The sequence below is a fragment of the Clinocottus analis genome, unplaced genomic scaffold (genome assembly GCF_023055335.1).
Source record: "Clinocottus analis isolate CAN_PGR_092001 unplaced genomic scaffold, fCliAna1.0.p SCAF_14, whole genome shotgun sequence".
In the NCBI taxonomy this organism is placed as follows: domain Eukaryota; kingdom Metazoa; phylum Chordata; class Actinopteri; order Perciformes; family Cottidae; genus Clinocottus; species Clinocottus analis.
Window position 1 is genome coordinate 15,243,362 of NW_027175865.1, and position 142,855 is coordinate 15,386,216.

At 45.0% G+C, this 142,855-nt stretch overlaps 6 protein-coding genes and 2 long non-coding RNA genes across 20 annotated transcripts in view; 5 read left to right on the plus strand and 3 right to left on the minus strand.

Moving 5' to 3' along the window:
• Positions 1 to 1,007: 1,007 nt before the first annotated feature.
• On the minus strand, positions 1,008 to 5,475 carry LOC137785038 (uncharacterized). Its single transcript, XM_068576056.1, has 7 exons — positions 5,372 to 5,475; positions 4,520 to 4,602; positions 3,973 to 4,375; positions 3,537 to 3,688; positions 3,123 to 3,234; positions 2,862 to 3,042; positions 1,008 to 2,519 (listed from the first exon to the last, which is right to left on the minus strand). Exons 1-7 carry the CDS (start codon positions 5,440 to 5,442, stop codon positions 1,008 to 1,010), a joined length of 2,514 nt encoding a protein of 837 aa, XP_068432157.1. The 5' UTR covers positions 5,443 to 5,475.
• Positions 5,476 to 19,308: 13,833 nt separating this feature from the next.
• Positions 19,309 to 28,921, plus strand: LOC137784632 (uncharacterized). Its single transcript, XR_011077420.1, has 4 exons — positions 19,309 to 19,429; positions 22,300 to 22,404; positions 24,581 to 24,657; positions 28,102 to 28,921. It is a non-coding gene; the product is annotated as an uncharacterized lncRNA (long non-coding RNA).
• Positions 28,922 to 29,458: 537 nt separating this feature from the next.
• topaz1 (testis and ovary specific TOPAZ 1) lies at positions 29,459 to 42,981 on the plus strand. Of its 13 annotated transcripts, none has more exons than XM_068576176.1 (22): positions 29,460 to 29,911; positions 30,833 to 32,638; positions 32,846 to 32,977; positions 33,071 to 33,533; positions 33,622 to 33,665; positions 33,809 to 33,912; positions 35,539 to 35,585; positions 35,674 to 35,723; positions 35,846 to 35,889; positions 37,140 to 37,226; positions 37,690 to 37,747; positions 37,894 to 38,045; positions 38,270 to 38,362; positions 38,461 to 38,576; positions 38,959 to 39,022; positions 39,134 to 39,305; positions 39,423 to 39,523; positions 40,066 to 40,231; positions 40,895 to 41,047; positions 41,590 to 41,793; positions 41,920 to 42,106; positions 42,198 to 42,981. In XM_068576176.1, exons 1-22 carry the CDS (start codon positions 29,665 to 29,667, stop codon positions 42,394 to 42,396), a joined length of 4,689 nt encoding a protein of 1,562 aa, XP_068432277.1. In that variant the 5' UTR covers positions 29,460 to 29,664; the 3' UTR covers positions 42,397 to 42,981. The 13 variants fall into 13 exon arrangements, with proteins under 13 accessions (XP_068432283.1, XP_068432277.1, XP_068432276.1 ...); XM_068576175.1 differs by having other exon boundaries at positions 29,461 to 29,911; positions 30,833 to 32,977; positions 33,071 to 33,300; positions 33,382 to 33,533; XM_068576182.1 differs by lacking the exon at positions 30,833 to 32,638 and having other exon boundaries at positions 29,459 to 29,911.
• Positions 42,982 to 44,853: 1,872 nt separating this feature from the next.
• On the plus strand, positions 44,854 to 78,773 carry trim71 (tripartite motif containing 71, E3 ubiquitin protein ligase). The gene is made up of 7 exons (XM_068575639.1): positions 44,854 to 46,847; positions 62,156 to 62,323; positions 66,803 to 66,937; positions 70,750 to 70,992; positions 71,132 to 71,629; positions 72,714 to 72,854; positions 73,097 to 78,773. The coding sequence occupies exons 1-7, from the start codon at positions 45,993 to 45,995 to the stop codon at positions 73,667 to 73,669; spliced, it is 2,613 nt and encodes an 870-aa protein (XP_068431740.1). The 5' UTR covers positions 44,854 to 45,992; the 3' UTR covers positions 73,670 to 78,773.
• Positions 78,774 to 89,995: 11,222 nt separating this feature from the next.
• On the plus strand, positions 89,996 to 90,553 carry LOC137785005 (uncharacterized). The gene is made up of 2 exons (XR_011077449.1): positions 89,996 to 90,155; positions 90,295 to 90,553. It is a non-coding gene; the product is annotated as an uncharacterized lncRNA (long non-coding RNA).
• A 23,861-nt stretch (positions 90,554 to 114,414) lies between these two features.
• On the plus strand, positions 114,415 to 117,840 carry LOC137784651 (cholecystokinin-like). The gene is made up of 4 exons (XM_068575486.1): positions 114,415 to 114,466; positions 115,081 to 115,201; positions 115,308 to 115,463; positions 117,394 to 117,840. Exons 2-4 carry the CDS (start codon positions 115,081 to 115,083, stop codon positions 117,531 to 117,533), a joined length of 417 nt encoding a protein of 138 aa, XP_068431587.1. The 5' UTR covers positions 114,415 to 114,466; the 3' UTR covers positions 117,534 to 117,840.
• A 4,731-nt stretch (positions 117,841 to 122,571) lies between these two features.
• Positions 122,572 to 137,225, minus strand: LOC137784631 (trafficking kinesin-binding protein 1-like). The gene is made up of 18 exons (XM_068575457.1): positions 137,061 to 137,225; positions 135,830 to 136,024; positions 132,864 to 132,940; positions 131,874 to 131,990; positions 131,679 to 131,779; positions 131,458 to 131,551; positions 131,269 to 131,347; positions 130,558 to 130,688; positions 130,392 to 130,466; positions 130,166 to 130,303; positions 130,009 to 130,085; positions 129,686 to 129,916; positions 129,266 to 129,540; positions 127,432 to 127,550; positions 126,685 to 126,958; positions 126,497 to 126,602; positions 125,797 to 125,922; positions 122,572 to 125,152 (listed from the first exon to the last, which is right to left on the minus strand). Exons 3-18 carry the CDS (start codon positions 132,912 to 132,914, stop codon positions 124,555 to 124,557), a joined length of 2,592 nt encoding a protein of 863 aa, XP_068431558.1. The 5' UTR covers positions 132,915 to 132,940; positions 135,830 to 136,024; positions 137,061 to 137,225; the 3' UTR covers positions 122,572 to 124,554.
• A 4,027-nt stretch (positions 137,226 to 141,252) lies between these two features.
• The window catches only part of zgc:110239 (uncharacterized protein LOC550326 homolog), a 5,323-nt gene continuing 3,720 nt past the window's right edge, over positions 141,253 to 142,855 (minus strand). Inside the window, exons 8-11 of the mRNA XM_068575535.1 lie at positions 142,720 to 142,811; positions 142,267 to 142,428; positions 141,889 to 142,078; positions 141,253 to 141,791 (exon numbers count right to left, since the gene is read on the minus strand). Of these exons, the coding sequence (XP_068431636.1) occupies positions 141,604 to 141,791; positions 141,889 to 142,078; positions 142,267 to 142,428; positions 142,720 to 142,811 (632 nt within the window). The 3' untranslated portion in view covers positions 141,253 to 141,603. The remainder of the gene's footprint in view (positions 141,792 to 141,888; positions 142,079 to 142,266; positions 142,429 to 142,719; positions 142,812 to 142,855) is intronic.

Here is a 142,855-nt window from a genome sequence, read left to right on the forward strand (position 1 = left end):
AAATGTCTCGCGTCCCTCAAAACGTCGTGCCAGTTACAAACTAACAAACCATCTTGATGCTGCTCTTCAGAGGTGGTGGGCGGGGCATTTGGTCTGTGGATTTTGCACATTTGAATATTCATAGATCCTGGATTTTTCAATGAAGTAAAAAAAAGCTGTGCTTTCAGCCCTTTTTTATTTTTGCATGTGGGGAAAACCATGTGAAACAAAGTATTTTTCATTGCAAAATATCTTTTCCATTCTCACGTCCAGAGGAGTATTTTAACCCCCCTCCCACCTTGAAACAGAAGGCCTATTTTTAGTCCAACACACACATCTCTGACCCTATTCTGTCACTGCAGTTGTGACTTAGCAGAGAGCCGATGTGTGCTGCTCTGAGAGCATATCTGTCCAGGTCTCCCGAGTGTAGGTCACTCAGCTCAATATGCACGTCTTACTGGATTCACGTCACTCTTCTGTGGTGTCGTTACTTTGCTGCCATCTGTTGGCCGCTCTAAGTCACAGCGCCTCCTGAGGACGTTTCCTGGAAAACACACCAGCACCTTTGCCCCACACATCTCCTCCCTCATATCTCTCACAGAGTGTGTGAGGGGTCAGAAAAGAAAAGAACATCTCGTGTACTTTGCTCTGACCACAGCCCAACACAAGATTTGTTTTCCCCTCGAGAAACGATGTCTCTTTTTGGACAGAAAAGAGTTTCCCAACAGTTTCTCAGAATTTCCCCAAGAGGATACCAGTTGGCGCCGGAAGAAAAATACACCACGGGCCGCATTTTTTAAAATATTTATTCACAAAACTTGGATAAAGAAACCTGTTGGTGTTGTCTGACCTTTGACCCTCAGGAGTTTAATGAAGCGTCCTCAGTCAGTGATGGTTCTCTCTTAAGAGTAAAGTGCATGGTAAAGAAGCTTACAGTTAAGCAGCCGAGGATGTGTAAAGAGAGAGAGAGAGTGAGAGTGTGTGTGTGTGTGTGTGTGTGTGTGTCTCTCATCTGAAGGAGGGAGCGCTCACTCCTTCGCTCCATCCCTAAAGGAGCGTCGCAGGGACCTCACCAACGTCGCTCCCTCTTTGAAAGAGCGTCGCAGGGACTTCTCCTCCGTCGCTTCCTCTGTTGCTCCCTCCTTGAAGGAGCCTTGCAGGGACTCCTCCGTAGCACCCTCCGTCGCTCCCTCCTTGAAGAAGCGTCGCAAGGACTTCACCACTGTCGCTCCCTCCTTGAAGGAGCGTCGCAGGGACTTCTCCTCTGTCGCTCCCTCTGTTGCTCCCTCCTTGAAGGAGCCTTGGAGGGACTCCTCCGTCGCTCCCTCCTTGAAGGAGCGTCGCAGGGACTTCTCCTCGGTCGCTCTCTCTGTTGCTCCCTTCTTGAAGGAGCCCTGCAGGCACTCCTCCGTAGCACCCTCCGTCGCTCCCTCCTTGAAGGAGCGTCGCAGGGACTTCTCCTCCGTCGCTCCCTCTGTTGCTCCCTCCATGAAGGAGCCTTGCAGGCTCTCCTCCGTAGCACCCTCCGTCGCTCCATCCTTGAAGAAGCGTTGCAGGGACTTCACCACTGTTGCTCCCTCCTTGAAGGAGCGTCGCAGGGACTTCTCCTCTGTCGCTCCCTCTGTTGCTCCCTCCTTGAAGGAGCCTTGCAGGGACTCCTCCGTCGCACCCTCCTTGAAGGAGCGTCGCAGGGACTTCACCACCGTCGCACCCTCCTTGAAGGAGCGTCGCAGGGACTTCTCCTCCGTCGCTCCCTCCTTGGAGGAGCGTCGCAAGGAATCCTCCGTCGCACCCTCCTTGAAGGAGCGTCGCAGGGACTTCTCCTCCGTCGCTCCCTCCTTGGAGGAGCGTCGCAAGGAATCCTCCGTCGCACCCTCCTTGAAGGAGCGTCGCAGGGACTTCTCCTCCGTCGCTCCCTCCTTGAAGGAGGGTCGCAGGGACTTCTCCTCCGTCGCTCCCTCCTTGAAGGAGCGTCGCAGGGACTTCTCCTCTGTCGCTCCCTCCTTGAAGGAGCGTCGCAGGGACTTCTCCTCCGTCGCTCCCTCCTTGAAGGAGGGTCGCAGGGACTTCTCCTCCGTCGCTCCCTCCTTGAAGGAGCGTCGCAGGGACTTCTCCTCTGTCGCTCCCTCCTTGAAGGAGCGTCGCAGGGAATCCTCCGTCGCACCCTCTTTGAAGGAGCGTCGCAGGGTCTTCACCACTGTCGCTCCCTCCTTAAAGGAGCGTCGCAAGGACTTCCCCTCCGTCGCTCCCTCTTTAAAAGAGGGTCGCAGCGACTCCTCCGTTGCTCCTTCCTCCGTCGCTCCCTCCTTGAAGGAGCGTCGGAGAGACTCCTCCGTCGCTCCCTCCTTGAAGGAGCGTCGTAGAGACTCCTCCGTCGCTCCCTCCTTGAAGGAGCGTCGTAAGGACTTGTCCTCCGTCGCTCCTTGATTGAAGGAGCGTCGTAGGGACTTCTCCTCCGTCCCTGCGAGGATCCGATTGACTGTCTGGTTAAAGTCATCGGGCTGGTCGGCGAAAACGTAATGGCCTGCTCCTCTGATCACCTGACAAACACAAACACACAGTTGGACTGAGAGATAAAGCGGCCGTGGTTCACAGAAGGCGGGTGAACGGTGAGGTGGATGTTTCTTTTGAGGCGAGACTCAAAACATCCAGAACACACATTTATGACATGCATATCATTTTAAGAGATATATCTTGAAATGAGTTAGAAGTCTTCACGTAAGTAGCTCTTACATGCACCAAACATACACACAGGTGTGTGTTCATGTGTCATTCATAGCCTGATCCTATTATAAAAACATGGCAAAACTTTTTTATGGCACCACATACCAAAAACACTTGATAGGAAACTGTTTTTTTATAGAACAAAAGATCCTTTATACCTTGATTTGCACATCTGGTCTGGTTTTCTTGAATGCATATCCAGAGTCGCTGTCAATGCTGGAGCGTGATCCGTAGATGAAGGAGATGGGAATATCGGCCTGGACTTGTCCGATCCTCTCCAGCATGGGCCTCTTCGCCCAGCCGTAGGGGATGGTCATGTATCTAAAGGCCGTTTCTCCACTGAAGCAGAGAGTAAGGATGTTAAAGGAACAAACTCAGCACAGTATATATAGATTATATTAGATATAAAAGGTTTTCACCTCGGCGTCTGGGCATTCAGATGGTAGATGTAGTCGGATACTGTGTTGTCGTCAAACACAGAGGAGTACTTCTGCTTGAAATCCGACCTGATGGTCTGGACCAGCATTGGACCTGAGAGAAGAGAGAATATTTACTTCCAGAGATTAGAGTAGGATCTCTGCAAACAACCCAGAGCATTGACGAGAACACTGTGAGCCTCTCCCGACCTCAACATTGGGGTCAAGTGAAAACAACACCCTTTATTTTGTGTCATCGAGCAAAAAAAGGTCTCACAGGAATGCATTTTCTTCTTTGAAAATTATTTCAAAACAATCTTTCAATACCACGAGCATGAGGCGGTATCGCCTTCATAAACACACGCTGTCGTACACTATTATACATCAGAGTGTGTGTGTGTGTGTGTGTGTGCCGACCTAGTGGCCCAGCCAGTCTGAGTCCAGCCAGCGGGTTGAATGGGCTCATGACGGCCCCCATGGCTCTGATCCACACTGGGATGTAGTCGTTGTGGGGGTTCTCTGGACGTGCTGGGAAACCCCACGGCTCCACCAGCAGCAGATGTTTTACCCTGAAAAAAACCTCATTATGAAGTATGTGTTGATTGCACAAAGTAGTGTCTATAGACCAATGACAGACACCGAATATCAGGACCATACCAACTCAAATAGCTGGATTGGATATCGGTGACAATGAGCTCGATCTCTTAAAATGTGTACATACTGTATACAATTTATACTGTACTAGGGGGGAAGTTGTTACTGGCACTTTAAACTAAAAACAAAATGTATTTTGAACAGTAGGTCTGAAGATGCTGTGTTGTTGGTTCCGCACTAAATAAACAAACCAAAGCACCTGTTTGGGTATTTGAGTGTGTAGGCAGCGGACAGGTATCCTCCCAGGTTGTGTCCCAGCAGCACCATTTCCTCCAGTCCCACCTTTGCCCTCCACTCCTCCAGCGCTCCCACAAACTGCTCCTCAGCACCCTCCGGGTCGGTGCTGAACTCGGGGCGGCTGCTCCTGCCGAAGCCCAGCAGGTCTAGGGTGTAGACCGGTCTACTGCTGGAGAGAGAGTCCAGGTTTTGGGCCCAAAGGGCGAGCCCGCCCCCGAAGCCATGCAGCAGAACCAGAGGACATCTGGGCAGGGCAGGAGACTCGGGGGGAGAGAGTGGCTGTGGCTGGGTAAAAAAAGCTAAGGTCCACAGATAGTTTCTGTTGGATATGCAGACGTGTTGCCTGGAGAACGGCTGCGCCACATCTGGGAGAATTATGGGACAAGGGGAAGACGGAGGAGAGAGGAAAAGTAAGAGGAATGGGACCAGATTTTTACACCAACGCAACAACACAACTTGTGACCGAAAACCACTCGAGGTCTCAGCAACGGTTCAACTAGCACACTTACTCTTGAGCATTTTTTCCTCTGCATCTTTCAGCTGAGAGGGAGAAGTGGGGCACCAAGAGGGAAGCCAACTTAATATCCAGGAGCTGTGGTTCAGACAGCAGACATGCACAGGCAGGCAGGCAGGCAGGCAGGCAACATGTAAAGTGCATGCAAACAAAAACAAAGGCAAACCATAATTTGAACTTTGACCATGTGACGTGGCTGCATCAGCACTTTTGGTATGCAATCTACCCTTCCCTGAATCTCCCTTCGCGACAAACTTGACATCATGCAAACAATAAATGGAGAGAAGCGCAAATACTTAGTTTGCACTTTGTATTTTGAGACCAGATGTCATTCAAATATGTTAATTCAATGTTGACTATGTCTATGTGCATGTTGACTTGGGATAAAATGACTTCAGAACTCAAGAGAAATCTCTAGTAGCCACTGACTCAATTCGGCATGCATCAAATGCATCAAGAGATAGTGACACCAACACAAATTAAATATTTTGAACAGAGAGGCAGATGAAGATGAACAGTTGTTTTATCCCATTAAAATACCGAGCTGAATAATGGAACATATTGTACGTCCCTGAAGAGACTGATAGATTGTAAATTATGTTTTAACGTCGTTTGGATATTTTAAATTAACTGAGAAACAACACAACTTTAACAGGTTAAAAAGGTTTGCATTGTGATCGGGTATTTTTGTAATGAAAGAAGAAAACAAGTCAGTTGTGTCGTCACAAAACGGACGGCGTTCGTGTGGGGACACAACTGGCGCACTTACATAACCAACAACGGGATAAAGACTAAAACTGTAAAAAATAAATAAATAACAACGCGTTTTTAGGGCATGAAAGCTCACCTCGGATCCTTAATAGGTTGCATCTCCTCTGCCATCCTTCTCATGGTGCTTTGTGATGGTCTTGCGACCATGTGAAACGCTACTGTCAGAATTCCTTGTGATGCGTTCACGTGTATTCCGTGAATAATTTCATTTACATTTTTATAAATAGAAAAATAACTAAAGTAATCACAAAATATCTTTTTTTTACAAAGTATGTGTATGTAGAGCAAATAGTTATTTAAAAAGATATAAATATAAATGAAAACCAAAGTCTTCTTGACGTATTTGCACTCGGAGGGCTTTCAGAGAGCTGGAAGTGAATATGTCCGACTACACTTGAAGGCATCAGCGTGGCTCGAAGCTTCATGAACGGCACTGAGCTCAGGTTGGTCGTCGTCTTCACACTTTAGCTCTCGTTTGCTCGGAGAAATTCCCCTTCAAACGGTTTGTGCTTACTCAAATAAATGCTATGGATTCGTTAAGAGGCTTTTAGGCACCGTGCCAAACTATAATGGATGCCATAAAAGCTACACAGCCGATCTCCAATGGTTTCATTAAATACTATACTTAATCCCGAATTAGCATAACGGTTGCAACGGCTCAGCCAATCAGAGGCCGACTGTCAAATTTAAACGTTAATTAATGTTGAAGAGCGAAGGTTATGCTGTTAAGGTCACATTAAATATATATATTTTAATAATAAATTATTAACACGAAAATGTTTACTTGAACAGTCCTCGAGTAAATGCAGTTTTACACGATAATTTAAGGCAAGGGCAAGGCAAGTTTATTTGTAGCAACAAGGCGATTCAAAGTGCTTCACATAAAACTATTAAAAGCAGATTTAAAAACAGTTAAGAAAATATTAAAACAGTCACGAAAAAATACAAATAAAATGAATAAAAGTTGCAGTGCAGTTTAAGAAATAAAATGCAGTAGTGAGATGCAGTAGTTGAGTCTGTTTCAATTGAAGGCAACCTCGAACAGAAAAGTCTTCAATCTGGATTTAAAGAGCTGAGGGTCTCAGCAGACCTGCAGCTTTCAGGGACCTTGTTCCAGATATGTGGAGCAAAAAAGCTGAACGCTGCCTCCATGGTTAGCCCTGACTCCTGGAACAGAAAGTAGACCAGAACCAGATGACCTGAAGGGTCGGGATGGTTCATCAGGTAGCAGCAGATCACAAACATACTTTGGCCCTGAACCAGTCGGTGCTTTATAAACCAGCTGCGGGATTATAAAGTCAATTCTTTGTTTGACAGGAAGCCAGTGCAAAGACCTCAGAACTGGAGTGATGTCTCTAAAGGCTGGAATTGTCTTGATGTGGCTGTTGAGGTCTGAATCCATAACTACACCTAGATTTCTGGCTTGGTTTGAGTTTTTTAACATCAGTGATTGAAGCTGAGCACTCACTTTCAATCGTTCATCCTTGGGACCAAAAACAATTACTTCTGTTTTATCTTTATTTAATTGAAGAAAATTCTGGCACATCCAGATGTTGATTTCTTCAATGCATTTAGCCAACCCTTGTATGGATTTATAGTCCCCTGGTGATATAGTTATGTAGATTTGTGTGTCATCTGCATAATTATGATAACACACTTTGTTGTTCTTCATAATCTGAGCCAGTGGGAGCATGTAGATGTTGAACAGAAGAGGCCCCAGTATTGAGCCTTGGGGAACACCACATGTCATTCTAGTCAGCTCTGATTTGTAATTACCTACCGACACAAAGTATTGTCGGTCCTTTAAGTAGGATTCAAACCAGTTAAGTGCAGCGCCAGAGAGTCCTACCCAGACTTTCAGTCTGTCTAGTAGTATGTCAGGATCGACTGTGTCGAATGCAGCACTGAGATCCAGTAACACTAAGACTGAAGTTCTGCCACTGTCTGTGTTTAAGTGGATGTCGTTGAAAACCTTAAGAAGAGCAGTTTCAGTACTGTGGTGCTGACGAAAGCCAGACTGGAAGACATCAAAACTGTTATTTTCAGCCAAGAAGTTGTTCAGCTGTTGAAAAAACACTTTTTCCATTATTTTACTTTAAAAACGCGAGGTTTAATATTGGCCTATAGTTTTTCGATATTTCGGGGTCTAAACTAGTCTTCTTTAGGAGTGGTTTAATAACTGCAGTTTTTAGGGCTTGTGGGAAAACACCTGAGAGAAGGGATGTGTTTACAATCTGTAAAAGATCAGTGGTCATGCAGTGTGAAATGTTTTTGAAAAAGTGTGTTGGTAGAACATCCAGGAGGTTTTCAGATGTTGTATAATGTCTTCCAGGCTTCTTTGGTAAATTGAGTGAAATTGTGTCATGATATTTGAATGGATGCTATTTAAAGATGGCGACAACACATATCTTGTGGTCAGTGTGGAGCCACCAACTGCTTGTCTAATTTTCTGAATTTTGTCAGCGAAGTACGAGGCAAATTGATTGCAAGCCCAGGTGGATTGGAGCGTAGCAGTTACAGACACCGGAGGATTTGTTAGCCTGTCCACGGTAGACAATAAGGCGCGTGTATTGTTATTGTTTTTGGTTATGATGTCAGAGAAGAAGGACTGCCTTGCATTTCTCAGTTCCAAATTATAATTTCGAAGTCTCTCTTTATAGATACCACAGTGAATCTGGAGATTAGTTTTTCGCCATCTGCGCTCAGCTTTCCGAAACTCTCTTTTCTCTATTCTGACCAGCGTGGCATTTCTCCAGGGGGATCTTTTCTTACCCGAGACAACCTTCATCTTAGTGGGTGCAATGGCATCAATAACATTTTTAACTTTAGAATTGAAGCCATCCACAAGCTTATTAACTGAGATGCCTAAGAGGGCTTGTAGAGGAGAACTTTTGAATAGCTCACTAGTGTTTTCAGTGATGTTTGCACAAAGACATTTGTGTGCAGGGAGATTGAACTCTCAAAGAAAACACAGAAATGATCAGAGAGTGCAACATCAGTCACAGTAACCTTGGAAATGTTCAGACCTTTGGCGATGATCAGGTCTCGAGTGTGCCCCTTGTTGTGGGTAGGACCTGTTACATGCTGAGTCAGATCATAGTGATCATTATTCATTGTTCATTGATCATTATCAACACGAAAATGTTTATTTGAACAGTCCTCGAGTAAATACAGTTTCTACACGATAATTTAACATTGAAACACAAGATACAGTGGGGTTTTTGTTGGGGTTTTATATTAGAAAGTAAATTAGCGTAGCGAACCCTGCCCTACGTCACTCGACCAATCGGAGGCCAATTAGCGGACTGAATTGTGAAAAACTATATTCTTTTAAAGTCACATTTTTAAAATATCTTTTGTTTAAAAGGTAATTTCTAACAATTCGGCTAGCTTTTGTATCATGAAGCATTATGTGCGGTGAAATACTGTATTTTATTCTTTCTAAAACAGTTTAATTGATCAACTGGTGAAGCTTCTTGCTTATGTTGCTGTGATAAGAAAAGAGAAAAAAAGTTAATTAAAAATTACGCCAGCAGACATTTCTGAAACACTGCCTCGAAGGACTGAACAATCTGTTTGCGTCTCGTGCAATGACAAACCAAGAAAGATGACTTTGGCTTTCCTCAAACTAATATTATCCAGGAAAACACAATTGCTGGCATAGAGATTAAACCATTGCTTATCTGCATGAATTTCATATTATAATTTCAGATAAGGTAAGCGATTAAAGGCAAAGTTAATTTAATTCATTATCCTCAAGGATTTGAGTGGTTCAGTATGATCCTGCTGCTGCAGGAATAGCACTTTTTTTATCTCCCTTTTTTAACTCTTACTCTCACTGCGAATCTCATTAAATCCTAAAAGGAGGGTTATCTTATAGATTTACAGAGGTATTACCCTTGAAATGGTCAGGAGCACCCTTCAGGAAATTATTCTGTAGTCGGTGACAGAGTTTTAACAGTTATTTCTGTCTGTTGGAGACCTCTGGAACTGGAACTGCCGAACAAACTCAGGATTTAAATCAGCAAACAACATACATTATGTACAACATGTACATGACGTTTGAAAGAACTCAAATAGAAATTTAAAAAGCTTTACTCGCGTATTCGTTTCTCCAACATGGCGGTGAGTCACTGTGTATATATTCACTTTTCAAATTGAGCGATGAGCCGCTAAACAGACACTTTTTCTCATATATTATTTGTGATTTTCTCTTTCGCAGGTCAAGGACAGTTTGAGGGGAGCCCAACCAGTCCTCGTCCACAAGGTGGCGTACTTGTGTTCTTTTAGTATGTGTACACACACACACACACACACACACACACACACACACGCACACACACTACTTTGTCCTTCATTCCTCAAACACATTTTTCCTCTCATACCACCCACTTCTAGTGGCTTTTTGACTGTGGGTTTACTGAGTGGTTCCTGAGTGGTTCATTTCCTTGGCGCTCATTGACGAACACGCTCTTCCTCTCCGCGTGTTACTGTCTGTTCACTCTGCTGAGCACTCAAAATTTAATAAACCAGTAGACAATGAGGCTGTAGTCAAGCCCGGCTGAAGCTGTCTGGAGACCAGTAACTGTGTGAGGCTTTTAGTAAAGAGACAGCATAAAGATGCGGCACGGAGCCGGCCTGCTCAGTGACTCTCACACCTATAGATGCGAGTCATGCTAGTGAGAGGTTTCACCGTGTATCCTCTTGTTTTATCAGAGGCTCAAATTATGCAAATTGTAAAAATGTACAGGTCTGTTCAGTCTCATCAGTCCTGAGACAATCAGGAGGAATTTGCACAAAACAGGCAAAGCCATTATGATTCGGTCTAATAAGTCTAATCTAACTGATTGTTCTCGGAGTTGTGTATTGTGCTAACTGAAGTAGCACTACTATAGTGGTAGGGAGCATCCTTGTGGAGGTCTTGCATGCAGAAATATGACACGCATGCACCATTTAGTGCATGATTAGGATTTTATCCAGTGGTGATGATACTCAAGAATCTTAAAGGATGTGTCTTAAAGTCGTGTTTACGTTGTTATTTTGTCAACCTGAATACATTTAAAACTCTGTTAAATTTTTGGACAATAACCAAATGCATTCCCCGCGTTATTAAAATGAACAAAGCATCGGTGGTTGAAGAAAAACTGTGGTCTGATTTCAAGTGAATACTGGAATTGATTAAAACTATGCATCTCAGTTATATACACTACAGAGTATTCTTAAGGTTTTTTTTAAAGAATTTAGTATACTCATAAAAAGCCAGTATGCACACTATAAAGGTTACATATTTGTGTGTGCTCTATTGTACCAAAAAGCAATGCACAAAGGGAATGAAGGAATCGCTAACAGCTGCAAAAATAATTTAAATAAATTCTGGATGGTGTTTGAATCCTTTTGATTTCCTTTGTTACGGTCCAGTGTGTAGGATTTATGGAAAATCTATTAGCTTAAACAGAAAATATAGTGTTTAATCCCCTGAAACTAAGAATTATGACGCTTTCCCTTAGCTTAGAATGAGCCCTTCGACACTTGGAGCAGGTCATCTCACGGAGTCCCCATATTGCATCGGCATGTTTCTATTTTGTGGATTTCACGTAATCTGAACGCCACCAATGTTCTCCGACATGCGTTCGCGGAGGTAGGTGTGTGGGGGGGGGTGGGGAGGGGGTTCAGTTGATTGCAATACGCGACCTCGTGGCTAGATGCCACTTAATCCTACGCACTGCTCCTTTTAAGCTTGATTGGCAGTGACATCCCAGCATTGCAGTTTGCTTGTCGTCTGTCTGTGTAAATGTTGCATCATTCCTCTCACAGCAGACGCGTTGACCCATCACAATGGAGGAAAAGGACCAGGCAACATTAACGAACGCTCCTTTTCTATTCAAGTGTCTCAGAAAGCCTTGCCAGCATCCACAAGAGACCCTTTTCACAGCGGCCATTGACACGTAATTGCAGAGTAAACACATGTGTAATTGATCAAATGAGTTATAGTCCGGTTCTATTGAGTGTCACAGCACAGTAGCGGGGCCCTGGTCCACCTAAATGGAACAGGGCCATAATTAATGTTATTAGTTACACCTGCGCAACACCCTGCAACGTCAAAGTAGTAAAAGGCCCTGAAACTGAAGCAGCTTGATGCAAATCAGGCATCATTGTTTTAATTATTTACACCTGTGCTTTTCCTACTGTGACACGTCAAAATGTCTTTGGTGCAGAAGGCCTCTGGATGTGGTATAAACTGTGAGAATTAGCAGCGTTAACTGACTACATTTACTATGCAGTAGTGTAGTAAACCCACACAGGTGTTTTCACTGAGAATTAAGGCTGTGTGTGCACGCACAGACGCTCTAAATTGTTTTGTTGCACTTGTTAAGATGAGACAGCTTAAACCTTCATCATTCTGATTAGTGCGGGAAGTTTGGTGACCTCACCTCAGTTCCCATTATAGCTACACCCAACCTCAACCCGAACAGGAGGCCTGATGAGCCAGAGGAATTGAAAACGCCCCCAAGGGAGTGCACGGCCCTAATTAATCGTAAAAAATATTGTATCATAATTGTAATAATGTATTAGTAATATATGGTCCTTGTATTATTGTGTTCAAGAGTCTCTTCTGGCATGGAAGTGACATTGTGGATTTCTCTGAATGCACTCTATGTGTGTGTGTGTGTGTGTGTGTGAGAGAGAGAGTGAGAGAGTGAGAGACCTGGTCTGCAGTATGTCCATTTGTCTGCTCCCAGCACTGTTCTGGGGTCAGCTGCTCTTAGATCTGATTAGCACAAGGTTAACACAGACCCGCTGCAGATTAGTCATTTAGCTGTAAGCACACGCTGCATTCTTGTCATAAGTTTTTTTTGGGGGCAAGGCCCCAGTGCAGTACGGGTTAGAAAAGTGGCCGAGCTGTTCGCGTAAGATGAAGAGGGGATGGAGGAGAGACGTATGGGTCTGTGTGGTTGCTAGGATACGTGGCCGGCGCCAACAGCGGATATGATTTATAATGGCCAGCCTCACCGTCTCGCTTTCTCCACTAGTTTCCTCCTTCCTCTTCTCCCTTTCACTTTTCCACTGACTCTCTCTCCATCCCCTACACTCATTTCTGTCCTCAGCATCCGTACAGGCCTATTAAACAGCTCGTTCTGACTGACCTGAGTACTTACTGCTGGCATTAGGAAAGGCCGTTATTTATATGGGTCTTCCTGATATTCTCTCCATCATGACCATAGTGAGGAATTGCAACAACTTTAGTTTATTTGAAAATAATGACTCATTTTGATGTCTCTCTCTCAACAGTATTGCCAAAGCTTTAAGATAACGACATTACAGAAAATGAATTAAGAGAAAAGAAAACAGTTATTAGTTTGTGTATTTATATAACATAGAGCTGTGTGTGTTTGTGTGTGTTGGTGTTGAACAAGACACAACAACATGTGCCGTGTTACCTTCTCCCAGTATTCTTAGTTATGAGCCGTCATCCAGTTATATTTCTCTTTGTCTCTCTCTCTCATGCAGGATGTAATTGTATAGCTGCAGCAACTTCCATGCGCGTGTACAGTATATTATGAGCGTGCACGTTCACATGACCATGCATAAACTGCACACGCATGAATGAATGATATTGATTTGCAGAGACTCGATCCACCTCGGGATGTGAAAATGCTCAGGGGACAAATGCAGTGGGGAGGAGGCACGAGGCTGTGGGGGAAGAGATAAACGGTGAAATGAAAGGCCATATGTTAGATGAAAGGATGTCACTAAAGAATGTACAGTGTAGTTTTTGATGGATGGGTTTTTGAAGGCTAACGCCAGCTCTAAGAATTCATATTTTTGTGCAAAAAGTAAGTAAAAATAGTGAGGATGTTTCTGTACTTCAGTGGTTCGGTGGAGATTTTTTTCCAGAACAGTATTCAGAGCATCATGAGACCCTAAACTTTCTCCTAAAGACACTCTTACAAATCACTAATGTGTGTGTGAGTGGCTCCTTTAGCAGAGTGACAGTGCAGTTTTTACAAACGGACTTCGCTGTTGATTTTAAGCGAGAGGCAGATGACATTTACTGACTGCTATCTGATCCCCATTCGGATAGTTTTGGTTTCATCTGCTAAGATTTTGAGATTCCCGTCTCTGAGATTCTTCCATTTAGAAGAAAAAAAAAAGAATATTTAACCACAAGGTGTTTTTACAGAAACAATGTCCCAGTTAATTAAATGATCTCCCTGTGAACAGCTTTCAAAGGAACTGCTTTTTGCTGAGTCATTTTTAAAAATACAGTGGCTACGGCTTTCATTTATTTTAGTAATCAAGTATTCTACTGATTATGCCGTCAATAAATCAAGTGAACAGATAAGTGGAAAAAAAGTTATACACACAACCTAAAGGCATTAATTAAGATAATACATAAACCTTGCCTTTTTAAAGCGTGCTGTTTAACTTCCAGTTTGTCAAGCTAACTACATCAAGCAGAATAAACGTCTACATCAAGCAGAAAGAACGTCTTCTTTGAAAGCTTTGTGGCAAAGCTTACCCACCATATTGATAATAATGACTTTCTAAAACAGCCGTAATGAACGTACATTCTTTATTAGACTTCATCTCAACTAGCAGTCATATTGATTTACGTTAAGTGCTAACAGTAACATTATCTTGTTTGACACAGGGTAACAACATTGTGGTCTCGAAAGCGTCTAGTCCACGCAGCAGACCCGTAGGTGTGTTGTGTGACTTTATTAATCCTCCTATGAAATGCAACGTGCTATATATCGTTAAGATGTACAAATAAGGATACTCAAATAAATATTTCAGCCCTTAAAAAATATCAAAGATGAGGTCTGTGTATTGTTTACAGATCTCAAAAACTATCTGCATAGCCAGATAATATGTTCCGTGTCAATTTACATTCACTGACCCCTTGATGCGAGGCCAACGAGAGTCTTCTGTATCTACAAGCCAACATGGTTTATGTTGTGCGACCTAAGCTGGATTTATAGTTGACACGAGGGGCTAAAGGGAGTCCTGCCGTGGACGGCTCCAGTGTAATTTTTGATGTATTGCTCAATGATGGATTTCACCTTCTCTCCATACAGATATTATGTCCTTGATCAGCAGCAGTATTTATATTCTTTCACTTACTTTGTACGTACATAACTAAAGTTTCATCCTCGTTACTTCTATTTCAATAGGTCTCATTATTACTGAACATATAATTCCGCTGTGCAATGAAATATTTACTTTATTTCACTCACAGTGGTGGCTGGTGGGGTTTGCTGTGAAGATGGCTTTGTTGGATGTGTGTCAATGAAAAGACTGCTGAGTTGTTGACTTTATGTATTAGAAAGTCAGCGTGGAACTACAGCGACCAACATGTGGGCCTGTCCGAGTTTTAAGCTTGAAACAAGTGCTGATAATGTCAGATGAGCATCCCAGGTGTGTTGTGTTGTTGCACAAATCTACAGCTAATGTCTCCTCTGAGGCCTCATCAGTCTTTCTGTATCCATCCGACTTCTTAACTTATCCAAACTTATTAAATTAGATTATTTTGACGGAGCAAGAAGTCTGTTTGTCTCTTGGTTCTGCATCCATAAGTGATCCAGGAAGGCATTCAAACCAGAGTGTCCATATTTCTCTTTCCCTCGCAGTCGGTCCAGTGTCTTCCAGTAAAGGGAGGATAATTTTAGAGCGATAAAGAGCCCAGAGGATATCGAGGAGAGGACGGACACACACACACACACACACACACACACACACACACACACACACACACACACACACACACACACACACACACACACACACACACACACACACACACACACAAAATAAGATGGCCCCTCATTCCCTGTTGCACCTGATGACCTCACAGGATCCACTGAGATCGGCTACTGCTGAGTGTGCGGCTTCTACGCGCACACACACGCTAACAGTCAGACACACACACACACACACACACAGGAATGCGTACGCACTTTGACTAATAGGCCTAATGCTTCCTGAAGAGGGCCCAGCACTGCATTAGCTACGGATGTGGGATTGATTTAGAAACTGAAAGCCTTCTAGTGTGCATGTGTGCGTATGAATATGTTGGTGTGTGTAGTTCCACTCCAACATTATCTGTTTACTCACAAATGGTACACACATACACACACACGTATGAAAGAGGTTCAACCGATTTTCATGATTTCATATTTAATGTCTTTTACATTTGAACATGTTCATTCCAAAAAAGCACAAGTATACTGAGTTGCATCCCAGATTGTTTTTTTTTTTTTTAGTCTGGAAACACCTTCGACTGAACATTTAGACCTTCATCAGACACAAAAACTCTTGACTAATTATAGTTACCAGAAGGGCTAATTAAGGCAGTTTGACCCATCACACCAATTAAACAGAAGTGAAACTCTGGAAACCACAAGTCTTTCTAATACCGGATTAATTCCTGACATCGGTATTAAAAGATTAAAGTTAAGAATTTAATGCACTAATGAAATAAGGGCCTCTTTGACGGTGGTCCATCGTTGCGGCAAGGACGACACTGACGGCATCGGCAATTTGCTTCACTGACTTTTTGGCGACCGTGGCGGAGCGCTACGTTGCAACACCGTCGTCACGATTGCCTTGACTGTTGCTACGCTGGGCAACTGACACCGCTCAATATTTCTGCTACGTTGTCGTGACATGATGCAGCCGTGCAATTGTGGTAAAAGCAGGAAATGTTTTCCGTAGATAATGCAATACAGTAGGTTTGCCTTTGGACCGAACTAATGACGCCGCTGCCATTGGTGACAAGTCCCAACGGTGTTAACTGGAAACTTTCACCCAAATACGCCTTTGGTTCAGCTGAGCAACGTGTGTGAATGGTTTGGCGTAGTTAAACCGAAACTCCAAACACCATTTTACTTGTTTTGTGATGCGGACTGATCAAGTTTACTTTGTGGTCATTAGGTTCCCCTTGTTAGAGCAACTACCATTATATATCATAAAAATGCCACAATTTGCTGATTGTGAATGAGAACTAGATTCTTCCCAAACTCAAAGGCAATGTTTGCAAAAGTAACGTCACGTAAAAAGTAAAGTAAATCGTCAAGAAATGTTACACTTCTTAGGATATCTTGTGTTCAAACGTTCACAGAGGCCGCCACAGTAATGGTGACTTCCTTATTCCTGGTATTGCCCCTTGATTTGTGTGTATACCAACAGTGAAAACATGTGTTCAGCTTAAAACACGTTCAGGCGCTGTTCAGCCATGTGACGAGCCCTTCGCTTGGAGCACACTGATGCCTTACTGTAGGAAATGTGGGACAGAATCCACAGAGCCCGTATTGTGGGAAAGTGCATTCCCTAGTAAAGCTGAAACTAATAAGAGGCTTCAGCTGGCTGAGTTTTTAAATGAAGTGGTTATCTGCCACCATCTTTTTGTACATAATTCCCTCTTTGTGTTTCTCCAGGCACTTGCATGTTGGGTTTGTTACGCTGCCTAAACGGTAGTTATCCGACAGGGGATTACCACGACGAAGATACTTCGGACTGTGGCTGTCGACGCTCCTAGATTATAGTCTCACTGTTTACGCATGATACGTGCCACTAAATTGTACATGCTTAACTCAGCCACCTCCTGCATGTTGCCGTGGAAAGCATTCAGAGAATCACTGGCAGAATTAGATATGACCTTAGCATGCAAAGCCGTGTGGAGCTAAGTGAAGAAACAAAGAGGCCATGGTGCGTGGGGGAGAATATTTTTAGAGAACCAGGTGACTGGCAGAGAGGATGCTGGTAGAAAGAACGAGGGCAGAAGAGGAACGGGTTAAAGCGTCGAGAGCGGAGGAGAGGGTGAGGTGGCCTGGGGGGAGGAGAAGAGAGAGAGCAGAGAAACCGAAAAGCAGACGCGGAGGAGGTGGGGAATTGATGAAGCAGAGAGCCGGGTTATTCCTGCTGTGAATCTACTGTATGTGTCTTTGCCGTGTGTGTTTTGTGCGTGCACGCGTGTGTATGTGTGAGCGAGCGCGAGTATGAATGGCGTGGTTCTGGCTGCAAATGAAACTGTTTATCGGATCGATATGGCCATCATCTCCCAGATGACTGTGGCCTCTACTGAAGAGCAATCATAAATCACAACCAAATATGGAGGCCACCGATCCATACCAGCTGCGCGTGGCGCTTTGTGTGTGCTCGCGGGCGTGCTTTGTGCACGAGCTTGCACTGCGTTTTTGTGCGTTTTGTGCTAACCCGTTTGTATCTGTTGGCCTCTTTGTTTGTGAAATCTTCTTCTTTCTCCTGATGCACAGAGGTTTGAGATGGAGCAGTCAGAAAATGGAGACACAAGAAACGCGGACCACACCTTAGAACCATCTACGCGGCTTCACAGTGTGTAAAAAAAAACGTATTGCAAGTGTGACATATCCCCCGTCCTTCTCCATAGGGTTAACAACGGCTCTTGTTCTGGGTCTGACGGCCCCCGGTGCTCTCACTCTGAATAATGTAGCCCTCCCGATATCAGTGACAAGAGTCTCGAAAACCAAAATAGCATCTTGAGCTTGATAAATATAGAAGGTAATTAAATCGGCAGCAGGAGAGAGAGAGAGAGACGGAGAAAAGCCAGGGAAAAAAGGGATGGTCTGTTTTATGTGCGAGGACAAAACTCTGCTGCGAACTACACAAAGACAAAAGACACTGTGTTGGTTTTGTGGGCTTTTCCCCCTCACACCGACATTGATATTATTAACAGTTATTTTTTTGTTTGCAATAGTGAGTGAATACACTTTGTGGAGGTCGATCGGTGTGTGTTTTAGGGCCTGCCAGAGTGCAGTGAGTCAGCACTATTTCACCGGTTAGTCCTCAGGAGACTCGGCCGCGTGTGAGCAGTCGCTGCCATCTGCCTCGCGCCACTCTTTCGTCGTTTTTTTTTTTTTACTGCCTTTCTGTGAATTTGTGCTCCTTTCCTTCACTTCGTCTTATTCTATCTTTTTTTTTTTTCGTCAAATGTTTTCTGAGAAGCAGACGAATCCTGGTGCTGATCCTGCGAGTGCCAGGAGTCGGGTGAAAGGTTGTGGTGGGGAAGAAGGGGGGGTTTGATCAGCTTGTCAAGAGCAGCCAGCCCCCATCTTGACATGATCTCCTCTGGGTGTGTGTGTGTGTTTATGTGCGCGCGCGTGTGTGTGTGTGTATGTGTGTGTGTGTGTGTGTGTGTCCGTTCAGTGTGACATGTTGTGACAGAAACTGAGTGACAAGCCCCTTCGCAGCCCAACACCAACGACTGCAGAGAGACTAATGATGACAGCTCTCAGGCCATACACACTGCTCTCTTTTTCTGGTTTCCGCACACGGACACACACACACACACACACACACACACACACACACACACACCGTGTCTTCCTATCGCTCGCTCTCTTTGTCTTGTGTCTCTCCCTCGGCTACCTCTTCCTCTACCACACGCCCACACAGACAATGGCATCCTGTATATCGTCTCCCTGGCACAAAGGCGCAAACACACACATTAACATGAAAACCCGGGCACACACACACTCGCACACATTCACATTTATGCATACAGTCATACAGGTCTGCATGACAAATATTTCTCCAATAGACACAAAGATACACAAAACATACACACAAAATATATTGCATTGTCTGTCTTTTTCTCAGACACACACACTCTGGCTTTTTATCACACACACACACACACACACACACACACACACACACACACACACACACACACATACACTGAGACACACACACACACACAAACGCTGCACTACTCTCTCTGTCTTGGAATTTTACATTTTGATGAAGGAGAAAGAGCGTCGTCCAATCAGAGCAGCGGGATTCGGGAGAGACCATGTCGGCGCAGACAGCAGGGGGGTTTGGAAGCGGTTCGGCTGAGCGTCGTCAGGGTCGGCCCTACCAGCTCTGCCCGCCGGCGTCCCCTCGTCTGCGTGCGTCCGGTGGTACGATCCGCCAGGCTGGATAAGAACCCCTCCTCTCTGTCTCCCCCTCTTCTGTCAGTGCTAGGGTGTAGCTACTGATCCTATACTACAGCAGAGAGAGGGAGAGGGAGGAGGGACATCAGGTGTCACCGCTCTGCAACCCCAGTTGAGGCTGCATTACCACGACAACCAGCTCCAGGGGTAGCTGCCAGGTGAGTCTGAGGACACGCACGCACTCTCACACACAGACACTTTGACACACATGTGTACAACAAAGTGATTCCACGTTGTTTTCACACAGGGGATGTGTTGAATTGAGCAGATTTCCATACACAGGTGTGCAGTTGCTGATGTGCTCCAGGATGTGGGTATTGTCACTACATCATACGTCTCAACACTGCTCATAGTGTGTGAGCGTGTGTGTAGTGGCTGTCAGAGTGTGTTTGTATGTGTGTGTGTTTTGTGCCAGAATGTACAGTATATGTGTGTGTACATACGTCGTCCCTCCCAGTGTAATGGTGGGAGACAAAGGGTCCCCTCTGTCTGGCGCTGTAGCAGCGCTCACACCGCCGCCACACCGGCTCACAACGCCGCTGATTAGTGGGATGGGAAAGTTCTCTCCGTCAGCAAATATGTCTGATCGGGAAAAGAAGTCAAATAGGTTGCCCCCCCCCCCCGCCCCACCGCAAACCTTCCCACCCCATCGCTGTCGAACACTCCTGACTCACAGTGATAGGAGGACACGGTCACAGCAGATGATCACCCGGTGGGTGGGGGTGTTGGGTGGGGGGGTGTTCTGAGGACACGGAGGCTGAGAGGGAGGCAGGGGTGGGGGTGGTTGGCGGTCATGACACTACTGTAATGTGTGATGGACATGCCATAAAGAATAAGGTGAAAGCACATGTGGGGTCATCTGCCATTCACATGACTGTGTGTGTGTGTGTGTGTGAGTGCGCGTGTGTGTGTGCGTGCGTGCGCGTGTGTGTGTGCGTGCGCGTGTGTGTGTAGGAAGAGAAAGAACGAGAGCAGGAGCATGATGTGCAGATCTGCCGGCCATTACTGACCGATAAACCCAGACAAAGGGCGGCGGATCATATGTGCCGTCTTGTGTCATACTCTGAGTGAGTGGGTTGAAAGGGGGCGGGGGAAGGGGGAGGGTTCGTATGTTGTACGGTCACGTATACGCAGGGCACCTCCGTAAGCATGTGCGTACAGTATGTCTGGCCATCACGCCTGAGCTCATCCTGTAAAGTGGCCGTCGTCGTCGTCTCCCAGCTGATCACATGTGCGCATTGCGCTGCCGTGTCCTCGGTCTTCTCTCTCCCTCTCAGCCCCCCCGACGCCCTTATTCAACCTGTCCCGTTTGACAGCCGGCCGCCATCCCACTCAGACTCTCCACCGTCACGAAGCACCAGCGTAACCTCATTCAGCCTCCGTCTCACAAGGCTCCGGACTGGTTTCATCCCCGTTCATAGGACACAAAATGATCAATCTGCTCTTTGTGTCAACTACTGTAATAGCTGTGCTCTTTATCCTTATGTGGCCTTTATTAAATCCTGCCCATGTGATTGCGGATCTTTGTCGCGGGGGTGCAGTCTAGTGTAGTTTTTAGTATGTAGACCAGTCAGCGCTTTATTGGTTTAACAAATGCCGTATCAGACAGGTCAAGTCCTCAACATCAGTAATCTGTATTTTTAAACATTATCTTTGGATGAAAATATCTGTGATGCACGAAGTGCAGATTCCATCTTTTTTCAGATCCTTTCTGTTGCATTTATTTGGTTTTTACCGTGTGGGTGAGACAGGGTGGTCGGGTTAGGAAAAAGGTGGGCAGACGGGCTCGAACTCTGGACAGGTCCCACCTTCACCTGCAGTACCACTGGGCAGTGTGCAATAACCTGAAAAGGCAGAATTCAATATTTGACGACGACAGCATCCCTTAAACATACATGTTTTATATTATGAAGGAGCGTGACATGTGTGGGCTGTCGTTCTCCTCTATTGCACATATCATGAGAGCGGAGTACTCCTGAGCCCATGGCTTCTCCGAAAATGAATTAACAGTGACCAAGCGGCACAGTCTTTGTGTAGAAATGGTGGCGACGAGAACAAGCTGTACATTTCTCTCTCGGTGCCCTTCTCTCCTCTACCTCCTCTTCTATTTTTTCCCCCCCATTTCTCACCCTTCCCTATTTCCTCTCTCTCTTTTTGCCTCTGTGCTCACATGCAGACACTCATCCCCTCCTCCATATATGTGAGCACTGACGAGCTGTAGGGCGTGCCCCCCCCCCCCCCCCCCACACACACACACACACTGCACATACGTTAAACGTGATGTGCGCCGTACATACAACCGCGGCCATGTGGAGTTCACACATGGCTGCACAATGACTGACATGCCGGCCGTCATGTACGTCCTGGTTTACACTGGGGCCTCTGCGCCGAGAACAGACGTCGAAGGCTCAGAATCAAGATTCTTTTTCTATATTTCGAAGACGAGTGCCGTCGCACGGTGACATAATTAGTACTTTGTCGCGTATGCGACGTTGTAACGCTCAGAAATGTTGGCGTAAGCAACAATTACCCTAATTGAACATTCCAGAGCAGCCCTGCAAAATGGCTGCCGAGCCGGCACGCTGTCTGTGATGGCCGACGAGAGTGTGTAGGTCTAAGGTGTGTGCGTGTATAGCTGCGCATGTCTGTGTGTGCGCCTGTTTGTCTATGTGTGCGTGTGTATGTTCTGTTAACTCTATGTGAGAGTAATCCTGCTTTTGCTTTTTACTGCCTGCTTTGTGTCGGGGGAAGTCTCCGCTCACCGGAGATCTCTGCTAATCCATAATTACCAACAATATACCTCGAGTGTAGAAGCCATTATGTCAAACCGCCATACTGTAACAGTTGATGATTGTGTTTTCTGAAACCTGTAAAAAGATCCTTTTTAGCTTTTAAAAAGCGATGGCGGTGGGAGTCGCCCTTTTCAGCTCCACGTCCACCGTCTTCAGAACGTCGGCATTTTCAACAGACCGGCATTAAGGTGCTGAATGTGTTTTACCAAAGAGCTGACCTTGTTGTTTCTTTACAGCTCCACGCCTCGCCAGCACCCAGCAAGCCATCCAGCTATCTACCCAGTCATCGGCCCAGCCGGCCCGGTCCGGCCCAGAACTGGCAACCTGCAGGAGTCATCAGGGTTAGTGCGCCTTTGGCACGACTCTGTGCCAAAACCATCCGCAAGAATCAGGCAGGAACTTGTAAATTTAAAGATCTGCACTTAAACCAAAGGCCAGACCATAAAGTGAGACACTTACATTAGGGAAAGAGAGAGAGAGGTGGGGCGATCGCGAGCCGTCCATAAAACACTGCTACTGGTCCTGATTTATAATACTCAAACAAGATTAATAATACTCAATAGAACAAGTTCAGACTCGTGCAGAGGTTTCATTCTTTGCGAAGATAACAAGTGACTTTGTTTTGTTTGATTTATGCACATTTCTTTAGGCTTTGACATAAAGAGAGCAATGACTCCTCTAAGGTCCCTTGTCCAAAAATAATATCTTTCAGAGGTGGGTACACAAGCAGCCGCACACTTTTGTACCGAGATAAGCGGCATTCTCTCATTTACATACGCACTTTTTCTCCCGTTTACATTAGACTACATGCACACACACGCACACACACACACACACACACACTGAGCACAGATTATAAACATCGCTGGATTAAGTTAAAGCTGTGCTGTTTTGCTAATAATTTAAATACTGCAAGTGCTTGCATTTTCTGCAGTTCATCAGGGAGACGCTGTAAAAAGACAAAGCTGAACTAAATGACTACCAGCGCTCAGGCCTTATCTCCACTGTGTGGGTGTGCGGCTTGTGTGCTCATGTGAGAAAGAAAGTGTGTGTGTGTGTGTGTGCGTGTGTGTGCGCGGCTTGAATGTGACAGCCGAGGGTCGGGCTTACACATTAAAATCTCTGCCGCTGTTTCTAATGCGTTGGCCAGGCAGCAGCGTGGTCACACCGTTCAGTCGACATGTCGGAGAGACACAGCGGAGAGGAAAGACGACGATGAGGGAATTTACCGCTGTAGGTGCACAAGCAACGGACCGTAATGGATGTGTCTGTGGATGTGTGCATGTAGCTGTGTGTACGTGAGATAACTGCTATTGATTGGAGTGAATAATAATAATAATGCTCATTACAAACGGAGCCATTTCTTTAAAGTGTATAAATACAGCAGATCACATTTTTACGGTAAAGAATAAGTGCAAAAACTAGCTTCCAAAATACAATTCAGCAGTTGCTTATTAAATGGCCTTTTAGTCAATTTATGTGTTATTTTCTTATAATTGTACATGTTCGTCATGGAGGTATTGTACTAGTTATATTGTCGTATGAGCCGTGAGAGAGAAATACAGTAAGTGGAGCGACCAGACGCCCTTTTAGTGTCATTGGTGCCATCTGAAAGAGCTTCTGGTATTTGCCGATATGCTGGCGACAATTTAAGGATAAGACCATTAAAGAGATGAAGTTAGAACGGCCGGGGTAAAGAAATAATCTTGTTTTGTTAACCTATTTAATTGGAAAGATATTGATGTCCACCCTTTTGAGTAAAGGGAACATGAGGACAGCAGCAGAGTGTGTTTGGAGTAAAGAGGAAATGGATGCTTGGCAAATGCTCCACCAGCATCCTTATCACTGCTGCTCTCAGCGCTGACCACCACAGCTCCTTAATAACGTACACCAAACACACTGCTTTCTACTCGTGCTCTCACTCAGCCCCCCTGTGTGTTGCCGCAGATAACGCTAATGCACAAAATAATGTGTCCTAATCCAGGAGACTTGTTCATTTCTGTTAATGCAGTCATTCATCATCTGATTAAAAGACGGAGAATGAAAGAGGCGATGCAGCTCACATGAAGAGAGAACGAGTCAAATAAAGGAAATAGTGTTGTAAGTTTCTGTCTTTCTCAGCATGATGTGATGCGGAATAAAAGAACCGGTGGAGGTCTGCTGGCTGATAGTGTGCGTCTAAAACACAGAGACGGGGAGGATGTTCTCCATACAAAGCTTCTTGCCTCCCTGGCTTCCATCCTGAGTGCAGACAACAGGCGTCTTCATTTTCCAACTCAATTTACAGGCACATTAGGAGACGCTGAGGCGCGCCCAACTCCTCTCAAATGCAATCAGCCTGCTTGTGTGTTTTAAGAGGGAGTTGGAGGGTGCCATCTTTATCGACTTTCTTTTCGACTCCTCCTCTCTTCTACACTCATTTTCTCCCTGAAATCATTTTCTAAATGTAAACGGCTGCATATGGATTGTTTTTTTTTCATGAAGACGTCGTGCTTAATTTTTGTCTCCCTTTTTTAGGCTAACGCGAGGAAAGACGGCAGATGCTTGTGAGGCCCGCAAACTCCTCTCATAAAGATTTAGATAGATTTCCCGAGGTAAGTTCTACATCTATGTCCACCTGGGATACACTCTGTGTGTGTGTGTGTGTGTGTGTGTGTGTGTGTGTGTGTGTGTGTGTGTGCGTGTGCGTGTGTGTGCGCGCGCGCAGTGTCTTGATGTTTTAATTAATTAAATTGAAGGCCTTAATATCAACAATGAAAGCTGTACAGATTATTCATGTTGTATCAAAGTGACTGAAGGCCTAATTTGAAATGAGTTAATGACAAAATTTGACATTAATTGCAAATAAAAGATTAAATAATGCCAATATAAATGCATTTTTACACAATAAGGATGACAGCAGTGCCTTTTATATGTTCTTATGTTTCATTTTTTTCAGATTAGAGAGTTTAAGGCTATATTAACACGAAGGATACAGTACTTCCTTTTTTCAATTTAATAACTTGCATTTTATATATTTTTTAATCTCATTTTCTCTTTTACTGTATTTTGTTCTATACTTTAGTTGTTAAAATGCTCTTCAATTCAGTTCCGGCTCTTTAAATTATGTCTGTGAAGTCTCTCTGTCTCTGTCTCTGTCTCTGTCTCTCTCTGTCTCTCTCTGTCTCTGTCTCTCTCTGTCTCTCTCTGTCTCTCTCTGTCTCTCTCTGTCTCTCTCTGTCTCTGTCTCTCTCTCTCTCTCTCTCTCTCTCTCTCTCTCTCTCTCTCTCTCTCTCTCTCTTTCTCCGTAATTGATTTCACACCTTTGAGCCTCACAATAGTTTCCTGAGTGCACTTATGGGAGAGATTCAGGACAAAGTCAGCTTGCGAGGTGCAGCCATGTAGCACACAACAGCTGCCTACAATCCTGCACTGCTAATGTCCTGTTTGACCCTCAGCTAAACATACGTCTAATTGAGAACACGGGGTAAGAACTGGCGGGAGAGAGACAGGACAAAGGATGGGGGCTGGGAAAGGCAGAGAAGGGGAAGAGCGGGTAAAAAAGAAGAAAAGCTAGATATTAGGAAAAGAGAAGAGGGCATTTACGATTACGCTCCGCTATCGTTCGCTTGCTTTCCATTCCTTCATTCGCTCAAAAATGTCACGGATCATTCCGCCTCTTTTTCACCCTTCATTTATCTCCGTATCACTCCATTTTTTGTACCAGCTGTTCTCTCATCTGTTTCACTTTTGATCTCAATTCACATTTTTTTTTCCATAATATTCCTCCTCTACCTGCTTCACATGTTCTTCTTCCTCCCTCATATCATTCAAAACCTTGTTATTTTCTTTTCAATAAGTGCTTCTAAAAAATAATTCAAATATAAAAAAATCCTTTCTGTGAAGCTGCGATGACAGCGGATTGATCCCTCACACACACACACACACACGCGTCGCTCCCAGTATTGATTAGTCTCCACACCGAGGACGCGTAGAGGCACAGAACATTATTCATGTGCATCGCTCCTGCAAATGTCTCTTCTTTTTTTTTTTTCCACCGAGCAGCGGCGTGGATCTATAGCGTTCAGGTGGAGGAGCTTCTCTCCGAGCATGTGGACGTTATCTAGAAACCGAAAGGGCTGGCTGCCATAGCAACCATATGATGAAGCAGGCAGGGCTATTTAAAGGAATTCAGCTGCCGCTCGCGTTCCCGTCGGCTTCACACCGGTCCAGGGAAAGACAAAGAAGTAGATGTGAACGCGGAGAGATGTGGATCCTTTAAGAGTTCCTCTGCTGCAGTCTGGTGTCTGGTATAAAGACCGGTGTTACACAACAACTAGTATGTGTGCTCGCTTAGTCTGAACATTCATTTAATTTGCCTTCACTCCTAATTTACAATCTCCTACGCATGAAATTCAGGTTTGGTATTTTGTCCCGCCGCTCATTAGTATTCATGCTTGTGCCGGTGCCAGTGAAATAAATCAGATTTTGAATGCAGCATTTGCATTGAACAACACAGCTAAACACGTGAACGCACCATCTTTTAAGTTCATCCCTGCACACGTTTTAAGATGTAAAAATTGTACTATGTAGCCGAGGCTTTGCTTGCACAATAGTGGATTTATTTTAACGGCCATGTGCTTCTTCTGCTCGAATGTTCTGCAGAAGGGGCCAATGCAATGTAATATCTCACATTATTCACAATCGGGAGGAAGGGGGAAAAAAGCATACCTTTTCTCTAGAGAGGCATTTCTCAGTGGACAGCAACACATGGGGAGACGAGTGTGAGGAAGAACCACCGCTGTGCACCTCCAGTGCTGCGCATGCCAAACGGAGAGAGGCAGAGCAAACAAAGGAACGCGGCATTTCTCACGCACATCTTTTATACACTCTGTCAGATTGAGGAATTTGACATTCATTTCCCATCACCTACTGAGATCGCTGCTGTATTTTTAAACTCTCAACAACATTTAACTCTGAAAGGCGGCGCTTCATTTCTATTCTTCTCACCAGATAAAACCACCACTAGAAGGCTGTTTCGAACACAGTGTCCAGGTTATAGAGGTTAGCTTTCTCCACTTAACTGAAGGGAAATTAATTAGCCATTCATTATTCTGATCATCAACTCATCCTTTTTGATTAGTTCCTTTTTTATAAGTTCTGGCTTCTCGAATTTGATGCTCGGCTCTGGCCTTTTTGTGATGTTTTCTCTATTTTCTGACATTGTAAAGACTAAATATTTAATTGGTCTTACATATTTAATTTAGGAAAAATACAATTAAAAGATCAACAATTGACATTAATAGCTCAGTTGGAGCCATTAACAGACTGTTAATAGTTGTCCCAGAACAAGAAACAAGCCCTGAAATCAAAAGACTTAATGATTTGGAGGATTTCACCTCGCTGGTCTGTGCTCACAGGGTTGATTTTTGTTGTTGTCTTTCCTATAATAAAGATTTTTTTTATGTCTTTTATTATTTTTTTATTACCATGCTAATATTCTACAACGTTTTAATTTGAAGTGCACGGTTATTGGTGAAACAGCCGGTGTTCTTTTATCGCTCGGTCGAGCCCAGCGTGGTATTCCAGCGCCTGTGAGAGCAGTCAGGAAGATTTAAAGTGCTTCATGGAAGCAAAATCATGAGTGACCTCTCTCGTAACACTCCCTCTGCTCTTCACTCTGCTCTTTATCTCATTCTAATCCCAACTCATTTCATATGCTAAGTAAAAGCTTATATTCCTCTTCACTGTAGGTACGCACTCTCACACACACACACACACACACACACACACACACACACACGCATATCCCTCGTTGCTTGGGTGTGATTATAAAATTTGCATAGAGGATGTTGTCGGAGCTGAAGCCGGGGGTTTTGCGGGTGGTATAATGCCTGTCAGGTGTAGAGAGGTGGAGCAAAGGCTCCCAGAATCCCTCACGTCTGGGTTTTATGACGAGAGCTCAGTGAGAGGAGCCCAGAGAAAGTTCCCTTGTGTCTCACCTCGAATGGTTTCCTCTGAATCTAATTTGCATGTTCTGTTTTTTTCCGTTGTCACAGATGTACTGAAGATTAGGAGAGCGAGAGATATGACTCTCCCACCCCAAGGGGGGGAAGAGGACGCACTGAGATGGAACCACTCTGCTCACCATTGGAGAAAACCTCTCCCACCATCAGAGCGCCATCTGCTGGCTCGGTGTGGCGGGACAGCTGGTGTTGTGAATCAGGCCGCCGCAATCCAGGGAACGGCTACTTCCCAACACCAGGGTCTCACCCTCACCCCTCTCACCCGCACGCTCCCGCCTCGGCCCTTGAAGAAGTCAGTCAGCGTATATTTTCGAATTGGTCCTTTATACTTTCCTGTGCCAGATGTGATGGTGATCAATTACTTGTAATACAAGGATTGTGTCCAAAAAGGACTGTGCATTTCCTCTGCAACATTTCCCCTCCAACTAGGAATTAGGAAACAAGTACAACTAGCAAATTAGCAAATGTCCCAAATAAAAATGTTGAACACACAAGAATGACATGATTTTATATTATCCGGTGATTGTGTTATTGTATATTTTTCGTCTCTGAACAAAAAGCAGAATGTAAAATGTTCTTTTGTTTCATGTTTTAGGCATCTACTTTGAGTATTTTTATGTAAAGCCAATGTTCCACTAGAAGATTACCTCAATGTATATACATGTATTTATTTTAGCTCTGTAGGAACAGCTGTGCACAGAGTGAGCTGCTGAAGCTGATCACCTGCAGTCACTTCAGGGTACAAATGTATTATTCACTTTGTGCAGTAGATCTTGATCTCAGAACCACTCTTTTGATAATTACATTTCCACCCACGTTCCTACACAAAGTAGTACTTCTACTTTGAATAAAACATATGTATAATAGGTTGCCCCGTGTGTGAAATGGTCGTTATTTACATCTGTGACGGTCTGATCACAATTGTATTTTTCTCATAAAAGTTTCAGGTGTAAGATCTATGCGAGATATAACAAAAGCAGAATAATATTTATTCCACCCAAAGTTACATCAAGTGGATGTAAAATAAATCATGATACTGGAAAGGAGATTACATAGTGTTTTCAGTGAAACTTGTTCCATACGTGCTCCCTGCATATGTGATTTTTGTTTTATTATTTAAAAAAGTCGTCATGAGATGGGAAGTCGACAAGATAAGATCGTAAGTGCGCATGCGCTTCATGCACACACGTGCTTGGCTTTTTATTTATTAATTTGTTTTCAGCCAACGCCACTGAAGCTCATAATTTCAATCTCATGATTTCGATTTTCCATCTCATAATTATGGCTTTTCTTCAATCTCTTTGCTAAAATGATTTTACTAGCGGAAATGAGCTTAGTTTCATAGACGTGAGAGCGAAGTTATACGCTTAATTGAATATTTTGCGCATGCGCAGAGTGGCCGGCACTGGCGTCAGTAGCACACCTTAGCTCCAGGCCAACTTGTAGCATTTGTTCATAAACCTGAGGGGAACGGAAAGATGACCCCTAGGGACCGGGGTTAGTTCAGAACTCGTTCCGTGTTTTATTTTAAATCGTAACCAAGTTAAGATAGTATTATTTTCTCGCTTCCCGCAGACATTTGTTTTAATTGTCAGCATGTTGCCATCTTCTAGCAGGGTCAAACTAAACAGAGTCGCGATAAAAGAGTTTAGTGGGCTACATTTGGAGCCGCGGCGGAGACGACTTCCGAAGTCGGTGAATATCGAGTCCAAAACACGAGAGGAAACCCAACTGGTGTCGGCCTCCGGCCCTGATGGCGGCGAACCGGCCCAAACGTCTCTAACGGGCCCGGGAAGTGCGACGGACGCGACCGCAGAAGGAGAGCCGTTGGAGAGTCGCGTAGGTACGCAGAACCAACAGTAGGTCTCGTAAATAAAATACAAATCGACGAGAGCGCGCAGGGTTGGACGAGAAGAGGGCCGCATACGCGAGGCGAGTGTCAACAAGGGGGAAGGCAAAAACCGGACACTAGGCGCGAATTAGGGTGAACGTTTTAAACGGCACACCGGTTCAACAGTAGGGTCAAGCCCAGAACGGCTCGTGACATGGCGGCGACAGAGCGCGAGGCGTCTCTCGATCTCGGCGGTAGCGTATGCGAATCCTCCGGGAAACCCAAACACGGGGTTGTTAATCGCGAAACCGTCGCTAAACGCGACAGAGGTGGTGGAAGAAGAAGAGGAGAGTGTGGCGTCAGGCCCGCGGCTTGTCCTCCACGTCCCGCCGCCGCGAACACGGGACGAGCTCAAGCGGAAACACGGTCGATACCAGCCGGACTGTCAAGTAAGGCGCACTTTAGCGGGTTATGCTAATTCTCGCGAGTTGTGTGAGTTAGCTGACCCCACAGAGTTAACGAAGTTACTGGTATTTAACTCCAGCTGAAGTGGTTTTAAAGGAGGTTATTTAGCTTGGTAAAAGTTTTTAGCTAACTATTTGTTAGATGCTGTTTTTTGTAAGCTAAGTTGTGGGGTGAGATGCTAAGCTAACGGCGCGGCTAAATCTTCAAAGTAACTTCAACTTGAGCGTTTTCTGTGTAGGGGATGACATTAAAGAGTAAGTAGAACCCGTATACATATATATTAGTTAAATAGGATGATAATTGCAGCTAAAGCTGTAAGCTCTTCGTCTCATCTTCCACTTAAATATGTGGGAATCACACAGTTTAAACACACAACTGTGGTAATAACATTGTTTAATTTAGCCCTTAAGTATTCCAGATGATGATTCACTTTTTCACTACTTGACAAGATTTTGTTTCCACTTGCAGACGTTGATAAACACACTCACCTGAGCCCCACTGGACTCTCTGGCTCTGGGGGCTCTTTGAGAAGAGTTGTCAGAGCCTCCGGCTGTGGTCTCTGTGGGGACTGTATTTCCCCCCAGCGGAAGACATTGGGCGAACATGGGCTAACAATCGGTGGCTATGGGCCAGATCAGCCCCCGGTTGGGGTTAAGCGCAAGAGGGCAATCGTCGTCACTGAGACCTATAAGAAGATTATTATATGGCTAGACCAGTACCCGAAGCTGTTGCTTTGCGACGTAGCTCAAATATACGATGCTTCTCGTCACGCTTGTGGCTACGTGTTACCGGAGGTTCTCAAGACCAAGGTCGTGCATTGCTTCAAGCAGGAGATGAGAGCTGGAGTTCAGTTTGGACCGGCTTGTTTCAAGCACAGCCTCCACAAAAGCGAGGAATGTGCTCTGGCTCCTAGTAGTGAGTTTTCTCTCGGCTTTCAGTTGGAGAAGAGCGTCCGTCAGCCTCGAAGTTCGGCTGAACACCAAGGGAGCTCGAGAGAGCGCACGGATGTGCTGACGTTGTCCGGTCGTTTCCTAGAGAGTTGGACAAGTGAAAGCTCTGCAACATGTTCTGCTTCTCTCTCACTAGGTGAATGTACTAAAAAGAGGGTGGAGTGCAGGACTGGCATGTGGGACAGAGGTTTTGAGGAGGAGCATCCTGGGCCAAGATGCCGTCAGATGGGAGCGGCGAATCACAGAGACAAGAGGAAAAAGCTCAGGGATCATGTCAAAGCTGGGATTTTGCTCTCCGCTCCAGGTTTTGAAAGCAACGGCTGCAGAGACCCAAGAAAAAACGACTTTGGAGACAATGAGAAACTATGCCGTTTGACATACGATGACGGTCCACCATGTTTAGAGCACGCAGTTGTGGGCAGCAGCTCTTTCAGTTTGTCTGCGAAAGAAAACGGTGTCCACGAGAAATCTTGTGGTGAGATTGAGAATCCAGTCATAACCGATGATGCGCAAATGTTGCGTGAGGCGGACGTGGTCGAACTAGAGTCATTCACCTGCCAAAGAGTGAGGCCCTATTTTAGAAAAATAAAAATAACATGTGCACGCACATGCATGCCCTGGCCCTTCTCCAACAGTGGCTCGACCCGTGGAGTGCATGCCGACACCACCGACTGTCCATCAGAGCCTCCAGATCCATCAGCTGGAGAGAACAGCGACTCTCCATTGGCTCAACATCAGCCGGGCTCATACAGCAACCGAACTGATGAGGCGGTCCCAGCGCCACCTTCAGCTCACCAGGTTTCTCGTTGTATCAAAGAGAGGCGAGACGAGGATAGAGAAGGCGTGTTGGATGAGCGAAACGGGAAAAGACATGCACATGCATCTTCATACACTCACTTTACGGAGGCAGAAGCATCAATAGCCGATCTTCACTCGAATGCGTCATCCGCACTTTCTAACCTGGGTCAAGTTGGAATAAAGGGTGTCACAGCCTCATTTTGGCCGTTAAACGGATCTAAAACTGACAGCTCCACGTCTACCTCTTCCCCCTCGGCTCTCGGCCTGAGCGACTGTGAAACCGGCACTACTTTATCCCCCATGTCATCTCCATTCATGAGGGATGGTTTGAGCAGCCTCTCAGCCACGCCGTCCTCTCTCACAGCTTCATTGTTCACACTGAAGAGGGTTGAAGGTGTTGAGTCCTTTGCAGCCAAATGCACAGGCAAAGCTGTAGAGGAAGCGTTGTTCGTCTGTGAAGAAAAGCAAAGGACTTCATGGGCTTCATCATCTGCTCCTCCAAACAACTCTGACTCCTTTGATTCCTGTGAGTCCTTCCTCCTCTCTCAACACGAGCAAAAGAGCGATGACAGGTTTTCCCCAAGCAGGGTTCCACCATCTGACACCAGTCCCTTTAACCATGTGGTTGCCAAAGAGGGATTGTTGCACAACATCCTCACAGAAAAGTATGTAGAAAAGGACTCTAATGAGTTTTTGCTTCCACTAATGCTCTCCCCTGTCACTTCACCACGAGGGCCCCGGTTGACACGCCTCCTGCCCCAAAGACCAGGCTGTTCGGATGATGAAGAGGACATGAAAGAAATAATCAAAGATGCCAGAAAACACAAGATGTGGCCTGCTGGTGACATGCAACACATTGTTCACGGTGATTATGAAAACGCCAAAAATTATCCTGAAAATATTAGTAAAGAATTAGGTGTCTCTGAAACTACTTTAACGGACTCTCCGTCTTATCCAGGCAGTGATGAAGATGATGTGGAACAGGATAACAAAATATCTGAACAAGTTTCCTCCTACCCTAAAATAGAGGTTGCAGTTGCGTCGCTGACCGGACCCTGCTCTACTCCCAGTGGTGATGAAGATGATGCCCGGGCTTTCAGTGATGAGGGGCAGACACATTCTGCTCGAGAAGAGGGAACTTGTCCGTCTGATATGGCGCGCAGTGAAAGGGCTGAAACTCATCCAGAGGTAGCTGGTGATTCTCAGCAAAGCATTTTGGATGAGTTCACCGCTTACACACAGGACATCCTGCTTGTTGACGTGATCCAGGATGATCCGGAGCTGTTTGAAAACCTGACCCGGGAAAAACTGTTGAAACTAGACCGTACCAGGGTCCCTGAGGCCTCTGCAGCCAGACCTGTTAGACTGGTGAAAACGCTGTTGCCAAGGATGAACAGAGGATCACTAGTGTTAAAACAAAGGTACGGCTCCGTATATTTGATAGCGCCCCCTCAGTCTAAGAAGAATATTGTCATTTATAAATTAAATCGCTCTTTATCTGTTTTTCAGTTTGACCCCAGTTAGTGGTGATTTTCACCGTCCTGATATCAACGGTACGTACTTCAGTCATGTTAAGCCACAACACAACATGCTAAAGTTGTAACCCTCTGTAACAGGAAGACCTATTTTGTAAATATTTCCTTTGCTAAATTCTGCTGACTCATGGCATCATCCTGTGAGTGTATTTCTTTTTCAGAGGACAGAAACAGCAGAACATGGCGACCTCGTTGTAGCGGCAGCATCCCTTCCAAAACGCAAAGCAACGCATGGCCTGCTGCAGAAAAGCAAACCATAAACATGGTAATGTAGCACCTTCTGGCACCTCCCATTGCTGTCTTTCAGTACTTTACTGCAACGGCAAACAAAACGTGATCTGCTTGGCTGTATAAGTGCTCTCTGTTCCTCCCCAAATAAAAGTTCAGGATGTAAAGAAACCGGGACTTCCGATCTCCGTAGTCATGGATGACGTAATGGCCTTACGCACTGGTTCCCAACCTTTTTTCCAGAGGGAGATCCCTTTTCTACCATCATCTTCTATTCGAGGCATAGCCGTAACAAAACAACTGATAAAGTGTACAATTAATAAAGCAAAACCTGCAGAAAGTTTAAGTTGAGAGGAATTTTGAGCGGTTTATTTCCTGTGGACATTACATCAGCGGGCCCCAACCCCGGGTCAGTTGGTACCGGGACGCACAAAGAATAAACCCGTTTTTAAAAAAAGTTTTAAAAGATTTTTTTTTTGAGTTTTATTTTGAAGAAGTTGGGAAAATGTTTTATTATGGAAAAGGATCGGATACATCCATCTGTGTGTCTGAGTCTCTGTATTCTGGTCTAAAATCAAGGCAGAATATTTTGAAATCGCCAAAAAAGCTCTGAAAACCTGCCTCCATTTCAACATCCTGTCTTTGTGAAGCGGGATTCAAGATGACACAAAAACAATAATTTATAATATTCAACACGATTCTGGGACGTCATTCATACTGAGACTCCAGAGTCGGCAACCCGACCCGGGCCGACGTGTTTCTTCTGGCGTGCCGGCTCAGGGCCGGTGCTGGCTCCGGTTAGTTTCAATTACGGCCCAGTGACGGCAGTGTTGGCCAGAATCAAGCCAGTGTGTTCGGCCCGATTCTGGGGCGTCATTCATGCCGAGTCGGCAAGGGAATCGCCAACCGGGCCGACATCTTTCTTCTTGCGTGCTGGACTGAAGCCGTTCTGGGCCATTTTGGCTACCTGGGAAAGGTGTAAGTTAAGCAGTTGACTGGACATGAAGGTGTAAGTTAAGCAGTTGACTGGACTTAAAGTACACACGTCTAGTGTCTCCCACCAGCCTGACCCGGCTCCTTGCAGAGAAACCAGTTCAGGGCTCACACTAATTCAGCGTAATGGTGAGTTGTGTATTTATGCACTTTATAATTGCTTTATGCCGGTCGTATTATTTTATTACGTCATATTTATTACGTCATATTTATTACGTCATATTTATTGCCCACACCGTGAAGTCCGGTCTGTGAAAATATTGACTGACACGAAATCGGTGCGTGGCGAAAAAAAGGTTGGGGACCACTGCATTACGTTACAGATGAGTTGTTGTTTTGCTGTTTTTAATGAACTTTTAATCCAAATCTGTCTGCTGTATGGCTATTTTTTTTAAATCATACATACTTAATGGACAGTTTACCAGAGAGGGTGGGCTCTGTGACTTACACTGTGGTCATAATCTGTTAACATATTAAATGGTAAACTAAACTTTTAAAATAAAAAAAAATATTTTCTTTACAAATTATTGAAAACCAGAGATGAAGACAAACTGTTTACTTTCGTAAAAACTTTCTCATACACCTCACGAAGGCGTGGCAGCCAAACGGGTTTAGTAGCTACAATAAGAAGAAAACTTTATGTTCAATCTGTTTTGTGTCTTTTGAACAGGTTCGGTTTGATTCCAACAACAATCATGTAAACAAAGTCCTGGACAGGTAGATGGGTCGCGCCTATTGCATGATGAAACATTTCTTCAACCTTCTTGATCTTTCATCCTTTTGATAACCGCTGTGTTTGGTACAGGACCCAGCCCATCCCAACGGGGAAGTCTGAGCTTGTAGCTCCAAAAAATGGTAATTTGAAATGTGAATTTTATGACTTGCATATTTCTTCAATTGTGCCTTTTTTAGCTTCTGAACTCCAGCTGTATGACGTGTGCTCTTAAGCTACTCTGCTCTCTCGCCTTTGATCACAGTCCCAGCGAACATGATGGAGTTCAAGCAACAGAAAGCGACTACTGTAAGTGTTGCATTAAATATTAATGCTTTAAGAACAGTCACTGTCTTCCCACATAGAAAAAGGCCTAGTTATAAACGTGTTTAATGCCTTTAGCGTAGGTTGTAACATACAAATTGTTAATTAGCAGGGGGGGTTAATAGTCATCATTTTTTAGTGCTGTCATATTAGCGCGTTATTCACGGCATTAACACAAACCAATTTTAACGCCATTAATTTTATTAACGGCGTGAACACATTTGAATTTTTCCACGCCGGATGTAGCTCAATCGGATGTAGCTCATCCGGAAGCAAAACAATAGGCATGCCGTTTGCGCTTGGGAGCGAGGCTAACGTTACGGTTTCAAATGAATGAATGGTGAGCCCGATACGGCAAAAATGATATGTGGTTCGTTTGACGAGACCGAAGTTGCCTTCGGTCTCGTCAAAATGTGCCATTTGTCTTTGTGAACTGAGCTATCATCGTATCATCCAGTCTGAAATACCACTCGATGGCCGAGCACACAGCTGATGCTAACTCTGCGCCCCCTCGTCATAGCCAGACACGAACGGATGACTTCAGACAGAAACACATGGACAACACAACGAAGAACACACTTACTGCAGCCACAGCTAAATGGATGCTACTGCGTGTAGCCTGTTAGCGTTGTGGAGGACGAGGATCTAGCTGATATAATACACATCGCATCCAAAGCCTGACGAAGCCTGACTTCTCTCTCTCTCTCTCTCTGTCTCTCTGTCTCTCTCTCACTCACTCACTCACTCACACAACAATATTGCCAAAGCATAAAAACATAGAAATATACAACTCGTACAGATAACAATAATAAAACAATCAGTAATTAAAATGATCTCTACCTCTCTCGCCGTTGTTTACCTGAAATGTGCACTTTATAATTTTATTTTGAACCGCTCTGTTTGGCAGTTGTTTTTCAATAAAATAAAACATTTGCAGAAAGCAAGCCAATACTTTCATGTTAAGAGCGTCAAAATGAAAAAAAAAGAATGTGATTAATCACGAGTTAACTATGAAATAAATGCAATTAAATGTCGTTTGACAGCACGATGATTTTTGTTAAATATTTGTAAAGCTCTCTGTAATGTATTTTAGTTCTTTGGAAGGTGCTGTATAGGTACAACCTGATTGTTTTTGTTTTAGTATATCAATCCTTCAGAATTTCATAGATTGAATGAATTGGCAAGAATGTAATCTTGAATAATGTATCCACCTCTCTGTCTCCTCTGCACCCTAGTACTGCAGGCAATACTTCAGTGAGTCGCTCTCCTGTGGGTTCAAGGTGTGTCGCTTCCAGCATGTGCCCGTGGAGGGGGACGAGAAGGTACCGCTCACAGTGAAAGTTAATTTTCGTAGCTTGCCAGCATTGTGCTAAATCATGAGCACGCTGGAGCGTCATACAGATCTGTGCTTTACCTTTTTGTCCACATTGTACAACGATTTTAAACAAAGATTTAATAAAAATTCAGAAAAGTCTTGATTAATTTAAGTAAATCGTGGCCCACGTTTAACACCAAAACATGTGTTTTAAAAACTCACAACTCGTGCAGTAAGTCTCATTTATCAAATCAAAGACTCACTACTTCCTAAACACATGCATCTTAATGTGTGTATATACATTTACAAATGATAATTTTGTGGGTGAAGAATTCTTTAAGTAGCTGATGAACTTCTGATTTGTAATTCTGTTTAAAGAGCTGATGTTTAAAGCCGCTAGTGGGGTTGTTCTTCTAGCGTGTCAGATGTAATGCTCCATTTCAGTCACTTCCTTTTTTTCTGTCTTTCAGTTGTGCGTCGAAACTGTGATACGCTTCACCAAAAATCCAATGTGCCTTCAAAAAGCAGGTGAGTTTTCAACAGTGTAAACTCTCATGGGCACAGAGTGCCTCTGTTTAAATGTCCTCACTCCTCCTTTACCTTTTTTTATTTGACTTCTCTGCATCACCTGACTGTCTTTTCCACAAGTAAAAAATATCTCCTTCGGTCTCCAGGAGCAATGTTTGCAGGTTACTACCAGAACAACCCACCGGGAGTGTACTTCTCCGTGCCGGTGTTCTTGACGCTCCTCTGGGCTCTGCTGAAAGCCGGCATGGTGTCTGACGTCGTCTCAGTCCTCCGCGTCAGCTTTGCCCACAAGATTGGGGTCAGTGCGATTTTTAATTTAATTTAAAAAAAAAAAAAAGATTCTTCCCCAATCAGTCTGTTCACAAAATTGTCACACTGCAGTACAACGTGTCGTCCAGTAGAGGGCAGGACATGTTCTATTTTTGCATTAAGCACTCTTGATGGTTATGTTCAAACTACCCTTCACCACAATGTGCATTATAAATACATGCAGAATTTATTCCTCTCTTCCTCTCCTGCTAGCCTGGCAATGAATTCCTGTTGGCCCTCTTCAACATTGTGAGAGAAAATGGTCTCACGGGTGTTGTACCTGAACTCATGCAGCTCACATTGAAGGTATCTCGACGCCTACACATTTAACATACCGCAGGGTAGTAGGTCCGGTATTTAAGTGTATGTGGAATAATTATTCATGCATATATATGTGTTGACAGATGGCCAGTGCAGGTCTAGTGCTGAGTCTGGACAGCCTCGAAAGTGTTAAAAACACTCCTGAGTTCCAGCAGATCATCAATATGAACTCTCTTGTTTCAGCGTCTGGTGACCACACGTAAGTGGAACTTCAACTCCATCACCTTTTTTAAAGAAAAGCTACTCCTTTGAGCTGTCGAAGCTAACGATGGAGCACACATGGCCACTAACTACATTTTTGGAAAAAGCAATTTTGCTGAGGCAGACGGAACAGTATGCGTTTGAAGGCTGTTGAATTGATTTGACAGTGAAAACTGGTTAAAATGACAAAGATGGAAGCTAAAGCTTCAGATCACTTGGCCTAAAAGTAAACCACCGCGTCACTAGGTGATCGCTACGATTGGTCCGTCTTCAATCGAGGGCGGAGCCAAACAAATGGTCAATTATCATCAATATTTCTTACTTATTTCTGAAATATTTTTCCCGGTTATTAACTATCTTTTTTATATTCATTATAAAAGGTTATCCACCAGTGTACCTCCACCAGAGTGCCTGAATTTGGCCCATTCCATCGTGGAAATAGAGGTCAGTCCATCAAAACGGTTCTGTCAACTTATCCGAGGAGGAAATGGGGCGTGGGGGTGGAGGGGGGGTTTATGTTCAATCTTCATCGCAATGTGTTTTTGCGTCTGTCAGCTTTGTACCAAGCAAGAGGACTGGATGCGGATGGGCAAGGTGTTCAGGTCCATTTGCCAATCCAGCCAAGATCCCACCCAAGTGGACAGAATCAGCGGCCGCATTCTCATAGCGCTCCTGACCGAGAGCAAAGACAAGATGTCGCTGCCCTTTGCCGCCTTCGCCAAGACGGGTAAGACTGGTTACTCGAGGGCAGAGAAAAAACTAAAAGCTCTTGTTTGTGAAACACGTAGTTACTCGTCTCCCATATTGATACATGACCTGATATCTTGATGATTCTGATTTTTAGTGTGTCAGAGCGACGCGGTCGAAAGTCAGATCAGGAGAGCTTTGGGCAGAATCGGAGTCTCTCTCATGTTGAGATACCACAAAACGCATCAGTGGGCCAAGGTAAAGAAACGTTTGTGTTTGTGTCTCGCTCCCCTGAGTTTAAAAATAATGATATGCTTCTAAAAGAAAGACGCTCAAAATACAAGCAGGCATACGCTGAGTACATCTATAAATGTTTATTCTTTTAATCAAACTATTGTCTCTCATTCATTTTTGTCATTTAAGGTTTACTGTATGCTTTTGAATTCTCATTGCTGGTTTAAATACTACATTTGATCACTTTCATGCATACACCTGAGATTTCACAAAATGTTTGGTCGTGGTAATTTGTTTTAAAGTCATGGAAACCCATTGGTCCCAATGTGCATGAACCCTGTATAGACTCATCCTCCCAGCCAGCGATCAGCAATTCAAAACTTTTCTGGTGGCAGTTTATTCGTCTGTTTAAATAAAAAAATAGCATGTAATTAATTCATCTGTTATTTTAACATGTTCTGATGAGACAAAGTCCCGGAAAAAGAAAATTATCTTTGTGATGACGGTACATCGTCTTTTAAGATGCAGTGATGTGTGTGTGTGTGTCTGTGTGTCTGTGTCTGCAGGGTCGGAGAGTGGTGGAGGTGCTGTCGTATTTAAAAATCAACTTCTCGACACTGAAGGGTTTGTTTGGGAACGAGGACGGAGCGTCGCGCTGCTACCTGGTCACCGCGGCAACAGAGCTCTTCCTCCTGAGCGGCAGCCTGGAGGGCGCTCTGAACACACTGCGAGGTAACGGCGCCGACCCCGGACTAAATATAGAGAGACGTGGTGGGTTTCTCTGACCTCCATAGCGCGTCAAAACGTAACCTGTGTTTCTACGTGGGAGATGTTTGCCTGGCAGTAAAACTATTGAGCTCTCATGCTGTTTAAATCGGGAGTCTATTCTTTGAACAGGATTTTGACCCGAAATGGAGTTGGACTGATGATGTAGCTTCAGGCCTTTTACGTCCCATGGGAGGGACGTAAAAACAACGCGACATTGCAAAATTCTTGGTTGCAAATGTTGCTCCTCAAAAACTATTTATACTGGCAGCGATGAAACAATTTTTCAATAAAAGGTTTAGAATAAAGTCACTGGAGCAGAAGATAAGCTACTGAGATGCTATTGACCACGGAGCAGCGTCTGGCGTGTGTCTGAGGTAAACTGTTGTATCGTCTAAAGCTCCTGTAAGCTGTTGTATTGAGTTTCCTTTCAGCAAAACGCTATGTGTGAATCTCCCTCAGGTAAACGCGTACGCACTGTGTTGCATATATTTAGGGCTTTTATTGTGAAAGGCAAGAGCTGAAGGCCTTTGTCGAGGTCAAAAGAAGAAATACAGTTTTCTGCATACAACGACCCTCTACTTTTTGGAGATGACCTTTTTGCTGTCTGTTCACGTCCTGTTGATCCAGAAAACCAATGGTTCCTGAGTTCGTGTGCGTGGCCGTGTGAGCCTGCTGATCTGGAGAGTCGGACTCGTGTGTTGTTGCGTCTGGCTGAGAAAACCGCTCACAGGGACACGCTGGAGGTCCTCTCTAATCTCCCTGGATTCAAAGAGCCAAACGGTGAGAGGAAGAAGAGGAAAAAACATTGTACTGTCTTATCCCTTTAAATCAAATATGCAGTTATATATATTTGTTCAGAGAAACCTAAGTTACACATGTAACTGTGGTTCTGGGAATTCCCTGATGATGGAAGTCAAACGTCTGAGATCACTACACTTTCTTAAAGCCTCTGACTCATTTCAAGGATATATTTTGCTCATCAATATAATTCTGAGTAGTGACTGCCACAGTGTTGCTGTGCCAGTTGACGCAATTAATTAGCTAAAGTAAATGACATCAAACATCGTTACTAATTGAAATACAACTGACATCTGAGACAATTTGTCTCTATTTTGTGTTGTTTCCCCCCTCCATAATCATCAGTTGGATGTAGTTATTTTGAGGTAAAGCACATTGATATCTATGTAAAATCTAGAGCATAATGTTGTGTTACACTCACTTAAAAGTGCACAGTTTCATAGGCATGTCCAGCATGTGTTGCTGTAGATGGGATTGCATGTGATTGTTTGTACTTTTTTTTTTCAATTTTTGTTTCCCCCCAGACGTGGTCGACACCTCCCGGTACAGCTCTCTGTTTAACTCTCACGTGCGAGTGTGCATGGACAGACAGATACTTCCCGTGGCTTCAGACGCCGTGGACTTCATGCTCTACAAAAAGCTGCCGGTGGAACTCTCTCTGCTGCAGATACTTTTCAGCAAACTGGGCAAGCAGAACCACTGGCTCCGGGCGCGGGAACTCTTCAGACGTAAGCACGACCCCTCTGGTTCATCAGCCCGACCCGCTGACATTGAAGAGATCGGAGAAAGTACTGGCTCTAACAGTTGTGACATGTTTAATTCAAAACACCGTTGTGTGTGTGTGTGTTCGTCAGACTCTCTGAGTATGGGGTACTACCCGGACGTGTCGTCTCCTCCTGGTTTCATGACGCTGGTCGTCCCCTGTCGGCTAGGGGAGGTGGAGCTGGCTCTCGCCTTGGAGATGTTCGTCGCCGTCAACGCAACGGACATCTTTCACCTTTCGGAGGCCTCCACTTCCTGTCTCAGCATCACCCTCAAAAGGTAACACTGTGCGCATGCAAGTACACTGGTTGCGTCAAGTGATCTGTTTTTTTGTGCATAATGGCCCTGCTTCTTCCTTCCTCCCTCCCAGGACTCAGAGCTGCGAGAGCGAGTACCTCGCCGCAGGCAGCCGCATCCTCTCGGCCGCTTGTATCCCTCAGCCCAAACTCGGCGTCCACTACACGGCGGTCAACGCGTCACAGGATCAAGTGTTCACGCTGAACGTTCCCTCGGCGCGCTGCTGGCTCCACCACAACCACCAGTGGGCCGTTGAGGTGTGGGCGCACTGATCAAAGCACTTCCAAATGGCCGCTTGAAACTGCTCATGTTCCAGAGACATCTGTTTACTCTGGGATGCGGGGACATGACGACGACAACAACAACTACCACCAATGAAATCCAGCAAAAAATAACGCGTGCATTTTTGTTGGCTTCCGTTTGAAGTCATATTTCCATTCAGCCTTTGACCATGAAGCAGGGAATCACAACCAAAGACTGATGTCAGAACTTTTTTACAATGTTTTTGTTTTTATTTTATTTTTACAAGGACAAAAACTCGTTTTTGTTAATTGTTTCCTGAGGAGTTCTTTTAGCTAATTTGTCTTTGATTATCATCACTCAGTGTGACTTACTAATTGAAAGAAAATATATCTCATCGTGGAGTCCGTCATTATTTTGTCTGGTTGTTGTTTCAAGTACTATCTTTTTGTTTGTGTATATTTGTGTATATTTATAATGGTGTTAAGTCTTTGACAGTATTATGTTGCTGTATTTTCTTACTGGTTGTCCAAACCTCAATTGTTGCTTGTTCAAGAGCTGTGATTTAAATTCTTTGCGTGAGGTTTTTATAAAAAAAGACAGTTCTGCTCTAAAAAGTGTTTCACGCGTGTTTCTTCACACACAAATTAATTTGAACATGAATGTATACAATCAAAAATGTAAAGGCTTTGTTAATTACAATCACACTGACATTATTTCGCTGCCTGGTGAAATAAAGCTATTCCAAATGGCGCTACAGGGTTATCAATCAACGGTCAAACTTTTAAGTGATGAAGCTAAAAAAGATGGATAGACTCGTGGTTTATGGTCCATAATATTCAGACCTAGATCATGTTTGGTGCCACAGCCATGTTCATTTAAAAAAATGTCAAAGTCTAATTTACTGACACATTTTCTTGTATATGGTCTGATATGAAAGTCTGGCACTCTTGAACTTATCACCTGTTTCTGTGTACATTTATTCACATTGCGTCCTCGCTGGGATGTTACAGAGCCACCGAACCACCAGGGGGCAGTGCTGCTCTGTGGGGAGATGAACACCATGGACTATTTAATAAATGTTAATAAAAGAGGTGGCAGAAACTAAAAAAGGAGAGAAGTGAGAAATCACACAGTTGATCACGTTGTCTTTCAATCTTGAGAGTTTATATATATATATATACTCCTCATATATATATATATATATATATATATATATATATATATATATATAGTTCACATAAATGAGCATTTAAGTGAAAGATAACCACACATTCTGCCCTCATCTTAAAGTTTTTTTTTCTTATTTATTGTATCTTTACTGTGTGAATATGATTGTATTTGACTTGTTTTGATCTTGTCTTTCTCTATCGGTCTCTTGTTTCCACTATGCTGCTGCAACAAAGGATTATCTTATTTGATCTTATCTTACTTCTACATGACTTCTGCTGCTGACTTCTTTTTTATGAGGTTTTGAGGCGAGTTCTCCCAGTTTTACGGTCCTCTCTTGTTTTTCCTGCTCCCACCTGTTTGTTTCAGAAGGAGGGAGCAGAGAGAGAGGAAATCCATGAGATCAATATAACCTCCATATCTTAGGACTCTAGCTTTAGCCCACTGTGGGCTTCACAAACCACTGGGATGCATTTTGTGGGCGCATGGAATCACATATATTTATTACTACTTAATTTGCATCCACGGTTTACTCATCTGTTCGACAAAGTTTTGAAATGTTGAACGATCTGCATCTCATTTGTGCTGCTTTATTCATGTATCTTATCGTGTTGTGGTACGTTTACATCTCCATCAATGTTATTGCACTGCATATTCCCGCTTGTATAGTATGTTTCTGACATTTATAAGTGATAATAGATCTTACGTTGTTCGTTCTGTCTTTTTTTCTTTCAATCATTTAATTTTAAGTTCATACAAGTAACACATTATCTTAAACTAGACAACAAATAAATCACACATAAATCATCATCCTTCATATTGAATCTAGTATAACAATTGCATTTATCTCACATATAGTACTCTTGTCCATCCGGGTAGAGGGTCCTCCTGTGTTGCTCTCCCGAATGTTTATTCCTTTTTTTCTCCACGTTAAACTACTTTTTTGAAGATATCGTATGTGCACACAGTGTAAAGCCCTCAGAGGCAAATTTGTGATTTTGGGTCATACAAAATAAATGAAATTGAATGTTTTATAACATAATAATCAAAGTAACAACTGTATTTACACGGTTTGTTTCTGTAAATATGTCCTCAGTGCGTCAGAAAGTTTAACACCCTGAGGCCTAATAGTTAACGTTTCCTATTTTAAAGCAGTTATATCTGTTTTAAGCTGAGAGCTAAACTGCCACTGACGCCAGTGAGCTTGCACGGGCACGTGACCCTCCCCCTCTCCCCCCCTTTCCCCCCCTCTCTCTCTCTCCCTCTATCCTCCCTTGGGCGGAAGTGGGTCCATTTTTTTCTCTCAGTCAGATAAGAGCGGCTGGAGGAGCGGCAGCACGAGAGCAACACGCACCCCGCGAGAGCGCACGCCTTATGTTTACGTTACCGTTGATTCGCCCCGGGAGTGAACAGCGACGACGACGACAACGACGTAAAAAAAAAAAGGGGGGCACGCGATTCGGGTCCAGTCGGTCGTTTGGACCGGGGTTTTCTCTCTCCCCGTTTTCCGCGCTGCCAGAGGGGGGGAAAAAAACCCCTGCGCATTCCTCCACGCAGAGAGACAGAGAGAGGGGGACCAACGGACCAACTGGACGGGGGGGAAGGAGCGCTGTGACGCGGCCTCTTCACAAGGTCGGACCGGTGAATTCACCCGCGGAGGATCCCGATAGACGTCTTGCCCGGAGACACCCTCAGCCTCCCCTCCCTCGCCTTCCTCCCTGTCCCCCGTGTTTGTTTGTGACGACCCGAGACCCACGATGAGATCGCTTTGATGAATAATTTACGGTCTCGCGGTCCGAGGCTCGCGCTGCGATCACCAACCGACCGTTGGCTGCGACCGACGCCGCCTGAATTGACCCCGATGGTGGACTAGAGAGCGGAGCCGCAGCGACCACACCGGCCTGAATTAAGGAGAGAGAGAGAGAGTGAGAAGGAAAACGAAGCTTAAAATTTAAAAAAAAATACAAATAGTGAATTCTCTGGGGGCTGTTTTGAAGTCATGTTGCCGAGTCGGTGGGGGAGGAGAGACGGAGCCCCGAGCACTTCGATCCAGGATCGCTCCAGTTTCGGGTTTATTTTACGAGTCTGAACGAAGCAGCATCGGACACTTTTTTCTTCCTCTCGCCCCCTTTACTTACTGTGATCTCGCTGGTCTTATTCTAAAAGAGTGACGCGGATGCTTCACCCACGCCTTACAGCAACTGAATCGATATCTCAACTGCATGAGTCTTTTTTTGTTAGTGACCTCAGAAATAACCTTTTTTTTTAAAGAACTGCCTACCTCGTCTGGTCAGAGTTGTATCATACACAGTTTTCACTGTTTAACTGACTTTAATACCTCATGAATCTACCTCAATTACAACTTTACTTTCTACACAACTCAAGGGGCCAATGAGTCCCCTAATATATACCTCAACTCCATCGCTGCTGTAAGCTGTAGGCCTGTGTTTCGCTGCAGATGGCTTCCTTCCCGGACTCGGACGTGCAGACCTGCCCGCTCTGCAAGGAGCTGTGCGGCTCCTCTGCTCCCATTTCCTCTAGCTCCTCTACCTCGTCGTCTTCCTCGCACACCTCCTCCTCCTCCAGCCAGACCACCAGGAGGCTCCACGTCCTGCCCTGCCTCCACGCCTTCTGCAGGCAGTGCCTCGAGGGCCAGCGCAGCCCCGGGGACCCGCTGAAGCTGCGGTGCCCCACCTGCGACCAGAAGGTGTGCATCTCTGAGGCCGGAGTGGACTCCCTGCCTTCCTCCAACTTCCTCTTCAGCAACCTGCTGGACGTGGTGGTGAGCACCGAGGAGCAGATTCAGAACAAGAATGGCCACCACCATCACAACAACCACCACAACCACCACCAGCAGCAGCAGCAGCAGCAGCAGCAGCAACAGCAGCAGCAGCAACAGCAGCAGCAGCAACAGCAGCAGCAGCAGCAGCAGCAGCAGCACCACCACCACCACCGGGGGGGCTTAGGCGGAGGCTCTTCTGGCTTCCATCACCCTCACGGGGGCCTCCTGCTTCCCAGCCACCTGGGAGAGCCCCAGTGCAGCTCCTGCGACGAGGAGAACCCGGCCACCTCCCACTGCCTGGACTGCCAGGAGTACCTGTGTGACAACTGTGTGCGAGCCCACCAGAGGGTGCGGCTGACCAAGGACCACTTCATCGAGCGCCTGGGGGAGAACCTCCACCTGGGCCGGGTCAACAGCAACCCGGGCCAGCCGGGGGTGTCGGTGTCCCTCGCCCAGTCCCTCCAGAACAACTTCGCCCTGCTGTCCCTGTTCCAGGACCAAATGAGCTTCTGCCAACACCATGACAATGAGGTGAGTGGAGCGGGAATCAAACGCACGGCTCCTGGAAATCCAGTAGACGGGCCGTGTAAGTATCTTTTGTAGAAAGGGATGGGGACCTACTTAAGTGTCGCCAGAAATGCTCAGTATTTCTTTTCTTATCATTTACAGGGTTATTAGATTTATTACACACATGCACGCACACTCCTATAGTGTATTAGAGCTATGTGTGTAGTATAGAACCATACTAGGGGCCATATGGCCGTAGGTTCAAAGGGAGCTGAGTGGCTCTTCACCTAGTTCCCCGGAGACGAACAGGCACGTGTGCTGAGCTGGATTTACACACACAGAGACCCTGTGTGTGTGTGTGTGTGTGTGTACACACACACACACACACACACACACACACACACACACACACACACACACACACACTTATAAGCATAGACACATGCAGAGTCTGGTTAATCTGTACCACACCATTCAGGGCAGAGAGAGGCCCCCGTAGTAACTGCACACATGTTTCTATGACTGTTGGAAGTCCTATCCGTGGACATATTATGGAGATCGAGGTTCTCTCTGATAATGGGAAAGACAAGTTGGAACTCGGGGCCCAAAGGGAACCATGTGATCTTGCCGTAGTAAACTACAAAGGCCCCTAAAACAGGAAACCGGATTTTTCTTGAGTTTACTCATCTGGCCAGGAAGAATAACAAATAGTATTGGTAGGGGGGCTTGGGAGATATCAGTTTGTACCACTTCTGGTTTCTGTTGAGGAGCATAAGGAAGTTCTCCCTCCTGCCGGAAAGGGGCATTTCAGAGAGCATTGTTGGATCAAAAAAGTGTGGTCGAGTAAGCCAAGATGACGCGGTATGTTAACGCGCATACTAAGAATTCAATTAATCAAATCATGTCGTACTCTTGCCAGAGTTAAAGCCATCTCACAAGCAAAGCGAGTGAAGTCGGGCGCTGAGTCATTTAGCGTTCGTTAGAATGAGCTGAATACGAACGCTGCGATATCCGTAAACTGTTTTCAAAACATTTAAAGGCCCGGTCACAAGAGCCCAGTTCACATTTCCAATTAACTTTCTGCCCCTGCCTTCCCCCATTGCCAGTAAATAGGTGAGCACAGTTTTCCAGTAAGGGCTTCATTCCCCAGTAATGCCTCACTCACTCACTCACTCACTCACTCACTGGGGGAGGGAGCGACACAGGAGAAGGCCAGTCTTTCTTTACCTATGAGCACTGAGCAAGCAAGAGGCATTGTCAGTCACCCGGCTCCACATCCATCATATAATAAAAATGGTTCCTTGTATACGCAGTCGTTTTTTGTTTTTTTAAAGACCCGACTTGTGTTTTTCATTTTTGATGACTCTGTGTCAAGTGAAACATTTATTATGTTCTGTTAAACCCCCTGGTTTGCTGCAGATTTACTTCAATCTTCGTTGTGTTAGAGCCCGTATGCTCCTGTGTCAGACCTTTTTCTCTTGACTCTCTGAAACCGCTGATCCGTCAATCGCACCCACTTCAGCTGCTCATGGGTGAGGACGAAGCCAAGGGCGCGGGGGGGTTAACTTCTCTCATGAACAACAGAGGGCAACATTGTGACTTCAGGAGAGGAAAAATAAGCATCGTTATTCACCTATTCAAACAATATTGCCTTTCCTCCCACTCTATAAAGGCAGGCTTTTCACTCCACTTCGATTAACACAATTTTCTCAAACTCTCTGCGTTGTTCGGGCACGGACGCCAACGTCTCAGATCCAACCAAAAATGCAGATGTCACATTTACGTATCGTGCTTCCGCTAATTTACTCCACACAGGAACCACAAGGACACACACCACTCGCTGCCCGATCTGTACATCCTGCCTAATCGGTACAACACACGTGCTAACTAGTACTACACACCACTGATAATGCTACATTTTCGATGCTACGTTTTACATTACAAGCAAAGCTCCAACCAGATATTTCTGTCCTCTAGTTATATGGATTATGGTATCTGGTTTCTGGAGACAACAACTGAGGCCTTTTGCGGCAGGAAGCAGTTTGTAACATACATCAAAAGCATGTTTTTCTCTTCGACTGTTGCAGGGCATGTCTACCTATTTTTAAATCTGATTTCCAGTTGCGCAAAAGCCACTGGTTCCATGTTGTTTTCGGTCTCTGGACCAGTCGTTTCCTCTCACGCAAGCCCAGAACAAACATGCGTATCAGCAGCCGTCAGCTGAAAGCCTTTTCAATGTGTATTTAGGTTAGGGCTGAACGATTTGGGAAAATAATCTAATTGTGATTCTCCCCCCCCTCCTCCCAATATTGCTATTGCGATTTAATATACATTTTTTATTTTTTATTTTATCCTCTCTTTATCCCAACAAAACATAATGAATGATTTTAATATTTGTATATATTTAGCTTCCTGATTACTAATCGACACATCTTTCTCTATTTTGCACACGTGTAAAGTGATATTATGGCCCTAAAGCTAAAAATATATATATACTATTTTGGAACTTCTTCATATCTCTTGTGAAAACATACCTTTACTCATGTGGTCGAACTGTTTTGGTGCTAGACATTGTTTTACCAAAAGGTCTTAGGTTCACAAAAGCAGTGGAATATATATGAATAAAATGGTACACACATGTAAATAAATGTCTGAAACCAAATTTATTATTATATGTTGGGAATGCTAAGCTGTGGCTGGCTTTGCGGCCTGCGTGCGGCCTGCTGGTGATCTGCAGAGACGGACTGGAGCCGGCTGCAGCGATGCTGTATGTTGTCCTCTGGACCGTGGCAGCGGTGAATCCTCTCTGTATAATGCATCACTAATAGTTAGTATAAATTCACTGAAAGAGAGTAACAATTACACACCAACACGAAACAAATGCTACGTGCTAACATTGCTAAGCTAACAGAGAGCCATCGATGGTCAGGGCACAGGCTACAAGCACAGGCTAACTGTTACGTTAGCAGAAGCTAACGCACTGTTCAGTCTCATAGAGACCCTGAAGCTGTCTAAGTGTTCTTAGCTCATGCGCTAATTCCGGTTAGCTAGCGCTTATGTGAACACGATAGTAAGTATCTCAAACATATAACCAAGATCTAACACAACTAGGCGTACTAAGTTCACTTCAAGAAAGTTAACAGGGATAGTGATAATATTTTATGAGGCTTATAGACACCCTGAAGCCATCTACGCCGTGTTAGCTTGCTATCACTAGCTCCATGTTAGCAGCAGCTCTAGCTGACTTATAGTTCCCGTTACTACGTAAATATGCGATTGCAAAGTTCAGTAAATACACATACCCATTTTCCAATGGATCTCTTTTCTTGGCGTTGTCCTCTTTATCGTCGGTATCGTATCCTTCAGGCTGTGAAGCTGCGCTGTGCTCTCAATATAACTTCGGCTAAGGCTCAGGCAAAACTGCCTGCTTCTCTCCACTCTTTAGCTTGCGTCACGTGATGACGCTATAATCGTGCACGTTGCGGTTAGAAAATCCCGTTTTATCATATCGCAACATTATCGCAAACGCAATTAATCGCTCAGGCCTAATTTAGCTTTTTGTCTGGGCTGCTTCTTCGAGGTCGCTGTGGTGCGTCGGGGCCCTCGTCCCACTATTAGAGGTGTGTCTCTCGCTAGCTCTCGCTCTTGCTATGTTATGCAAGTCTTTCGAGGAATTCCTCCTCCTCCCCGGTGATTGGGAGTGACGATGGTTACTGCTAAACAAGGTGTTGTTATTGTGGAGGTGTTCAGTCCCCTGGGCCTAAAAGGGCTACAGGAATAAAACCGTAAAAAGTCAATTAAATGACCAAACCGCCCTTTACGAGGACTTTGTAGGCCCACAAACACGCACAGTCTGAGGGCTATGGTCGCGGTTTGGACACGGGTGTAATTAATAACGTCAGTTATGCATCTTTTTGTTCAATGTATGACGGAACTGCAATTAATGTTATTGGCTACACCTGTGCATTCCCTGCCAAGTGAAAAACTGCAGTGAAAAAGGGCCTTTTTAATGACCCACTGTAAATCAATCCCGACGGTGTAAAATGACATCTGACAGAATAACTGACACCGGTAATGGCTCTGTGCTGCAGCTTCTGGTAATGGTGACAAATTACCCGTTGGCCGTGTCCGACGGCTTTGAAGCTAATGATATCTGACTGTTGACCCCTAAATGATACAGTTGTGCCTTGTGTCGGCCCCAGCGTTGTCAGTAATATTTTACTTAAAGAACTGAATTAATGTTTTTTTTGGGTCTTTGCTATCAATGTACAGCTCTCCATCTTTAGATCCCCGATTTGGAGTTATAAGAAGATTATTTTAACTGCCGATGTTTGGTCACTGAGTCAAAGGAGGATATTCACAACGCTTTCAATGATTTTTGGCATTGGGATAAACAAGGATGGGGATACTTTGAAATGAAGGAACAGGCAAAATCTCTAACTTCCTGTTTAACTTCATAAACTGCATGGAGAGAGATAATATGTCTTATAGAGTGAATATCACATTTATTTGCTTTGCCTTAAGTTTTCTCCCAACTCTAATTTTGAGTTAACCCCTCGTTTATGTACACTCTTTATCTTTATGGTATATATAGATATAGATATATAGATCTATATCTATCTATAAATAGATAGATATATCTGTATCTCTCCCAAGTGAGTCTGCTCCCTGCTGATGCAAATACACAGGCTTTTTGCACACATGACTGAATATGGCGGCCTACTTGAACAGCATAAATGTCAGTTGTTACTCTGAAACACTGGCAGTCAGAGAGGGTTCCACGTTGTGTGTGTGTGTGTGTGTGTTGTTGTTGAAATGGAAAATTGGATTACATCAAAGGAGTGCCCTCTGCTTGCTGTGATGTCAGCCCTCCCACATACGAATACATACGCAGCTCAATCTGCGTAGACTGCTAATGACATGATAATCCCGCGTAATCCATCTGCGCCTTCAGATGAAATTTGCTGTCGCCATGACTACGCGCATGGCTGTGCTCTTGCGTGGCTTCTCCGCCACACACACACACACGCACGCACACGCACACACACAGTGTCGCACACAGTCTTTTATAAAGTCAGGTTGTCTGGGTGTGGTCTGAAGCAGGCTGAGAGCGGACAGAGCGTGGTTGCTGGGCAATGAGCGCCCACAATGCATTGTGTTCATAAGAATGAGGCAAAGTTGAACTAATCAGTTTGACAGCCTGCCAATGCTCGCGTATCTCCTTCGGGGACCGTTTTGCTCCGGCGTTGACGACTGCTGGATGCTCAGTTTTTGCGGTGGGAGGTCCGGGGATTTTTTAAAATTTTGTAGTTTGTCGCACGTTTCCAAACCCCATTCTACTTTTTTTTTCACAGCTCTTTCGGGTTCTGAATCTGCAGGCGGGAAGACAATCGCTTAAAACAAAAAACACACACAAAAAACCCCACTAAGGCTTGGCTGGCTTTGTGATCGCCAGCTTTACTCCCCCTCTCTAGAGCTCAGGAGCTGAGAATGTTTGTAAGGAAACCTAACCCAACTCTGAAGCTGATACAAGGCCAGAGGAATTCCTGTAACTTGAGTTTATACCTCCTGGGTTCTCTTTTCCCCTTCTCTCTCTCTCTCTCTCTCTCTCTCTCTCTCTCTCTCTCTCTCTCTCTCTCTCTCTCTCTCTCTCTGTCTCTCTCTCTGGGTATTTCCTCTGTCGACTCCTGCCTTTCTCATCAACGCGCTCTGCCCTCTCTTTGTGTGGACACAATGGACATTATAGATGCAGAAAGTCCTCAGCATGATTTAGCAGCTGTTGGCCATTGAGGGCCAAATGATTGCGTTTCATCACTCCTGGAAGTAGCCGTGTGAGGGTGAATGCAGCAGTGTTTTCCTTTTCTGAGAGCATCTCCCATCTGTAGGTCGTTATCCTCTGAAGAGGATTTTAGTGTGTGTGTGTGTGTGTGTGCGTGTGTGTGTTTCCACACAACCAGCAGAGTTGGATTATATGAAGTTGTACTTCCAGGGTTTTAATGCACAACATGTGCCCAGTAATTAGAGTGCATTCCCTGTTTCCTGTGTGTTGTGAATGTGTTTCATGTAGGCTAATGTGTGTGTGTGTGTGTGTGTGTGTGTGTGTGTGTGTGTGTGTGTGTGTGTGTGTGTGTGTGTGTGTGTGTGTGTGTGTGTGTGTGTGTGTGTGTGTGTGTCCTAGCTTTGATGTCCATTTGAGGACTTTGGGCCATATAAATTTAATGGATAGAAAGGGAGGCATTTATCACATTCCCTTTGACAACAGGATTTAAAACCCATTCAGGAGCTAGAACCTGCTACTTCCTCCTCAGTGGTTGGGCACAAATGGGGTTTTAATTGGCCATTATTTGACCTCACTCAACGGGATTGCGCAGTTAACACATTTGACGTTAAAGCGCTCAACCCTATTTGGGGGACATTGCACAGCTTCCAGCCACATTTTGTCCACCTTAAGTGTTTTTTTTTTATATGCTTGTTTGTAAGCCGTTGCTGTAGTTAAAGAACCCCATAAGTTTTAGCTGACCGTTTTCTGTCGTTCAAATGGACCGTTGAACCTTAACGCCTAGTTGATTTGTGAAATCCATCACGGTAAGGCCATGCCGCCAAGAACGAGCATCCTAAAACCGATGCACTGATACGATGTGGGCTCTCACGTGTTGGCCGCCGAGCTCAACAACGCGCCTCCAATACAACGCACTGTCATCACTCAAGTATGTGCAAGCATGAAGGATGCTAACTTAGTTTTTTCTTCTGTTTGTCAGCCGACCTCAGTTAACCAATCATTAACCGTTAACCAACGAGATGAGTGCCACTCCCTTGCGTGGAGTGCCGTGGTTAAAGTATATAACAAGCCGCGCTGTTGCAACGATAAATACATGTTGCAACTCCTGGAGACACAAGCCATGTTCCTGTGTCTTGCTGATCAAAGTAAAGATGCAACCAGAATACCATATTTCTGCCTCTTGATCACCTCGATGGAGGATAACGTGTTTGGAGGCTTAGCCCCTTTTCTTTAGGTTTAGAAATCAGCGTTTTGATGAGCTGTTCAAACTCATTGGATCAAACGTCTGGACAACCTAGATGCATGCCGATTTGACAGCAGATTAATTTAAAGATCCACACCGGATTTATTACGAGTACCTTTTTCCGGTAATTTTAGATGCAACATGAATTTGCTCGTGTTGATGTTTCCGCTTCCTTATGTCGTGACCAGGCCGTTTCCTGCAAAATGTAGCGCTCTTTAGCCTGGCAGGTTGAGATGCCGGCCGAGAACATGCATGTGTACCGTGTGCGGTAAAGGCCGAGAGGGCTGTGAAGCACAGCGGTGTCTGTCTCGTAAACAAAGCGTCTTTTAAAATAGAGTTCCTGGACTAAACATGGCATATGGGGGCGCTCTGTTGACATAACTGAGCGGTCCAGACCACACTGAGTGGTTGTTATGCTCACTAATGTCTCAGTAACCAAGAATAGCTGACGGTATACAGGCGCCAATTTGTTGCATCTCAGCTGCTCCACATTTCGTTCACACGGCTGTGACCCCCTCCAACGCATTCCTCCCGCTTTCCCTTCTTCATCTTTGTTGTTTAACTTCTTTTTTCTCCCTCTTTTCCTTGCGTTTTTATCTCCCCCTCTTCTCTCCCACCCGTTCACTTCCTTTTTCTTTCTTTTTTTTCTTTCTTTACTGCCCAAGTATGAAGCGCACAACAGTCGTTCACGTGCTCGCTGGCTGAGGAGGCCAGCTGACTGTGGTTTGTTTTCGCTCTGGCGCCGTCCAATCAAATCGCCGGCTTACAACCACCGCCCCTCCACCTCGTTTCTGGCAGAGTTTCAAAACATCGGCAGGCATGTGTGTCTGTGTGCGTGTGTGTGGCTACAAGCCAACAGGGGTGTCCACGAGAGGGCGGGGCAGTGGAGGACGAGGAAGGCGAGGAGGAGGAAGGAAAACGGCAATGAGAGAAGAGCGATGGAGGGAACCGAAAAGGGGAAAAACTACATGTGAGCAAGATATGGAGGCTGTTTGGAAAAGATTAGGGTTCGCAAATGCGAGTTCCATAGAAGGAGCTTTGTCTGGCAGATGGTGCTCCCGGGGATTGCTGGGAATGTTGGGATTGGGTCGTCCACAGATTATCCATCCTGGACGCACCAGACTCTGGGGGTGTCGGTGCACTCCAGTTGTCCCTTCATAAGTAAAGTAACTTTGCTAATCTTCCTCTCCATAGTTCTCAACCCTCACAGAAGGATACTTGAGAGAGGAAGAGCTTGTTGTTTAGGCACTGTGATGTTTTTCTGCGCTGGTGGAAGACATGTTGGGGTTCGTGCCTAAGCCGTACTGACAGAGTTACGCAGTCGTCATCAAATTTCTCAAATGCCTTGTTAGTCTTACCTGACATGACTTTCCCAAAAATAAACGTTCCACATAGTTTAGGACGCTAATCTCGGACCGGATGACAAAAAACAGCATTTAGTCTTTTGAAAATAGCTGGGATTTGTTGTGTTTTCAAGTATTCATTAAATATACATTACACAGTAAAAAGAGAGCTCACAGTTGTATCTTATGTCGACTGTTTTTTTACTGAACACTTCATGTTTGTGTGTGTCGTCGCCATCACATGAAATTGTATGCCGCATTAAGTCAGCGGGAATAAATCCTTTGTGAAAAAAAGGTCACACAGGAATCTACTGTGATAAATCAAATCTGTGATGTTTAAAATAAAGTTTATCATACATAGTTTGTCGGTTTCTCAATAGGAAACGCCTTTATTACACGTTTGTCATACAGACGTCTGTAGACAGCTTCTAGAAAACCTCCCATTGTGGTGTGTTTGTTTGTATTGACACCTTTTATTAGTAAAGAGCACACAGGCCTACGGCATTAGGGATTATGAAAACTCAGTTTACTGTCAACGCTGTTAATCCCTCTTTCTTGAGGAAAAAAACAAAAGGTCCAGTTCAAGAATTCAAGAATTAAAATGTAACCAGTTGGTTTCCTTTTGAGGAGTTTTTTTGGACTGGATGTAATGTGACACTTCTGCCAGTTGGTTTGAACTGAAAACAGTTTTGTTTCTGTGGGTTAAAATAATATTTTTTCAAACATATTTTCTTGACTGATCAGATCCCCCTACTAACCTTTACTGCACACCGCTGCAGGAAAAAAAAATTAAATCCCAGACTAAACTGTCTGCTCTCATCTAAAAAAAAATAAATAAAAAAGCTCACATCGTTCCTGCTTACTTCGGCCACTAACAGTATCGCTTTTCTAAAGTAGGGCATTTGAAATAATAAAGCATTTGAAATTCACATCTATTATAACGCTGATATATAATGTTACTTTCAGTAATTCATTTCCAGTTTAATGGGTTTGGGAAACATTTTCCGAAGTACTGCATTTATTTTTTCTTGCATGTGTATCTCTCTCTCTATATCTATCGCTCTATAAATCGTACAGTAAAACACGATCTAGTTGGACGTGACCAGTGCAGATAATCTCAAGCACCTCTCTGTCGGTGAACAGTTCTTTTGAAAGAAAACGCTCTTTCAGTTTCCAGAGCAGCTCTGGTGTGTTTTTCTCTGGCACCACAGTGTGACATTACACGGCCCCGCGGCCCTTCCCCCCACTCGGCACGATCTGCACGTTCTGCACGCCGGCAGCAAGTGCTGCATGCAGGGATTTTACTGGCTTGTGGAGCTCGTGCCCTCTCCCCCAGTTCCCAGTGCCTACCGGGGAGGGAGCATAAAGGGGGAGGGATGGAGAGGAGGGGATAGGGGGGAGCTCCCATCATGCATTTATTCTAGTGGTGTGTCCCTGCTCACATTAGAATGCGAGTGTGTATTATGTTACTGAAACAGATTTCTAATGTCCCTGTCCTTTTGTAGGGCTTCTGGTACTGTGTAGTTTAAAATTACCCATGAAATAATTGCACCTGAGGGGCACTTTCCATCATTTATTAATCGCTCTACTGTGATACTTCGATGAGTTGCTCAAATTACTGGACTTGCTAATCCACGACGGACAATTGTTTTCGTTATTGATTTTAATTTGTGATTTATAGTGATAGTTTCTAAAGATAATACATCGAACCAACAGAAATAAAGTGTGCAATGAAATAAAACGCAGATTAAATCCGCAAATTGATTATCAAAATTGTTATTGATCTCTTTTTTCGATCGACTAATTGTTTCCAGCTTCATGTGAGTGGTTTTAAATGTCGGTAAAACCAAACAAAACGATCACAAAAACAGCCCTGAAATCTTTTTTTCATTTTTCAAACCGTCTTCTTGGTTCATGACGAGACATTTTCAAACACGCACACCCCAGACATGCAAATGTAATTTAATAATCGAGGAGCGTACTGGACACACACACACACACACACACACACACAATGAGAAACATCCGGTGCACTAATGAAATACAATAACTCACTTCCCCCAACGTGGCCGAGCGCTGCCGCTCAGAGCCTTTATAGCTGATGATGACATGTTTGGCCCCCCACCGGCAGCCAAAACCACCCAGCGCACATCACGTCTACCTTTCGTACTTCCTACTTCAACGTGTGCACTAGCTTGTATATTTTGTGAGCGTGTGCGGCATGTTGATGTATGAGACGCGCTCTGCGGGCGAGTCACCGCTCTGCCTGAAAGCCTCCTCCCCCTCCTCTCCCAGGCTGTTCTCTGTGGAATTTACAACTTTGTTAGCGCGACACCACGCCCATTCCTCCCTTTTCCTCTTGCGCTCTGGCATGCGTGAGGCGATCCGGCATTGCCGTGAAATTCCTGGGTCTGTTCCGGTGCCGCGCATGTGCGAGAGGCCGCACAGCTGTAGTTTGGCTCGTGTGTAACGGTAATGCACGGTCGCCTTTCATGGGTTGAGTACACGTTTGTGGCAAATCGCTCAAAAGCTCGGGCGTGATGGGTTTTTAGAGGGAGTGGGATGAAGACGAGGTGGAGGAGGGGGAATCATCCTTCCATGAAGACCTCTGGGAAGAGCCGGTATCCTGTGTGAGTCAATAATATTGACCGGCGTTCCGAAAGGCTGGGGGTGTTATGTAATCCATGACCGCATGTGTTTTGAGTGGGTTGAGACCGTTGAGCTGTCGACGACACATCAGCGGCAGATATCCTTTTAGGATATCAGAAGCCTGTTGCAGCCATTTTGTCATATGATCTAGTTCTGTGACATAAGACTCCAGTGTTTTCAATAAGGGCCGTCTGCTCTTCTGTTGGTATTTTTTATTGTGCCACGTTTCCACAGACACAAACGTGGGCTGCAAACCCGGCGATAACGTCATAAAATAGCATTGATTTCTGAACGGTTCATATATAATGTAATTGGTTCTATGGACGTTCAAATGAACATGTACGACTTTAATATTTTATTGTGTTTTGTCATTTCCAAAGTAGTGACATGGATCAAAAAGGTTTTTTCTTCCCCCTCCCACCCATTTGTTTTCATGTTTGTCATTAGAAACTAAAGTGCATCAACATCAATTGATTGATGCACTTAGTCATTGGTTTCTATAGATCACCAAACATCGGGATTGTTCTATACTTTTTCAGGATATCGGTCGCTGTGAAAGTATGAACAGGGATAACAAGTTCACACAGCTGTGAAACCTTTTATATAGACATTTAATAAAACCAAGCACACACATCATTGAATGCATACATGTACGGAAATCCAGTCTACGACACTGCGCTGAAAATATTGCAAAAAAATATTGCCTTTGGGACATTTAACACAAATTAGAGCTGTTTTTAAAGGTTATGTGTTGCAAAGGTAACACACAAGTTGTGAAACTCTCGCGAGGTAATGGTTGGTTATCCCTACGGTTGTCGAATGACGAGGTTTTGCATGTTTTCGCAACATGTGGGTAAAGAAACAAGACCACTTTTGAATGGTAGAAACGGGAAACATGTTTTTTTTTTTTTTTTTTTTTTTAAAAAGGCTGTTAAAGTCTTTCTATGGAGGACTTTCAAATATTCTCACTCACAGAGGTGGGGGATTGTCCCCCAATGAGGGGGAGGTAGAGGATTTATGAACCTCTAAAAATAAAAAATAGTTGTCAATATTGGCAACCAGTTCGCATGGCGTGTTTCACTGTGACCCAGATCGTTTGCTCTGGGAAATTGTTCCTGCAAAGCTGTGCGTAAAAGACCACAACAATGGGCAGGTTGTGTGGAATTCAAGTGATTAACATTTCCCATTAGCGTTGCCCGAGGCTCAAGCCAAGGCAATTATGTTTAGTAGCTCAGTATTAGAAGGGCAATACAATAAAAAAAGGACATCCTCTGTCCTTACAATTTGGTTCGGATGAGTGAAAAACTCCTCTAGCGCATTTTAATGACAAGATTTAGAGGAAGAACTTCTCCAGGAACTGAAAGGGATCCGTCCTCCAGGGCCCGACAGGCACGGACTAGATCAAGTGATGGTTTTAAATACAAGAGCCCGTCTTGTTTAGGGGCCCGAGCAACATGAGCATTGGTGAAGTCGGGCGAGGAGGCTTCATTTCACGGTGTCAAAACGTCTGTCCATGTTTCACGTGAACCAATCCCATCCAGACTTTGCCGAAGAAGCCGATTGTGATCCGGTGGTCGGGGTCTCGTTGGGACTGCGGTCGTCATTAAGAGGCCAGTCTGTCGAGCCACCAGTAGATGAATACGTATTCATCGTAACGCAATGGCTCTTTAGGATCACAGGGAATCGGGCTCCACTAATGAACCGTAGGTGCTCGACCTATCGGCGTCGCGGACGGCGAGTAAGTCAATTTTCTTTTTCTTTCCCAATATCGGAACGGCTTCATTTGACGAACCAGGGCGTCCTGTAGATACTACGGCTCAATCGCTTGCCGCAATCCATGCGGTCTTTGCCCCCATCAATCTGCCTGTCCCTCACTCTAAACTCCCCGAGCCCGTGTTCATCATTGTCCGTCTCCACCTTCCTCCTCCTGCTCCTCCTCCTCCTCCACTCGAGCCCAGCTGCATTCCTTGCTTTTGTGTGTCGCGTCCCTCTGGAATTTAGGAGATGTCGACGGGGGTGGGATGGGCCGGGAGGAGCAAGAGGGGCATTGAGTGACGGAGCGAGTGCAGCGGATGGGGGAGAGGGAGAGAGGGCGAGAGGGAGAGAGAGGGAGAGAGAGGGAGAGAACGAGAGGGGGAGAGGGAGAGAGGGAGAGAGAGAGGGAGCAAGAAGAAACAGGATGCAAGGGGAGTTTGAGAAGGCAGAAAAGAGGAGGAAGTCAGATAAAGGGGGAGGTGTGTCTTAGTGTGTGTGTGACATTAGATTATGACGCTCCCTGGGGGGGGAACAGCCATTATTGATGGATTGATTGCAGGCCCCTCCCCGACCACTCAGGTCTCCTGCTACACAAGGCCAATAATCTGGTGTCTCTTTGGGATATGAAGGCTAGTGCATATTTCATTAGCCTTCCATTACAAACAATCAGCATTCAGACAAGCGCTTTAAAGTGAAGCTTAGGTCTGAGCAACAAAGGTTAAATTACAGTTTTCTCTTTCCTTCTAATCCCGAGAGACTTTTTTTTTGCCAACCATGATCAGAGCTTCTTTTACTTTATTTGTAAAATGAAGAGACACACACACACACACACACACACACACACACACACACACACACACACACACACACACACACACACACACACACACAGCAAGCATTTCTTCTGACTATAGAGTATAATATGGCAAACAGGTATATATTTCAATATGTCAAAATGTAGGAAAGAAGGCGTAATTGTCGTTACCAAGCTCACACACGTCCAAGTGAAATCGACCAGGTGGATATCTCAACAACAGCGGGAGACTTGCTAAAGTAGTTGCAGTAATAAATGGCTTGAGAAATGTGACATCCCTTTGTGGCCTCCTCCCCCACAGATGTTCAGGAGCAGGGATCTAGTTTTGGTCGCCGTCCGGCCCCTCGATGCATATTCTGGTCGTGTGTTAAGCCAGAGAGAACCTCCCATGAGCCTCCCTGCTAAGGCATGCTCATGGATAACGTGTTTATCATTCAAGGTCTTTTCTCATTAATTTACTGAGAGACAGTTAGAGAGAGACAATGATTAATGCTTTCATCCTGCCGGTTCATTTCGTAGTCAAACGGTGAAGCGCATCAGCTTCCAAAGGGCGCCCTCTCTTCCATAGAGGGGTCGGTGACCTTCATCTTTGTTTCCGCTTTATCAAACCACTGACTGACCACATCATGACATGGCCGGTCAACATCAGAACAGGGGTGAAAGTAGCAGCAGCGGTCTGTTCACCATCTCGTTGTCAACAGGAACACACTTCTGCTGATAACGTCGGGTCAACATAAACAACAGTTGGGAGGTTGTGCGCTCGCCTCGGTTTGCTGCAGTGTTGTCAGAAAAATGTGTTCAAGTGGGGGGAAATTCACATGAACTCAAATCAGAGCAAAAACAAAACTGCAAACGTGTTGTTTTAATCAATACAGCGGCACTCGTCTTCTTAAAGCACATGGAGTGAAATCATGAAATGAAATGGGACTGCTAGCGAGCGTCAGCTTCCGCAGCCGCTGAATGTCGGATAGCGGGTCCTGTGGGTTTTCGGCAGGCAGTATTTTCTTGCGGAGTCAGTCGTGATGTATTTTTACGATGTTTTATTCCAACAACACGGACGGAGAGCAAGTCAAACAGGCTCTAACTTCCGCATCTCTGCTACTGTGGAGTCTGCGGCCTCCTCTTGAAGCGCGACGAGAAAATCGAGCCAAATCGATGGTTACAGTTCTAATAAAATAAAATAATATAAAAAGTATAGCAAACACAATTACATATTGAATAACGCTTTGAAGTACGACAAAGAATATTCCTAGGAACAGGGCCCTAGACACATCCCATTGTCCAGACTACCGCTGTCTGTAGTCCGCGAGAAAAGACGTCAATCCTGGGAAAGCCTCGTCTTCCTGCTCCTCTTTAGACGATCCTTTAGTGACCAATTTCATTCGGCATCTCCCTTTTTATTGCACCTGAAACAGTGTGTTCTCTACTTTCTACCTCACTTGCATTAATACCTTCAAATAATTCTATTTGCTAGAACTCATCCATTACAGTGTTATTCATTAATATACTTTCATAATACATTCAGTTACTTCTTTGGTTTGACCTTTAACCTCTAAACTCATTGTAAAACTTCTTAGCTTCCACCAGGAGCGCTATTTTAACCTAGTTTCATACTAGCGATGAGACGATTGCAGATGATTGGTCAGTTGATATTGCGTTCAGCATCTCAACTTGTAATTTTTTTTTGTATAGCTTGTATTTTTTTTAACACAACTGATTTGTCTCTCTATCCCCTTTTTGTTTTCTCAGGTGTTTCTGTTCTTCTGTGAGTCCTGCTCGGTGCCGATCTGTCGGGAGTGCAGCGTTGGCCGCCACATGGGACACACCTTCGTTTACCTGCAAGACGCCGTACAGGACTGCAGGGCCATCACCATCCAGCTGCTGGCTGACGCACAACAGGGACGTCAGGCTGTGCAGGTGAGACAGGAACTACCTGCGTAAAATACTACTTATCGTTGTGTGTTTTGTGCAAAAGAAAAATCTGAATATAATCAATTTACGACAACGTGGCTGTTTATATTATGCCACAATAAATCACACCAGATGCCGCCGTCTCTGGATCTATAATATTACGATAGATAATTGAGAATTATTCTATTTTCTTCTGTTTGAACCGGCACAGCTTTTCTGTGAATGGAAACGCACCGGCCAATTGCACGCATCGTAAATCGTCTCTCGTGATGCCACTCGGCCAATCAAATATGTGTATTCCGATAAGCGAGTACAACACTCTCACACACACGGGAGAGACGGGAAGGAGACCCGGCCGCTGTAAATATGTGAGTCAGAGAGAAGTTATTCCACCTGCAATAAAAAAATAAATGTGGACCGCTTCACCAGAGTCTAACCAAGAATGGACAGACTCTTCTCATATGTTTACTATTCACACGACCAGTTCAAAACCAGTATGTCTCGTATGTTTAGACACCGTGATGGTTATTAAATGTGAAGCAAAGCACAACTCTTTTGAGCAAACGTACAGACTCTCATCAGAATTGAAGACGCGTAAAAATAAACCTCAGAGACCAATATGATCAGAATCCTAACACTTTAATTCACTGCCCAACAGTGTAAACGGAGAGATGAGCTGAAACAAGTGGTTTCAATAACCACAGATAAAGGTCCCTGCACACACATTTCTCTTTTTAGAAGTTGAGAAGAATAAAATAATCGTGGCTCTTTTGCCTGACGCTTCACAGCTGAATTAACTGAATTTAAAGCTGCAGGACAATTCAGTTAATTTATTTAAAGTCACATTTTTCAGCTTTTAGCTTTTCTTCACCTTCATTTTACTTGAAATGAGAGATCAATCATTTATTTATTTTATAGAGTATGCATTGCATTTAATTAATATAGTAAATTATATAGTTTAATTTAACTTCCTTTATTTAATTTGACAGCCAGCTGTTGGCGTCCGACAGACGTTGACACAATTTCGATACATATGGCGCTAAATGATGGCGCAAATGAGACATTATTGTAATGATCCGGACCTCTTGCATGGGGAAATTCTCCCTCACTGGACCTCGTTGAATTTGAATTGAATTCCCGTCCCCTGGAAGCTGTGGGAGAGCAGCTGTGTGTTTCCAGCCTCCCGCAGCACAGAGATGATCAGCTTGAATGTGTTTGAGAGTGACCAGTCCTGGGCTGCTGGGAAGCCTGGGGTTAAAGGTGTCCAGCTGGCCCTGGAGGGGGGTGGGTGGGTTGTGGGTCACATGGGGTGAGGTCTGCCGGGGGCAGGGCTGAAGGTCAAAGGGGAGGAGGATGGGGGATGAGGTATTTAAAGGATTTCAGAGAAAGGAAAACTACCCCCCTCTTTTTTTTTTTTTTTTCTTTTTTTTTTTAGAAGTGGAACACTTTGCTCCCCCCCTTTCCTGGCACTTACCCATCCAATCACTCAGCCCCCCTCACCTCTCACACTCCAACACATACACACCGTCTTCAATTACGTAATTATAGATTGGATGGCAGCTTCCTGTAACCCCTGCAGATTCCAGTTCATACAATGACACATGAAGGCAGGATGTTTGGTCACAACACATAAACATCCAGTTGTGACTTTTTGCACCTGAAGGCGAAGACACCGGTTTGAATTAATGAAGAAGGTGGCAGTGGAACTAATTGCTAATCAAAACTGACCACAGCGAGGTCACGGAAACCGGTTTGTCTCTCACCATTCCACTTTTAAGTTCTCGCGTGCAGCTCCTCCGGGTAACGTCTCGACAAGTTCCTTTCTCTCGTGGAGGTTAACATCCGAAACACAACGCCCGCAGGTGTCTGTTGTAGGACAAATTCAAATTTTGACCTGATATTTAGTTTCATCCCGAGGTGAACGTCACAAAGGCGCATAGCTCCCTCACACTGGTGTTGTCTAATGTGCCGTGCACTATCTCCTCAGCGGCGCTTGACCTTTTTTGTCACACTTTGTGCGTTGACGGTTGGGTACTTGTGTCGCTGGGTGTTCTTCAAGTTCCAAGATATCACACCCACGGATCTGCGCCGTCAAATGCCAGATGCCATGTAGTAAAGATAAATTAAAAAAAATTAAACGGGCGCCACAGCGCACGCTTATTCTTGACCAGTGCGAGTCAAAAACAACAATCAATTATTTAAATTAGAAGCACCCGGATCTGTGCCGCTGAGTCATAAGCAACACCGCCGACCATCTGGCAGTACATCACAGGTTTGTCCATTTTGTCCCAGGTCACCATGGGGGATAAATGCTGAATCCAGATAATGTGTACACACACACGCACACGCGCACGCACACACACGCGCTCCTGTCCCCTGAGGTAGGAAATTTCCGCCCACTCCACACACATTATCTTCCCTGACCTTCGACCCCGGGGCTTGTGACCTCCCCGGATTGGCCGGAGCTCCTTCTCTCCGCGGCCTGATTGGTCAGTTTGACCCTCTTTGTGTCCCAAGCTGTGCTCTTCTGGGAATGTTTTAGGGAAAGACGTAAAAGGGATCAGATGGAGACGCAGAGATGGAGACGGAGATTGTGAGACCAAGTAGACGGTGGTGGGGAGAGGAGGAGGGGGCAGAAAAAATGGAAGTGTGGAAAAGAGTGACTGTGCTGGAGGGAAAGTAGAACAATAATGGAGAAAAACAAATGAATAGGATGACAATTGCAGAAGCATTTATTTTTTTAAAGGACTACATAAAGACAACTGGAGAAAGGTGGTGGCTTTATATTTTACCCCGCCTCCTTCCTCCATGTATTGGTAACACTCCCCCGATTCTTCCAGGATCGCCTCCCTGCTGTTCCCCCTCTGGGGGCCTGATTTATTTGACTCTTTAGCTGCCCACCTCAAATGGTCAGACGAAAGAGAAAAGAGTCCTGCTGCCAGGCTTTGTTCTTGCTCGGGTGGAGTGGTGGGAGTCGGGGGACGAGGCGGTATGCGTCTCAAGACAGGGGTTGCAGATCATGACCTGTAGAGGTTTAGGTGACCTTTGATCTCTGCGGCTGATATCACAAAGAAGGCCTTATCCCGCCTCCCCTTCGTCCCTGTGAGGTCCGGTCCACCCCCGTGACCTCCCCCGAAAATGCCAGAGGAAAAGCCAGATAAAACGCAGCGGGGGGAAGGGAGGGGGACAAAGAGAGAAACGGGCATTTAGCCCAAATTGTAGGTTGTAAAAGCTCAAACCGTTAAGTAAGCCATACAGTCGCTTTTCTGTGCCCTGTAGTTATCACGGCAATTAAGAAACTATGTACGAGAGCCCTGCTTATTCTATTCTGCGTAGTTACGAGGCACCGGGTATCTTGTTCAGGTCATACGTCTCAACTATTTTATATATACAAACATATATATTCATAAACTTACCAAAATCACATCTTTGCATGTTACTCTATACATTTGATACTAAAACAACATATTTTCATCTTTTTCCTCCCCAGATAACCAATGTAACGAACAACAATAAAGAAGTTTGCCAAAATTAAATATCGTCTAAAGTAAAAAATGAAGATAATTCAAGTTTTTAACTGTTGATGAAACACTCAATTTAATACTGATGCCTCTATGACTAAACGAGACCGTCACCGAGAAGATCTACTTTCTTAAAGGATAATAATCGTTCTTCAGAGACGGATTCCGTGCAAAATCTGACAAATAAACGTCATGCTTTTCGGTTCAGCAGCGACCAGCGGAGGATCGCTGCACGGCCTGGTGTCGGTTCGCCGCTGGGAGCCGACACCCCGCTGCTGGAAAAACCCCGGCTGTAAAGCTGGGCCCGCTGGGGGGGAAGGGAGACTCGGGGGAGGACCAGAGGGCCGGGGAGTGTGTGAGGCAGCTCTGCCGGACTCTGCTGCTGTACAAAGAGTGTGGTTTTCTAAAGAGACTCTGGCGCTCAGAAACACTACCGCTTTTGTCCACAGGGGCCGACAAAATCAACACAAAGTTCCTCGTAGTAGCTTTAAAATGAAAGATTTGCTCCAGATATTAAATTAATCAATTATATCGACACTTTTTATAAGGTTCAGTATCGTTTGAAACGCAGTGCCGTCTTCAAATATCAGGACGCAGTAGGGTTCAGCCCAGCAGGAAGCTGCTCCATTTTGTGCAATGTGAAGTGACTTCCTATTCCTGACCCAGGTTTCCTTTTCCCCCTCTGAATGAGCCGCCAAGCGTGAGAGAGAAATGTATCACAAAAACTGAGCAGGTGTTTGTGTCTTCACTCGCCAGGAAGATGTCAGCGCCTCCCCCCTCCCCTTTTTTAATGTCTGTTTCCTGGTCGTCTGCATCCTGTCCCATCGGCGTAATAAAACCGACCGAGTGGTTGTGCGTTTGAGCATTAAGGCATTCCTGCACGGTCACTCGGGATCCTGAGTCGCGTCTCTGTCTCCTCTTCGATCGCCCTCTGATCACGTGGTTGTGTGTTTGTTTTCCTCAGCTGAGCATGGAGAAGGTCCAGGCCATGGCGGAGCAGGTGGAGATCAAAGCCAAGGTGGTGCAGACGGAGGTGAAGGCCCTCGTGCTCCGACACAAGAAGGCGCTGGAGGAGAGGGAGTGTGAACTACTGTGGAAGGTGAGCTCTCCCTTCACCTTCATCAGTGTCAAGTCCCGAGCCCAGCGGCATCCACTGACTGCAGCAGGAAGGCAGAACTGCGTGCACTTGATTATTGTTTGTTCATCGCTGGTAACACCGTTGTCCCTCAGAGCAAAGCTGTTGTCCGCCGGGACAATAAGCGAGCATGCTGCTACAGAGCATGTAGCGTCTTGTCAGGGCTGATTAATTTGTATTGTTAAAGCTAAACAAATCCAAGGGGCCAGCAGTTAACCCGGCGGTTTGGCCCGCTGCCTGCGCTTTTCGGGAATCCTCTGCAAGGGCCTCCCCTGGTTTACGGTTACCCAGAGAACCAGTGAAAGAAAGAGGCCCCCTAACCCCACCCGGCTAAAAATGTGTTTTCCAAATCCTTCACCCTTCGGTAATAAAGGAGTAACCACATGAAAAGGAGACTGTACTCCGATGCATGAGGCTCTAACACACACACACACACACACACACACACACACACGCACATAAAACGCACACAATCAAACAACTGAAACCAGATAGTAAAGTACGTGCATTCACGCACAGATGTGTTGCTCTGAACCTGACGGAACATAACTGATGATTTACCTCCACGCCCGCCGGTCTCCTCTCCTCCTGAGAGCCGGCTCGGTGACGTTGTAAAAACTGACCTGCGTCTTACTCCCTCAGATCTTGCTCTGTGTGTGTGTGTGTGTGTGTGTGTGTGTGTGTGTGTGTGTGTGTGTGTGTGTGTGTGGGTCAAAGTGTCACAAAGGAGGTTTTCACTTACCCGTGTTCCCTCTTTAATCCTTTTTTACACTACTACAGGACTCACGCCTTAGCCCTGACCTGATAAAGTCATTACAGGCAACCAGAGCGCTCTCCACCCTGCACACACGCGCACACACACACGCACCACTGAGGTTTTGTCTTTCCTTTTGTTTCTTGCCAACTGACTGACTGTTGCACGTGTTTTATGAATGGAGAGGTTTTGCCTGTACTGTGTAGCAAAGTGCCGAGTTGTGAGAATTCAAGTATGCTTACTATTGTTTGACAAATGTTGTTGACAAGGTGGAGGAAGACATGCAGAGCAGGACGGTGCTTGTGTGTTTGGCAAAACACACAAAGCCGCTAGTAGGCTCTCTTGCCGTTGGCAAACTACTTCTTTTGTTATTGAGCTTAGATCCTTGCGTGTGGTGGACGGATGTTTAAACCTGTTTACCTGCTGAAACAATGAGTCAGAAAACTAATCCGCAGCATTTTATGAGTCATTTCAAGCTGAAACTTTAATTTGCGGTTGGTTTTTGGCTATACACTAAATATTCTAGATTTACAGCCACTAAAATATGTTTCAATCGGCTTGTTTCAATGCAGTGACTTAATCTAGATCCATATTTGATCCGCGCTGCCGAGTTTGACCGTTTTGATCGGAGTCCCCGGCTTCACAAGCTGTGATTGACAGCTGCGTTGGAGACTCCTCGGCTCTGATTGGTGTTTGTTTTTTTGTGGAATCTTGCAAATGCCACGAGGATCTCTCTCTCTTCATACTATCAGGATATAGTAACCGTTTGAGCAAATTTGATAAAAGAATAAGTTATTTTTATGTTGCCAACTGCAGCTTCAGTCATTTGGACTGTTCATCCAACAAAAAGTCATTTGAAGACGGCACGTTTGCCTCTCAGCAGTTGTGCCCTCATTTCAGCCCCATAAAAGTGACATGCTGGCGTCGTGCGCTATCAGTGTTCTGCTCTGCCGCCCCGCCGTTTACGAGTTAAGCCGTACAGCCCCTGAAATATACACAATGTATTGGACATTGTTCTGACGGTGGCGTCCAGGAAGCCGCTCCACGGCGACTCGTGCCGCGACTCGTGTCGCGCAGCAGTTGTGCTCGCGGCCCGCGAGGTTTTAAACTTCTAAGTAGCCGCGAGATCAAACGACATCAAAGTCTCTCGGGATCTTTGCTCTGTGAAATACGTACCGACACTTCCAGCGAGTGTTTTTCAGCCGGTGGAAGAAACTCAAACTAGATGTCATTAGGAAGCCTAACGCGAGTCTTTGTTCTCGGTGACTATAAAGTGTAACTCGAGTCTCTCAGATGCAAATTGAAGTTCCACTTGGGCCAAGGATTAACAAAAGACCCCTCACTTTGGGACTCTTTGTTTCTTTCATAGTTCCTCCCTTCTATGAGAAGTCCCCCTAACCATAGAGGCAGTCGGGGGCTATTGTGTGATACTCTTTTTGTTAGGCGGCGGTAAGTAAGAGGCCGATCCGTGCTTCTCCGATTCTGCCACCCTCTTTTAAGGCTTTTAATCCCGCTGACTACGCTGTAACTTCATCTGGCTTCTCACGGTAACAGAAATGATTCCTGGTTAAGTGACGGTCACGTTCGGTTGTTTTTTCCCCACAATAAGCTGAATAAATCAGTAATGCTATCGTACCCTTTTTTCCAGCTTTGTCAGCCCCAGACTAGGTATCTCTTTGAATACTCCGCTCTGCTCTGTATGTGGTGCTGCGCTCCAGTTTCTTAGTTTCTTTATGTATTGTTGTTCAAGCAAGTTGAAAGACGCACGCAACAGTCTTACAACAGGTTAAGAAATGTTATCTAAAAGGAACCTTCTGCGAGCTTAAATATAACTGTGATCTTTGTATCGCACCTTTCATACAAGAAGTGCTTTGTAATAACAAGAAAACAAAGAGACGGAGTGAGAATCGAATGCCATAATTAATGAAAAAACAAATATTTAGGAAAATAAGTCAAATAAAGACGAGAGCAAAATGAAATAAAAGACACAGAATGCAAAACATGAGATGGAAAATAACACACTAACTCAAAATGCTAACATTTTAAATGCGTACCCTTTTGCAGCGTTCACATCAATACACGGCAGCACTATCAGGTTTCATTCTTTTTCTCAGTTATCTTTTCGACACAGTTGTAGAGATTTAAGACGAAATTTCACAATGTTTCACTTCGAGTGCACTCTTTACCAATATCTAATACTCTGTTTCAATGAAGCCCTTTAATTGTATGCATATTGAATCAGAATTAAAACATGTCTTTTTCTGTTTTAACAGCAATTAATTCACTCAGGTTGAATTTCTGCTCAAGGAAATCCACCTAATTGATCTGGAGCTATAAATATCCGTATACTGTGTTAATTGGAGTCCTTTTATTATACAGGAATAAATGTGATCTTTACCACAGGAATCATTAAACCATATGTCCACATCAATTACATTTTATAATATCTATATTCTTGTAACTACCTTCACTACATCACATCTCTTAACTTAACTTGCTCTTTCTACTCCTTAATATCAACACTCAGGAATTAAATTAATGCTTGATCAAAGCTGTAGGAGTCAGCTGCTGCTTCTTCTTCCTCCTGCTGAATATGTGATGGACTTGGCTTTTCAGCACTTTACTGCCATCCTGTGGGCTGAGTTGGTGCGTGTTGAGGTACCGGGAGACTTGCAAACGTGAATAAAGTGGAGGAACAAGTTGCAAATGAGGGAAACTACAACTCAAAAAAATGGATGTGTTCATCTACACATCATCTACACTTTCAGTTAAGACCTTAGGCCGTGAACATAATAATAATAATAATAAATGTTATTTGTAAGGCACTCTTCATCCGAGAATCTCAGAGTGCCAGAGACACAACCATAGTGTTGAACCCCGACCTGTGCTGATCTAGTAAAAGCACCTTTTACTAGATAAACGTTCAATTATACGGTTCAATAAAGTGCCTCGGTCATGTGCTTCCTCTGCTGCGTGAACTATAAAATACACACAAACCTTCTGAACTCCTGTGTCCTTCCAGGTGGAGAAGATCCGTAAGGTGAAGGCCAAGTCTCTGTACCTGCAGGTGGAGAAACTGCACCAGAGTCTGACCAAGCTGGACAGCACCATCGCCGCCGTCAGCCAGGTGCTGGACGAGGGCCGCCACCTCGACGTGCTGCTGGCCAGGGAGCGAATGCTCACCCAAATCCACGAACTCAAGGCTCTGAGGGGCCTGCTGCAGGCGCAGGAGGACGACCGCTTCATGTTCACCCCTCCAGACCAGGTCGGTGCCTGTAGATCCTGCATCATAAGCACGTTTCTGATATGTTTCAATATTATGAACCCATAGATACGCTAAGCTAACGAGTAAACCTTTTTGGAAACCTTTAAAATAACGTGTTGCATTTCGCGGGTCCCTGCAGGCCCTGTGCATAGCCATCCAGTCCATGGGCCTCATCAGCAGCGGCGCCTTCGCCCCGGTCACCAAAGCCCACGGCGAGGGTCTGAAAGCGGCGCTTCGCGGCAAGCCCGCCTCCTTCACCGTGGTCGGATACGACCATGACGGCGAGCCGCGCCTCTCCGGCGGGGACGCGGTGTCCGCGATAGTCATGTCGGTCCCGGAAGGAAACCTGTCGGCCGCCGAGGTCACGGACCACCAGAACGGCTCGTACACCGTCAGCTACCTGCCCAAATGCGAGGGCGAGCACCTGGTGTCGGCGCTGGTGTGCAACCAGCACATCCAGGGCAGCCCCTTCAAGGTGATGGTGAAGTCCAGGCGGAGCTACGGCGCCCTGGGCAACCAGGTGGCGTCCTTCGGGTGCGAGGGCGAGGGAGACGGCCAGCTGTGTCGGCCCTGGGGCATCAGCGTGGACAAGGAGGGATACGTGGTGGTGGCCGATCGCAGCAACAACCGCATACAGGTAGAGCGCCACCTCTCTTTCTCTTGTCTGTTTTAGCATGTTTGCCCACATTGTCCCTGTATCCTGTGGGGAAAAGAATCATTGCGGCAGCATAAAAACAACCAATCAGAGCCGAGGAATCTTTTAACGCGGCTGCCGGTTACTGAACTTCGATCAAACGAGGCAGCGTTGAGGCAATATGAAGCTAGGTTATGTCCCTGTGGTGCATGTTTCTCCCCTCAATCGTTCATGTATATTTATTTTAGTGAACGGATGAATGTAAAATGCAAAGAGGCTGGTGGACGCAGCTTGGTTTCGTGTCAATTGTTTTCAAAATGGCGGCGAGGTCGCAAAAAACTCCACGGCTCTGATTTGGTTCATTTTTTCGTGGGTTTATTTCAGCAAATACTGTCGCTGAAACTGTCTTTCCGTTGGGATATAGTGACGGTTTGAGCAAATATGATGGAAAAAACAAGTTATTTCATAAAGGTTTCCAACTGCAGCTTTAAATGTCAGTAAAGCAAATGTAAAGGAGGAGGGACAGAGCTCGAGATCTCCTTCTTTACGTCTGTATTCTCTCCTGTATTTCGGTCCGTCTCTCCTAAACACCGCAGACATCTGATGTTAAATTGCATTTAGAGTGGTCGCATGTCGTTTATCATCCACTCTTCATTCACTCACCAACTTCACACTGTTGATTTTTGTGTCGACATGTTTACACAGCAGAGAGTCTGCGTAGCAAACTTTGTGTTTGAATGTTGAAGACACACACACACACACACACACACACACACGCTTTCATACACGATCATTACTGTGATGCATCGTCACTAAAAGGTTGTTTTAGCGATGAAACGCTGGAAATAGAAAACCAGCTCTGTATTTATTAGAACAAATGGACGACATTTGGTGCTTAAGTGATTCTCACGCGTGTGTATACGTCTTTGACGGTGAAGCGACTAGCTCTGTGTACATTAGCTTGTTTGCCGTAGGCTGTAAACGCTACACAACAGTTTTTTAAGTTGAACTGATGTGTGCTGGGTTAAAGAGAGAGCTTTACAGGACTGTTGGTTTCATAACTGTTTTTGTCTTTTCTTCTATTCAGATATTCAAGCCCTGCGGTGCCTTCCACCATAAGTTTGGCTCTCTGGGTTCTCGGCCCGGTCAGTTTGATCGTCCAGCGGGGGTTGCGTGCGACAGTCAGAGACGAATCATTGTGGCTGATAAGGACAATCACCGCGTGCAGGTACGGAAAACAACACACGTCTATACGTACTTATGTAGGATTGTTCCAAATTCCATCGTATTCACGTTGGGCACTAAAAGCTGCAGGAAAGTTGCACGAGAAAAGAAAAAAAGTATGCTTCGTCCACACACACACACACACACACGCACACGCACACGCGTAAACGCATAGCTCCTCATGCTTACTCTCTCCGCCGCCGATGTAAACACGTCGGGCCCTGAGACATTTGCTTTGTCTGACAGGTGTTTACGTTCGAGGGCCAGTTCCTGCTGAAGTTTGGGGAGAAGGGCACCAAGAACGGGCAGTTCAACTACCCCTGGGACGTGGCCGTCAACTCCGAGGGTAAGATCCTGGTCTCGGACACCCGGAACCACCGCGTGCAGCTCTTCGCCCCCGACGGCTCTTTCCTCAACAAGTACGGCTTCGAGGGGGCCCTGTGGAAACACTTTGACTCCCCGAGGGGCGTGGCCTTCAACCACGAGGACCACCTGGTGGTGACCGACTTCAACAACCACCGGCTGCTGGTCATCCGGCCCGACTGCCAGTCGGCCCGCTTCCTGGGCTCCGAGGGCACGGGGGACGGGCAGTTTCTGCGGCCGCAGGGCGTCGCCGTTGACCAGGAGAACCGCATCATCGTGGCCGACTCGCGCAACCACAGAGTCCAGGTGTTCGAGCCCAACGGGAACTTCTTATGCAAATTTGGCACGCAGGGGAGCGGCTTCGGACAGATGGACCGCCCCTCCGGCGTGGCCGTGACGCCCGACGGCGTCATCGTGGTCGTCGACTTTGGAAATAATCGCATACTCAAGTTCTAAAAGTTTTTTGTTTTTTTTTCGCATTCTCTCTCTCTTTCGGGCCCTTTCGCAGTTTTCTTGATGAAGGAAATAGGGGCGAGAGAATGAATCAACAGACGCGACAGGAGGAGAGTTCAGAGAGGATTGAGAGCACGTTGAAGTGAAGGGAAATTATAACTATAGATTTTTCTTTTCTTTTTTGTTTGCATTTACATTGCTATATATTCCCAATCAGACATCTGTGCTGTGTGTGTATGACAAAGGGGACCTCTACAAATTGATAATCAATAGATGAAAAGCCATATTTCCCTTCCTCGGTCTCGGCTGCTCTGAATTCTCTCTGTCGGCGCTCCTCGGTTATCCATCTCAGGGATTTTTTCACTTTTTCTTGAAATCTTGTACCCTCTGCTCCACACCTACCTCATTTACTTCGTCATGAATGTACTCATAGTCACTGAGCAGAGGTTTTAGTCCGTGAAGTTCTACAAAGAAGAAAAAGCCTACCTCTATACTTTGTTATTTAAAAGAGACTAAAAAAAAGACTAAAAAAAGAATAGACTGTTCAGTTATTTGCACAGGACTAAAAGAAATTCTTACTGTGCATTTTTTTTAAAAATATGAGTTAAAGTGAACCTCCTGAATGTTGTTGCTGAGACAATACTCAGACCGCTGTCGAGGCGTGATGTACTCTGATTGGACGGCTTCGCTCGGAGAGGAAACTCGGGTACAGTTGTGTCCACGTCTTTTAGGCGAGTTAGTTTTTTCCGCGTGTGCGCCGGCCGTGTTCTCTCTGTGGAGCGATTTTTAAAAGAAGAGAGCGCGATGCCAAACTAGAATAGATTTAAAACCAGCTCGGGTCACGATAGGACTGATTCAGATGGTCTGTGCTTTTTCAGGCCCCCACCGCCGCCTCTCTTAGCTTTACCGGCTAATGCCGTTTTTTGTTTGTTTGTTTTTTTTTGTTGCAAAAAAATGATCCCTGAAATAAGTAATAAATAAGTTGCCCTGTAAGAAGAATCATCCATAAAAACCTTTGTCCCCTTCCCACGCCGCTCCCGTCTAACTAGACCGGATGAATTAATGCTTTTTGATAAAATAAGACGGCCCGTGTCGTCGCTATCCCGTACGACTAAGATGCAAAAGATACGTATGCAAAGAGAGCAGCGCCGCCTCCGACAAAAAGGGAGGACCCCCCCACCCCTCCCCCCACCACCACCACCACCAAAGGATTTTGGTGAAGAATTTTTTCGAGATCTGGATCCGTTCGCGATCCTCATGAGAGATTTAATCATTTAATTAAATCACACCTTTTTTTTCGACGAGGCATGCTGTGTGACAAAAGCCTCAGGAGTAGACATCCTAAATGTGGCCGTCCAGAGGACATTAACGACATCAACATTTTTTTGAAGGCCCGGCATTACAATCCTTTTTGGATTTTAGTTGGTGGTTGAAAGCCACACCCCCTTGGCTCCCAGGGGCCTCGGCGTTTAGTCCAATGAGAAGGGGTGCGATCGCAAAGCCCCGCCCTAATTTATTGACGCTTTATCCGTCGAGGAGACGTCTCCGGATTGAGCGCTAGTAGACCGATTCCTCTAAAGACGAAGGTCTATCCAAAGTTTAGAATACTCTGCACAATGGCCAACTGTATATTTGGTGATTTTTAAAAGAAACTTAAGTAAAAAAATAAATAAATGAAAATAATCATTGCTGCTGGGAGTTGCGTTCATGGCAGTGTCCATGTTGGGCTGAGAAGAATAAAATGTGCTCGGGGTCTCAGTTTATTGTGGCCCCGAGTACTTTCATCCGTTCTTGGAGAGAACCGAAGCTCCCGCACCAAAGAGAACCCCCTCCCCCCCCCACCCGGCTCGCATTTATCGCCTCTGCCCACCACACGATCGCTATCAGGCTCAACGTAGCATTTGTTTGCCTTCTTTGTTTCCTCAGTCTAATGACCACAGACACGACTAACTCTTTGGGGTTGAGCGCATTGCGGCGGTTTTGAACCCCCTCTTTTTTTTGCTGCCGCTTTTTGTTTAATCGGCGTCCCGCTGGAAGCACTCGACGACGACGACGACACGCTTCTCGTCGGCCGCTTCCCTCCAGCCGAGCTCCAAAATCTTTAGGACCTAAAGAAGCGATTTGCCGACGGGGCCCTCAGCCTGGGATGGGGGAGGGGGCCCCGTCTACACACGACCCGCGGACTCACACGGTCACATCTCAGACGTCTCGTACCTTTTCTCTCGTATACCTCGTCTCCTGAATACCTCAAGTACGTCACTCGCAGCTACTGTGCATTTAAACGCTCAAATACCTCGACTTGTTACACATTCTGAATACCTCATTTTACTTTTTTTTTTTGTATTTAAGCATACCTCGTCTGATATTTATGCATTACGAATATATATATATATATACCTCATTCTTATTTGAATCGTCTCGTGTTGCAGAGCAGTACGTGTCCCGCAGCTTCGAGGACCAAAGATCTTGGTACTGTCTGGAGGGGGAAGTAACGTTTATTTTATTATTACCAATATTATGAATACGGTCACCGCTCCATCTTGCAACCCCCCGAGCAGCTTCGGGCTCGTTAGAAATCTACTGTAAAGTGTCTGGTAAACTCTGCCTTTTATCGTCAAGAAACCAAATATTTCAGATGAAAGCATTGTGCCAAAAAATAAATAAATCCGTGAGAGTTCGGTGCCAAACGGGGTTGGCGACGGGACCGCACTGTTGTAGACTGGACCAGAATATCACAGACGTCTCTCTCTCTTTCTCTCTCTGATTGATGCACTTAAAGAGATGAGAACTTCATGAATCCGCCTTCTTAACGCACAAGAATTACCTCCTGATTTCAGCACAAGTTGCCGATAGCGTGGCACACTCTCAGCGTGGGTTTGTCGGCGCGGAGGTTTGCGGAGGAAACCTTTTGAGACTGAGTCTGAACCTTTTGAGACTGAGTCTGAACTTGTCGTTGTTGTTGTTGTTGTTGTTGTTACGGTGGAGCCGTTGGCACATTTTAGATGGCGAGCCAGTTTGATTCCACAGACCCAGCGGCTTTGAACTCAACACCTCAGTTTTCACCAGTAAGATTGTCGCTTTTTGCTTTTTCAGTATTACTCTGAAAACGTTTCATTCATGTTGCAGCCGTTATTATTTTTTTTTTATTAATGCAGAATTCTATCTTTAAGATCCTTAGGTCTTCACTCTTAAAAGAGGAAAAACAATGTATTTTAAACCTTTTTTGTTTATTTTTTTTTCATTTTGTTGCATGCTTTAAAAAGTCCTTGTATTATATTGAGGTCTCTCAGATGGGGTGGGGTAGCGAACTGTTGGGGATGGGATGGTTTTTACCAAAATATATACCCAAAGATGTGTGTGTGTGTGTGTGTGTGCGCGCGCGTGTGTGTGCGTGTTAGGATTGCGTTGGATGGGATTAACCTTTTGACCTTTGCGATTGTATTTCCTGTTCTCAAGAGGCAGAGCTCAACCTGTTCAGCTAGCCGAGCGGCAGATTTTTCAGATGAAAGCTGGCGTTCCCACTCTACCGTCAGTGCTTAATTTACTCAATATCCCTCTAGTGTGCGTCGACATATTAACACATTGTCCGTTCACACTCGAGCCCCGTACCTCTAGGACGCTGTCCGAGCTTCCTTCACCTTCCCAACGGTTGTGAATCCTTAAGGCGGCTTCTTTTGTGTTGGACCTCGTGAGGAGCAGCGACGAGCTATCGGCTCTTCCTCCTCCTCATCCTACTCCTCCTCCTCCTCCTCTTTCTCCTTCTCCTCCCCCTCCTGCCCCTATCTTTATAAGAAACCAGGGAGTGCGGCTGCTGAGCACATTATCGGTTGACTGCACTCCTGTTCGCCGGGTTGATGTTTTTGGGGTTTTTTTGTGTGTGTTTTTTTTGTGGGAGGGCCCCCTGTGTTTTTTTTTTCTTCTTCTTTTATCTGTCCATCATTTTTATCACCGGCCTCTAACGGCTTTAAGAGAAAAAGAAAAGCTGCACCAAGGTGACGTGTGCAAAGGTCGTAGACCTTCCTTTTTATTGATCGTGTACTCAAAAGACAAAAAAATGAAGAAAAAAAAGGTTGAATAATTTCGGATATGAAAAAAAAAAAGTAAAACTCAGGTAGTTCTCGGCGGCCCTGCGCTGCAGGCGTCTCATTGAAACGTGTCCCGTAGTGATGATGTAGTGACCCCCCCCTCCTTGTTATGAACTCTCAGTACTAGTCTAATTATTTTGTGTCCATTTACATATTATAAAACAAATTATTTCTAAATCTGAAACGACGACGCGTTCGCTTAGTTTCCCTCTGATTCATTTTGGTCGGTTTTCTTTTAAGCCAATTTTTAGTTTTCTTTTACAAAATAAAAAAAGCACAAACACTTGACACACCACTTGATGTCCGTCGGCCCTTTTAGAATGTATTTTGTGAAGAAAAGGGTCGACTGGGGTCACGTTGATGCTCGCTCGCTGCGACCGGCGGCGTTGAAACGCACGACACACTCAATCTCTCGACTTCCTGGTGCTAAATGTTCCACGGCGGCAACACCTGCAGTACGAGGTGGAATCACGCGGCCGCGGTGGGACGTGCGGCGCCGCGGACGTCTTTCTAAAAAAACAAAAACAAAAACAGCTTTAACGTCGGCCTTCTCCAAAGCGTTTGGCGGGTGGAGGGAGGGGCCGATTGTCCGAAACTCTTGTTTGTGTTGTGTCCTGTTCTCCCGGCAGCCGGTTGTGTGCGCAGGGGGTATGGTGTTTGTGCGCTGCATCTGTGTTGTTTGAGCAGAAATCCACTGAATGTATCCTCACAGTCCACGAGGCAGAGCGGGCCGGGGGGGCCGGCTGAGTTTAGATGGTTGCTGCTGGCGCTTCCTCATCCAGGCCGTTGTGTGTGTTTGTCTGTGTGCGTGCGTGTGTGTGTTTCAGTCCAACCTTCCCTCCCTCTTAACACACACTCACACTTCCTGCTGAGTTCAAGTGCAGATGTCAGGTCTTCAGTCTAAATAAGGCAGAGGAGACTATAATATATTGGCCGCCTGCGGCTCTCTCTGTGCTCTGTGGACTTTAAACATTTCCTATGCAGTTTTTTTTTGTTTTTGTTTTTTTCGTTTACACTTAAATAAAGTCGTATTTCTTTTGACTTCAAAACCTGCGACTCGTTCTTTGCTCCTTAACTGCACAAACACTGAAATGTATTTATTGTTGACACGAAACAATTTAACATAAAAATCAATAAGTACACACAACTTCTTCCCAGTACGCAGGGCCTTCTTCATCAGAGAGGGGACATGAGGTAAGCCTCTAATATCTTATTTTTGCACTTTATAATAACAATTAATGGTAAATTGTGAGGTTTACTAAACTTTAGTTCATAGCTACTTAAAAAAAAAGGATTTTTCATCATTTTTTCAGCGTGTGTAATAAATTAGTGTATTAATTACATGTTGCATCATATCCAATATACAATAATATCCTGATTAACGAGTTATCTATTTAATAGTTTATTGTTGCACACATAATGGTGTAGTTTAAGTCATTTGTAAAACAAACATGACGCAGTTCAAATGAAACAATGATTTGTGCTTCATCTAATTATCTAAATAAGTATTTTTGCTTTACAAAGTATTTATTAAACAAGGCATAATTCAAAAATGTCATCTAATTTGTATTTCCAAAAATATATATCTTAACATTAAGAAAGCATAAAAATGTCTGACATAGATTTACAAATCTTAAAAAAAGGTAATAAAAACGATATGTTGTATTTAACATCCTAGTATAACTTACAATAACATACATTATAGCATTATTGATCATGATTAAAGATTCCTTATTTCATTCTTTATAAACTACTAGTTTAGTTAACTAAATTTCTACTTTAGTCAATCAATAAACCTTAATGGCGGTTATTATGAAATGTAACCATTTTTTCTCATTTGCATAGTGTTGGTTCACACGAACAGGTAATGGCTTCACTGGCTCAAGGCAGGAAAACAAACCCGTTGTGCGAGGTCATAGTGAGTCTGAAACTGGTTTGGGCGGTCACTGGTTTCACTGGGGGAGGAAGAGAGCGCTCCCATCATAAACTACTGACACATAATAGTTTTTGCTACTGCTGCTGGGAGTGAAACATCCTCCACTTCTTCACAACCATGTCCAAATACAAGCACAAACTAAACAGCATGGTGGGAACACGTTTTGATTTTTAATGAAAAGTGTGTTGGGAACACTGGGAATAGATACAAAAAAACATGAAGCTATAAATCTAATAAAACATTCTCGACTTGCAGCATATTAAACTGAATATATGAAGGAAGAATGTGATGAAAGTGGAGGATTTGTTTTACTGCTGCGTTTTCTGGCCCTCAGTCTACGACAGGAAGGTTTCCTCCTGTTACAACATCCACTATTATCACTAAAGCACTGAACACAAACGCATGACCTCATGGACATGGGCCACACATGGACCAGGCATCGTGGGCCGTCATCGCCCCCTAGCGGAGATGACGGGAACAAAGGCAGGTTTTATTCTGTTCCACAAACGTCTCGTTCACCAGGAAAGCCAAATCAAATGCAAAAATAAGAGAAATGAAATAGAGATGTAAGTGCAGACAATGCAAACATAAACTATGTTTGCTATTTCAAATTAACGAATTAATGAAAACAACTTCGGAGCACTCTTGTCTTTAATGATTTAAGCAGCCATTTTGATGAGCGCAGGTGTCCTTGATTTACGTCACCAGGCTCACCTGCTTTGCCCACTGTGACACGTCATAAACCTGAAAATGTGTGCCAGAGAAAAACGCCAAGGCCCAATCCTAATCTCCACTTTACGGACTACCGGACTTTGAGGCGCGCTCCCGCGAAGTCCTTGAGGGTTTAAGGGTGTCCCAGTGTCACATCGTGGAGGGCCTGAGGGCTCTGTGGCGGACATTTTGAGCCCTTTATGAACCCTTTCCGTAAGTCAACATCACATGCTGACTTTGCCTAAGGGAATTACCCACAATGCATTGCAACGCGAGGTTTAACACGCATTTCCCAATGGAAGAATGGAGACGTAAAAAAAAAAAGGTAAACAAAGAGGCACGTGGGCATTTAGCTGATAAAATACCTTTACAACATTATGGGACATAAGGAACACATAAATTAGAGGAATGCAAACAGAATATATATTTTTCTGTACATTTATCAAACATTTTATTTTGACAAAAACGAGTGAATAAATAATATAAAATGACTTCTCATCTTGTGAGGAAGACGTTTGAACCAGTGAATAAAAAGAATAAAATAAATACATAATTGTACACAGTTTTAATGTAGTCACGTGATGTTGCAATAAAGCGCTGCATTCATATTCACACCATCAAGCCCTCACAGACTCTCACACTCAACCATTTAGCAGCTGACGTCAGTGAGTCCCTGAGGGTTCAGGGCTTGAGGGTTTAGGGTGGAGATTGGTTCTTTTGTGTATTCAAACAACGTAGACGTCGAAGAAGAAGAAGAAGAAGAAGAAGAAGAGGAAGAAGAAGGTGGAGTCAAATTGTCTGACAGGATTATTGGACGTTTAGACTGTCAATAGAAGGAAACTAGAAGCGTGAAGTTAATGTGTTTTTAATTCATGGGATGTCATTGGTTTTATTGCTTATTGTTCGAGGGACTCTCAGCATGGTTCGTGTGACTGTCTGTCCTGTTTTCCATCACATCAGCCACATCTTCTGGATCGTCTTCTGGATCAAACCGCAGTTTAATGCTCACAAGAAGCCCAAAGAAGACACGTTTCCCCAAAGTGCGTCAGAAAACCTCCGTTGTAGTTCCTCGCCTCCACAACTTGATGTCAGCAGCGTTGCGTTTGCAGTGTGTAAGCAGCGCGGCGGGCCGACGCTGCAGCAGACAGTACAGTCCACCACACCACGAGATGTGACGGTGTGAAAGTGGATCGTTCTCACGCGCTCGCGCACAGAGGAGGTTTGGAGGCAGCAGGTGTCTGGCTGGTTTGCACCGAGACGAGTCGCGAACTGCAGGTTTGCACAAATATACAATGACAAGACACGACTCAGCGTCTCTGATCAAACGCAGCAGCCGGCTGGTGGGACCTGAACCCTCCAAGCAGTGAGCTGAGAAAGCAGGAGCAGAGGAGCACCTGTGTGCGCGAGCCCCTCGCAGATGGCTGGGAGGTCCTGGGTTTGTGTGTCTGTCTGTGTGTGTACGGATGGCTCTCAGAGGAGCCAATTAGCTGTAACAGACTGAGAAGGAGCCACAACACAGAGACCCAGATTGTTTCGCTTTGGTGGCGACACAAACCCGGCTGCTTCGCCGGAGTCAGCAGACAACATCAGTCACCTTTAGTCGCCACAGAGCTGCGTGACGTGCTCACAGTTTGACTCCACTATTTGTTTGCACCGGGCAGAAAAGGGCTCAAAGGCTACGGAGGCCCTCCGTCTTTAATATGACATTTAAAAGATTTCACATTTATAAACCATTTGTGAAATATGAGTGAACAGACTTCAGTATCACTGATTGAAGTATCATATCACTTATAGTTTCATTTAAGAAATGTATAAAGCTACATTAGTGTAAAAACCTTTTTCATAATCTAACTTTTTAAAAATATTTATATGAATAGTGATATGTATCAATATATAATATATATATACTGTCACTTTTCATGACCTGCCAAATCGTTAGCCCGCCAGCTGCTGCCAATACCAACTCAGCTAGCTCGTTAGCAGGCTGCGCTAACGCTAGCTCGTTAGCAGGCCGCGCTAACGCTAGTCAGTCTTCTTTTATCTCCGTCTTTGGTCTCCGCCATCTCCTGGGGGAAATTAAACGTCTCTTTCGCTGCTAAATGCTCCGTTATGTTCACCAGCGAGTCGCTAATTTAGAATAAATACTTTGGTTTTTAGTTTTTTACTGCAGCAGCCTCTGGTTAATTGATAGCTAGCAGGAGCTAATTGGCTGAATGTGTATGAAATTAGAGAAATAAAAGGGCTTTTGTGAAATATAAATGTGATGATTTTTAAACATGATACATCTTAAAACATAGTACATGTATTTAAATTATTAAAATGTTTTAACTTTTATTATTACTATTCTATATTTGTTTAGATTTTTGCACTTCATACATTTATATTTTCATTTCCTATGTTTAACATTAAGGCAAACTCCTTGAATGTGAAAGCCTTTCTCGCAATAAACCTGATGGTTTAATCATTTCTCTAATTATTTCACATATTATTTGCCTATATGTATAACATTTTCCAACGTTCATGTAATTACATATTTCAAACTTGTTTCTTATTCAATATTGAACACTTGTAATCATCTATGAAGCATCTCAGAATATTTTTGCATTAAATAAAAAGTAGCATTACCAGTTTTGAGACACTTTTTAACGCGCAGAGTGAAGAGTGATTCCCACTACAGGCGTGTTTGATCTTGACCGAGTTCAATACGTCCTCTGGACTATCGTTTCCTGCAGTGTGTCAGAACATACGACACTGGGCCTTGATGGGTATCTCACTGAGATACCGAGGCGTGGGTGGATTTCACCGCCCACCACCAGCACAGCGTCAGCTGACGTAGCCTTGAAGCCGAGGCGACGGAGAGCGTGACGTAGTCGAGGCCCCTTCAGAGTTGAGGAGGTGTCGGCAGGAAAAGAGGAGGCAGATGTGTGGCGGCAGCAGGAAAACGGAACGAGATAGAGATCCATTCTGTCGTGTTTTTCACACGGAGACGTTTCAAGCTTATTGACTTCAACTAACAAACAAGACGTGTTTGCAGTCCGTCTCCTCATGGAGACGACAAGAAATCAACTTGAGATAATGAGCCTTTTCACCCTGAAAAACAATTACTCAAACATTGAAAACAGCTTTTTGTTATTGGATGTTTTGGACGCCGTCATTGGTAGGCAATTGCTCCGGTCCTTGTGAATTTGTTTCCTTTAAAAATGTATTAAAAAATTGAAAAACCTTTTTTCTTTCTTGTCACAAATGATAATATGTAAACAAAAATGGAAATTTGCCTTTCCAGTTAAATGTATATGTGAATACGTATATGTGTGTATATATATATATATATATATATATATATATATATATATATATATATATATATATATATATATATATATATATATATATATATATATATATATATATATATGTAACCAAGTGGGAAAAGTGTTGTCAGCGTTGGGACACCAGAGGGCGCTGTAGCCCAGATGGGAGCTGGCGAGACGCGCGAAGAAAACGGGAAGTCGAAGCCGTGACTTCAGGTGGAGCGGTCGTCAGTCTCCGGAATTTGAGCTGTGCGGACTTAGCGTCGGCGGCGCGATTTTAGCTAACGCTAGAATGATCTGTGGTGAGTGCGTTGCAACGTTCTGTATAATGTATCTGTTTTGTATGTTAAACTACATAGTTAACCTTGTGGTATGGTTTGTTGTTTTGTTTGATTCAAACAGGAGTTACTACTGCAGTTATTTTTGTATTTTTTGTTGTGTATTAGGCCTTTTTGTAAATATTCTAAATTCATCAGAGAAATAAAGATCCCTATTGTATCTGTGTGTAAATCCAAATTACACCTGCTTACATATTTTGGTACCAGGAGTGGGGTCTCTAATTTGGAAAATTGACTGGGTTTGTAAAAAAATACATAAATAACTGCAGTTGTAGCGTGCGGCCTGGTGCAACAAGACGAGGAGTTCTGTCTGGATTTGCTGTGGAGAATCAGTGATCAGACAACAGAGACCGAGAGTTCACCGAGGACGTATAGGGAGAAAGACCCTCCCGGAGAATAAGACGCATCCATCAGCCCCATCTCAGCCTGCAGGCTTTTCAGTGACTGGATTGGAGCTAAGTTTGCGCAGAGACAGTTCACCATGTCGGAGAAAGACGGCAAAGAAGAGCAGGACTTCGGAGAAGAGACTGAGGCTATAGAACAATTACAGGCACAGCTTTCTGAACTCAGCGAGAAACATGCCAAAGCCATGGAAGCTATTGACACATTAAATAAGGGTTCGAATAGGTCATATATTTATGTACCAAGAGAGCGCCAGATCCAGCCTTTTAGTGGCGATGCAGCCAAGGACGGTCGCTCGGTTGATGAGTTTATCGAGGAGGTAGACCGTATAATCAAGGCCAGGGGTCAGATTCCCGAAGATGGGGTGGATTTTATTCTATCTCTTTTAAGAGGTTCTGCATTAGACGAGATCAGACTATGCATGGAGGGAGAACCAAAAGGGCCCATGGAGTTGTTCACTTGGTTACAGGAGGCTTACGCAGAGAAACGTAGCGTAGCTCAGTTATTACACATTTTTTTTGGTCGCCAACAAAGGGAGGGTGAAGATTTTCAGGAGTACTCGCATGCGCTCTCTCAAATTCTACGATTAGCCCTGAAACAGAGACCAGATGCTGTGTCCAATGCTAAGATAGCTGTCAGAGACCAATTCATTGAGGGTGTGCGAGATTCCTCCCTCAGAAGAGAGTTACGTAAAATGGTCAGAGAAAAGCCCCAGTCTTCTCTGTTAGAAGTACGTGAAGAGGCCATTGCCTGGTCATTTGAAGACAGATCCTGTGACACCAAGGTTACTAGGAACAGGCAGGTAGTGTGTGACAGTATCAGGGGAGAGGGCCATGGTTCAGGTAAACCGCAGGAGAAGACTACAACTCTAGAGGACATTGTTAAGGTGGTTGCAGAACAGAGCAGGGTGATAGGGGAGCTGACTATTGCTTTAAAAGAGAGTCTCGCTCTCAAGGAGAAAAATAACAAAGATCAGGGTGAGAGGCCCAGACTAAGGCCCCAGTTTACAGAAGATGGGAAGCCCATTTGCTTCAAATGTAAAGGGGAGGGACACATCGCAAGGGAGTGTACACGGCACAGACGGGAAAACTATACCACCACAAACAATGCTTCTGTTCAGGAAAACTAGCCACCTCGGACGCCAAGAGCCGGGCAATCCGAGGTGAGACGAAAGGCTCTAAGACTTTTAGCCGTGAACAGTTTCTTGAGCGAGCGGTGGGTGAGTGTCGGGAAGTTGCAGTCGAGATTAGTGGTGTCTCAGTGAAGTGCCTGTTGGATACAGGGAGTCAGGTCAGCACTATTTCAGAGTCTTTTTTCAGACAGCACCTACTCGGGAGAGATGAGGATGTGTTCCCCGCAGCCAAGTGGCTCAGGCTAACCGCAGCAAACGCTTTACCAATCCCTTACATAGGTTATGTTGAACTGGATATGGGGGCTATGGGGTTAAACATACCGGAGTGTGGTTTTCTAGTTGTTAAAGATCCAGTCCCGGAGGAGTCAGCTACCGAGGACAAAGCGTTGAGACTGCCACAGACTAAGAGTTTTCAGGATTTGGTGCCAGGTCTCATTGGTATGAACATCATTAAGAGATGCAAGCAGTTGGTTACGGCAGAGTTTGATACTTCCCTTAAGGGAAAGCTTGATCCAGACTGGAGGGAAGTATTTCAGCGCGTACAGACGTGTGTGGTATCGGAAAAAATATCTGCAGCTAGAGTAACAGGCAGAGATACAGTACGCATACCAGCTGGTTCTGTGGCCACGGTCTATGCAAAAGGAATGATAACAGCATCTGATAAGAACACCTATGTGGTGTTGGAACCCGCTAAGACATCCTTGCCAGGTGGACTTGTGGTAGTGCCCACTCTGATAGCGGCGACTAGGTCAATGTTCCCAGTGCAGGTAGTGAATTTCTCACAAGAGGATGTATGGTTACAACCCAGGACCAGGTTGGGTTTGATGTCTCCGGCAAAGTGTGTTGAAAATGACCAGACGGAGGTGCGCTTCCAGCGCATCTCAGCTGAGCAGGAAGAGGTGACTGTTGATCAGAAAGAGAAAACAAAAGCAGAAAAGGACTTCCAGTCGATACTGGACCGACTGCACATAGGGGGTACAGAGGAGGAACAGGCTAAGCTAGTGGTGCTTCTATCACAGTATGCAGATGTGTTTGCTACCCAGGAAGAGGATCTGGGTTACACAGACCGAGTGAAACATGAGATCCATCTGGTAGATGACATACCCATAGCACAGCCCTACCGCCGTATACCACCTACACAGTATAGCGAGGTCAGGGAACACATCACTCAGCTTCTAAAGAAGGGTGTTATCTATGAAAGCACAAGCGCATACGCTTCACCTGTGGTCTTAGTCAGAAAATCGGACGGTAGTCTAAGGCTATGCGTGGACTACAGGAAATTAAACACAAAAACCAGACGAGACGCTTTTCCTTTGCCTCGCATTGATGAGTGTTTTGATGCCCTGCATGGTGCAAAGTTCTTTTCGACTATTGACCTTGCTAGTGGGTACCATCAGGTTGCAGTACATGAGGATGACAGACATAAAACAGCCTTTACAACACCTTTTGGGTTGTACGAGTATTCTCGGTTGCCGTTCGGAGTGTGTAATGGGCCAGCAACTTTTCAGCGACTGATGCAGGTAACAATGAGTGATTTGGTGTTGCAAATCATGCTTGTGTATCTGGATGACATTTTGGTGTACTCACAGTCTTTTGAGGACCACTTAGTGAGGCTTGAGAAGGTTTTGCAGAGGTTGAGGGAAACCGGCCTCAAAGTCAAGGTAGAGAAGTGCCATTTTCTGCAGTCCGAGGTACGTTTCCTTGGTCACCAGATATCAGCCGAGGGCATCGGGACCGACCCGGATAAGATAGCTGCAGTACAGGAGTGGAAAGCCCCAAATACTGTAAAGGACTTAAGATCATTCTTGGGTTTCTGTAGTTATTATAGGAGGTTTATAGAGGGGTTTTCGCAGCTGGCAGGCCCACTACATGATATGGTTAACATGTGTCTCAGAAACAACAGTCCGTCCAGGTCTAAACAGCTGTTTGGAAATTTATGGACTACTGAGTGTCAGGAAGCTTTTGAGTTGTTGAAGGAGAAACTCACTGGTGCCCCCTTGTTAGGTTATGCTGATTTCTCTCTTCCCTTTATTGTGGAGACAGATGCCAGTAGTTTGGGATTAGGTGCTATCTTGTATCAGCAACAGGGTAAGAGGAAAAGAGTGATTGCTTATGCCAGTCGGAGGCTGCGCAACGCAGAGAGAAATGACCGTAACTACAGCAGTATGAAACTTGAACTGCTCGCCCTTAAGTGGGCGGTTTCGGAGAAATTCAGAGGTTATCTCCTAGGCGCTAAATTCACTGTCATCACTGATAACAATCCCTTGTGCCACCTTAATACAGCCAGGTTGGGGGCCATTGAACAGCGCTGGGTAGCTCAGTTAGCATTGTTTGACTTTGAGGTCAAGTACCGGCCAGGTTGCTGTAACACCGCAGCAGATGCCCTCTCTAGACAGCCGTTAGCAGGGGAGCCCCAACCGCACCCAGATGATCTAGATTTCGATGGCTGTGTAGCCATCTGTAATGCGAGGAAGGGAATAGCTTTGGGGCCAACACTAGGGGCTGCAGGGATTAAGTGCTGCAGAGTGAGACAGGTACGTGCCTCAGAGGCTGTGCAGGGTACGGACGAGGGTGACTGGCAGGGTAACACCCCCACCTTGGCTGGGTACTCTAAGGAGGAGCTTCGAAAATTTCAAAACACAGACCCCATACTCGGTCCATTCAGACAGTTTTGGGAAAAGAAACAAAAACCAACCTTTAAGGAAAGGAAAAGGTTAGCCAAGCCGTTGGTCTCCTTATTCAGGCAGTATAGGCGAATCAAGGAGATGGATGATTTACTCTATCGTGTGATTGAGGATGTTCATGTGGGTGAATGTCACCAACTCCTGTTACCTGCCTGTTTGAGGGAACCAGTCCTTGAGAGTGTGCATGACCAGATGGGACATCAAGGCATAGAAAGAACACAAAACCTTCTCAAACAAAGATGTTTCTGGGTGGGCATGTATGACGACGTCGAACAGTGGGTGAAAAAATGTCAGAGATGTGTCCTTACAAAAATGCCCCAACCCAAGATACATGCTCCCATGAAGGCATTTTTGGCCACACGACCCTTGGAGGTGGTTGCTGTAGACTTTACCATCTTAGAGCCCGCCTCAGATGGCAGAGAGAGTGTTGTTTGTGACAGATGTGTTCACAAAGTTCACCCAAGCTTTCCCTACCCGTGATCAGAAAGCTAACACGACTGCCAAGATTCTCCTTCAGGAGTGGTTTATGAAGTACGGTGTGCCTGAGAGGCTACATTCAGACCAAGGCCGAAACTTTGAGAGCGAAATAGTTGCTGAGTTATGCAAATTATATGGGGTGAAGAAAACTCGAACCACACCTCACCACCCTCAGGGAAATGCACAATGTGAGAGATTCAATAGGACACTCCATGATCTCTTGCGTACCCTTCCTCCGGAGAGGAAACGCCGTTGGCCTGAGCACTTAGCAGAGTTAGTCCATGCTTACAACGTGACGCCTCATGCTACTACCGGGTACTCACCATACTACCTACTTTTTGGAGTGCATCCACATCTTCCGGTGGATGCTCTGCTAGGGCAGGAGAAAGTACAGGACAAGAAGCATGATTGGCTAATTGTGCATCAGGAGCGTCTTAATGAAGCTCATGCTAGAGCTAAAGATTATGCTGCACAGAAAGCAGCGGAACGGGTGGAGTTTGACAAGGGCAAAGTCTACTGTCCACCAGTGGATGTGGGTCAGTTTGTGTATCTGCGCCACAGGCCTCAGGGCAGGAATAAGATCCAAGACGCATGGGGGCCTACTGTCCATAAGGTTGTTGAAGTACAAGGTACCACTCATACGGTAGAGCCGGTGGAGGGTGGTCCAGTAAAAAGGGTCCATAGGGCAAACCTTAGACCGTTTGTGGGCCCTATTCCGGCTCCGATAAGAGAGAGAGAAAGTGCCCCTATTTTGACACCTGTCCTTGCACTATCCGAGCCTGGCCCCGCTTATGTAGATCCTGAGTATGTAGTGCTGGAGGAGGTTTCTTTCCCAAACCTGTGCCTGGGGTTAGAAAGAGTTGCTGTCCCTGGTGAGGATGATGAAGGGGACACAGAGTGGGGGGGTGACATTGAGCCAGTGGAAGTAAAATCTTCTGAGAGTGTAACTGAGACACAGACACTTAGTCATCCTACCAGAAGTTGTGCTAGCAGGGATGCAGGGAAAATGGCTCCTGTTCCAGCACTTCGAAAGACCATGAGAGAAAATGCAGGAGTGCACTCGAACATTCACCATGTCCCGAAATCGGCATGTAACAAAGGTTCACTCAGTCCTGATGTGTAGTCCAAGTTGCTGAAAGCATGGGTGCAACATTCTTTATGGAAGCAGTAGGGAAAAAATACATTAAAAACAATTTTTTTCGAACTACGAGTTAAGTCCCCGTGGACGTGGACTTTTTAGCAGGGGAGTATGTAACCAAGTGGGAAAAGTGTTGTCAGCGTTGGGACACCAGAGGGCGCTGTAGCCCAGATGGGAGCTGGCGAGACGCGCGAAGAAAACGGGAAGTCGAAGCCGCGCGAAGAAAACGGGAAGTCGAAGCCGTGACTTCAGGTGGAGCGGTCGTCAGTCTCCGGGTTAGTAGATAGGTTGAAATATCACTTTTGCAGACAATGTGTTCCTAAATGTTCTGTGATGTATGTAAATAATGTTCATAAAGTGTTTATGTATCGCGGGATGCGTTGATGTTGAAACAGATTTTTATAATGGTTGCAGAATTTGAGCTGTGCGGACTTAGCGTCGGCGGCGCGATTTTAGCTAACGCTAGAATGATCTGTGGTGAGTGCGTTGCAACGTTCTGTATAATGTATCTGTTTTGTATGTTAAACTACATAGTTAACCTTGTGGTATGGTTTGTTGTTTTGTTTGATTCAAACAGGAGTTACTACTGCAGTTATTTTTGTATTTTTTGTTGTGTATTAGGCCTTTTTGTAAATATTCTAAATTCATCAGAGAAATAAAGATCCCTATTGTATCTGTGTGTAAATCCAAATTACACCTGCTTACATATATATATATATATATATATATATATATATATATATATATATATATATCACACTTGTTCCCTGATGAAAAAATAAAGTAATATTTCTATTTGATTTTGGATTACAGCTGAAAATGATCTCCGTGACAAACACAATATGTTATTGACTTACCCTCCGTGTCTTAATGTGTGTTGTTCCATTTTTCCTATTACCTCTTTCATGGCCGCCGTCACACTACAGACAGAAACATACGGACAGATTTAGCTCAGCGGAGGTGTTAAAATCCTCCGTATGTTGCTGGACTGACTTGCTGCATGCAAAGAACATGTAACTTCACCATCACATCCAATTTACCCTTTCAAAAATGTTTGTGCCTTCCTTGATTCAGACGTAGATATGAGCACCCGACTTTAATCACTCACTCACTTGCGCAGCTTTTCTACAGCAAAAAATCTACTCGATGAGGGCGATCGCTAAAGCTAACAAGACGATGCCCGCCTCGCAGATCGAGCTGACACGCTGAATCATGCTTTGGCCCGTTTTCCTCAAACAGACAAGAGCCCTGCGTTGTGCTTTTTTGGTGAACCCCTTTAAAGATGAGACCGATGAGTTTGGATGACAGTGTTATGACGTAGGGATTACTTCTGTTGCTGTTACATTACCTGAAGTCCTCTGATTAATTTCTACCACAGGCTAAATGGATCATGATCATCCTCCCCTCCTCGTCAGTGAGTCATTGTGGCAACCTCACTATAGCAGCGTCGTCAGGCAGAATGTGATTGAATGTGGATAATGTGTGTGTGTGTGTGTTTGTGTGTGTGTGTGTGTGTGTGTGTGTGTCAGGATTGCAGACTCACAGCGGCCTTTTAACCTTAAGTTTTTATCTAGGTTCACCACTAGTACGCTCCCTTGTCATCATGCCTCAGAGACATTTACACCCACACACACACGCCCACGGACACACACACACACACACACACACACATACACACACACTTGTGCGTGCACTAACACACACCTGTCCAACCATCGCAGCAGGCAGTGGACTGATATCCATACAAAGCGACGGATGCAGGATGGAGCCATGTAAGAGCTCATTGACCTCTGCTCTGTGCTGGGCACCGTGTTCGCTGGCGCAAATTACCCGTCTATCCGTCCCCGGCTTCCTCCCCAGCAAAATGAGACCGACCGTGGATCACCGCATCTCCTGCACACAGACATAGGCCGCTTCTTCAAGTCCGTTCATGCGTGCGTATGCTGACAAAGAGACAGAAATAACCGCAGAGGAAGTGAGAGAGGACGTTAAAATGGTGGATTTCAGAAAAGCGAGGACATACTCTATGTCTCTGGAGTTTTTGCTGCTCTGATGCGTCCTCTCTAAGAACTTTTATTCCTGTCTGAACTGGATCAGATTTCTATGTTTTAGGTGTAAGAGCCCAAAACTGACAAAATGTAGTTATCAGAAAGGTAAAACATATAACTAAATTGTTAAATTAAGCATATGAACAAACTGAGCATAATTATTTTCTTTAAAAAAACTACACAAGCCTGTGCATTTTAATCATATATACTACAGAGACGATCCTCAACAGACAGACAAGTCTTTCCCACAACTAAAGTCTTCTCCAGACAACCAAGTGTTCGACAGTCAGCTGCAGTCTTCGACAATCAACTAAAGTCTTTGACAGTCAGCTCTTGTCAACTAAAGTTGTTGACAGTCAGCCTCAGTCTGCGATAGACGTCAACAGTCTTCTACGCACTAATGCTCTGCAGCGGGGTGGACGCAGGTGGATTGAGAATTAATCATCTGCAGGAGTTTCTAATGAACAAAATGATTGAGTGCCCGGCTGAAAACTAAATTAAAAAAAAAAGCTCAGAAAAGCACGAGGCTGAAACCTCCCATCTCAGGAAAAGCCTCCAGGAGTTGGAGCTGGAAGCCGCCCCGGCCCCTGAGCAAGCAGGAGCACGACAACATGGCTGTATGGTACGGAGCCAGAACAAGACCAGACCGAGAAACACTGGGTCAAGAAAGAAAAAACTCTTGGAGACAAACAGCGAAACAAACCATTAAAAGAAGGTCTATATGTGACTATCAGTGACCACTGGGTCCAGAACGGTGCAGGAATAAACAAACACACTACATGCTACGCAAACAAAGTAAGAAGGTAAAAGTCTCTCCAGGGAGAGGTTTAATTTCACCATGTTTCCTATCGTCTAATCAGCCCATGTGCCATTCTCTAACTCCTCTTGTTTCTTACGTCCGCCTCATAGAAGTCAGTCAAGCATAAATATCCGTCAGACGCTGTCAATATGATAACCTTATTATTTATTTATTCAGCTTTTCTGTTTGTTTTTCCTGCTCCTGTTTCCCACAAGTGTGTCTGAATTGGAAACACCCAGGGGGAGCTGAACGTCACTTAACATATCAAAACACAGATTTCCCATGTTGCCTCAGTGTGAATAGGTCAACACGCACACACACGCACACACACGCACACACACGCACACACACACACACACACACACACACACACACACACACACACACACACACACACACACACACACACACACACACACACACACACGCATAGACACAAACTGTACTGTACATCCCTTATGATCTTCTCTTCATGCAACACCCTTATTTCTTCGTTGTGTTCTCTCTTTTTTTGTCTTTCGCTTCATCTGCCTTTCTGTTTGAACAAAAGGATTTCTCTCGCTCTGACGACAGATGAAGACCCGGCGGTGAAGTTCATCAAAGCTTGTTTCATGTTTGGGATCCACGGCTCTGATTGGCTTTGGAGGATTACGCTGGGAATTGGGAAGACTGACTCATTTTAGTCAACTTACTTCAGTCAGTAGCTCACCGAAGAGAGAGAGCGTCGTCCTCTGGGGGCTACAAATTGACAAAAACAATCCCGGCAATCCACTACTAGTTGTTGAGACATCGTCCGTCTGACCCAAAGTGGTTGGTCCACAGACACAAAACACATTTTTCCCAATCTGACAATACAATAATTGTTCTTATTAATGCACATAATGGCCTTAAATGTAGACATCTTTATAAAGTGGGTCTTAGAAAGTGCTCCCCCTTTTGAATGAGTTAAATGATGCCCGAGTGTTAATAATCGACAGGGAGCACGTCGCAGACAACCGGCACATCGAGCTGAATGGTGTGTGCACAACATTTAAAAGTCATCTGATAGCGAGATAAGAGGCTGGGACGGCATCTGTACTGCTGCTGGGATAATGATTCAGTCAATATCAAATTGAGTAAAGCAAACACGGTGCTACTGGCACAACGGATCACAGAGGATCGATCAAGTGGCTCGCCGCCAGTTACTAATTCAAAATCAAATGGATGTAGGACGATCGGCTATTAAGGTCTGTGTGTCCTCTTGAAGATACGTGTTTTTATTCTATGGATTGGATTAAATTACAGAGCAATTTAAGGGCAAAGAAACAATTTTGGATATGTAAAGCTGCTATTAGAGCAAGCTTCAAGGTCTTTATGAGTCCAATGACATGATGGATGCTCGAGGACCTTTTGGCTGACTGACTGCTGACCCCGTACTCCACGTCCGTTGGGGCTGCAAGTGATCAACGGCTTCATTAGGGAACTTCTGACAATCGTCTAGGTTAAAAACAGGCCTCCAGTGGCTCAACATCTAGAGTCCATCTCATGGTTTGGTCTCATTTTGAACCGAAGCATTCGCAAAGTCATTCTCTACCTCGATATGTTATGTCCCACTGAAGCTCGGCTGCAAGGTGAATACATTCCTTTTTCTGCTTCTTGTCTTCGCCTCCATCTCGAGTGTAAGGGAGCCTGCAGGGACGACGAAGTGAGATCTAACGCTTTGTTTGTTTGGGAGCGAAGAGGCAGACTCCTCTCTAAAGCCCCATTGTACACTTCCTGCCAAGCAACTAACAACAGATAAACTAGCTGGTGAACATCGTGGAGCATTTAGCAGCTAAAGAACCAGATACACACAACTTGTTAAATGAGTGTTATTGTCTTTTTGTGTCTCCTCAATGTCTCCTCTGTTTGCTAACAGGCGTGTCATTTTAACTGTATAAGATATTATGTTCATAGCGTGATGCATTGCCCTCATGTGGCCTAAAAAAAATCCATGCATCCAGCCCTGGTTAGAAATCAGGGCAACACAACAAGAGTAATGGATCATCACAAAAAATATCCCTGTCTCTCAGTCTCTGTATTCTCCTCTAGTAGAGGAAGAAATTGAGACATAAACTTATAAGCTCTGAGATTCTCCCCCTCAGACTTGTAAAGCTAACATCTGTCAGCTGACGCCACAATATCTGTGAAGTCTCTCGGCCCATCAAATATTGAAGCGCTGGGCATTAAAAATGTACGACGTTAACAATACTGCTTTATTTCTCTCATCCTTCTCCGACTGATCACATTTAAAGGACCCAGACAAGCTGCCAGTCCACAGACAAACATCCATCAACATGCAAATTATTTCCCGTTAAGTTCTCATTTTATTACATTTCACGTCTCCATAACTGTGGCGCGGTAAACAGAAAGGGGGTTATAGCCTCTCCGTTCTGTGTTTTATTTCATATCATGTCGAAGGCAATAAGGTTCCTTATGTGTTTGAAAGTCATTTTTTTCTTCCCTCTATATGTAAAACAGCTGACACTGTGGCCAGCTTTCTGTGAGCTGCAGCAATAATTACGCCCCACTGATATATTATGCATATTTAGACATCACACCTCATTACATGCACCCCGAGTTATTTTCTGTCTTTAATGTGCCCACAGTTTATCACAGCGAGGCACTTCTACCTTCACGCTCATGCTGCATGCTGAATACAAGTCTCTCTCATCTCTACCGTCTTCCCATGTCCTCACCTCTTTCTTTTTCTCTCCCGAGGCCATTTCCATCGCCTCCACCCCCTTTTCTTATTCTCTCTCTCTCTCTCTTTGTAACAAAAGTTGTGGGGGAAAAAACCCTCTAATGAAGACCAGAGAGACTTTATAATTGCACGTCACCCTTAAGGTCTGCAGGCGCATACATAAATAAAGACAGAGTGACAGGAAAAGACTTTCAGCTAAGAATAAACTTCATCATCATGATGAATATGCGATTTAAAAAGTATATTTTTCAAAGCCGGAGATACTTTTGATTAACTGGGGTAAGGACCCACATTTCAACTGCAAGATCCCACAATGCAACTGGAGCAAAGGGGTTAACTCGGGTGTTGAGGGTTACTTTATCTACGATCTGAAGACAATGTAATCAGTATTCTAATATCATAATATTAAAGTAAAGGTTACTTCCTGTTACTTTTAATTACATCAATAATAAATATGGCAAGAATAATGATGAAGAAAAATGCAGGAATTCTTCCATTATTTATTGAATTTTTGTGTGCAGAAAAAGGGAACAACATCTCAGCACAGGTTGAGCCTTCCAGTTGTTCAAATGTTGTCAACATTTAGGGACTCAAATCATTCGCCACATTTGTGCCGCTATATTTGAACGTGAATCAAGACATTTACCTGTAAATTCCCCTTTTCTGTATTTTGTTTGCTAAATAGTTTCCCTACATTAGAGGTGATTGTGTCAGTAAGTGTTGAGTAAAGTAAGGGCATGTGCACAGCATTATATTATTTCTTTAATAAAATGTATTTTAAAATGATACGCCTGCTTTTAATACCCTATCTACTAACTAATGTATGAGTTATCTGATCCACATCTTTGTTTCTTTTGACTGAAAACAGTGATGTTTGTTTGGTATCTTAACACCTTTCCATGTTTTCTGTTACTCCTCAAACCTGACAATAAGCTTCCACTCTTCGTGGACCACTTTATCATCTGGATCCCAATGCAGCCGCAGAAACAATACAGTATGCTGCTGTGATTTGTCTCAAGGCTGCTATTTTGACATGTGGTGATGGTGGATGCATCCATCAAGACAAACAGGACAGGGATTGAGAGATTAGAAGCCTCACCGCTGTCCTCGCTGTCAGCAATGAGGACAAGCGATGTGACGCTGCCGGGGGAACTGGACTACATGTTAAAAAAACCCTTATGGAGGGAGAAGTGTGTTGATCGCATAGACGAACACACTGTGTTCACTATTTCTGTGGTTCTCTGGTCCTCTCGGGCATTAAAGACACTAATGATCAGTGCCACTCCGCTAACATCATTATAGCAGAGAAATGCTCCAGGGTAAAAGTAAAAATGTTGATACTATAGTTATTGTTGATGGAAAGCAAAGCTTAGGCGGCGGTTTTACCCGTGGCAAAATGTCAAATAATTTGTTTGTTAGCTAAGTAAAGCACCTTGACTCATACTGGATTTGTAAAGGACTACGCCAACCTTTACACTATTTGGTTTACTATAGAATTACATAAAGCCTCCATATAGTTATAATTGATAGAGCCTGTATAGTCATAACATCAAAAGGTTGAGTGAGAACTGTCATCACCAAAATATCCCTTAAACTCTACATTGTCTCGTTAGCATTGTCTCGCTAACATTGTCTCGCTAACATTGTCTCGCTAACATTGTCTCGCTAACATTGTCTAGCTAACATTGTCTAGCTAACATTGTCTAGTTAACATTGTCTAGCTAACATTGTCTAGCTAACATTGTCTAGCTACCATTATCTAGCTGACATTGTCTTGGTAACATTATTTTGCTAACATTGTCTCATTAGGTTTCTCTTACTAACATTGTCTCGCTAATATTGTCTCGCTAACATGTCTCGCTAACATTGTCTCGCTAACATTGTCTCGCTAACATTGTCTCGCTAACATTGTCTCGTTAACATTGTCTCGCTAACTTTGTCTCGCTAACTTTGTCTCGCTAACTTTGTCTTGCTAACTTTTAATCAATATTTTTTTCATATCGCTGTAATCCTGTTTTGTTTATCGGAGCTTTTATGATGACAACAAGAGCTGAGAGCAAAGCAACCCCAAACAATGAACAGAAGGGGCTAAAAAGTTTGGCCCGGTCTCTGTAAACTATTTAATCAACTTTGTCTGCTCTGCTGTTTTCTGGGAAGCTGGTATCCAGTTAGTTTATCACAGCTGTTTGCTGACAACATGCACCTGCTATGACCGTTGATCAAAACTTTAAAGTTGTGGGCTATGAAACCAAACAATGAACTGAAAGATACGCGCTGTAGAGCTGAGAGGAGAAGTGTAGCGCATGAGCACCGAAACCTTTCACATTACACTCTTGATGCACACATGTGGTGGAAGGTGTTGTTGATCCTCTTGTCATATTTTGGGCAACATCACCAATAAAATGATTTACAGTTCATTGGTGGTTAGTTTGTTGTAGTGGTAGCTCTCTCTGACAAACAGTGGAGAAGTAGTTAAAAGAACAAAACAAAAGGGCTCGGCTGGAGAGACGGACGCGGTGCCAGAGAGACGCAATCGTCCCCTCTTTCTAATTAACAGCCCCTCAAACAGACGTCGCTGCAGATTGAGTTTGGTCTTAAGTGCTCCGGTGTCAATTTCCTCCACCTTATCCCACATGGACCGATAACGAGGACAAGGTACAACGCTTCCACTCAAAGCGTGGCATGTCCCCCCCAAATGACACAAAACATTTGAGATGTTTTCTCATTATTAAATGTATTTTCAAAAAGCCTGCTGCATGCAAGTAATTAGTCTTTAGACATTTTCTGCCATGCTTTAACCAAAGAGGTTCCCGTTAAGTTCTCATTTTATTACAATTCACGTCTCCATAATTGGTTGTAGATTTACTGGATGTCCTCTGCATGAATCCAGCGATTATTTTAACCAGTCGACGACCTCCAGTTTTGAAACGTGAAGAATATTCATCTTCAGTTGAATTGTATTTGTCCAGTTACAGCACTCAACCTCTAATAATCATAGTTACAATTTTACAGCATTCAAGCGAAATTCAACTTTTAAACAATTTATTTTGAGGAGGTTTTCTCTCAGCGAAGCTTCATTAGCTCCTCTAGGAATGTTGTGCGTACCTACACCCCCTAACTGCTTGTAGATCGAGCCATCTGGGAGATGGGTGGCTTGGCATCTCCGCCATCGTCTGTCAAGCTTTCACGCATGCCTCTCACGTCTGGCTTTATCCCTGTGGGATTCTCTGTAGATTCAAGTTGTTTTTCTTCTTCTTTTTTCATTTTGGCATCCCGTGGCCCACATGGCTGACTAACGGGGTGCCCGAGGAATGGGTAATGGTGACTCTGCACAAGAATATATCTCCATCCCTGAATCCTCTGTGTATGATTACACAAATGTAGGCTTTGCAATGCTATTCTTACTTTTGACCTTTGGTTGAAAAGTGAATTCTACAAGCTTAAAGTAAAGTCTTCCTTTACTTTGTTTTGCCTTTTGACTCAACTACAGCTTATGTCAGCCGTCCCCCAAAGGAATAAGATGGAAAATCAATTGTCCGCTCTGCTTTATAGGCAGAATAATACAACACAGTATATCCTAAGGTGAAAAACAGCTCTGTCTTTTCAGCTTATTACGTTCATTTTTGAAACTTCGTTGTCATTTTTTTGCATAAGGCAAAGGCAAGTGGTGCAACATGACTGACAAACCATAAACAAGTGTACCAAACAAAAAAAACTAAAAAGAATCCAAGAGCAAGAAATAATCATTTGTTTCTAGTCTGGTGCACTAATAGCTTCAACTGGTGTTTACCTCGAGACAAAGTGCTCCATAAATTTCATATTTTAGGCACCGATCGCATTTGGCAATAAACAAAATGTGGTGGAAGTCGAGCCGATATCGAGCAGCTTTCAAACCGAACTAATCAGATGTTTCCTGGAAAGTGAATGCATACCACGGTTTGGACAGAAGAGGAGAAAATGAAGAGAGGGAGAGAGACATTAAGACGTAGAGAAGTGAGAGAGGGTTGAGATGCTCTTCAATACTAATACGAGAACAGGGTCCAGGTGCACAGGAGACAGGCAGAAAGGTACCATCTGCTTCTCCAGACAAGGCATGCCAAATATGAAATATTCATTATGAGTCACAGAAGCACAAGTACACCATGCATACTGTATCTCAGTAGAGCCTGAGGCTGCCTATATGCATACGCAATAAGATGGGAGCTCGATGTACCTGTGTGTGTGTGTGTGTGTGTGTGTGTGTGTGTGTTTGCCCACATTGATGACTCACTGAATTTCAGCGTGGCTCTGTGACTAATTCCTTCACATCATCTCAGATTACGATCGTTTAGTGTCTCGTTCTCAGCATTATGAGTGTGTTGTTCCAGCCAGGATGAAAAAATAAATAAAAAAAGAATCCCGATGGAGTTGTTTGTTTGAACCTTTTTAACCAATCATAACCTTTCAAGTTGGGTCTTGCGTGTCTGTCATTTTTGTCATGATATCTTCATCATTTTCTAGGAGTAAATGTGTGTACGTTTGCTCCCAATTGTTGGTAAAATGATTTACAATTATTGAATTCCAGTATTTTATTCAATGCATAGCAGGTTTGTGGGGCTGCAGGATTATCAAATATTAATCACAATCCCGTCTTTGGCCCCCCACAATGAAATGAAACACGCATGGACTGTGATATTGACGTGTAAATGGCTTGGCACCAAGGGGGCGATACAGTTGTTTTGGCTTCACTTCTCGAGAGCTGTCATGTGCAGCGTGCGTGACTTTCAGCAGCAAATACTTTCCTGAATGTTGCAGTTCAGAGTAGAGGAGTAATATTACTGCATATTGTCATAAGCGCACCAAATTCCAGATTGAGAGACTCTTATTTCAAGTTTAATTTAGATCCCAAATGTTTTAAATTAGCAGGAATTAGCATTAGCACAACAGTGAAAGCAGTGATCTGATGATTTAATTATGGGTGAACAGTTTTGGTGCTTTTTTATTTGGCTTCCACTGTGATAAAGGACTCCTTTTTCTGTTGCAAATATTTGTACATAAGCAGGAGTGTAATACAACGTGGAAGTGAAAGTAGTGATTTGTTTATTTACTAGAAAAAATAATAATTCTGTCCTAAAATCAATGAATAATCAGGATTTCAATATAGATTTAAATAACCATAATTATGATTTGGGCTTTAATTGTACATTAAATAAAAATGTGTTGTACTATTTGAGATCTAAATGGAGAGCTTGAACTTGTCATTCTAGGGAACAAAGAAAATAAATAGGATATTAGTCAGAAACTCAAGTGTTTCCGTTCGGTGTACTTCGACCATGATGCTGAATGGTACAGAGATGAATGTTAAAGAGGGACATTTTGCACATAGCTGATTGTATGCTCATCATAATTGGTTGGCGAAAATGTAAGAACATTAGTCTTTCTCAAGATTATTTTATTTTTTTTATACAGATTTTTTTCTCTGCTCCGAGAGCCTTGAAAACAGCAGCAGAGAAACACAATAGAGGTCCACATCTGGCCCGAGAGATGAAGAGCCGAGGCTCGGCTCCTGCTCCGAACATTAGAGGAAGTTCATCTGCAGCACTCAGTCGCTAATCACAATCTGTCTCACTTTTCTATCACTCTTTGTTTCCTTCTTTTGGATCTCTACAGTCGGACACCGCCTGCCAATCAAACCTTTTGTTTCATTCTCTGTAAATGTTACCTGTGTAGGAAAAAGTGCAGCGACTGTGACCCGTCTGTGTGACGGCTTTGTTTCTTGTCCGTGGTGCTGATGGTTTGCAGGATGCTAAGCTAAGTAAGTTCCTGAAAATTGCGTTCTCTCTACTGGTCTTAAGGGGGCTACTCCTCCGGTTGCAAATAGAAGTTTTATAAAAATATCTAATAAAATATCTCTACTTCTCACTTTATTTATTACCTCAGTAATCATTGTAAACACAAGTTGATGGTTTCAATCACTAGTTTCAAGTCTTCTCCGATACAGCATGGTGTTCATTTAGTATATTATAGTCAAAAATAGGGTGTGCTTGAGGGCGGGACTACCTTGTGATTGACAGGTTGCTGTCAGAGTCCTGCACAATGCCATATATCCCTCTGGAGTCCGAACATGGTCTCTTCCGCTCACTCGTAGCAAAGAACCAAGACGGCAACGAACCAAAATCCAAGATGGCGACGGCCAAAACGTCAAACTCTCGGCTTCAAAGTGGCAGTCGACAGACCAATGAGTGACGTCACAACGACCACGTCCACTTCTCATTTGAAGTCTATGTTTGGGACGAGTGGCCGAGGAAAATAATTGCACTCTGGGGCATCACAAATATGTTACGCTGAGACTACTCTTTTAATTATTACAGTAATTCTGCTTCTTGTTTAAAAGTATCAGGACAAACTTTCTCTTTCAGCCGCACTTGCTGAAGTATTTCTGCTCACAGGACTGAACTTCATCTCCAGGAGTCCTGCTGGGGAACTGGCTCTCGGGGGGAAAGAGGCTTTCCCATGAGGGAGCTGTGAAGTGTCACATTATCAGAAACACACTTTGTCTCCAACCTAAAATAGAGCCAGGAAGAGATGATACAGGAGTTCCAAAAATGTCTCCAAAACCTTTTTCATGAATCGGTCAAATTGCTTGGACGCGCTCATTGATGGTTTCCAACGAGCAGCAGCCGAGTGCAACGCTGACACCTGTAATCTACCTCAACGGCACACCGGAGCTCTCTCTGTCCCACCGTCTCTGCCTCTCTGGACGCCACGCGTCCTCCCGTGGCGCCGGCTCGGACACATTTCCTCTGGCGATTGCCAAATTCGTGTCACATTGCAGCTCTGAACTCTCGCAGAGCCAATGTCTGCCAAACCCCACAAACGCCTAATGAATTATACATCCTGTGGGAGGGAGAGACGAAGGAGTGTGTGTGTGTGTGTCCATGTCTGTGTGTGTGTGTACATGTCTGTGTGTGTGTGTCTCCAAAAATCATTAAATCTCCTGCTGTCTTCAGCATTCAACAAGTGTTTTGAAATGGATGGCGAACCAAGAGAGCGACATAAAGCAAAAAAAACAGAAAAGTACGAGTTGGCTTACTTTTTCTTCGCCAACACGGGTGCGAGACACAGAAGAAAAAAAAAGTCTGGATCCTTCGTCCATTGACTGTCTGCCACTCATTCAAATTCAGGAAAGCTGGCAGGAAACCGCCGGCGCAGAGCAACAGTTGCGTGACGGAGCAGCCGTCTGCTGCATCACACCTCCGGCTCAATCGATTCGGTTCCTTCAGACCGAACCGGAGACGGTTTCCACAGGTCAGCTGTACGACGCTGAGTTTTTGGGCCACAGTGACACGGATCAGAGAGAGGCTGCTGATTGGTCGACCTGTTGTTTAGAGTGAGTGGCAATAGCCCTGCAGCTCTAGACAGATTAATTTACCATCTCCGTTCTTCATATTTGTAACAAGACTTCGGGGCATAATCATCATTTTTTGCACACAGTCCATACGACACCAACTACGAGACTTTTATAGAAGACAGTTTCTTGTGAACTCTCGCCACAGAGTCCAGCCTCCCCGCTCCTGTAGGCGTTTACCCATCATCCTTTAGTTTAAGGATTGGATCCTCTTAATAAGTATTTATTTGCACCCGAATGAGAATAGTCACATAGCAGCTATTTGGCTATTTACAGCCGTTTACACACATTAAATATGATTCTTTATTTAGCCATAATGAGCTAGCTGGACGGCTTTATAGCAGAAAGCTCTTTGTGGCTGAAATATGTAGTGGTATGTATACACGCAGCAGAACGAGAGACAAAGTCTCTGAAGGAGGTTGTGCTGGTCTAAACATCTGCTCAAGATATGATTTGAGTCTAATGCTATACTTATTTGACTTGTTTTCAATTTTTATAAGTATTTTTTTCAGATTTCAGATGCAGTTTGATTCGGTTTAGGCAGCTAAACGTTGTACGATTAGGACAATAAACATAGCTGTCACCTGGTGTCTGATGTGTTATTGTCTTAACAATGCTGCTGCATTTAAAAGACCAAAAGGCGACGGCCCAAAAGAGGAAAATAAGACTCAAGTTGTAATAAACTGTGACAGAGAAAGCCTTCAGGATGACCGTCTGGCTTATAGTGACATGATAATGGAGCATGATCACGTGCTGAGGGTTTGGTCCTTGCTGTTGTTTCCAGGCAGAGCTATTTGGTCAGACATGATGTTAATATTATTTTTTGGGGGCTTGTTCGCCGTTGATGTGATTTCATTCCCACATGTCACCAGTTCTGTTGCAAAACAAACATCTCTGCCGCTCGTTTCGGGCGGAGCGCAGTTATTTGGTACCGGCTGAGTTTAAATCATGTTGTTTTTCCCCCCCCGGACAAATAAACCAGAGTAAACACACACAGTGTGAACACGCTGGCATCATTACCGCCACAGGATTGTGCATTTCCTCCTGCGTTATGAAAAGACTGTGTCACGTGAAATGAATAGGTGATCAATATTTAGTTATTATGTAAAGAGTGCAGTGTGTATTTGCAGCTGCAGAGATATCGTGTCCGGGTAATGGTTTCCCTCAATGAGAGATAAGCCTAATGACTCCTCATCTTCTTTTATTGGCCAATTTCACAGATATCCACAAACAGTACATGGACGTCTTCCTGTGACTCACACACACACACACACACACACACACACACACACACGGGGTCATCAATCCGAATGGCTCGTGCTTAATATGTTATGTTGTTTTTTTATCTAATGGATTTGTGCCGTAACGTGAGTTATGGAGCTCCATTCATCTTTTCTCAGCGGATCAGAGGAACGTCTTGAATAAATATGATGAATCAAAGTCAGATTGTTCCCAATCAAAACGCTGAGACTTGAATCAAAGCCACATCTACATCTGTGATTTGGTGAATGAAAAGATTCAGTAAATAAATGTGTTCAGGAGGGGGAAACATCACCGTTAATTAATAAAACTGCCTTCTGCGTTTCAGAAAGAAACGATCAAACTGTGCATCGGCTAAACCCAACGAAGCCAAAGAGGACGACGTTAAGATGTCGCAGTGAGCTCTGATGGTGACCTTAACACCGCGACTAATTAGCTCCACACGGCAATACGAGAGCGAGAGCGTGTTGCACGCGGCTCATTAACGGCCAGGACGCTTTTTCACATGCAACTCAGGCCTCAGGCTGCGTCACAAATCATCCCCTCGTCCAGCGATAGTGACGCTGCAACGCAGCACAAAACACACAGTCCAGACTCAAAGGCTGAAGCTCTGGATCTGATCAGCGTTTTTATTGTTGTTTTTGTTTTGTTTGAGGCTCCAGACTTTAACTTGTTTATGTTTTATCGATCTCTAAAGAAATCAAACACCGAAAAAAAGAGTTGCCAGTCTTTATTGCAGCACTTTATTCAAGTTGACAAGAGGATGGAGTTATGGTGTGTGTGTGTGTGTGTGTGTGTGTGTGTGTGTGTGTGTGTGTGTGTGTGTGTGTGTGTGTGTGTGTGTGTGTGTGTGTGGAGCCAAATCCAGGTCATATGTATTGTTCATTTGAAAAAAATATTTTTTTCTTTCAAAAATTCCACAATGTATTCAAAATAAAAATTAATGTATGAAAAGTTGTTGAGTAAGTTTTGTTTTAAAAAAAAAAGAAGTATATTTTTTTCACTCTTCTTTTTTTTTTTTTTTACCGTTTACAATCTTTTTTGGGGGGTTTGAATCTTTTTTTCAAAGAGCAGTATATGACCTGGATTTGGCTCCATTTCGGCTCGATATGTGTGTATGTGTGTGTGTGTTTATGTTTGTGTGTGTTCACGTGTGCGTTTGTGTCGTTTGCACTTTAACCTGTGTTTTGTAATTGACCTGTTTCCCAATATCTTAAGTATTAAACAGATTCTTATGTTTCTACACTTTACGCCTCTGAAATATATGACCAATATTACATAATCCCATGTTTTTAAACCAGGTTTCTGGTAGTTTCTGGGACCTGTTGCAGCCGCGGTGAGTCAGATTTCGGCGATCGTGACGGAAAGAGACGGATTGTTTCATTCATCTCTTCGTCAAACAGAAGAAAACAGAAAATACCGTGACTCAGCCGCTGCGATGGAGCCGCTCTCTCAGATGGAGCGAGGCCATGAAGTCACCGCGGATATCTTTCTCTTTGTGATGCCTGTGTTTGCTCAGCGGGAGTAACCTATACCCACTCTCCTCTGTCATCACCGACACACCGCAGGCTCATTTATAATTCAGCGTGGAGACCGAGCAGAGCCACGGACGGACACGGCGGAGCAACAATTACCCGCCTCCCATGCCTCGTACGCCTGTGCAAAGACATGCAGGCACACATGCGGGCGATGGCCTTTCCCAGGCGGCGAGGAGAGAGGCGGTGGTGTCATTACACCTGGAGCCGACTGGTGTCACACACATTTTACTTTCTGCAAAATCTTTGCCCACATCTACATGAGGCCTCATCACCGATAATAAGGTTTCAGCTTCATTATAATCACAAAACATCCTGAATGATGTGCCGCCTCCTCCCCCCTCTCTCTTTTTTTACTGGAAGCCTTTCACTTCTTTGTCTCTCACTCATCAAAAAGCTTTTTAATTGCACAGTTTAGAAATGTGCCATGATTTAATGAACCCCCATCAACTTAATTGGATGCAAAATATTCACTCGCACACATTTGGATGTGTAGGGAATATATTCCTGGTAGACGTCGAGTCCGTAATTTGAAAACTGCGGCCATTGCTCTGGCTCCCCTCGGCTGGACATCTCGTCTGACTGCCTGTCAAAGACGTATCGATCAGCGAGTTTCACGGAGAGCTGCTCTTCACCTAAAAGGGTGGTTTGTGGTATTCAGCTGCAGAGAAGCATCCACACATGTATTGCTGGGTTAGAGGCCAAAATATCTACAGTATCAAACTTATTTATAACAAAAACAACCAAGGCACACACTCATATTTATTTGGCCGGTCCACAGCTGCCTTCATCGGGGGCGTGCCCCACAACACACACACATTTCTAAATAAGAAAGTGTTGCTGTTATACAACTATGGAGAGAGCGAGCAGAAGATCACGACATTAAGGAGCAGTTTGCAAGCAAGTAGCCGAGGGAAAAAAAAAAAGGCTGCTATTATGAATATATAATACATATTGATGCGACTAAAACCCACCTGAGAAAACCACTCTGAAGAAAAATGGATCCTTAAACACATGTTTTCATTATGCAAAGGTCATCTTATCAAAAAATACGACAGACCCGCTAACGGTGGGAATGAAATCAGTTTTTTTTCATCCCAGTTTGACATCACAGGATTTGAATGCACACATTTGGTAACATTTGCAGTGATCGTAAGCAGCGACATGGAGACAACAACACTTGACCTCTCATCAGAGATGTCAGCCCCTTTGAGTGCTAACCTCCAACAGAAATGACGTTAAACTGATCCTCATATAATCAAGGAGGACCCTACTTGACGCATGTCAAAGTCTGGAGCTGTTAAACCCGTAAATAGATGCCCTGCTGTTTATTCCTGGCTGGGTATTAGCGGTTTTGCATTTAGTAGAGTGGAGTCTAATATCAAGACTTCCTCATGGTCAGATTGTGGTTCTATCTTTGGTTTATCAACGTTGGCTCTGTTGCAAACACACTTTATAGGGATTGATGGTCACTCCGGTAATAGAAACACACATCAATATCATATATTTATATCATAGGTTTACGTAAGAACGGCCATTTTGTGTATTTTCTGAAATGCTTCTGCGACGTTGTACACAAGCAGTCAGTGAAAAGAGAATAAAGTAAATGTTTTTTTCCTACTAGAAGTTATATTATGCTGCAAATTATAGTGTGACATAACCTATTTTCCTTATAATTCATTTTGGGCGCCTAAATAATCTTAGCTTCATCGTCTCGTGTCACTTCTGGTTGCAAAAAAAAACAACAAAATGGCGGAAATATTCCATGATCTGTCTGGATTTCAGGCAGCAAAGAGAGTCTGGAAGAGGTGGAACAATGTTTTCATTAAACTAATCAATAGCATTGACTGAAACCCTTTTGAGTCTCACAGAGCGAAGGCTTCTGGCTGGCTGTTAATTACTAAGTTATCACGAGGACCGGCCACGCAGAGGAACTCCCTTTCCCCTCCAGTCGATCACATCACTCCTAAACCGCCCGCTCGACCTGAAGACCAAGAGAACACCAGCATATCTTCAGGCCCTGTCCTCGAAAAAGTCATGCCCAAACTAACAAGTGTGTATCTGTGCAGCCACTAGGGCTGTTTCAATAGTTATGGTGTTGTAATATAAAAGGTACACACGTGACATTTAGTTCAGATGTGTGAATATCAGTCGATATGTTACTGTTAAGAGTAAAGGAAGATGACACACAGACAGAAATGAAAAGCTTTCAAGTCAGATAGAAGAAAATGACTTTCAGGATGATTTTTAGTTTGAAATGAAGCAGCTGTAAAGTTCAACTCTAACAAACGGTAACACAACATGTGAACATTTCCTCTGCAAAGGTTGACTTTGACAAAGTGAAGCAGAACAAAGTTACAGACGGTTTACAGAGAACATTCAAAACATGGAAAAGCTCCAAAAACGTTTTGACCTATGAAAGTTGAAAGGTGCGTTCAAAGACACGGTGTGATCAGTTTGTGTTATTCCCAGCATGCAGCAAGTTTGTAACGGCGGTGTGGTTCAGATGTTCCTTGATTGTTTGTGTGTCTAAACGGGCGTCTGGGGCTCCGTCGTCCTCTGAAGGTCCAGGTCGTCTGTTTTTTCCACAACGCACTTGAAAATGAATTAATTGCGACTCAAGTGCTTGTTTCCACACGACCGCAGGCGCCGTCCACACGGCGTCATTCATCAATAACCCCAGTGTGTGTGTGTGTGTGTGTGTGTGTGTGTGTGTGGCTGCACGTAGGAGCACATGCATGGACAAGTGTGTGGTTGCACCTGAAGCGGGCCGGCACTCGAGGTGAGGATGCAGGTTCAGGGCTTCGTGGTGGGAAGATGTCTTCCATGGTGACGGCTCTGCAGACAATGACTCACTTGCTTTTCATTTGAAGGGTTTGGTGGCAGATTGCAACCAACTGAATGCTCAATTCATACAGTCAGTGTTTGTTTTTTTATTCCTTATTTTAACGTCGAAAAACGCAGCTCTGACCAGGTCCTCGCTCGTATACCTTTCACAATAAAAGCCTTTCACGTATACACTCTCACTTTTAACCAGAGAAACCTGGAAGCGTTTTGCTTAAAGGAAACTCAATGAAACAGTTTATAGCAGCTTAGGTTGTAGAACCATTTATCTTAGACAGACTGATAGATAATCCGGCTCAATAATAACCTGGTAATTGGTCTATTTAAGTCTGGTATTGAAAAAGTCATGCATCAATGGTCAATACATAATGTATGAATAGCTCTGATATAAAATATTCAGGATGTACTTTTTCATTCTTGCAAAAATAACGAACAAAATCATCGGAAAGGAAATGTGTTCACCCCCCGTTTTACAGTTGCTCATTTGACCGCAACATATCTGGTCAGCTGATGCAGGTTGCATTGAAGCGTGGACACGTGCACGCCGACACAGTGAGTTATGATCTGGCGCGTCTGATCACAAAGCTGTGATCACGACCGCTGTCGTCCACTCCCAATATATTCATATTTCCTACAGTCAATGCTGAGAGGAAGGTGCACATTCCTGTTCAACATTTAAATGAGCCGGGAACTTGGGGTGTTTAAGAAACGCTTGTTCACTTCTGTGTCGTCTTTTCCGCAGGAGGACTTTAACTCCCTTTAAAAGCCTGGCCCTTTAAGAAGAAAGAGCACACTTCCCCTTTAAAATGACTTTGTTGATATGTTTCCTGCTGTAATGTTTATTGAGGAAATGTTAACTTGTTTCTCTTCACGCGTTATGTCTGGTTCATGCCTGTTCAGAAGGTAACTTTGATTAAAACCTTTAATTGTCGCGCATTTCACTAATTGGCTCCAAATGAAAGGAAGATGGATGCCGCCTGGGTGAAAGTGGCACTGATCTCAGAGCTCCTCCCTGATTGGCCACAGAGAACCAGGTGACCAGGTGCAAAAGGTTTTAAACGTTAGAGCACTGATTGGTCTGTTCTCCTCTCGTCGGGACGATTCATCATCATTAATTGTCTGCACAGGAGCAGAAGTGATGAACCTCATGAAGCGGTTTATGTTTCTGCTTTTCGTGACCGGTCTGAATTCATTTGGTTTTTTCCGGAAAATGAACTTTGGACCTTTCTTCCCACTCACGCTGCCCACCACCCTTCAGGCCATGTTGCTTCCATATCATGTCTTCTTTCAGACCGGTGAAAAGCAAACGTCAGAAATACCCATTAAGATGTTTTATTACTTCAGATTCGTCTCTAAATTCACAAAAATTGTTCCAACTAAATATTATTATTTACAGGGTTTTAAGGGGTTTCGTGAGCGATAAACAGAAGTTTTGACCCTGAAATGAAACGAGACTCCAAAACCGTAATGCGATGTGTGCGAAGGAGCTCATATTAAATAAGATAACGTTTGATTTACATATTCAAGAATACAATTTCAGAAAGTACAAAAAAGAATTGTCCTCATGCAAGTAATCCACTGGGGACGTTTCATGGTGACATCTGCTCGCCTGAGATAAATATAATAATGATGCACATGAACCATCCTCATGCGGTCAGGCAGCCTGCGTGTGAGGACGCAGACTGAGCTCATGAGAAGAAGTGAGCAGCTCACCGGGTCTTCTTCCAACAGCACACGTTGGGACCGATTTGAGTCTTTGGAGGAGCAAACACTGTTTTTCTCAAGACTATTACATTCACGTGTCCTTTTTAAAGTAATCAGTCGAATGGGCCTTTCTATGTTTGTTTTGTGCTGTGCTGACGGCGATCCAGCAGCCGTCTGGGCGTCTTACTATTGTGTTACTTATCGTGTTTGCTGTGAATAAGTACATTTTGTTTGGTTTGTTTGACTATTTACGGTTTTATTCAGCTCTACACTGACCTCCCTGACAGTGGAGTTTAGGCCCACACGATTTACTTTCTTGTTTGTGCACTTTTTATTTAAATATAGTTTACTCAATTCATCCATAAAGCTTATGTTTGGTACGCAGCTTCTGGCTGCAGTTTACTCCGGGCATGTGCGGGGGTATATCACCGGGTCACACTTCTTCTTTTATTTATTTCACTAACGTTTTCGTCAGTTTCCATGGACTCCTTGTTTTTGTTTAGTTTTCAAGTGAATAATCTGGGCAAACAACGTCTGGACCGTCCCACACTGCTATTCTTATAGGCCGGAGCAGATGGATGTACAGTATGCAGCGCTCTCGCTGACACGAGGCGCCCGCTGAGCTTCAAATTGAAGTGCCGAGACATGCGGAGAACCGCGGCAGACATCATTATCGGTTCAACAGGTCCAACCACCAGGTACATGAGGTCGCCCTGAAAGGTGCAGAAGCTCGTGACTGGAGGAGTCCACTTTGAAATGAGAAGTAATGTCAACGTGTGCAGTGTAAAAACTTTAAATTACATTCCTTAAAATATACCGCATCAGATGTTTAGTGTATCATATCTCGTTTTTTGGGTTACGATTCCAGTTTAAGAGGATAGATTATCATATTCAGCCATCTCCCAGCGCTCGCCTGAGTGCGTGCGTGTCTGAGACGGTAATAGATCTCTGCATTATTTAGCGTGTTTACGAACTGTGAACCAAAGCTGCAGCAAAATGCCCTCGGCGAGGGGTCTCTCCACCGTCTCTCTTCATAATTGCAGATTTCAGTTTTTCTCACAGAAACCTCCCCTTCTGCAAGTCCTCAGACGCGTGAACCATCATTTACAGCGTCAGTCCAGATGTGTTCTGCATGCAGTCGGAGAGACAGTGAGCGGTGGCTTTCTGCTCACTTACCTCATGAGGTGAGGGATCATCATGCTCAACAGGTTGCCTTTAAAGGCTGCGCTGAATCTCAAACTCAAATACACACAAAGAGAATACGGCTGAACTCACAAACACACACATTTCACACACACACGCGCATGAACGCACGCACGCACGCACGCACGCCTCCCACTCCACACGGTTAATTAATTCTAATTTGAACGGCCGTGGCCTCACCTCCTACACGCATGCCTTCTGATCGTGCCTGCAGATGAAGCGTCTTCGGGGAGCGATGGAGACGGGCAGGCCGGAGCAAAGCCATGAATATGAAAGCTCAAGAATGTCAGAGAGCAGCGATGTGATCCAGAGAGACTCATCGCTGACGACTGACAGCTGCCCGCGAGTTGTGGCCCAAAGTCCGGCCTGCGGCGTCATGACCGGCAGCCGGAGGTGGTCGAATTAAATTTGGTTCGCTGTAAGCGCACAACATGGCAACGTAATGATATCTGATGCAACTGCAGAAAACAATTAGCTACGTCTGGACGCATCAGGCTCTCGCTGCTGTTCAGAAAGGGACCATTTGTTGTCATGAAGCGACACAGGGATGCGCGACCAAAAGCATGACAAACAAAACAAGATTCCTGCAGTGCTTTTTGCATCACAAAGAATGTAAACAGCTGCAATAAAACCAACGCTGGGCGGATAAATGAACTTTCAATCTGTGAACACAGAGTCCATCGAGTGCTGCTTGATCAGGTCTCTGTGGAGATGCAACAGATGGTGAATGAGACTTGGACTCACAACGAAATCTGCTAATATGTTGAAAAATGTTAGGAGTAACTTTTGATGTCTTCTATCTGTATCTAAGTCTATGATTTAAATCTATATTACATATTGTTTAGACACGACGTACTGTCTATTATCACCCATTAAAGTTAATATGTTGAATGTAAACAATGCCGACACAATGCTTAGTTGTTATTGTCCACCTGACAGGCCTGAGTGTTATTTTCACTTTCCTCTTTGCTCCTGAGGGAAATATCTGTGTATATGTGATATATATGTGAGTAGCTTTCGGTGCTGGGCAGGTTATCAGCGCGTCTTGGCTGAAAACAGCCGGCTGAGCGTAGAAACAACAGTTTCAGCGCTGCTCGCCCTTTAGCTCCTGTGCGCGCCGGGCCGCTCTTTCAGCTAACTCCAATGTAAAACCGCCCACGTGGTCACGAGGCGGTCGGACCAACTGGTAGAAAGAGAGCGACACAGTCCACACAGGTCAGGCGGATGGGTCAAACAAACACAGGACTTTCATCCAGGAGGCCGAGGTCCGCGTCCTGTGCAAAACTAATAGTGAACGTCGATATTTAGACGACGTGAGTTGTGAGTCTTGTTGCTAGTCGTTTGTTCCTAGCTAGTCACAAGCGTTGTTGGACACTCAGTAACCCTCTTTTCCTGAATAACTTCCCTAAACGTCGTGTGAAGAAGTGAAAAGATACGAGTGGAAACAGACACGCCGACCTTGATGCGTCCAAAACTAATGTAAAGCGTCAGAGTGAGCTCCTTCACGTCGTCTTCTGGCCCAACGTCAACGTAGAGATAAGGATTTGGGTAGCTTTAAGTAATGATTTCATGAACATTTGATTGACAATTTTGTGAGAGAGTTCAATCTAAAGTTTATACAATTATGAATTGTTAAAATGCATCTATTTTAAAATCCATCCGAGGAACCGGTTTCAATCCTTTGACGTCTGGTCGCGGGCCAACCCTTCTCCTTTCTTCTTTACGGTTAGATTATGGTCGTTCATCCTCGCTGGCAGCCGCTCAAGTCAAGTGTCGGGGGAGCGGTCGCCAATTATAACAAGGACTGTTCCCAGATGTGACTGCAGTTATTCTTCATTTATTTGGCAGCAAATGAGCACTTGATCCATATTTCATTGAATGTCAGCGCTCTGTGGAGAGTTACTTTTGAGTACAGCTCACAGTGTGTGTGTGTGTGTGTGTGTGTGTGTGTGTGTGTGTGTGTGTGTGTGTGGAGAACAGCTTCACATTCATCTATCCCTCCTAATTAGACCACAGCAGTAACATGATGTGTGTTCCTCCCCCTCAGTTAGCGGCCTCACCGATGCTTCATTTTCTCATCCACGTTCATCTTCCAGGTACAAACCGCTCCGGCGCCGCGACAGAGATCCTAATCCAGTCGAGCGGCAGCGAGCTGCCGACCTCATCAATAAAAACAGCAAGCTGATGATTGGCTATCGACTCAGGTGACCGGCTGGTTCGCCTACACCTGTGCGATCGATGAGCCGCGTTAATCCTGTGTGCTAAGAGGGGGAGAGAGGGAAGAGAGGGGAGGAGGAGGATGGTGGAGGAGGAAGGTGGAGGAGGAAGGTGGAGGAGGAAGGTGGAGGAGGAAGGTGGAGGAGGAAGGTGGAGATGTCTCAGTTGGAGCTCAGTCACCTGTTAAATGAACACAACTGAAGATTCTCCTTTGCTGCTTCTGCCCACTTTTTTCTTGAGGTGTGAACATCCACTGATTTCTGATGCGTGTGTGTGGGTGTGTGTACAGATACACACACCCACACACAGCCACGCTCCCCATCACTCACCCACACCCACACACACACGCACACACACACGCACGCTTCCCATGACAGCCTTTAAAATGTGCATCATATCAGTCTGCCTGATAAAACACACACTTATTTCCAAACACAGAAAACTTTGTGTGAACGTCAATTTCAAGATATACTTTTAATCCGGATGATTCGCCGTGACTGTGCACGACACACAAACACACACAGACACTCTTTTACACACATGACATGTTTTCTTAGAGCACGTCAAGCAGACAGCTTCTGAATTTTTATGATGAGCAAATAATAAAGACGATAAAACTGAAGCTCGCTGTTGGTGTTGTTGGATTGTAGCAAACATGCTCACATAAGGCTCGCAAACACACCGAGGAATACACAGGATGTACGCTGAGGCAACACACGCACACACACACACACACACACACACACACACACACACACACAGGGCGCTGAGCGTGGTGGAGTATAAAAGGGGCATCCTTCCCACTCAACAGAGAAGTGCTCTCCTCACTCTCACACACTCCTCTGACTCTGAACCTCGTTCCTCAAGGTAAGGAAGCCGCTGTTTCTTAATTATTGTACGACAGAGCAGAGCTTCAGGCATTTTACAAAAGGTTTTTTTTTTAATATTGTGAAAATATTCTCTTCATAACCAGACTGTGATTCAAACATGGGGGCAGTTTTTTCTTTTAAATGTGTCAATTTTGCTTTGATTTATTGTTCACATGCAAAAGCAATAAGTATGCTCATACATCACATGTGGTTTATTTGTTCTGAAATCATCAGAAGGTTTAGATTTAAAATGATTAACAAGCTTCACTTGTTTAATCTTCATTTCACTCAACGTATTACCAGAGAGGTTTTTCTCTCCCAAACGCAAAAATTTGTGTAAACGAGAGATTCTCTCTGCGTTGACCGTCGGGTCAATCCAGACCCGTCCGTCCACGGTCTGCTGCGTGCCACCCTTGGGTGACAGTGTGGATGGGCTGTTTCAGACTCGCGCTGCGGTCAGAGCGGTCTCTACACCCGCCAGAGAGCAGTCGCCTGGCAGACGGGCTCAGTCGTGGCTTCTCCGTGTGGACCGTTGAGTCAGGGGACGAGAAGGCGTCTCACATTCACCGCACTTGTCGCTGTGTGTGTGTGTGTGTTTCTCCCCGTGTTCAGATGACTGCAGGGCTGTGTGTGTGCGTCGTGCTGGCAGTGTTGTGTACGAGCTGTTTGGGGCTCCCCTTCTCCTCCCAGCCGCTAGACGAGGGCCACCGCTCCTCGTCCGCTGCTTCTGAAGGTACGGGGCGATGAAAAAGAAAAAGGAGCCTTGCGCTGATGTAGCACAGTAAGTTCCCTTCTCTGACATCTGCTCTTGTGTGTCTTTGTGTGTCTGCGATGAGCAGCTCTCCTTGAGGGTGGCATCCACACCTTGGGAGAGCCCCACCTCCAACACAGCCGCTCTGCCCCCCAGATGAAAGCTCTTCCTCTGGCTGAAGACGATGCAGACTCCCGAGCCAACCTCAGCGAGCTGCTGGCAAGACTCATCTCCTCCAGGAAAGGTCTGTGTGTGTGTGTGTGTGTCTGTGAGGATGCACACGTGAATTGTGTGTGTTATTTCGCATCATATTTGCAGGCACCTGCAACATCTTGAAGGACATAAAGGGAGTGGACGCGAGTGTGTAAAGAAAAACTGCATTTATTTACAAAATAGGTTGATTTTCAGAGACAAGTACGTCTTCCATCCCGTTCTCCTCCCCTCGATCTCGCTAATTACTGGAATCAGCGCACAGCCAGCTTTGCAAAATGAATTAGTGGCTCTGAAAAGCTTTTGTGGTTTGAAAGAGCGTGTATTAGTGTGCGCAGCCTTCCGGTCATTCTCCTCAAACCATGTTATTTCACTTTTTTCCTCCCGTCTGACTCCCAGTCGCTCAAAGAGACAAAGCCCTCGACCCCGTCCGGCTCCTCACAGAACACAACGCGCACATACTCAACGACAAGATCTTCTGTCCAGAAACCTCCGGTGTGTGTCCACGTGTCTCTGCAACAGGACGAGTAGTCTGAAGCGTTCTCGTTGTCTCAGAGCTACGGGCGTGCCAAATGTTCCAACATGTGATTTAAAGGTCAGAGAAAAAGAGTCTCCGGATGCTCCGAAGAAAAGTTTTCTGCGTTTCCAGTCCACATTTACATATTCAAGCTGTAAAGCCGATCGTCCGCTGTTGCGTAAGCGTCAGTACAATGAATGCAAAAATGCAAAAACAGACGGCGAAGACTATCGAATGTCAAAGGGCAGATTGAAATCGATAAAAACGAATGTGTGCACGTGCGTTCCACCGCGCGGGCGTGTTTGTGGGTGTCCGTGTTCGTGTGCTCGCTGTTCACTTTGCATGTTTGTGTGTAGGAGGTGTCGTTGTCGAGCCTTCTGCAGCCAATCTTCTCAGCACACCAGGGAACTTAAGGGAATGTGTGTGTGTGTGTGTGTGTGTGTGTGTGTGTGTGTTTCTGTGTGTGTGTGTGTGTGTGTGTGTGTTGCGTAGGAGGATGTGGGTGGACTGAAAACATAATCTTTGCTAGCGCTCAATTGATTACCGAAAGGATAGCGATCCTCCTTCTGCTTTACAAGAAGGGAGGTCACGTGTCGGGGGAAGACAAAGAAAAGAGGGAGTGGACCCCCGTTGGTGCACACGCAGGCTACACTTCAGTAAACACACACATGCATGGACACACAAGGGGACGGTAATCGTTTAGTGTCACTCCTTAAGTCCAGCTGGTGTTGGAACGTCCCCTTTTTTTATTTTGGTGAGAAAGAGACAATTGAAATGTCCATGAAGCAAAAACAGCTTCACAACATTTTACAACCCAAAGAGCCTCAGAAACCAAACACAAGTCGTTTGTGGAGCTGCGAAGACACTTTTGTCCCTCGAAGGTGTAAACACCAGATTGTGAAAAGCGCAATTTGACGGAGAACTCGACTCACTGCTTAACTTTGGGCAAAAAAAAAAACAGTAAAAAAAACCAAACAGCTGTGAAAGTGATGACATGTTTTTCATATTAAAAGCATCAATCACTGCAAACACACGTCAGCGCATGAAGACGAGGGAGAGCGTCACGTGTGTCCTATTTCGCCCCAAACTAGCACCAGATTTAATCGAATGATGAAGTTTTTACTTTTGACTAAACGAATCCTCTCAGCGTGTTTCAAAGGGTGAAAACAAACACATTCACTCTTATTGCGCCACATTTGCTTGCCACACATTTCAAACTAGCGCTGGCCAGCTGTCGCTACGCAGAAACAAACCATGAAGCAGGGTAACACAAACCCAGAGAAGTTTTAAGCCGCTCTCGTGCTCGACAAACTCTGAGTGAATACCGATTCCCCTCCTGCTCTGCTCCTCCTCCACCCACTCTTTCTGTCACCTCCACTCCTCCTCATCCTCCTCCCTCCTCATCCACCCACCTCTTCCTCCCTCCTCCTCCTCCTCCTCCTCCCAGGCTCTGTGCGTAGAAACTCCACGGCAGGAAACAGCAGAAGCAACGGACTGAGCACCAACCACCGGATAGCGGACAGGGACTACTTGGGGTGGATGGATTTCGGCCGCCGCAGTGCAGAGGAGTACGAGTACTCCTCGTAAAGAAAAGGAAGTCACGGCTCAGACCCCCGCGTGCGGACGGGCACGCGGGAAAAAGGAGAAGAAGAAGAAGAAGAAGAAGAACATGCAAGCTGGCTCCTCACTGTCTCACAATAAAGAGTCGATTTATGATGTATTTGTTGTACATTTGTTTGTAAAACTGTAATAATGCAATATACATATGCCAAATTTTACAGAAAAGCTCTCACTGTTCAAGGGTTGTTTGTTCCTGGTTTCTTTATGATTTTTGAGTGGAATCAATTGGGATGGTGTGAAGATCTGTTGGACTGAATAAAGATTGGAAATATCACTCTCTGCACATGAATTATTTCAGTGCAACGCACGCCGCTTCAATCAGACCCGATAGCATTCATTAAGTGTCAAAAACATTGAGGGGCAGTGTCGCCTCATACTGTACACGGACAATAATCTTCTTTTGTTATTGTTATGAAAACTAATACACCGCGGGCGACATCGGTGGCGACAACGTGAGCGTGTGTGAACGCGCTCAACACACACACACACACACAGCTCTAAAAGTCACCGTGGTGAAAGTTTATGAGGACGACGGCCTTCTGAATAAAAGAGGATATGAAACCAAAAGCATTATTATCACGTTCCAAAATCAGTGTTGTTTGAACAAATCCGTCCAACTCCACGTCTTCCTTCCCTCTGACCACACAGAGGCTGGCTGGTGAGGAGTTATTGGCTGTTTTTACATGCAAAAAAAATAAATAATGAATGTCTGTGTCTTCCCACTGAAAGTCTGCCACTTCCTGCTCTAAAATTTTAATTGCGAGATAAATTATTCCTCTTGGCGAAGGAAATGCATTTTGTTGGTGGATGCATAAAGGAAGATGTCACTTTGTGGGACAAGTAAATGTTTAATGTGTTGCCTCGTGTGAGATCACAGCACTGTACAAGTGAATATATTGTGTTTATAACCCCTCAAAATGTCCGACCGTGACGATGCTTTGTCCCTGGAGGCGTTTTCACGCGCCTCCTCTGAAGAGGAAGATGTTCACGCACCAAAATCTAACAACGGTTTGATTTCATATTCACACAGTGATGAGAGGAGCGACCATGCTCGGTGCCACATCAGGAATATCTACCTCTCGTACACTGTAGACGCAGCTACGGGAGCATATTTAGGGTTAAGTGCCTTGCTCAAGGACACATCGATGCTGGCAGGCGACATGAATGAAGCCCACGTGATGAAGCCCCAAAACCCTGAGCTTCATCACGTGAACTGGATTTCATACGTCACAAACTCCAAAGCCAATCGCCGTCCCCGTATGGAGGACATGTTATCGCGTCAGTTGTTATCGCAGTTTATTTTTGAAAATACAATACGTCTAACGAGTGAGTATCCAGAAGGACTCCATAAGGGAAAAAGATTAGATGAGCTTCCAGATGCTTTTTAGTCCGTAGATGCTAAACAGAAATATTGTTGATATTTTAAACCGTGTGTGGAGGGGAACTGCATGGATTATTGTGTGTAAAGAGTATTTGAAGCCACATCCGGACCTCGTCCCTCCAGATAGCGAGCAGATCGTTAAGTCTTTGTAAGTGCGGTCGTCTGTTCTTGTCTCGAGGAAGTCTGAACTCATCAGTGTTGAGGATGTGAACTCATCCTTCTGTTGTATTTAGGATTTCTTTTAGCTTCCTATCTTAAAATGTCTCATAGATGTGCTGTGTACACGTCACCATGAAAGATGCAGATATCTGACTAACTATTTCTTACCCTCTGCCTCTGTCTTGTTTTTGCAACATTAATCGTTGCATGTAATAAACTAAATGTATTGAAGTAAAAAAAAACCTTTCATCCCTCTGCTATTAACAAACAGACAACAATTCATTAAACTTCTTTTCCAGTGTCGGAGGTCGCAGCGATGAAATGAACGAAATTGCCGGACTGTGGTGGATTATGGGTAATGATGCTGGTGTGACGCGTGTAAAGGGAGATCTGCGACTGATGCCGAGATAAAGGGTCAGGCAGATGAAAGTCGGTGGATGCATCTCTCAAGACGGCATATCTTCAAAAGAGCGGCGTGATCATTATGCGCTTTAACGTCTGAGCGAAACATTGAAACGGGGTTTTAAAGCATTTCGAGAAACTGATATGGCTTTGAATTATTAAAGCGGGTTTAAAATAAATCCTAATATTGCTTTTGGCTCCGATACCAGCGTTGTAGAGTGTCGAGGGATTCGGTGGTATGAAGACATTTTTGTGTGCGCGATGAGAAAAGTGTCGAAACTTCTTGAGGCAGAAAAGGAGACCAGACGGCGTGATATCGACCCGCAAACTACTGAGGAAGAAAGAGAAGACAGCGTGGCGTTCAACCTGCACACGGTTTCAGTGAGGGGGAAGAGGAGGAAGAGGAGGAAGAGGAGGAATCCACGGCGGTGGTGAATTGTGATGAAGGGCTACCATTATGCCGCTCCTGGCCGGGCGTGTTAAGTGAAAGATGTGTCAGCGTGAGTGAGAGGTGCAGCGAGGGATCGATGGACAAAGCAGACGCGGTGAATTTTCAGAGAAGTGGTTTTTTTTGGACGCCTTGGGGCAAAAAAGTGGGTTTGCCCTGTGTTTATATATGTGTGTGTGTGTGTGTGTGTGTGTGTGTGTGTGTGTGTGTGTGTGTGTGTGTGTGTGTGTGTAGAGCATTGAAGACACTGACCCGGACCGAGGCTGTACTTGAATCAGAAATTTGAAGAGACTTGAGATCCCGAGAGGGCTGTGGGAATTGACTCAAACTTTCTGTTTAAAGATCTGAGGCCGACTTGAGAGTTAAAGGCTCTAAGAAGGTTTAAAGGCTTCAGAGGGACTGCCAGTAAATGTCTCCACTGTGTGTGTGTGTGTGTCTTTGTATACGTGTGTACCAACAGATGTGTGGATGTTGATATCTGCGAGGAGTGCCAATGAAGCGGGAAAAAAAAAAAGAAAAAAAAGGTAGAAGAAGTGAATGTGCAGATCCAACATGGAGGGACTCGGGCACTCACACATGCATTAGTGCTCTGGGTTTGGTGTGCTAATGGGCAAAGCCACACACTCATGAAAGGAACATGAGCTCCAAGAGTGTGGCTGTAATGAAGATCCAGCAACGGTGACGAGCAGATGGTCCGAGCGCTTCCTGGATCCTCTAAAAAACTGGCTCGGCGCTCGTCTCTCATTCTGCTCGTTCCTGTCTGTCTCCAAAAATGTGCATTTCACCTCAGATCAGCTTTAGTCAGTTCAAAGGCCTTTTACTGGCAAATGAAACCGAGGAACTCGATATAAAAGAACGGGAAGAGCAGTGTTTTCCAAAAAACTCATAACTCAAAGCTCCTATGATATGAATTCATCTCGTGCAACCATCATGTTACACAACAGCAAAGAAACCTTACAGTGTAAAAGTGACACTTTTACATTTGCTTTGTTGCAAAAAGTTAAGGCCTTTACAAAATTGGGGACGAATAAACGGCACAAAAATACAAAATACTCACCTGAAAATATGTTGCATCAAACCTGTTCACAACAGCAGTTACCCAGAGTATTGTCTGGCAGACTGTCTGAGGTTAATTATGCTACGATAAGCTACTTTATTGAGTTAACTTTCCACTGGTTAACAGTCATAGGTCACAGTGCTTTTATTGTGAAAGGATACAGAATGAGTGGATCGGTTGAAAAACACACTAAAGTCATAAAGCATGTAAATATCGGTCTGTTGCTCACAACCTGACTGGTTTCTGCTTCTATTCACTGTGCAAAAGCCTCTTGATATTCACGCTTCATCTGAAAGTATTCATGTCAAAAAAGACAGTTCACAACTATGTAATGACGTGTGAATTCATTGAGTGGTACATATGAAGCAGCTGGTTAGCTTAGCTTAGCACAAAAGACTGGCATCAGAGGGAAACAGCCAAAGCAAATCCTCAAGAGGTTTCTAGCTTTTTTTTCAGGCCTGGACGAAATGGATGGCATTCAAAGCTGAAATGTCAAAGAGTCACAGAGGTTACAGACGTAGGCGGTTGCGTCGCCCAGAAAAAGGGAAGAATATTAGCATTTCACACCGCCGATCGGCGCTGGAGACCACACGTACCCGTCACTGCTGCAGAGTCATTTGTGCTGAGAATGAAAGTCGATCGTAACATCGAACCTCAGGTAGACGAGCTGGTGCCTTTGGCCTCAGCTAATGGAGATCCTTGTAAATTGATGATGAATTAAATAAATAAGTCAGTAAGCAAGTAAGTAAGTCAATTCTTAATTAAGTACGTAAGCCTTTCCTAGAAAGACAAAAGACAAACGTTAGTGGGTTTTCTTCTTCTTTTTTGTTGAGTTGGAATTAGACATTACACATTTTGGGTTATGGCTGACGAAAAATTTGTGAATTATTTTGGATCAATGAATAATAATATGTTGATCCATGTAGCACCTTTAAAAACAAAGTTTAAAAAGTGCTTTTCTTCTTCTTGCCAGAGAAGCAAAGCATATCATGTCATTTAAATACCGCTAAACTGAAAAAGGACCATGCCATAAAGGCAATGAATACAAAAAAATAACCAAAAAGAGCAAATAAATAAATAAATATCTGTATATATAGTTTTACGGCGGTCACATATGTGACTTCTGGTTTCCCCGGTTTGCCGCTGCGGGCGGATGTCCTGCTGTGGATTTCATCTTGTGATAAATCACATTTCCAAAAACATTCACGCTCACAGGGACAAATCTCCACCGTGAAAGACGCCAGTGACATCTGAAACAGAGTTTCATCTTCATTTTCTTCGTATTAAGACTCCCCGGCTGCCAGAGCGGCATTTTTTGATTATTGCCAACCTCTCGTTCACCCTGCGGCTAATAGAGGTTTAATAAGCGGCCCTCCTCATGTCGCTCACAGCACAAGAGATGCAGACGGTGAATGGTAATGCGTCATGACTGTACTTCACAGACGGACCGGTTTCTGGTTGTTCAGGAGCTCCATCTGCTGGAGGAGGGGAAGACGATGACCACCTGTCTGGGAATGTCTGAGAGAGGAACAAAAAAACACGCAGGTGGGGAAAGTCCTACGATTCAGCTGTTTATTTTGAAAAGAACAAACCCTCTTTACACGATTACCGCACTCACTGACAGTGTTGTGTGGTTCTTCACGAGTGAGCCATGACGGACGACTGCGTGACAATGAGTAGTACATATATGGTTAGCGTGTGTCGTGTGGGACTGTTTTTGAATGAAAAATAGGTTAAATTTATAGGATTCATTTAAATAAATAAACACAAGTGCAACGATGGCTCTTTACCACCCCCCCCCTCCCTTTCCCCTCCTCCGTAGTCCGACACAAGAACAAAAAATGATTAAAAATAGATAGTCGAGGCACTGTATTGCTTCACTTCTCCAAAAGCTTTCGGACCACAACGGGCTGATTCCCTCGGCCTCAGCGCATCGATCCGTCCCGTTCGGCGGCCGCATCAACTTCCCCGTCTAATGGCCAATTAGGAAACTAAAGCAAAGTCTCTTAGATACTGACTTGAAATCCATGTCATGATTTGTTTGAAAAGCGACATGTCAGACTCACACCTAATCACGTCAGGGGGGATTTGGGAAGCAGAGGGTGAGGAGGTACAGGGTGACGTATCTTTGTGTATTTGGTGTAACGTTTCATTTATAAAATGTCGGATCTTAATCCAGTAATAGAGAAGAAAGGCATGGTTTCGTGCTACAGAGACTACAAAGAGCCAACTAGTGCGATTAAACAGAGTGCATCTGTCCGGATGCGAGTGGGAGGACAACATCTAGCCAGCAGAGTCCGTCTCCAAAGCAGGATGTGAGTACGCAGCACTGGGTGATATCTCAATATATATTATATATATATATATTAATATGATGATTTTAATGGGTCAGTTTACCCAAATACATAAAATTCTATATAATTGTTTTTTTTTTTAATGAATTAACGCTTCTCTGAGACATTTCAGAGTTGTGTCATAATATGAGCACATAAAACCCAAACTGTGTCTGCAAATATAATAACACATGTGTGTTAGGTTGTTTTGCTTTTGAGATCACACTGGAGGAGAAACCGATTCATTGGTCTCCGTTATCTTTATGTTGTACCTCCTGGTTGTTTGTCGTCTGCTCGCAAAAACTGAAACAAGCCTAGAAGCTGCTGTGGAGTGGGTTGTGCTACAAACAACAGGTACAAGTCTCTGTGAGCCATCATCAGAAATAATGAGAAGACTTCAGGATCCTGTGTAGGAAGCATTTTGTCCAAACGTCAGATTTTAAAGCATTTTGACATATGGAACGTGTCTTATAAAGGAATAAGCTGTGCAGTAATATGTCTGCAGGTGAGTTAGCTAACGACGGCACCTTGCAGCACATTGCTACGGTTAGCTTTTTAAAACAATCCTTTGACATACTGAAAACAAATGCTTTTAGCTAGCTACAGGCATGTGTTAGCCTTTTAGCCCTTGGTTGCATTTAATTCAACACGAGTAGAATACTTCAAATCAATGTGGATGTGCAGAGCAACGGCCATGTTTATGTGTGACTGGAGCAGCGGGCTACGCCATAGACTGTCTGTATGAACTGAACAGAGTAAGTCGTAATGTAACAAAGCATGGAGAGCCAACTCAATACTTCAGTCACACACTTATCTTCCCATTGCTATCGGCAGATAAATGACAAACGTGTTCGGCTCATTTACGGAAACCTGTGTAGCGTTTAGCTATCGTGGAATTAGCGGGCTAGCTCAAACAACGTCCACGGAAAACAGTTTTGTATCCGTCAAACTCTGATTATATTTCTATGTGCGGCGCTGATCGTTTCCCCCCTCGGCTCTATCTCGATGGATCCCCTCGTAGCAGCACTGAAGCGTGGATCGTGTCCTCGAGGAACCGCAGCAGCGGTAAGAGACGGGTCAATAGTGCCACGTTGTTGTCGTACAGTTGGAACAGTGTGAGTCAGTGTTTGGCCTCCAGGCGACTGATCAACAGTCGGTCCGCGGCCCGGCTCCGACTCGGCCACTCTCACGGCCAGCAGCGGTCCAGACTACTCCGGGGGCCCCGGGGCTTTCATGGCCATGCTGGCCCCGACCATGGCCGGATAAGTCCGGTTTCTCCTCATACCGTCGGGCCCGAAAGGGGAGCCGGATCTGCGCAGCCCGCCGAGAGGCGCCAGGATGGGGCCGGGGCTCATCGCTCTGGCCCCCGGACCTCCGGCCACACCCAGCCGCTTCACCTTGTCCAGCAGGTTGAGGTTGTGGACGGTCACGCTAACGTCCGTCTGGCTTTCGCAATCCTTCCCTCTCTGCCGGCCCCTCATCCTCCCCGTCACCTCCTTCAGGATGGAGCGGGCCGGTTTGGAGGTCAGGAAGTTGTCGTAGGAGGGGCTCTTGAAGTCGAAGCCCGCGGACGTCGGCACAGCTGAGGCCCCCGGTCCTGTGGGCGAGCTGGGCGGGGTGGAGGAGGGGTACAGAGGCTCGGGGTTGGGCGCTCGGTTTGGGGTGATGGAGGTGCTGAAGAGGACTCCTCCGTTGCCCTGACCGTACTCTAAGCCCTGGCTCTGGTGGTACATTGCTGCGGAGATTCCTCTCTCCTGCAGGAGGCGCACTAACCCCAGGGAGGTGCTGGTGGTGCGGGTCGCATCTCTGCACAAACACGGGGAGCAAACGAGAGTCAACGAGAGCCGGCGATATTTAAAAATAAAAAAAAAGTATCATCTTTCAACTGAATTCTATAATGATGAAAACATGTATTTATATATCATGAATGATACATAATAATAAGTACATACTAACTACAACTTCTCAGAAATATATCCACAGAAATAATCATTAATTTCTTTCTTTCTTTATAATTTCACCTTGTCAAGTATTTAAATCACACAAGTATGCAAAAAGGGTTTATGTGTGGTTATGTTGTATAGTATGTTCATCTATTAAATGACCAGGACACATGATATATCCTGATATATATATATATTATATATTATATAATTATATATATATATATATATATATATAAATATATATATATATATGTGTGTATATATGTGTTATTGTGATATATATATATATATATATATATATGATGTCACAGAAGATTTTAGCATTATAACAGCAACGTAATCGTTTTCTTCTGCCTTTCAGTTAAACATAAAGACAGGTAAACGTACTCAGTGACTTTAACAAAGCTACTTATTGAGGAAATGGTTTTCTTATAGTAGAAAGAAGACCTATTTTTAGAAAACAGCTGTACATGAAGTGATATTCTGGTGCATTATGGGCCGTGCCTGAGGTTCGTAGAGGACTCGGACGGCCTGAGGCCGAGCCTGCGGGGCGTGCAGGGTGTCGCAGCCGCCGTTCCCAACAAGCTGCTGGTCATCACGCAGGAGGACGACGCCGGTACTGGGTTCAGACTGGGAAAGAAAGGGAATTACTGAAAACATGGTAAATACTCGCTTTCGCGATATCTCATCATCGTAAACTGACATTTTTGTTTAGGCACAGGGGACGTTGTTTCTTCGAACCACAAGCACCTGCATGTATTATTTACGACTGTCGAGCAGACAACTTAGTGGATGTTGTTGGACGCGTTCCCACCTCAGAAACTGCTGTTTGGATTTCATTTGTCCAGTGGGATTTAGTCAGACTGAGTGCTCATTTAGCAAGGAGCATTATCACATTAAGCTGCATTAATACATGGATTTTTTTGTTTTATAATCCCATGAAATGTTATGAAATGTAACACAAATTCAATTATAGTTGCTTTTTAGGATCGTGCAACATTAAAAACAGAGGACGTTCTTATAAAAGCACATTATTTCACTATGACGCTTGCAATAAGCCATGTGTTTGAGTACGCCTGATTGCAGCTGTTGATTATGAATGAATTCAAGATCAAAGAGAACCTTTGAGAGACTCGAGGGTGAAGGGCCACAAGCCGCCGACGTGGATCAAACGTGTTCTCGCAGCAACACATCTGTCGCTTACCTCGGCGTGACGCGCGTCAGCTCATCGGTCGGGTGGAGGATCCGACACGTTGTGAAGGTGTAGGTAGAGCTGGTGTGGGCCATGCATTTGCCCGGGTAGTATGCAGCTGCGAGGAAAACGCATTAAAGTAATTTAAACCAACATAACTACATAAATACAGTCTGTGCAAATGGACAGCGCGTCCTCACCCAGGACGTCCGTGTTGCTGAGATGTGGCGATGGGGACGGGGATAGCGGAGAAAGTGGAGCGAGGCTCGGCGGAGGAGGCCCGAGGTTTTCATCGCCCGTGCTGGAGGTGGAGGTGGAGGTGAAGGAGGAGGTGAAGGTAGAGGTGGAGGTGAAGGTCGAGGTGAGGGTGGGGTGCACGGCTGGCGAGGCGGAGGCGGAGGACGAGCAGGTGGGAAGATTCTGGAAGTATTGCTCGCCCGGTTCCTCCTCGTCAAAGCTACCCCAAGGATATACCTGCAGACAACGCAGCAGCAACCAGCTATTAGAAGTAAGGTAGACGGTATTCTGCAAGCAGTAAGTCAAGTTTTACTATATTTTCACACGCACGGTTTTTCACTTTCCCCTGAATGTCTAAATAAAGTCCACACAAGCACATTTCCTCTATTGTTCTGGTAAAATGTAGCTACATTATCATTGCCTTCTCACATGGAATTAGGAAAAAAAAGGAAAGAAAGCTGAAAAATAAATGTCTAGCGTGAAAGAGGTGGCGCCATCTAGCGACGAGGTCGCAGATTGCAGTCGTTTAAAAGTTCTCCTGCGTGCCAAGCGTGAGGGAATTTAACGGTTTGTCCTCTGAGCTACTGTAGGAACATGGCAGCCGACTCCGTATGTAGACATGAAAAGGATCATTATAAGGTAACGAAAGCACAAAGATTCTTACTTTTCAGGTGACAATGCACTAAGAAAACATCCATAATAATGCTGACCTGCTCCAGCTCCAGCTCGAGGGGTCTGTAGCCCTTCGGCACGACCCCCGGCCGGGCGTCCAGGATCACCCCGAGGTGCGGCTGGGCGAGCTGCTGCCAGTGATGCAGCGTGGCCGAGCCTGGTGGAGAGACACGAATACTGCAATGTACTCAACATCTTCAACGACACACATGCACGATGCTCAACACTCATTTATGACTCTTGATATGAGATTCTTTTGTGGCCTGTCATTTAATGCTTTTGATGCGTAGCTTCCTGGAGAAGACAGCATTGATCCCAGCGTGTCCCATGATTTAAAGTTAAAAGGCTTAATATGCTTTCCTAACAACCTGTGAATGCATCACGTTATCCTTCAAATGTATTAAATGTGTAGTTTTTGGTTTGTGTTACTGCTTCAGGGTGTGTATAGATATGTCATGCGTATCACATACAGTACCAACTGATGGGCTGATAAAGAATATGCCACAAATGCAAGAAAAGTAACTTTTAAAAGTACGTATTTAATGCTAATAATTGCTTTTCTAATAATTATGTTTCACAAGCACATCCATGAAGTGAGGAGAAATGCCAGAGAAAGAGTTTCAGTGATCCAGATGACAAACAAAGGCGTCACGAACACAGAGACGCTAAGAGGCGATGAAGAGGAGGAGTACGATGAAAATGAAACGGAGGAGCAGTTAAAAAGAGGAAAAGGTTTTTATTACCACATGAAGAAATAAACAGCAGTGACAGATGAGGAAACAGAAGTAATAATAAAAACAGGAAGTTGAATGATGAATAGTAAAGGAACACATAAAGACAGAATATTACTTAGAAAAGGAAATGAGAAGGCGTGAAGACAAATAAACAAACGGATGTAAACAGAAGCAATCGTAGAGTTTCTTTCTCATTTCTCCATTTTGTGCCTCTTTGTGACCTGGAGATCAATCTCAGTGCATCTCACTGATGAAGGATTTAGGAGGATCATAACACACAGCGCAAAAATTAAAAAAAAAGGACCAAGACTCCTCTCTCCTTGACTCCTCTCCTTGACTCCTCTCTCCTTCGCTTCCATTGGCGGGACTAAGAAGCGAGGAGAGGAGGCCAGGAAGCCAATCTACGATGTACAAACTAGGAATACTAGAAAATTAGAAAGGAAATGAAATGAAATATGAATTATGACCAGCAGAGGGCAGCACAGGCCAACAGCAGCGCCTTAAGGGTTAAATCCTCACTGAATCAAGAGGGGGAATAATTAAACGCCGCTGCTGCTGCTTTCTGGGTTCAAATGTGTCACACGGAGTAAAAACACCAGCTGTGACATCATTAAACCACTGGCCTACTGATCAAGACTACGTGGAATAATCTCCATCTAATTTTAAGTCTGTTTCCTTTCTCCCGGACGGAGGTCAAGATCCGTCGAAGAGGCAAATTGTCATCGTCACGCGTGTGTGTCTGTCTACAACCATCCCCTCGGCTGTGTCTCTTTGTAGTAGCTGTGTGGCGATGCGAAGCTGCCTGACTTGTGATGGTGCATCAGAGACCAGAAGGAGTTGAAGAGCATCAGCGGCAGAGGCCTCTCTTTGGCCGCCTTCATCTTCCTGCTTCCGGCTCGCTCTCTGGCCCACCTCCGTCCTCTCTCCCTCTCTATGCCGGCTCCGGTCTTCCTCGCCCATCCCCAGCCTCTCCCGCTCTCCCCCTCCGGCGCCGGCCCCTGCCGGCTCTCCGGCCCGTTCTCCCCCTCCGCCCCCCGGCTCCGCCCGCTCCCCCTCTCCGCCCCGCTCCCTCGGCGCGGCTCGCCTTCCCGCTTCCCCCCCGGCTCGCGGCTCGCCCCGCCCTCCCGCTCGCCCTCACCTTCCAGCGGTTTGACGATCTGGAGCTTGTCGGGGAGGTAGGGCCCCCGCGAGGCCCAGAGGTGGAGGTTCCCCAGGGACATGATGCTCTCCGAGGGGGTCAACGGGCTCTCCTGCACCGTCGAGTCGCGCAGACCTCCGTGTCCTCCCCGTCGCCGCTCCTCCTCAAAGAAGCGCCGCTCGCTCAGGTTGTTTTGCCGCCGCAGGGACAGGCGGCGCAGGGCGAGCCGCAGATCCTCCGCCCCGTTGGCCTTCTTCTCTCGGCCCTCTGTGCCGCTGCAGATGAGACCAAAGATGTTGAATTGTGTCATGACGTTGTGTAAACTTATAACATTTGGTACCAGGGTTCTCTTGATGCATGCGTCTAAAAACAGGCCCGTCTTTCCAATCTCTTGCGGGCGTAAAGCCCTCGCCTCCTCACCTATCCTGATTGGCCCGCGTCTCCATCAGGATGCTCTGCGTCCGGTTGTCGTCGACGTCGCCGCCGAACACGCTGGAGTGCGGCGTGCAGAGGCCGCTGGACAGAGGCGACGTACGCGCCGACAGAGACTGGTTGGAGCCCGGGATGTTGGCGTTGGTCGGGGTCAGCGAGCGCTGGCGGACCGTCTGGTTGACGTTCTTCACCGTCTCAAACACGCGCTTCCGGTGGAACCTGCACACGACCAAGCGCATGAGAACGAGCCGACGGTTTGCGTTTCATTTCTATGACGTCTGAACTCTTTTTGGCCTCGAGCGCATACGTACTTCTGTTCCTCGCACTCGGGGTCGTCCAGGCTCAACTCCTTCCTCATTGTTCCCTCGATCTCAGCTGCCAGAGAATCCTGCAGCACAAAGCCGTCGTCGTAAACGACTGGACGATGGTCACACACACACACACACACACACACACTTGCTCCCTCACCATCGGGTACAGTCCCAGAGGATGGAAGCGTCGAGGGGTCCCCGCAGGGAAGTTCCTGTTCCTCAGGTTCTTCAGCTCCTCCTGGGCCTCGTGCAGCATCTCGATGCACTCCAAATACTTCTCGTCCAACTCCTGGAGCTGTTTGGAGACACATCTTTTGGAATCAAAGTGTCTGGTGTCAGCTCGGTAAGCGAGGTGACACACGGGGCGGTGACGTGGACGTTACCTCTGCTGTAAGTTGCCGTTGGGCATCTTTGGCTGCCACCAGGTGTTGGGAAAGCTCCTCGTTCTCCACCGCAAACTAGAAACACACGCGCAGGTCTGAATGAGCTGAAAGGAGCAGAGTTTAATCGCGACGAACTTTGAGTTCAGATGGGTTCACGTGTGCTCACGGATTTGGATTTCTTTTGCAGGTCTACGATCTGCGAGAGGAGGTGCGTGATCTCCTCCTGCTGGCGGGAAGCATCGTCCGTCTTACGAGCCAACTCCTCCGCTATGGTGGAGATTTGGAGACTGGACATCCCTGATAGGATGGAAGGGAAAAGTTTAGAGGGAGAGACGAGAGACGTGGGAGTAAAGCGAGAGCCCAGGTCAGTGTCAGGAAGAGGTTCAGACCACGTGCCGCTGAGCATCGAACCAGATTGTTCTGAGGACCACAATGCAAAGTTAAAATTAGGGCTGTCCCCGACCAAAGACAGTCTGAGTCAAGTAATCGATTAGCGACAAAACCAAGAATTGAAAACCTACTCTGAAAAATGTTTAATAATCTTGTCGTCGTTTCAAAATTGCACTCACATTCTGAGGAGAACGTAACTAGTTTGTGTGAGACGTCACGTCGACCCTAAGCACAGACAAATTGAGCATCTGAAATATCTTATTGATAAAAAAAACACATTTTTACATAATTGATCAATTCTAGACTCGGGCAAGTTGGACTGCAATGGTCAGGCCTTTCCACGAGGCTCTTGCGTACCACTAGCGGTCCGTGGACCGCAGTTTGGGAATCCCTCTTTGAGTTATTTAAGCTTCCACACACGTAGACAAACCCAGAAAAGATGAGGAAAAACACAGATAAACAAAAGCAAGAGTGAGGCGATACTTACGGAGCTCTTTCACACATTCGTTGACGAGCTGCTGCTCCTTTTCTTCATAAACCTCCGTCTCTGATTTCAGATGGTGCGCCTGCGTACAAACACGCATCATAAACACCCTACAAACCCACAAGTGTCTCACATCATGTCAGTGTGTGTGTGTGTGTGTGTGTGTGTGTGTGTGTGTGTGTGTGTAGATACCTCTGAGCGGAGGGAGAGATTCTCCTCTTCCAGCTCTTTGAGTTTCTTCTGTAGTGTGCCTCCGAAAATAGTTTCCACTTTACTTTTCTTCCCCCTTTTGACACATACATATATAATATGAGCGCGAGCTTTTCACACACCCACAGTGTGTGAACCACGAGACACGTTATGCAGATTGGAGCAGCAGCGATATTGAGTAATGAAGAAAAAAGGACGCTGACGTCGGGGAGCTGCTGGACTCGTCCTCGCTCTCCTCCGCCGCGTTGGTGTAGAACTGCAGCAGCTCGTCCTTCAGGTTCAGCTCGTGGTGCAGCTGCGCCACCTGGAAGAGGACCGTTTACACTCATGAAGGCTGCGATTCACTTTCGAAAGCTCCGGGAAAACGGAGCCACTCGGCGGCGCTGGAGCAAGCAGACCTCTTCCGTGATTTGTGCCACGCGCTCCTCCAGATAGTCGTTCTGCTCCGTCAGACGTCGGTTCTTCTTGAGCAGCGACTGGCCGATTCTCGCGGCCAACTCCAAATCTCTCTCTTTCTAGAGGTGGGAGGAGACGGGGGGGGGGGGGGGGAGGTTTAGCGGCATGGTGCGAAGGAGATGCACTGAGGAAGTTGCTTTTTGGGGGGAAACGATTCAAAGCCAGCGCTCAACTTTAAATGCCAACGTCGAGACCCACCGAACCAAGCCAGACGTGAATTTCAGCCACATCAAGACAACTAGAGTCAGCTCACTGTCCCTTTAAGAATATATCAACGGCTAAAGGACTTCTGAGCAGGGTTTGGATAAACTTGTCCATCCATCACTGGTCTCCCTAAAAAATAAATCAGCCAGTCAGCTTCAGCTGATTCAGATCGCTGCTGCTCCCTGAAAGCAACAAAGTGCATCACAACGCATACAACCGTCGGTTCATAATGCACTGAACTATTCCTGATCTCCTTCTACATTGTAGAGAAGCAGCGTTCACTTTTTACGCCCAACATATCTGGAACAAACTTCCTTTCAGTTTGCGCTGACTTTATATTAAATCAAATATTCATTTCTTACACTGCACTGTTACTTTGTAACAGCTGTAACAGCTTATTCTATTCTTTTCTTTTGTTTAATTGTTATCCTGCCTCTTTCATTCATTTTGCACTTTGTCTCGATGCTTTTAAAGTTGCTTTGACTTAAATGTGCTTTATAAATAAACGTGCTTGCCAATACATCAACTTCCAGCATCATCACGTGTTCCTGCTGGCGTCCTGCAGGGCGCCGCTGCAGCCGCTGCAGGAAGAACCCACTCACTGATCACAATTGATCATAATAAACCATAATCACATCCCGTTTGGGTCGAGTCTACAGCGCAGCCTCTCCTCGGCTGCACCGAGTGATTTAAGTGAATTAAAAATACGGAGAAAGAGGCCGCCTCACCTCCTCCAACAGACGCGTGACGGCGTCGATGTCGCTGTAGGTCTTCGTCATCTGGCCCACTCGGTCCGCGCACAGCACTGCGGGAAAGCAAAACACGCAGAGTGAGAGGAAGGTGCACATTAGTGTTACACGTGACGTAACAGGTGACGGACCGGTCATGTTTAGGATGCGATGCGTCCATCGCCATCGATCCGATGCAGCGCAGCGGTCGGCTCCGTTGCCCAGAGGGGAAGTTCCCATTGACTTCAGATCAATAACATGCTGCGACCAAAGTTATTGAATATGTTCTGCGAATTCTCTGCAATCCTGATCGGTGTAACAAGCAGAACTAAATAATCACCTTTTGAGGTCCTGTTCAACAGTGTGTAACAAACAAGGATCCACTCCGGTTCACTCGGGCGCTGTGTGTGTGTGTGTGTGTGTGTGTGTGTGTGTGTGTGTGTGTGTGTGTGTGTGTGTGTGCTCGAGGGCCGATGTGTCGAAACAGAGCAGACTCAAAGTCAGCGGACTTCGGGAACAAAAACAAATCCTCTTAATGAGAAGAGCAAAAGAACTGGTGTCAGAGAACCAGGAATCTCACTAAACACAGTGTTGTTGTTGTTGTTGTTGTTGTTGTTGTTGTTGTTGTTGGAGATCCTAAAATAATGAAAAGAGCATCTGTTGTTGTAATCTGTTGAAGTCATTAAACAAACGTCAGCGGGAAAAGTCTGCAGCTACAAAAGTCAGCTTGCACTTTAATACGATTACAAAAATCTGAGTGCTGGAAGGAGAGAAATGCCACAATTAAACTGATTACATCGTCTTTGACTTTTTATATAAAACAACTGTACCTTTCTTGTCCTCCTTATAATGCCAGTCATCCAGCTCCCGTCCATCTCTCTCTACTCTGTCCATCTTGTTGTCCGTCTCTCCCCCCTGACCAGAGCACCGGTCCAAACACCGATCCATTCGCTTCCTCTCCTGCTCCTCTCTCCTCCTGCTCCTCTCTCCTCGTCCTCTCTCCTGCTCCTCTCTCCTCCTCCTCTCTCCTCGTCCTCTCTCCTGCTCCTCTCTCCTCCTCTTCTCTCCTCGGCCTCTCTCCTGCTCCTCTCTCCTGCTCCTCTCTCCTCCTCCTCTCTCCTCGTCCTCTCTCCTGCTCCTCTCTCCTCCTCTTCTCTCCTCGGCCTCTCTCCTGCTCCTCTCTCCTCCTCTTCTCTCCTGCTCTTCTCTCCTGCTCTTCTCTCCTCCTCTTCTCTCCTCGTCCTCCTCTTACTGCTCAGCTACCGTGTGACCGACCCAGAGACGGAATAACTCTCCGCCCACGTGGACGCTGGGAGAGCGAGGGAGGGAGGCGGAGAGATGACGTGTGTGAGAGAGTGTGTGAGAGTGTGTGAGAGAGTGTGTGAGAGAGTGTGTGAGAGTGTGTGAGAGAGTGTGTGAGAGTGTGTGAGAGTGTGTGCATCGCTCTACGGCAACTGACTTGGAGAAGAAGTTGTATTGTGATTGAGGAGACGGAAGGCCGAGCCGATTAGTGGTGGACGCCTACATGACTCTCCTTTTTTAACCTGTTTTTCTCCTCCTCTCCCTCTCTCTTCCTCTTCTCCTCCTCTCCCTCTCTCTTAGTCTTCTCCTCCCCTCTCTCTCTCTTCATCTTCTCCTTCTCTCTCTCTCTCTGCATCTTCTCCTTCTCTCTCTCTCTCTTCCTCTTCTCCTCCCCTCTCTCTCTCTTCCTCTCCTCCTCTCTCTCCCGGTACATCTATCGGTCTCCAGCGACTGTCACCATGACCACACTCACCCGCAAAGCAACCCCCGGACACACACACACACACACACACACACACACACACACACACACACACACACACACACACACACACACGTACACACACACACGTACACACACACCCTCTTTAGACATGACGTTATGCTGCTAAAATGAAACTGTAAAGCGTCACATTGCACATGAATAAAGGGATGTTTTTAAATGATAATTCAGTAATTTAAATAATAGTTTTAGTATCTGTGTTTTCAGATATGTTTGCTGTATTCAACGGGAAAAACTATTCCTAAAAAAGAGGCGACAGGATGAGCTCAAAGGGCTCAATCTGTTGACTTCTGACTTATCACAACATGTTATTATAATGAAGTGGAGATTGAAGAGAAAACAAATATAGTATGCAGACACAAAGGTACTTCCACTTTATGCTGCTTTATACTTTTAATCCCCTACATTTTGAAAGTAGATATTGTACTATTCATGTGAAAGCTTTAATTACTTTGCATATTGAAATAATAAATACAACATAAGAAACAAATGATGAATTGTTATGAAACATCAAAGGGGCCAAGTGCAGTATATAAAGTACTTAAATAATAATAATAAATATAAGTAAATAACTCTGAAATTCTGAATAATGAATACTTTTACCTTTGGTACTTATTGTACAATTTTATGCTAAAACTTGTTTTACTTTTATTTCAGTGTAATTTTAAACTTTACTTTTAACCATATATACAGCAAGCAATATGTTGTTATTACAAGATCAGGAACATTTAATAATATTACAGTAATACTATCCCACTATTACTCTTATTATAGAGTAGTAGTTACTTTCTTTGTTTTTTAAAATGTTTTATGGATGTGAATTGTTTGTGTTTTGTTTCTTCTCCCAAACCAAAAAAACAATAAATATCTCGGCTCTTGTTTTAAACCCATCAAGAAATTCACACAAACTGAAGTAGATCATCTTTCCATGAAGCACTGGAAGGATTAAATGTCCCCGGGTGGGAGGATCCCTCTCATGTATCCTGACACCAGTGCCAAAGAGATAAAACCCAGTTCAAACCAGTTCAGACCAGTTGAATCTCCAGCGTCGCTCCTCATTGATTCCTCTCCACGATATCTAAACGCTTCCTTCACACATCCGTCAGCAGCAAAGCAACCAGATCCCTTCTGCACATAATTCACTTTCATCCTCCGTACTCACAGAAGTACTTGAGCGTCTCTTCGATCTGCTCGGTGGTCAGGTCCAGCCTGGCGTCCGGCGCCACGAGGGGCGTGTGCAGCCAGTCGTCGTGCTCGTAGCCGTAGACGGTGTCGGCGCGCAGCCGGTACACCGGCAGCTGCTCCTCCAGGAGGCTGATGATCTCGAACTCCGGCAGGTCGGTGCTGTTGCACACGTCTGAGCATCACAGGGACGACAGGGCGGGAGGGGAGGGGGGTCAATGAGCGGCGACCTTCAGGCCTTCAGAGGTCACTTGCGGCCTGATGACAACACATCGCTAAAGTGTCAATCAGGGTGTCAATACTACAACTATAATGAAACCAAAGGGATCTTTGCTTTTCCCCCAAAGAGTCTCATTGGAATAAATCAGTGTAGATTTGAACGATTTTACATCAACTTGATCTACTTTTAGCTTTTTTTTAAAGGTTATTTGTTGTAACTACTTACTTTGTAATTCATTTAATCTGGTAATACTTTAGTTTATGTACACAAAGATGTATCTGTCTGCATGTTGTTTGGAGGTTTAACCAATAACTGTGGCAGATATGCACGAGTAATAGTTGCAAGCAGTGAAGTACATTTACTCAAAGTACAGATTTAAGGTAATTAAAGGTACTTTTTTAAATCTAACTTCATACTTTAGATCACATTCAGAGACTGATGTTGATCTTTTTTCACTTATCTAACCGTTTAAGTTACTTTGCAGATTACGTGACCACCTTATAGTTTAAATAAAACCCCAAAGCATATAAAGCATTTAGCGCTACTCAAATAAACCAGCGACAAAGTAAAAATACTACATACACATTCAGTATGAAACATCCAACAACATACACTCATGTTCCTGATAACAAGTACTTTAACTTCCTGAAGATCTGTGTTGCTACTGCATTACCCATTAAAACTGTATACATGTTATCTTTTTATAAAATGATGCCATGTGGGACATGATAGCAGCTAAGAACACAGATATTAATTAAAAACAACAACACAGACATGAATTTAAAGTGCTGCAGGTGTGTTTTTTTTGCAGGTAGAAGCAGCAAGTTTTAACATCCAGACGTCATGTGCAAGCTCTGCAGCTATATTTGGAGATTTTGATGTTTTGGGTTCAGTCGAAGATGCAAGTCTTTAATGTTTGAGTCGACTGGTCTACTTTGCTGGATTCTCCGCAGTACAAACTGAAACCGAGGTTCTGTTTCCTCAAACGTACCCGTGATGGTCTCGGCGTCCCGGCAGTCGGGCGGCGCCGGGTGCGCGTCGGGCCGGCCGGACTCGCCCTCGCCCTCATACTGCTCCTCGTTGGTGTGGAGGTCGGGATCCGGGTCCGGGTCCAGGTCTGGGGCCGGGTCCAGGGAGGAGGAGGAGGAGGGCTCCGGGGAGGCCAGCGTGGCTCACCTCTCAGCTGTGGCGGACAGAGAGAGACGGGGGGGCCATGGGCCTCTGGAGCGCCGCTGGGTTTTTCGCAGCTCCGCCTCACGGCAGCTCCGGCAACCTGGAGTTGGAGAGACGAGGGGAAAGTGCAGCACGCGTCAATTCACCTGTTTCCCCACAGAGTGTTTAACCTGCAGTGCTGAGTCGGCAGCGCGCCGCCCGCCAGCAGGCTGCAGGCATCACGGCCCATCCACTGCGGACGCCGCTCGTCACTTATCGGGAATTGAAAGCAGGCACATGGGAGCTGAGAGCAGCTCCAGATAACAACGTGATATTATGGAAGAGTTCACCTCATTGATCCATGAACGGGAAATGATTTGAAGTGGTTATTGGAATTTTAACTGGGGGGGTTTGGACATCTCCTTCTTGATGATACTGTAAACAGCCAGAGAAACCTTTGATAACATGCTCTAGAAATCCTGCTTATGAATGATAAGTGGACAAAGCCCTCAGTAAAAACCTTCATCATGTAGATTAGGAATAAAACTGGAAGGTTTTGTGTATGTGAGAGCTAGATTTCTGGCTCACAGCCTGAGGAAATAATCATGAGAAAACTGTTTAAATACATTTTGAAGACACTGAAGGGGAAAAGAAAAGAATATGCAAACTCAAACATATCATATGAAACTTCCCCAGTTGATTACTTACACTCAGGCAATAATTAAGCTCTCTGAAATTGTATGTTTAAATATGTAAATGAGGGATTTTACTAATCCACAGAAGATATTAAATAAACACTTAAATGTGTATTTTGGATGTTTTTTCATTCCACTGGTCTGAAAGAAGACACATTATGGAAGCACAATAACCCGAAAAATGAAAAACAACACCTCCTGCTTTAATTGAGAGACAATGAACCAGGAGCCAACACTGCGACCCCGCTGACCTCCCAGTGACCAGCGAGGCCCTCCTCTCCTCCTGAAGCAGCCCAGGAGGACCGGATGATCCTGGTCCTCCTCCCAGAAGCCGACACAGCACCGCCCGTGCACAGCGACCTTGCAGCTCTCTTCATCGTCTTTGTTGTGCGGCACAGCCGGCTACAGTCGAATAAACACGCCACAGATCTGGTTCACGAGATTCACCTGAGCGTCAGATCAAACAGCGCCGTGAGTATAAATAGAGACGGAGGACAGATGTGTGTGTTTTGTTGCGCGGAAAGCTAGACGACAGATAAAAGACAGCTCGTGAAGGACGATTTCAAAAGGCTCCAATAACTGACAAGCACGACCTCACCGACACACACGAAGGGAAACGGGTGCTTTTATGCACATGATCATCAGCAGCTCCACAACCTTGGGGCGTCTTTCCCCTTGCGGCAGTTCAACTGCTGTGTTGGACTTTATTTGGCCTTTAAAATTGCCAACATGCAACTTTAGGATTAAAGGCCGTTCATAACACTCCCAGATCACAGTCACTTTCACCAACTCCAGCGTACAGGTCAACTTTTAAACACACCTCATCCTCACATCTTCAGAAAGGAGGAGCTCTTTGCAAGTGAAAGTTATTTAAAAAATCTCCATGAAGACAAATAAGTCCGGACTACAAAGACATACACACTTAATGTATATTTATACTGTGCATATTAGCTCATTCTGATTTAGAAAATGATTCTGCAGTGAAGGGAAATAAGGTGGTCGTTCATTTCAATAAATCCAAAAATAAAAGCAGGTCCATTGAAATGATAACTTGACAGTCCTCCAGTGAAAAAGATGTCTACTTGTCCCGCAGTGCTGCTGTGGCAGTGTGCCTCAGTAAATAGGCCACGCAGGGTTCATTCATGCGTGTGTGGCACAAACGACGCTACTGACACGCCGTGTGTCTGAGGGTGTGGCTTCAGCGGCATCAGGAGGTCGCGTCACTGGATGCGGATCTTAGCTTTTTTTTTTCGTGATTCGGGGCTCTCCAGTAACACAATCAGTGTGGCAGGCAGGCGGGACACACACTCAGCTGACCGCATGATGCATGACATCGCCATTTCAAAAAAAAAAAAAAAAAAGACAGCTCAGAGCTCGATACTCACACTCACAGGATGGAGACCCGACGCGTCCGAGTCTCTGACAGAGAAATCCAAGAAGGGACTCTGGGTGCAGCTGAGGGATCCTGCAGGAGAGGGAATATGATGGTGATGATGATGATGGTGATGATGGTGACTGTTCCTTCGGATGAGCAGGAAGAAAGCGGGTCGCTGTCAAACAGTCTGAGCAGGCCGGCGGGTCGCTGCTGTTCCTCGGGTCCGGACTGTGTCCGCGGTCAAGGTCACCTTATGTTGGGTAACAAAGTCGCTCTTGACCCAGTCCAGTCTTCCTTCCCTTCAGCCATCTCCCACTCTCTCTCTCCCTCTCCCTCTCTCTCTCTCTCTTGTCTTGTCTCTCTCACTCTCTCCGGAGCCTCCCTTCACCACTGTGAAGCCAGCAAGGAGTAAAATGACACGACTTCCGGTCATCTCCTCCAAAATAAAGCCCCATAAAACAAAGGGGAAATGCAGCTCGAAGCATCCGCACAAACGTAAAGATTGATGTTTTCACAAAATAATAACCCTTATTATTGCATGCATTCTTAGTTATGGAGACATTTCTAATGGAGGATTAACTGTCACACGGTCAAACAACCAAAACAGAGGAAAAGGAGCTCTCTATCCACAATAATATATAATATTAAACTTTAAGTTTATAGTATAGGTCAAAGTGCTTTAAGTTAGGTGGAAAAAAACAAGAGAATAATTATAATATGCATAAACTGCATAATAAACCAATAAAACAAACCAGGAATGGATAACAGCAGTGAAAGATGAATTCATTTATGTAGCACTTTTCATCATACATTTTTAAAATCCTTATGAAAGCTATACAATAAAAACAAATCAAGAATAATAACATAGAGCACACGATCATACATTAAAAGCAGTCCTGAAGAGGTTTTCATTTGTCATTTGATCATGGAAAGGTCTGTGCAGTCTCGCATGAGTTTGAGGAGAGAGAAAAAGTTTTATAAAACAGATAAAGATCCATTGCGACGCTGAATCTTTTATTATTATTATTATTATTATTAATAATAATAATAATAATAATAATATTGTGTTGTGCTTTTAATTCTAAAGCGACGGTTTTCGCTCCGCTTCTGCTTCCTGTTGAATGCATCTGACTTGATGGTTTGTCTCTCTGCTGCCGACCAGACACCCAAACCAGCACCCAACGCGGTCTGAACGCAGCGTCAGTGACGTCATGCGCACCCACAACAGGAAGGGGGACAGGCTTCGGTTTTTATAACGCACACGTGACGTAGGAAACCCACGTCCAAGTCACCCGACAATACAACGTGTTCCGGGGCATGAAAATAGTTCCCAGCTTTTGCTCGTTTAATTCAGTTCAGGCCTGATAACTTTATCAAGGTGGATTATTATGCAGAAAAACATATACTGTATGAAACATACATTATTTTATTGAACACTGACTAAAGATTAAACTAATACTAATGAATCTGGAGCAGCGATTTCTTTCCACTTCGAGTTTGACCAAAGAGAGGATCCATTGTACTCCAGAGAAAAAAATACCGTCGCTGAGTCATAACTTCTCTTTTTTCCAGCTGAAGCTGTAATTTTCAGTGTGGTAATAGTACTTTTACTGAAGTAAGAGATCAGAATACTTCCTCCAACACTGGTTATTTATATTACTTGATTTGTATTCACTATGTCTCGTGTTCACTGCTGCTGAAATCCTGCACTTTCCCCACTGCAGGACTAATAAAGGATTATCTTAAACACCTAAAAACACAGGACTAATTACGTATAGCAAGTATACAAAGTAATAAGGACGTAAACAAACACACTCGCGTCTCCTTCTCTGCTCTTCCCACACAGGACAAAGGAACGCTCACACCAGGCGTGAGGCCGAAGACCCCGACCAGGAGGAATCTTTTGTTGAAGTTTGACCCCATTACAGTATAATAGTCACAAGGTTTCACTGAGGGCAGCAGACAGAAAACTTTCTTTTATTGCATTGATTTCATTCCAGTGCAAAACATCATAAAGTATAATACCAAGTGGAAATGCGTCAACTGAAATGTACAACTGAAAAGGCACCGTAGCCATGTGCATTAAACTTGTCAAGGCCTTGTTTAATAAAAACAATTTAAAGAAAGGAGTCTTGTGAGAGTTGTGCAGTGTCTTAATTCACTCAGACACCTTTTAACAGCAACATATTATTAACACCCAGCAGCACGGTTGGATCTCCATACCTCTGCATGTCTCACATTAGGCGTCCCACAGCCTCAGGGACTCATAGTGGCATTAAAATGTATTTTTACAGAGTGGAAAAGGGGCAAAGCTATGCCATTGTGACGTATGTCGCGTCGGTGGTGACGCCACAGTTGTTATCCTTCATCGACATCAGGATGTAGCCGTCGTTGCCCCAGTATGTGGACCACGAGTTCTTTACCAACCAGTACGGCTCCCCGTCCAGTGTGCCGTATCCCACCGCGAGCACGGCGTGATCCAAATCGTTGGTGGTGTTGCCTGGAAAAGCACGAGACGCATGCCGAGTTATAGCGCACAAAAAAAAAAAAAAAGACCGTTGCTGCGGTGAAAACGTGCGAGAGGGAGGCGAACGTACCACAAGCCGGCTCGTAGTAGACGCCGTGGCTGTAGAAGACAAAGGAACGATGCGCCGCGTCGATGCTGACGGCCGTCGGCCCGTTTTTAAAGAGCGCCACCTTGAGGGCCTCTGCGTCTCCCGAGGTCACGTTGGTGTAGCTCTGGATTTGTGCCGTGAGCTGGGATGTGTTCAAGTGGCAAAATCCATTCTGTTCAGAGAGGGAGGCGGAAAGTTAATACTGAACGTGGAAATAGTCAGAGGAACTAAAATAAATTTTAAAAAATGCAATGCATTAATTTGTATAAAGTGCCTTTAAAAATGTCTGCCTGAACCTTGCTGCCTCAGACTAAATGCCAGCAGAGTCAAAACATTTTAAAGGAGGGAAATAAATCTCACCATTCCCATGTAGGCTCCGTAGGTTTCCGTTGTGGCGATGCCTCCGTGTTTCATGATCCACTCGTATCCTCGCCACTCCTCCCCTCCATCACAGCCGTTATTGCCGAAACCCCAAGAACAGTCGACGAGCATCTGCTGAGACAGAACCTGCAGGGAGCCCGTCTGAAAGACAAGAGCAACACAAAATGTATACAACAAATCACAGGAAGTACAATGCAAGTGCAGAAAAACGCAGATGTTTGGGAGAGTGCCGTTCAAATTTCTTTCTTTTTTTAATAATTCATTTGTTTAGACGTAGATCACATAGTACATTTCTAATTGGCCCCTGGGGAGTGGCTCCGCTTATAAACCTGCGATAGAAGGGGTGGAGGGTGGTCAAACAGCATGAGGAAGTTATAAACCAGCTATAAACGCTGGAATGTGGCCCAAGCAGATTTGTTTTGAACGTCTCACCTTTAGGAAGAGAGCGCCCTCTACTGCTCCGGTGGTGGCAAAGCTCCAGCAGGAGCCGCAGATGGCCTGGTCCTTCACGGGGGTCACGGCACCTGCAAGCGCGGAGTCAGAAATACTGTGACGTCCTGCAGGGAAG

Coding starts and splice junctions, on each gene's coding strand:
- LOC137784651 (XM_068575486.1), top strand. CDS start 115,081: ATGACTGCAGGGCTGTGTGTGTGCGTCGTGCTGGCAGTGTTGTGTACG. Junction 115,202..115,307: donor CTCGTCCGCTGCTTCTGAAG/GTACGGGGCGAT, acceptor TGCGATGAGCAG/CTCTCCTTGAGGGTGGCATC. Junction 115,464..117,393: donor ACTCATCTCCTCCAGGAAAG/GTCTGTGTGTGT, acceptor TCCTCCTCCCAG/GCTCTGTGCGTAGAAACTCC.
- topaz1 (XM_068576171.1), top strand. CDS start 29,665: ATGTTGCCATCTTCTAGCAGGGTCAAACTAAACAGAGTCGCGATAAAA. Junction 29,912..30,832: donor GCCGTTGGAGAGTCGCGTAG/GTACGCAGAACC, acceptor TTCCACTTGCAG/ACGTTGATAAACACACTCAC. Junction 33,666..33,808: donor TCACCGTCCTGATATCAACG/GTACGTACTTCA, acceptor TTTCTTTTTCAG/AGGACAGAAACAGCAGAACA.
- trim71 (XM_068575639.1), top strand. CDS start 45,993: ATGGCTTCCTTCCCGGACTCGGACGTGCAGACCTGCCCGCTCTGCAAG. Junction 70,993..71,131: donor TGTTCACCCCTCCAGACCAG/GTCGGTGCCTGT, acceptor GGGTCCCTGCAG/GCCCTGTGCATAGCCATCCA. Junction 72,855..73,096: donor AGGACAATCACCGCGTGCAG/GTACGGAAAACA, acceptor TTTGTCTGACAG/GTGTTTACGTTCGAGGGCCA.
- LOC137785038 (XM_068576056.1), bottom strand. CDS start 5,442: ATGGTCGCAAGACCATCACAAAGCACCATGAGAAGGATGGCAGAGGAG. Junction 3,235..3,536: donor CAGACTGGCTGGGCCACTAG/GTCGGCACACAC, acceptor CTCTTCTCTCAG/GTCCAATGCTGGTCCAGACC. Junction 3,043..3,122: donor CTGAATGCCCAGACGCCGAG/GTGAAAACCTTT, acceptor TCTCTGCTTCAG/TGGAGAAACGGCCTTTAGAT.
- LOC137784631 (XM_068575457.1), bottom strand. CDS start 132,914: ATGACGAAGACCTACAGCGACATCGACGCCGTCACGCGTCTGTTGGAG. Junction 130,086..130,165: donor CTCTGGGACTGTACCCGATG/GTGAGGGAGCAA, acceptor TTTGTGCTGCAG/GATTCTCTGGCAGCTGAGAT. Junction 125,153..125,796: donor GAGTCCTCTACGAACCTCAG/GCACGGCCCATA, acceptor GTGTTTGTGCAG/AGATGCGACCCGCACCACCA.